This window comes from Simochromis diagramma, unplaced genomic scaffold (assembly GCF_900408965.1).
Source record: "Simochromis diagramma unplaced genomic scaffold, fSimDia1.1 OVJJ01000321.1, whole genome shotgun sequence".
NCBI lineage: Eukaryota > Metazoa > Chordata > Actinopteri > Cichliformes > Cichlidae > Simochromis > Simochromis diagramma.
In genome coordinates, this window is record NW_024386772.1 from 524,880 (window position 1) to 668,090 (window position 143,211).

General features: G+C 41.3%; 7 protein-coding genes and 1 long non-coding RNA gene across 12 annotated transcripts; 3 read left to right on the plus strand and 5 right to left on the minus strand.

Moving 5' to 3' along the window:
• Positions 1-1,414: 1,414 nt before the first annotated feature.
• On the minus strand, positions 1,415-16,892 carry jph3a (junctophilin 3a). Its single transcript, XM_040041154.1, has 5 exons — positions 15,497-16,892; positions 7,773-8,553; positions 6,931-7,055; positions 4,571-5,820; positions 1,415-2,424 (listed from the first exon to the last, which is right to left on the minus strand). Exons 1-5 carry the CDS (start codon positions 15,876-15,878, stop codon positions 2,344-2,346), a joined length of 2,619 nt encoding a protein of 872 aa, XP_039897088.1. The 5' UTR covers positions 15,879-16,892; the 3' UTR covers positions 1,415-2,343.
• Positions 16,893-21,739: 4,847 nt separating this feature from the next.
• On the minus strand, positions 21,740-30,129 carry psmd13 (proteasome 26S subunit, non-ATPase 13). Its single transcript, XM_040041192.1, has 13 exons — positions 29,919-30,129; positions 26,777-26,855; positions 25,271-25,305; positions 25,124-25,179; positions 25,003-25,046; positions 24,819-24,905; positions 23,779-23,950; positions 23,612-23,691; positions 23,406-23,531; positions 22,987-23,049; positions 22,818-22,898; positions 22,543-22,659; positions 21,740-22,011 (listed from the first exon to the last, which is right to left on the minus strand). Exons 1-13 carry the CDS (start codon positions 30,017-30,019, stop codon positions 21,916-21,918), a joined length of 1,137 nt encoding a protein of 378 aa, XP_039897126.1. The 5' UTR covers positions 30,020-30,129; the 3' UTR covers positions 21,740-21,915.
• Positions 30,130-30,196: 67 nt separating this feature from the next.
• On the plus strand, positions 30,197-38,319 carry sirt3 (sirtuin 3). Of its 4 annotated transcripts, none has more exons than XM_040041206.1 (8): positions 30,198-30,597; positions 30,680-30,731; positions 32,765-32,944; positions 33,049-33,281; positions 33,376-33,476; positions 34,547-34,708; positions 35,258-35,467; positions 38,091-38,319. In XM_040041206.1, the coding sequence occupies exons 1-8, from the start codon at positions 30,504-30,506 to the stop codon at positions 38,112-38,114; spliced, it is 1,056 nt and encodes a 351-aa protein (XP_039897140.1). In that variant the 5' UTR covers positions 30,198-30,503; the 3' UTR covers positions 38,115-38,319. The 4 variants fall into 4 exon arrangements, with proteins under 4 accessions (XP_039897157.1, XP_039897140.1, XP_039897165.1 ...); XM_040041215.1 differs by having other exon boundaries at positions 30,532-30,597; positions 30,680-30,771; XM_040041223.1 differs by lacking the exon at positions 38,091-38,319 and having other exon boundaries at positions 30,197-30,597; positions 35,323-35,465.
• Positions 38,320-47,516: 9,197 nt separating this feature from the next.
• On the plus strand, positions 47,517-49,249 carry LOC120739070. Its single transcript, XR_005697114.1, has 3 exons — positions 47,517-47,564; positions 48,219-48,953; positions 49,026-49,249. It is a non-coding gene; the product is annotated as an uncharacterized LOC120739070 (long non-coding RNA).
• An 11,278-nt stretch (positions 49,250-60,527) lies between these two features.
• Positions 60,528-79,036, minus strand: drd4b (dopamine receptor D4b). Of its 2 annotated transcripts, none has more exons than XM_040041246.1 (4): positions 78,299-79,035; positions 76,638-76,750; positions 74,404-74,996; positions 60,528-63,210 (listed from the first exon to the last, which is right to left on the minus strand). In XM_040041246.1, the coding sequence occupies exons 1-4, from the start codon at positions 78,545-78,547 to the stop codon at positions 63,008-63,010; spliced, it is 1,158 nt and encodes a 385-aa protein (XP_039897180.1). In that variant the 5' UTR covers positions 78,548-79,035; the 3' UTR covers positions 60,528-63,007. The 2 variants fall into 2 exon arrangements, with proteins under 2 accessions (XP_039897180.1, XP_039897190.1); XM_040041256.1 differs by lacking the exon at positions 60,528-63,210 and adding an exon at positions 73,054-73,559 and having other exon boundaries at positions 78,299-79,036.
• Positions 63,412-67,668, minus strand: LOC120739470. The gene is made up of 2 exons (XM_040041237.1): positions 65,650-67,668; positions 63,412-65,454 (listed from the first exon to the last, which is right to left on the minus strand). Exons 1-2 carry the CDS (start codon positions 66,659-66,661, stop codon positions 64,130-64,132), a joined length of 2,337 nt encoding a protein of 778 aa, XP_039897171.1. The 5' UTR covers positions 66,662-67,668; the 3' UTR covers positions 63,412-64,129.
• Positions 79,037-94,770: 15,734 nt separating the features above from the next.
• Positions 94,771-108,424, plus strand: cdhr5a (cadherin-related family member 5a). Its single transcript, XM_040041265.1, has 14 exons — positions 94,771-94,955; positions 97,337-97,509; positions 97,978-98,037; positions 98,560-98,649; positions 98,728-98,814; positions 99,145-99,249; positions 99,329-99,514; positions 100,767-100,857; positions 101,897-101,994; positions 102,079-102,285; positions 103,180-103,293; positions 103,383-103,449; positions 103,888-104,048; positions 105,305-108,424. Exons 1-14 carry the CDS (start codon positions 94,865-94,867, stop codon positions 105,884-105,886), a joined length of 2,112 nt encoding a protein of 703 aa, XP_039897199.1. The 5' UTR covers positions 94,771-94,864; the 3' UTR covers positions 105,887-108,424.
• Positions 108,425-112,173: 3,749 nt separating this feature from the next.
• On the minus strand, positions 112,174-119,066 carry ctsd (cathepsin D). The gene is made up of 9 exons (XM_040041275.1): positions 118,899-119,066; positions 116,406-116,562; positions 115,100-115,223; positions 114,838-114,956; positions 114,565-114,764; positions 114,061-114,183; positions 113,195-113,339; positions 112,982-113,080; positions 112,174-112,714 (listed from the first exon to the last, which is right to left on the minus strand). Exons 1-9 carry the CDS (start codon positions 118,958-118,960, stop codon positions 112,553-112,555), a joined length of 1,191 nt encoding a protein of 396 aa, XP_039897209.1. The 5' UTR covers positions 118,961-119,066; the 3' UTR covers positions 112,174-112,552.
• Positions 119,067-143,211: the final 24,145 nt, after the last annotated feature.

Consider the following 143,211-nt stretch of genomic DNA (forward strand, 5'->3'; position numbering starts at 1 on the left):
CTCTAAACATGTTTTTTTCTGCTGTAAAGTTGGGCATTTTAACATTCATGTCTATGGGGATTGTCTATAGGTGGCCACTTGAGGAACTGGAATTTTAGTAATGGGGCGTCAAACATAAGGCCCGGGGGCCAGATTTGGGCCAGCAAAGACTCCAATCTGGCTCAATGGATGGCTTCGGAAAATGTGGACATGTTAGACTTTTAACTGTATTTTCACAAGTTTTAGAGCTTTTCCTACAGTTAAAGGCCTCCCTATGGCCATTGATACGACACCAAAACAATTAAGTGATATATTTCTATATTTTACACATTTAGTTCTTCCAATTTAAGTCCAAAGAGTCATGTTGACAGATTGCGTTCATATACTACAGCAGTCTTTCTTTACCACATGGGAAAGTTGCACTTCTTTTTCTTATATACTGACAGAAAGGGAAGTTGCACTGGTCCACTTCACATAAGGCCAAAGTGGGCTGTATGTGTAAAACCATGTAAAATGAGTTTGACATAAAGTGCAGGGCAGATAGCTTTTAGACTTCCTGCTCAACATGTAGTCTGTACTGGCTGTAGTATGGGCTGTAGATAAAATTACTTTCAGTAATAACCACACCAAGCTCTTTAATTTCAAACATTTCATTATTTTCTCCACATTAACTTTGAAACAACCTCATAAACCAAAGAGTAAGAAAGAGCATGCTCGGGCATGCAATGATGTCACAACATGATGATGCCACTGGGTGCGAAGTATAAAACATACAGTAGCAGAGAGTTTCTTTTATATCATTCATAAACTCAGGACATTTCAGTATCCACTGAGAGTTAAAAGCTAGCGTTTATTTTACACTGCTCTCCATGTCTCACGTAGCCTTGTGTTGCTGGATAAGAGAGACAAGAGGGAGAAATTCACAAACTGACACCAGATTGAGCAGGCTAAACAAACATGCTGGAAACAAAAATCTCATCCGGTCTCAAAAAAAAAAATCAGTTTTCTGGAAATGACACCGTAGAAACCCCATTTTTCCCTTTTCGACTGGTCCAAAAGGGGCGACTGGGAGAGAGAGACAAAACAGTGCATGCCATTTCAGGGTGAAGAGGGAAGGGCTGATTGTGTGGAGGGCCGAAGGATGGGGATCGCTTTTTTTTAATTTTCAAGGTTATTTGTCTCCTCTTAGCCTGCCCGTGTGGGGTGTTTGATCTAGGGTTGGCTTTTAAATCAATTTGAGAACCAAAATGAATAAATACGAGGCACTCAGCATTCTCTCTGTCTTGCAAACTGCAAAAAGTAACAAACTTGAAGAATAATGACACATACACTTATATATTAGAATTAGTGATTATAACATAACAGTCTCAAGGCTGTACAAAGGGGCAAGGCTGATACCTCCTCAGTATGTCAGCAGTTAAATGTGTTTTTTTTCTTTTGCTTTTTGTTCGGTTTATTATGCACGCAAACGTGTGTTTATGTGGTTCCACTTTACTTGTAATGAATTCAGAAAGTTCCTCTCGGATTAGACCAGGAGGGCTTGGCATGTGTTGGTCGCTGGCATTTGATTTCGCAAATCAAATATGATTTGGTCATACTCTGTGATTTTGGTTGAATGTGAAGTGTCTGACAATCGAGAGGTGACCATCAGGATGAAGTGCGCACAAATGAAGACAGAACAGTGATGTTAAAGGGATAGAAAAATGCACTTTTTAAAATCTCACACAGCCTCATGCAATGGTTGCGCGTTTATGTAGTAGAGGGGAAAAAGAGAAAAGAATAATGACGGAGCCCTTTAAAATGGATCTACTCTTGCAGCATAGTTCTGTAGCGCATAGTGCGAATAGAGACTGATGGATTTGAAGGAAAGGAAAAAGGTTCAAAGGCAAAAGGGGGCTTAGGACTGAGTGTGTTTCTCATGATAACCAGGAACATGGGTTGCTATATTCTTTTCTAGACTGATTTTAAAAAATGGGCAACGCTGCCTGTGCCATCTCCAGTCCACTGATCTGTCAGCGCCGGGCATCCGTGCACGTGAGCCCGAAACAACACGCTCGTCTAAAGCTGCATTTTCTTTCTTTCTGGTGACTCTAATTCAACCGCCTTTTATCATGTGGACGTTCTATGGAAGTTATATCGAATGAAAGTTCAAAATAAGCATTTGAAAAGAAATGGTGTGTTTGTAGAAACTGAAATGGGCTTCAACAGAGGTGAAAAAGACAGTAGCAACAATAGAAAGGCTCTGCTGTGTCCTTCACTCGGGCTGCGGGCTCCAGTCGAATAGACAGAACGTCCATCTCATTAAGTAATCATATAATATACCGTAGTTATCAATAAGTCTTAGTAGATCATACCTGTATAAGCTTAAATAAAGAAGTGAATGAAAAGAATGGCTACTCCAATATTGAGTAAAATGACCATAACCACCAGAATAGAGCTGGAGCCCTAGGAGACAAGAGAAGAGAGAAAAAAGCAATTAGTCCAGTTACAGCACCAACGATCTCAGTGGAAACACAAACACAGACACTCAGACTCTGGTCAAGATTTAACAATGGACATCTGAGTAACCCACCAGGCTATCAACAAACAGGTTAGAGGTTAGAGTTGGGCTGCACTTTCTGCTCAGGTGCCTTAAAGAGCACAATAACTGGGCAAAATAACGTAACAGATGTGAGTCTCGATTATATTTTCTGCGTCCGTGAGTCTGCTTGGGTCCGAGTGACATAAAGTGACAGCACGTTCTCACTCCCAAAGCGTAACATTTTACACTAGGTGACCAATCGTCAGTATATTTATGCCTCGGGAGTGAAAATGAAGGTCCATGTTGTTGCTAGCCCACAGAGGAGTCCGCAGTGACTTAACTTTTTTTTCCCTACATACACTCAAAACACAAGGAGGTTTAGTTACTTATTCTTCAACTAGTTGTGTTTATGGTTTTCCTAACATCTGTTGAAAGTTAACATCCTAAACTATCTTATGTAAGCATGCACTCTGTAAGAGGAAGAAGAAAACCCCGCCCAAAAAAACTGAAATTTGAAGAATTACAAAAGTAATACCCTAATACCGAAGTGTTTTTGTGAAACTCAAAAAGAATACTTGGTAACTTGATGTTATGCTGATTATTTTAAGGCTTGTTAACAAAGTTAACTATGTACTGATCACCAGACAACTTTGGTCCGTCACAGGGCACGCTTAGACCTCACTGGTGCAAACTACATGTAAAATTCATGATTTTTGTAAACACAACTTCCTCATGATAATGCCCACCCCACACGTGTCCACGTCTACCTATGGAATAAGAAGGCAATAACAACGAGTGTGTCATCTAGTGGACACATTACAGACTCTGGCTCCTTGGTGTCGTTCTTACAATCATCCACCATGACTGATGCAGGAAAGTCTTGTACTGAAGACACTGTGTAAAGAATGCATTTATATGGGAACAGAAATGAGGAAATGCTTCTAAAACCAGAGCACTTCTGGATTTCGGTTCCATTTTAGACCCTTTGTGGTGATGGACTTTTGAATTGTGTAGTGGGAAAATTTTAGGCTAAACCCAGGAGTTTCTTAGCTAATCTCACAGCTGAGTCAGCTGAAGGTGGTTTACCCCCTTTTGTTTTGGTTTTGAGAGTATTCATATTTTGCCTTCATACAGAATCTTTGTAGTTGTTTTCAGACATTTTTCAGTCTTGAGATCCTTTTGAGTTATTTTTTTTTTCCATTATTTTACATTTTTGTAGTGTTTGCTCTCCTTTTGTTGTTTTGTGAATCTGCGAGCATTCAGTTTCACTTTGTGCTCGTTTTGAGTCTTTCCGTAATTGTTTTAGGAATCTTTTGGTTAGTTTATACCTTTTTGTTGAGATGCTGTTTTTTTTCGATTGTTGTATTTTAGAATCTCTGCATGCAGTAACACCACATGTTAGCAGTTTTAGGGAAGCTCTTGGATCAGTAATCTGTCCATTGAAAGTTCCTTTGTTCAGTGTAAAAATTGAAAATGTAACATTGTGGAGTTAATTGTGATAGTTTCGTACCTTTGATTCTTATCACAGTGATAGATATTTTCCAACACAGGCGTCTGTGCAGGTTCTCAGTCACCCCGAGTCTTAAGAGCTTGAAAAGCTAGAAAGGAAGTGAAACGTCTCCAAAAAACTTCAGGAAGTCCAATCGTCTTCTTTTTATGCTCTTAATAATTTCAAGACAGACGTTTATCTGCTGTGCTGATGATTCAGCAGTGACTTTCATATCTCACTGTCGTCTAACACTGAGAAAAATGATTTTTCTTGAGTTGTTTTAAAATTTCCTGTCTAATACATCTTGGCATTTTGTGAGCTAAAAGTCTTTTAATCTGAAAAATCATTTGATTTTTATCATTGAGGCACTGTGACTAAAACGTGAAGTTTTGGTAAACACATAGCTCTTCCTTTAAATATTAACTCTACACTAGTTTTGTTGCATTTAACCGAAATATGTAGGTCTTATCACACAGCTCTTTTTCTTTTTTTTTTTATCAGTGTGTTGTGGTAACAGCAAACATTATGTTATTATGTGTTAAAAAATGAACTGTTAGCCTGACAGAGCACTGCAGACTCACTGAGTTTGATTTGAGGGTGAATTGCTCTCCTTCCTGCTCCAGAGTGATGGGCTGAGACTTTAGAGGTGGGGAGAGGGTGAGGTCCCTGTGCAGTGGCCACTCCTCCAGCTCTGCCCCCACATTCAGGTTGTCCAGCATCTGTACAGAGTCCATGGATCCTTCTCTGACCGGTCGAAGGCTTCTGGATCGCAGCCTGTTGTTCTTGGGGGCCGGGGACTCTTGTCCCAGCCCCCGAGAAGTCTGCGAGTCCGGACAGTGCAGCCTCATGTCGACTGTATAGTCATTCATCTTCTCCTCGTCCTGCTCTGTGAGGCGCGAGTGGGCGGGGCTCCACCTAAGGGTGCTTTCAGCAGTCCAGCCCCCGGTGTGGCCGTCTAGCCTTTGGTCGATTACAGCGTGCTCGTTAAGCTTGTGGTTGGAGTGGTTGTGCTGCTTTGGATGGTGGTTGGAGTAGACATGCTCTCGAGGATTGTAACAAGAAGAAGAGACGTGGTCCTTGGCATTGTGATTGGACAAGATATATTCTTGGGGCTTGTGATTGGAAGAAGCATGCTCAGAAGTCTTGTGATTGGACATGTTGTGATCCAAGGCCTTGTGATTGGATAAAATGTGCACCTGTGGCTTGTAGTTGGAAGAGGCATGCTCGCAGGTTTTGTGATTGGTGGACGAATGATCCCATGTTTTGTGATTGGACGATGAGTAGTCTCTTGACTTGTGATTGGAAGAGGTGTGCTTGGAGAGCTTTTGGTTGGACAAGGAATGCTCCCAGGCTCTGTAGGAGGAAGCGTGGTCCCGGGACTTGTGATTGGAAATGGATTTCTCCCGTGGCTTGTGGTTGGACAAAGGGGCTTGTTCGTGGCCATTTAGTTGTCCCTCCTGCTCTTCCAGAAGGGAGGGCGTAGTGGAGCGACTGCTACACGCTCGATCCGGATACATGTCGTCGCTCCAATTGTTAGCCCCGCCCCTCGGCAGATCCATCCCCCGCCCTTCTACCAGCACCTGGATCTCAGCCCCGCCCTGATCGTCCACGGCGCTCTGGCGCATGAAGCAAGCATTCCTGGGGCGATGGGTGTGTTTGAGTGGACTGTGGGGAGGTGAGGTGGGTACGCTCAGCACGGGGCTGAGATCAGGTGTTATCACAGGTGGCGTGGTGTCAGGAGTGCACAGCTCCGGACTGTCTGTTCCTGTGGAGATGACCTCATGGTCTTTGTCCTTGGTGCCCTGGTGTTTGGGCCGCTGACATTCGAGCCCTATGAAAACAGGAGAACAGCACCAGTGAGGTGATTTGGCACCCAGAGCAAAGCCTACAGCGCGAGTATGTTTGAGTGTCATCGGCACACAAAAGGAGGAGAAGAGCTGCAAACAAACGGAGCCTCGTGCTGCCAGCTTAGAGAGGATTATGAAAGTGAATATACTTGATTTAATTTGAATTCTCACAGGCTAATCCTTTGTAGTTTATTATGAGATTAAAATGTGTGTAACACTGGGCCTACGCTTAAAAGCAAATTCACACTTACTTTATTAATCTGTAAAGGTTCCAGTAGGCGTACTTTTGCATGTAGATTTTAAGAAAATTAGTGCATTTGAATCCTTTAGCTATGACTCATAATTATCTCAAACAAATTTCTGTGGAAAATCTAAAAAATACAGAGTACTATAGAATCAGTGAAGCTAAGAGAAAAGCCTGAAGGCAAAAAACAAATAGAAAGGTTGTTATACCTTTGTTTTATCTTTATAGGTTAATTATTTTGCCTCCATAAACAAATAGTTTGTTTATGGCTTTAAAATTGAGATAAAATATACCATATACACAAATATTTAAGCAGTCAATTTCTACCATTAATTGACTGCATAATTTGCCAAATGACAAATTCATTTACAGCATTTATTACAAAAAACTGCTTTTTCTTCTTCTTTCCTTTTGCAATGCTAAAATTGCGTTTTTATGGTTTCCAGTTCTATAGAGGTCTGTGGAAAAATGTCTTTCTGTCTTGACCTCCATGAGCACAGGCACACATCTGATGTCATACCGGTCATATTGAGAAACACTCATTTTGCGGCTTCACAACAGGGCCTCAGAAACCAGGCATCCATCAGATGGGGAGGCCACTCATCTAAGCTAAGCTAGTTAGCATTTAGCTCTTATTTATGCATGCTACATATCATATAACTCATTTGTAAAAGCAGGATCATAACAAGAAAATGTAAAGTGTGAAATTAGCTTAAGCTAACATCATCTAGCTACCTGTTACTTGCTACAGACCCTGTTGGTTAGTTTTGGTAAATGGTAAACAGACTGATTCGCACATAGTGCTTTGCTTTGTTACATTTAATGTACTGACACTTGTGCACCTACTAACCATTGCCATAGATGTGAAAGGAGGGTGAAAGCTCTTTGGCAGCTATCCGAGCCAGTCGACACTCCTCCGTGGCTTTCTGCGCCACACCTTCTGCGGCCTCTGCCTTCCCACGAGCGTGGCTCATCCTGAACAGAACAGGCAGAAACAGCAAAGTCAAAACGTGTGTGTATTTTAAGATAAATTACTTTGTATCTATGAAGTAATAAAAATGTTCTCCTAAACAATATCCAGGTATTTGTAATATCTAAGTGAAACTTTCATACGAGACTGCAAAAAATATGTTTTATCGAAAAGAATGCATGACTGTCTCTCAAAAGGTTTGCAGTTAAAAAAACGTAGCTTGATTAGCCTTTGAAGGGCTAAATATGTGCTGTGGCTCCCTATGAAACAATATAGACAATATAAAGCACTACCCCACCACACAGGAACAGATAATTGGTTAGTAATGCAAAGCACACCATAGTTTGTAATATACCACTTGTTCTTTTATTCACGTCTCTGGGGAAGGTATTTGACCAGATTTGAATCCCAAATTTGTGAGGTCTAACGCTAGCTCATTTAAAAGAAATCATCCCCCGGTAATCAGGGGACAAAGACAGTGATTATTGTACAACACACGGACACTCATCAAAAACAATTTCTCCAAAAAAGCTAGTTTTGTCAAACAAAGGGCGACGATTAGGCTTTGGACCGAGGGTCATCACCAGTGATGTCTTAGACTTCAGAGGATTTAATGTTGCTTAATCTTGCTGGGTGCGCAGAGGTGTGTCACCAGCTCTATCTAACGAGATACGTTCAAATTATTCCTACGAAGCGGTGACCAGAATACTGGAAGATCTAACCTCGACACAGCAATCTCTGCTTTCTGCTTGGCGATGTCCGCGGCCTTCTCTGCAGCTTCCACAGCTCGGTCAACCTTCTCTCGGATTTTACTGGCCCTCAGGGGGATCAGGTTCTTGCGTTTTCCGCTCACCAGCACATTCTGCTTGTATTTTCCCTCCTCCTTGGTGCCATCGGGGAAGGTGGTGCAGCCATATCCGTGCCTCTTGTTGCCCGCCCATTCGCCTGCATAATGCAGGCCATCTGAGCGCCTGCTCACGCCCCAGCCAGCTCTCTGGTCACTCCTCCACTCTCCAGCATACATCTCAGTGACAGTGGCATCCACAGGAGCGCCCTGTTCACTCTCACTGGTGTTGGAGTGGATGTCAGATGCAGCAGAGCTGACGGTGCTCATGCCGGCCTCGCTGCAGAAGGAGCTTTGCTTGCTGAGCTGACTGGCTAGAGAACTTTTGGACTCAGAGCGCCGAAGCTTCAGGCCACTTAGGATAGACTGCCGAAAGCGGCCTTTTCTCTTCCTCTGCCGTTCGGCCTCACTCGGTGCCACAAGAGCAAACCCACCCCGGCCCACTGGGCTCCCAGCCAGTCCGGCCACCACCCCATCTGTAGGCGTGGTGGCAGTGCCGTCCTCCAGCACAGCAGGAGGGCCATGGCTGTGCTCAGAGCGGAGAGAGTTTATAGATGTTCGCAGAGGGAAGAGGATGACAGCTGCCATGCCGTACGGCACACTCTGTCGCACACCATAGCCGTGGCGCATCCCTCCCAGCCACTGGCCTTGGTAGGTTCCTGAAAGACAGACAGACACAGCACGAGTCAGACATAAGAACTGCATTTTATTTGAGTGTCCAAATATCTATGTGTAAATTCATTCATTAGTTAGATCATTAATTGAATTCTCAGTGGACCAAACAGGAGAGTAGTATGCATGAGGAATACACTAATGTATGCTAACTGTTATACAGTAATTGCCAAAATGATCTTTGCATTACTCAGTGGAAGGTCTTTGCAATCTCAAAGTGCTCACTGAGTAGCAAAGTTGGTGTGCAGGGCTAATTTCAGGCACAACAGGATGGATTACTGAGAACTGGTCAGAGGGCTCCCGCCCACTTCTAAATTGTCAAACTGCCAAGTTTTCAAAAGATGTCAAACCCCAAACTTCACATACTCACATAGCACAGGGTTAGGAGTTAAGTTAATTTAAGCAAATTCCCTTCAAATGTAATCAGCCAGTCGCCTCGTGCATCAGCCTCATAGGTAACATTGTTCTGTGTTTAAGGCCGATTCACATGTGTTAGCATGCTAACACTTGAGGCTAAAAGTGAGGACACGGTATAACACCCAGCTCTGTCTCACAGCTCAGTGTTTAGCATGACCTGAAACCAGTGGATGAAACCATAAAGTCATGTTAAAGGTCAAAGCAAAAGGTAGTTTCCCTCCACTGGGTATTAGAAAGAATGCAGTTGCAGTTTAATTGATTGGGGTTTTTACCCGAGCATTATGCTAATTTTTGTCACCAAGTAGTCAGAAATGCAACAGGAAAATGCACAGCTGTCTGTCAGAAATGGCAACTAACGTCTTTCATTCTGAAACAGGAAAAGTCCTGGTGACGTGTATGACAACACTGACACTTCTGAGAAATGCCACATATATTTAGTTTCTGTGTTGACTGTTTATGAAAGTTTTCAACAAGGTACAAATAAATCTGCCATAAAATTAAAGCTTGACAAAGATGTGTCTGGACTCACTGTGAGCACACCAGAGCTTTGCATACTAATTTGCATCTGTATGTCAGTCTAAAAATGCCATCCCTGCCTCATGTGGATGGAAGTGTAGAAAATATTCCATAATGTGAGGAGGCTGCTCAGCATCCGATCTAATATGTGATGTGTTTGTGCATCTTTGTGTGAAAACTACACGCTGCCAAGAATAAAATCTTTAAAACACAGCAGTGCTAACTTGAAGCAAAGTGGAATGGTATTAAAATAATAGAAACACTTGAAATAAACCATAAATAACACTTGTTTTTTGGCTTCTCCCAGTCTGCAGAAAATACACATATGTATTCTGTAAAAACAGGAAAAGCTGTAGTGGAGGAATCTTTATGCCTGAGCTGTTGAGGATTTGGCAATTTAGGTGGAGGAGGTGAGCAGAAGACAAGCCAGCATATTATGATACAACGAGGGGGTTGCTGTTGCTCTGAAATCAGCCATAAAGGTTTATATATGTCAAGCCTCCTCTCTCACTATGCTCCTCTCTGTCTGCACCAAGAACAAAAAATCAGCTCCAGTTGATGTCCAGACCTCCTGGAAGAGGGCAAACTCCTGAGAGCAGCCTCCAACCAAAGCAGGTCTGCTCTAAGGAGAGGTCAGCATCCTCTCTTCAAATCCCTGAGGTGATCAGAGCAAAGGGTGAAGTAAATCTAAAGTTTCATGTTTCTGGGAAGGAAACTTACCAGCGTGTTAGTTTCACTTACAGTAGGACTCATTCCTGATTATAAAGCTGGAGAGGTTTATGTTGCAGTCAGCCTTTTAATAGCTGTCTGTTCTTCTCTGTTGCAGATTGGGTTTAGTAGGTACTGCTCCAGCTGTTTCTGATCACGGCTAAAGTCATCAACCTAGCAAGCCAGCCACAACCAAGACTGCAAGTAGTGAATTTTAAGGATTGATAATTCTGTGTGTGAAAGAAAAATTAAAGATGGGTCACCTGTTTTCTACACACAGTAGTCCAAAACTGAAAAAAAAGAGTCGAGATTCAGTTTTTAGAGTGGCTGATTAATTCAGCCTGACCGATCCTTGAGTGCTTCCTCAAGTGTTTCCTGTCTTATTTTGATAGTCCTTGTGTCATGTGCTTGTGTTTAGTTTTGCTTCCCTTGTCTCTGTGTTGAATTTGTTCCACTTGAGTTTCGCGGCTCTCTCCACTTTCATAATCAGCGGTCTGTGTATTTATTGCATCACTTCCCCTTTGTCCTTTGCCGGAACTTCAGTTCACTTTCCTCCATGTGTCTTGTCCTTAGTAGGTTTTCCCAGTCTAGCATATGCCTTCATTGCCTTTTGTCTTTTATTTTCTATCCTTGTCTGATCTTCTATCTTTAATAAACAGCCTGCCTTTTGTTAAGATCAAGTTCTGTCTTCAAGTGTCTGCTTTTGGGTCCTCTCTTCAAAAACACTATCTGCACCAACGGCTCGTTAACTCTTGGTTTAGAAACTCTAATTAATGTCTGACGTAAACATGCCACGTGGCACACATGAAGTTCATTTCATAAATTCTGGTCATTATTAGAGTTAGAAAGGAGGGTAGGTATCCAGAGTATGCTCATTAGCTGCTGACCTGCCAATCACAAATTGCTTCGCAGTCACATCTACTCCTTACTCATCACATCTGGCTTCACAACACCAAGACAGCAGTGGTGAAAACGGTCAGCTCAGGGCTTCATAATGAGACGTCGCTAATCAGTCTGTGATGTCTGGTCACATGACTTTGTCCATTTCATTTCTATACGGCCAATCTTGAGTCGATCGTGGCTCAAGAGTTGTAATCGGAAGGTTGCTGGTTTGAGCCCCGGCTTGGACAGTCTCGGTCGTTGTGTCCTTGGGCAAGACACTTCACCCGTTGCCTACTGGTGGTGGTCAGATGTTGCCTACTGGTGGTGGCGCCAGTGTCCGGCAGCCTCGCCTCTGTCAGTGCGCCCCAGGGTGGCTGTGGCTACAATGTAGCTTGCCATCACCAGTGTGTGAATGTGTGTGTGAATGGGTGGATGACAGGTTGTGTAAAGCGCTTTGGGGTCCTTAGGGACTAGAAAAGCGCTATACAAATACAGGCCATTTACAGGCCATTTACCAATAGTCTCTGGGTCTTTCTATCTGTGCTTTTAGCTGGCTGTTTCCATGTCTAGAAAGCTGTTGCTCATTTCCAGAATAGGCCTGTGTCAGTGCCATAGATGTCCTAGTGACAATGAGTGAGTTAGCACCCAATATGGGTACTAACATGCACTTAGAAGCTGCTCTTAGAATAATATCAACCCCCCAATATTGGGTTTGTTCATTCAAACTAGGTGAAATGAAAATTAAAGAAACAAAAATCAATACATAAACAAAACATTGATTTCCACTATTGGCAAAGACAAGGGAGGACCATTAATTTTCTTAAGGGACCACATAAGAAACTGGGACTGCTGAGGAGAGCTCCACCAATAGGCTGAACTCAGTTCTGCTCAATAGATTAGAGGGCAGCATTTTTTAACTTATTTGCTTTTAAATTACAAAAGGTGCTGCTTGCCACTAGGCAAAGCAAACAACTGCTTTGGGCTCCAGATCAGTGGGGACGCTGAGGGATACCACACGCTGTGAATCTAGCCTTAAATGTGTGGAGAGACACATGAGTAACCCAACTACCATGAGCATCACATCATTTCTTTTACTTTGATGTTAGCAGAGCAGCCCAGTGTCCAGTGTGATAGACTTGCTATGGATAGATATATAGATGAAAAAAGCTAGTAGTTACAGTATTAATGCTTCATAATCAGTTAAGTTGCTGTGCATTGTTACTGAAAAAAACAAACCCAATATGTCTATGTTATTGAATATTTTATAGTACGATTGTTGTGCTTGTTGGTGTCAGATTATTTTCATGTGTTAGTGTGACAAATGTTGAAAAAATAAATAAATTAAAAAACATTTTCTTTAATTATGAAGCGAGCAAAACGCTGTGCATACACAACAAGTTTACTCAAGTAAACACACCCAGACAGGAGTTCGGTTATGACCACGACAATTCTCATGTCTTCAAACACCCAAATGCCACACGCAGTCTTAAATCTTTATTTTGTTCCAGAGTACATGTGTCCCGCTGCTCTGACGCTGTTTCCGCTCAGCTCTGAGCTCTTCGTGAGGTTTTTAAGGATTTCAGTATCGGAGCTGTCCGCGGTGCTGAAACAGGACAGGGACGGCTTTTGCACGAGGCTGCTCGTGGCCTGCTATGGTCGCCAAATGCGGCTGTTATGGTTTTTAATGAGCACTTGCTCTGTTGGCAGCTCTGTCAGTAAACCTCTCTCATGTGTGTGTCTTATTTGGGGGGCGGGGGTCTTTGATGGAGAAAACCTGCACATTTATTGGGTTGTGGAAAATGTGTCAGCTCGCGCGTGCTATATTCATCTGTCGGTGGTCTCCCACGTGAGCGGAAGAGAGGAGCAGAGCTGTCGCGTGACGCAGTCTTTTTCAGTTAAAATAGGGCGTATGAACCCGTGCAGCCTTCACACTCGCGCAGGGAGTCGGTAAAAAAAAACGATCCACCGCCTCCCGGTAAACAATCTCCACCTTCAGCCCGCACGCGCACACGCAGTGCTTTTATTCCACCTGCATCGCTCACTGACCTCTCGCTCCATCATCTGGGTGCTCGGAGGCGGGCTACCATCGGTGATCAAACGGCCTACATTACAACCCCCCAAAGTCAGAAATAAAGGGAAATGACAGCGGCAGCGAGCCAATCAGAGCAGGAGAGCAGTGCGAGCTGGTCTCTTGTGACACGTTGACCTGCTGTATCAATGTTTCCATGGAGACTTTCATGGCACTGGGGAGAGGGGTGAAGGTGTGTTTTGATAAGTCTGTGTGTCTAAACAGGAGTCACGACTGAAAATGGCTTAATTTCTAATATTAGAGGTGTCCTGTTTTTAAAGCCTGTTTGTGTTCTCTTAAAATCTCACGAGAAAGGCTGCTCAGGAGAGCCTCCACACAGCGCGAGCCCGGCAGACAGTCAGCACAATATCTTCTGGTGTCCTCTGTCCTCTTTAGTCGTTTTGCACATTTTTGTACATTATTTTTGACATTTTAGGTCTTTCACAGTAATTTTTTAAAATCTCTTGATGAAACATTTTTAAAAGTGCTCACTTTATGGCTCTTGGTTGTCTCTTCATATTCTCTGTTTTTGTGTGGGGGTTTTTTGTAGTCAGCTTGTTTCTCCTTATACTGATTAAATTTTTCTTTGAGGTCAATTTTCACCACTATGTAGTCAATTTATATCTTTTTGTAGCTGCCTTGTATCATTTTGAAGTCAATTTGTGTCTCCTTGTTTTCAAGTTGTGTCTCTGTGGATTTTGGGGGGTTTCGTGTGTCTTTGTAGGTAGGAGTCACTGTTTTACCGATTTTCATTTCCCAGTGGATTTTTTGTTTTGTTTTGATCATTTAGTGTCTCGCTGTGGTCAAATTACTTTGTATATTTCTTTTTGCAGCTCTTTAGCGTCTCTTTGTAATTGTTTCATTTCCCTCTGTAGTGATTTCTCTGTGTCATACAGTTGTGGTCAGAACTTTGTGTCATCATGGGCGTAAATGTCATGGTAACTTTTTCAATGATTTGTTTGAACCGTGCTTTCCCCGCTTGGAATGAATGCACGTCTTTAATGATCAAAAAATAATAAAAATGGGTGCACAACTTTGAATTTCTTTTGGGTTTGCTCTAATCTACATAGGTTCAAATAAATACATATACCCCCACTAATAATTGTTTGAATGTCCCTCAGCAAGTTGCACCTCAGTCAGATGCTTTTGATAACCATCAACAAGCTCCTGGCGCAATTCTGACTGCTCTTCTTGGCCGAATTAATAGGGTTCGTTTCAAGTGGTTGGTTTCCTGGCAAGGACCCAGTTTTCAAACATAGTCCGAAAATTTTCAACAGAGTTCAGGTTGGGGCTTTGGGATTCTGAAAGGCTAACCCAGGAACCACCAAGGCTCAAGCCTACCATGAACTGGAAGCTGCTGAAACACCAGAGTTCCTGTTCACACTGAAACCACTTTCATTTGGTCACATTGACAGGAGCCATGTTTGGAGGAGTAAAGGTGAGGCTTTCAAACCTAAGAAAATTGTACCAAGTGTCAAGCATGGTGGTGGTAACATCATGCTCCAGGGCGGATAGAACAATAACAGAAAAGGAGAATTACCAAACAACTTCATCTCAAATCAGCAACTTGGCAGTCAAAACAATTGGGAGTTCCAGCAAGACAATGATCACAAACAAACATGAAAACTGGTTTTGGAAGCTTCAGGAATGGCCTTCCTACAGCATCAATCTCAGCGAGGACAATGTTTGAAAGCCAGGTCTGTGCCAGAAAAACAACTAATTTAAATTAATGCTACCGATTTTGCAAAGTACAATTTGCTAAGGGACATTAAACTAAATATTAGTGGAAGTGTATTTGTAACTTTGTGTGGATTGGAGAAATTCCAAAATAACTAAACTTGTGAACCCTAATCTCGTTTTTTTAAGTCATTAAAAATGTGTTTAATCGAGGAAAAATGAGAGTTTGAAGAAATCATTAAAAACCACAACTTACCATGAAATTTGAGCCCATGATGAGTGGAAGTAAACTTGTGAATACAGCTGTACCGTTGCACTGCTTTGCACTCACACTGTACACTATCGATACTTTACAATTGCACATTATCCTAAATATGGCCTTTTAACACCTAGGCCTCTGCTGTGGTGCCCAGTAGGAGTCTTTAGTAACCTGTCTGTGTTCATAGATGTGACCCACACGTTATTTATGTGACCTACATTGGAGATGTGATAAAGTGGAGCTAAGCAGATGAAAACGTAAGCAAGCTGCTCCACTTGCAGCTTGAAAATTAGTTTGTGGAACAAGCTGGAATGGTTTATTCAGAGAAGCTAAAGTGGACCAAGCTGCTCTTTAACCTGGTCTGAAAATCTGTGTAGATATAAGCTGCTCTTAGCTTCCTTACCTCCGTCAGAATAGGTTTCAGTGCCATATCCATCCTGCAACCCATTGCTCCATGTCCCCTCGTACCGGGCCCCGCTGGCCGTGCTCTCCAGCTGCCCATATCGACCTTTGAACCCCTGCGTCCACTCTCCTCTGTATTCCCAGCGACCCTTGGTCTCCACTCCGATGCCATGCCGCTTGCCCTGTGCCCAGGTGCCCTTATAGCTGTTCCCACTTGGCCACGTGTAAACGCCCAGGACCTCGAAGCCGTGGCTCCAGGCCCCAGCGTACTCACCCTGACCCTGGGGTCCTGTGCAGACACCTCGGCCATGGGCCTTACCCTGCTCCCACCCCCCGCAGTACGACCCCCCGTCATCAAAGTCAAACCTGCCTCCAGTGGACATGCATGAAACAGGTTTAGGCAAATCCTTAGAACGTCAAGAAAAAGAAAAAAACAAGGGCCTGTTTCACTCAGAAGGAGCAAGGAGGGTGGAGGCCTCGTTTAAATCAGGTAGCATAGAGGTTCAGGGCCTCGAACTTCCTCTCCGCTTAGTTTAGTATGTGGAACGCTAGCTGGGTGTTTTAAAAACAGCAGGACAGGGCCCACGGAGCATTGCCTCATGACGGAGAAGCAATCCGAGCCTCAGCGATGGGTCTGGAGTGACGTACACAGCTGCCGTGCATGCTGCTTCCCATGGGCATGCGGGCTCAGAGTGCTTCTCATCCTCCTCCTCCACTTCCTCCTCCACCTTCCTGCTCACCACGCACCCTCACAGGCCCTTCGCCTCGGCCGTGCAGCAGGGCGCTCCAGACAAGCGAGGCCTAGGCTTTTCCAGCAGTCCCGCAGGCCCACAGAGTGGCGGCGGTGGCAGCAAGTGAGCGAGCTTGGCTCAATTACACATTAGAGCATCCTCACATCCCTGCATCACCAGCTCACAGGGATGGATACAGGACAGGGATACTGCTGCACTCATACGCCATGTTTAAAAAAAAAACTGGAGGAGTTGAAGATATTTTTCTATAGCATGGCCTGGATACAGGCAATCCAGGCTAACGCTCAGAGACACACATCCATAGCAATCAAACGGACTCAGCCCTGCACACACGCCTTGGCGGACATAAAGCAGTGTGAATATCTCCCCGGCTCTTCTTCCCCCTTTTCCTCTTCTCTGCTCGGCCGGGATCCAGGCGACTCTCTCCAGTGAAGATGAGGGATGCAAAAATCAGAGGCGGATATTATTCCTGTCCTTTCCCCTTTGTCTTCTCCATGCCAGCGCTCACCTAAATCTGGATTGTTGTTGTAATATCCCGATTCCACCAAGTCATCTGTCCTCTCTTGTTTTTTGCTCTCTCTCTCTCTCTAAAATCTGCTCATTACAGGACTGTTCCACCCCAGCCAATACCCCTCCCCCACGCACACGCACACACAGCGAACACACACTCCTTCTCGGAGCTCTTAAAGAGATAGAGACAGAGGGATGGTGCGAATAACTGCATGTGCAGAGTTTGCTGCTCTTTCCCTGTGGGAATACTGCCTGCTTTTCCTAATTATCCAGCCTCATTTCTCTCTCGCTCTCTCCCTCTGACACTCATCCTCCTCCCAGACACCTGGTCAGTCAGCAGTCTGTTTTCCTCGAGGTTTGTGTGCTCCTTAATTGTTGTTGTTGTTTTTTTCATTTTCATCTCAAAAGCAAACCAGTGCAGTGTAGCTTTCACTCGAGTGAACACCACGCAGACCCAGAGCGACCTCCTTAAACGCCAACAAGGCCTGAAAATAAGTGTCGCTGTGGTATGAACTGGAAAACCAGACGTCTACATTTGTAGATTAGTTATCCAGTAAATGTATTCTTATTCACTGAATTGATGATATTAGAAAGTTTTGTGTCAGTTTGGGTGAGCAGGAAATGAAGGACTTAGAGATAATCCACAGGAAATAGATTATAAAGGTCTTGTGAATTTTACATTTGCTGTATCTTTTATTCATATAAGTTTGGACCGTGACAACAGAACCTCACGTAATGCCAGGTGCGCACAGCCAGAACACATAAAGCTGTCTCCGAGACACAGAAAGAAAAGGTGTGGCACTTTGTGCTGACCCAGATAAATGAAAATATTTATAACTTTATAATAAAAAATGAGCAAAATTCTGAATTAAATAGATAAATATATTTTTTAACATCTTAAAAATAACAATAAAATATAAATTCATTAAGTAAATACATACTAAATATAATTCATTCATTTGTAATGTTCACTTATTCAATTTCTATTTTTTTCAAAATTTAAACATGGTTTTTAATGTATTATTTTTTCTAATTTTCTCTATTAATTCTGGGTTTGTTTGTTTTTTTTTACATTTATTCAACATTCCTCAGTGTTAGCCACATATGGTCTTAACTGATCTTAATTTATCCTAAAAAACAACCGTAAACACACGTCTTTTTAATGAAATGCAGGTTTTTGCACTGATTTTGTGCAAAAATCAGAGCTAGAATAGAAAAGAATTACCTTTTATTGTCATTGTACATGCATAATGAAATTATGGCTAAACCTGTGTTTAATTAATGTAATTCCACAGCAGTTCTTGTTCATTCATTCCCTCATCTCTCCTCATCAGTGCAGAATTGAACATTTTCTATTTTCACGTCTTCTAAATGACGTCTAATTCCGGTAAAATTGCTCATTGAAGCATACTGATACATGCCAGACCTCCATGATGCTCTTTTCTGCCCGTTAACAAAGCGAATACACAAAGGAATATGGACCCAACTTAAGGTCCAAATGACCTTTATGAGGCAGAAATATAGCTTGAAAGCATCGTGGTAGATGGTTTTCTGAAAGAAAGGTTAATAACAGATATGATTCAATGCAGAGAGGTCTATTAACACATAGTGAGTGAGGAAGGTGACTGGAAAGGAAAAACTCAATGCATCATGGGAATCCCCGGCAGCCTATGTCTATTGCAGCATAACGAATGGAGGATTCAGGGTCACCTGGTCCAGCCCTAACTATATGCTTTAGCAAAAAGGAAAGTTTGAAGCCCAATCTTAAAAGTAGAGATAGTGTCTGTCTCCCGAATCCAAACTGGAAGCTGGTTCCACAGAAGAGGGGCCTGAAAACTGAAGGCTCTGCCTCCCATTCTACTTTTAAATACTCTAGGAACAACAAGTAGGCCTGCAGAGCGAGAGCGAAGTGCTCTAATAGGGTGATATGGTACTACAAGGTCATTAAGACAAGATGGGGCCTGATTATTTAAGACCTTGTATGTGAGGAGCAGGATTTTGAATTCTGGATTTAACAGGGAGCCAATGAAGGGAAGCCAATACAGGAGAAATCTGCTTTCTCTTTCTAGTCCCTGTCAGGACTCTTGCTGCAGCATTTTGGATTAACTGAAGGCTTTTCAGTGAGTTTTTAGGACTTCCTGATAATAATGAATTACAGTCGTCCAGCCTGGAAGTAATAAATGCATGAACTAGTTTTTCAGCGTCACTCTGAGACAGGATATTTCTAATTTTAGAGATGTTGCACAAATGGAAGAAAGCAGTCTTACATATTTGTTTAATATGTGCGTTGAAGGACATGTCCTGGTCAAAAATGACTCCAAGGTTCCTCACAGTGTTACTGGAGGCCAAGGTAATGCCATCCAGAGTAAGAATCTGCTTAGATACCATATTTCTAAGATTTTCAGGGCCGAGTACAATAACCTCAGTTTGATCTGAATTAAGAAGCAGAAAGTTAGCGGCCATCCAGGTCTTTATGTCTTTAAGACATTCCTGCATAAGAGAGAGTGAGAGCAATAACACCAAATCTAACACACCTGTTCCCCATTTGCACCTGAGACCTTGTAACACTAATGAGTCACATGACCCCAGTGAGGGAAATGGCTAATTCGGCACAATTTGGACATTTTCACTTAGGGCTGTACTCACTTTTGTTGCTAGCAGTTTAGATGATAATGGCTGTATGTTGAGTTATTTAGAGGTGACAGCAAATCTACACTGTTATACAAGCTGCACACCGACTACTTTACATTGTATCAAAGTGTCTTATCTTCAGTGTTGTTCCATGAAAAGATATAACAAAACATTTAGATATATATGTAGATATTTGCATATTTTCCAGAGTATCCAGATAATTTATTAATGTCTCTGTTGATGTATTTTCAGTCAAGTTATATTTTTCTACAATACTATGTTTTTACATGTAATACTATCATTGTGAAATGATTTGCATGTTCTTTCCTGTTAATGCAGTCATTGACTGGTACTATGACCAAATCATTGATAACGAAACGCAGAGAAACAGAAAACCAAACCAAATGGAAATAAGTCAACCTACCAGGCAGAAATTAAAGCACATGATGCTTTCAGTGTGTATTAACTGTTCCCACCAGTTAGTTCCCAAATAACAAAAGTACATAAGGTGATGTTAGCATTCAGATTTGCTTCAATACTGCAGAAATGTTCAGAATGGTGTTTTTATTTTGAATCAAACATGCAAGAACTTCAAGCAAACGCTTTGCTTCATCATTACAGGGTAACGTGTGTGAACTGTGAGGTGAAAAATGAATTTAATCATTTGGAAGAAGGCTGTAAGATAATGTGGAACACGTGAGCATCGCGGATACTTTCTGGGTGCGTTGGCTTTTCTTCTCATGCCTCTGTCAGGCTGCCAATTTTCCTTTGACTTTCTGAAAACGTAATAATTGAATAAGTATCCTCTATCTATTGGATCATCAGCTCCATGTGTTCAGTGGCTGGTTTATACTGATACCGCCGCACATTACATTCCCAAAAACAAAATAAGACCTTGTCATACAATTATTGCTGTAATATTAATGGGATTGTTGTAATCTTGAGAAAACAAATGTAAGATAATGACGAGGAGAAGAATGTGTACGAAAGACCAAACATCCCTGTTTGAAAAGTGAAGCAAAAGAGTGACTTGTAAATATTTCCTGGTTTTATGTGTTTAGTCACATAGACTAGAACAACGAGGCCATTTCTTTATAACTCGACTCGTGATTGGTAGTCAGAAAGGAGGATTACCCAGGTTAAGGTCACTGGATGACTAGTCAGTTATAAGCAAAATAGAAAAAAGGTCCCTAAAAGCGCTTTGGGGTCCTTAGGGACTAGTAAAGCGCTATATAAATACAGGCCATTTTAACATTTACCATAAAATGTTATTTTATTTCAGTTCACACAAATTATTGATGCTGTATTTGAAAAATGACAATAAAATGTGAGCTTTCCATCCTGAAGCAGGTTTATATGAGACCATCTAGAGTGCCCTCTGTAGTGCACTTGGTGAACTGCTGCCAATTTTCATGCAACGTGATCAACACGAAGGGAAATGGTTAGTTCTCAAGATACGAATAATCATCGCCGGCTGGCTTTGTCGACAGTCATCATCCTACTGCAGTGATCATATTATGTGTATGCTGCCGCCACCTCAACAGGTGGGTCAGTCTCAACTAAATCTTCCACAAAGATTGTCTGTCTGTCTCACACTAGAGCTGGATGTCTCGAGACCACTTCTATGTGGTCTTGGTCTCACTGTCTCGGTCTTGCTGTCTCAGATCGACATAGTGGTCGGGAGATTTGGAGTCAACAGTATCCATGACACACAACGTAACGTTCGATAATGTGTCATTTCAAAAGCATCAGCTCTAAGAGCCGTGCTTAGAGAGTGCTTTGTGGTGAATCAGAGTCGACTCCCATTGAGCGAGAGCCGCTCCTCACTTAATTTCCTTTGGCTGCTCAGCTCTCACACAGTGGCTCAGCTATGCTCCAATCCCTCCATATTGTGGCCAATCACATGCCAGGATATAAGATAATATCATTATGTGAAAAACAGAGGGTGATGGACGCGACAGTCAAGTGGAGCGTGCGTCTGTCCTCTCAGTGAGTGAGACAGTAGACAGAGGTGAGGAGGGCTGTGCGAGAGCAAGAACACATAAATATGCCCGATACCCGTAAACGAAGCAGCATCTGGCTGCAGTTTAAAGACTTTGTCTTGGTCTCGATACCCTCTGGTCTTGTCTTGGTTTAGGCGGTCTTGACTACAAGCCTATCACACACACACACCTATATTTTTAAAGAAATGATTATAAATCAAATTCTTTGGATTTTGATCTCCCGCGAATGTGATGAAGAATTTGAAAGAGCACTGCAGGTTTGGCACAAACCACGTATAGGTGGTTCAGCTAATGTTACTGATGTTTCAACATTTTATACATGGACATAGATCATTAGAAACATGGATGTGATTTTTATAAAGACTTTATTGGAAGTTTTTGCTCCAGTACATATGGTGTTCCAACCAAATGTATTTTTGTGTAAAATACTACAGTGTAATTTACAGACTGTTAATAAATGGTGACAGTAACAAAATTAAACAGATGTGTGAAGCTTCCCTCTGAGGACTCTGGGTCAGTCTTGCTCAGGTGAGGATGTCGTGGGCCTGCTGCTCCACCAGCATGGCCATGTTCTTCACGTCGCCGCACCAGAAGTCCAGACGCTCCTTCATCCCTTTGATCTGACACAGCGACCAACAGGAGAGTCAGACCAACAGGTACAGTAATCATAACTACTGTAGACATAACGGGCATTTCAGGTCCTCTTCCCATTACTGGGTGGGCTGCTGTACACATTTGTTACATGCTTAGAGTGTTTGATGTTTCTATATTTAAAGAAGAATTTAAATTAAAAAAAAGGAGCCCAACAGATACTGATTTTTAACTGTCATACTGATATTTAGAGACTGAAAAATCAGGGCCGATATTTTTCTTTCAGACAAACATAACATTCACGTGCAGTTATTTTATCTGCTTCTTTATATTCTGCTTGGATCAGCTTGTTGGCGAAGTTGCAGATTGCCCTCTGGTGGCTAAGCTTTGTAACATCGACACTGATGGTTGAAGGGTGTTTCTTGTCGGTCTTCTTTATGTTTGACCTTTTTAAACCTATCAGCTGTTATAAATGCTTATACCCACATGAGTACCAAACAGATAACATCAGCCCACCAACGAAGCTGTAAACAGTGAAAGCTGGCATCACTGTGACCAACCTGCTGCAGGTCCAGCACTCTGGGCTGCACCCAGGTCATCTGCACCTTCTGGTCCACCTCGTCAATGTTCCCTTTGATCAGGCCCACAGACAGAGCCTTCATCACAAGCAGCTCAACCTACAAACAGACCGATACAACCATCAGCCTACACGAGGATCAGCTGTATGTGACCAGTATTAGGACAAACAACATTATCTCCAGTTATCAAAGGTGAGCATTAATTTCATTATCACAGAGTTACACCCTGATTAAACACACGTTCTGACCGCACTGACCTCATTAACGGGGATTTTGGCACTCTGAGCGATTTCAGTGAAGGTCAGCTGTCTGTGATTCGCAGGACGAGTGAATGTCATCTGGAAGGGAACGAGAAGATGTTCAGTTTATTGTGGACAAACTGACGTCGTTACACATCAGTGTTTACAACCTAACTGGCAATCTCACCTCCATGACACAGAGCAGCTGAATCTTCTGCATCAGTTTACCTTCTTGTGACGCGAGGTCGGGCTGTGACCAACAGAGAAAACAGTGAGTTGTCCCAAACATACACGTGAAGACTTTGCCAGATCATCTCTGGATTAAAGATTTTTCAACAAAATGCAGTTAAGACAGGGAGAAGAAACACAGGCAGAGGTCTTAAAAACAAGCACTCAGCACCTAAACCTGAAAAATTCAAACTTTATTTACAAAGGTCTTATTCATGTTCGCCTGAGGTTACCGTTACTTATTTGTGACTTTTAAACGGGGTTATTGATTATTTCCTGCACCTGCAGAAGCTCCAGTTCATGTGTCAGAATAAATTCAGCTGTTATAGATGACAAGTCATCATTACACACATCTCAGGCATTAAAATGAGTCCCCACCTGTTGGCCCCAGGCAGACTTTAAGCTCTGAAATTTCTCCACATTGCCTGCATTGAAGGCATATAGTGTGTCAATGAGCCACTGCTTGTCTGTGTTCCTCAGCGACTCCAGCACAGGATGCATCAGCTGCACAGAGAAGCCACACGAGTAATCAGCACAGGCAGGTCGAGCTACACAACATGTGGCTAACAGAGTTCAAATCCCACCAGCTCTCCAAAGTTGTAAACTCCCTCTCCTAAGAGTCCAGCCAGGCCGAGCGTGAACGCCCTCTCCTGCCTCTCCGTCTCTGTGAACAACAATTACAAAATGAACTGAATACGAGTGATCTGCTGTGTTCTGACTGACACGCAGCTTAATTCATGCTGTTGTTTACCTGGAAAGCATCTGATGTCCACACAGCCCAGGTAGCGCAAGGCGTCCTTATAGTAGGCAGCGTGGTCTCCAACGAGGCGATAGTATTTACTGGAGAGGTCATAAAAGCGGCCGTGGACTGACGTCACTCCAGGCAAGTTATTCAACGTTTCCTCAATTTCTTCAATTTCTTTCTACAAGTGGAAAAAACAGGGAAGGCGATAAGTGGATGGATCACTGCTTTTAAACCCAACCTGAAGCTGTTACACCTCGGGGGGTTTCTCCTCTCCACACACACTTTATTTACAGACGTGGATCAGGTTAACACCCCGTTTTACCACAGACTGTATAAAAAAGATGGAAGGTGATGTGAAAGTGCCCCACACCTGTGTTCTTCTTAATGGCCACGGAGGCAGCAACTCCTATGGCTGCAAAGTGAAGCTGGATTTTATACACATCCTACTTCTTTTTAACATTTTCATTTGTGTCCTGTTGTTTCTCTCACAGTCAGAAAACAGCTGCACTTTTTGTCCATCAGTGAGACCACCACCCAACATGTGTTCTGACTTCAGTGAATATCACAAAAAAGAAGGTTGTTGCAGCCCATACAGCTCTAACTTGAGCATTTACGCTAACTCAATTGGAATATATAACCTTATCTCAACTGACTGTCTTTGAAATACGGATTTCACTGATTCCCTCTTCTCCATGCGCTTGGGTGTAAGGCTGTGCACTCATCCTAATTTTGGAGTTTGTGAACGGTGACGTCTGTGAGGAAGGAGGTGGAGATGTCACATTTTTGTACGATGAGCGCAAAGATTGGAGGAAGGGAAAATGTCAGGTGTGCATGAGTGTGGCAGCAAGAAAACGATGACTTAACACCTACGAGTTATTTCAAGGATATCTACACCCAAATACCATTTGGACTGCACTTGTGGGTTTAACAGCTGCTGGTTTTTCTCACGCTAACAGGCAGAAACATCACGTGAACGTTCCAGGCAGTTGGAAACGCTCTGTCACATGCTATATCTGAGCTCAAGTCTGCCTCACTCAGAGTTTTACCTTTGTGGCAGGAACGTCGTTGATCTCAAGTCTAAGATTGCCGATGGCGGTCTTGCAGAGAATCACTGCTTCCTCGCTGCTTTTCACCTGAACCAGGTGGAGACGCGCAGACGTTTGGTCAAAAGTGCACTTTACAGAATGTAACTTCAAAACAACCTGTCATGCTGGTGTCTGGTCATCTTACCTTTTCCCTGGTCTTTTCAAGAAAAACGATGGCATCTTTTTGATCTAGACACAAACAACGTTGGATTTTAATGCCAAAAAATGAATTAAAACAGAAAGAAAATGTTCCCATTTCTCCGTACCTGACATCTGTCTGGCAACGAACAGTAAAATCTCCACCAGCGACAATGGATTGATTCTGATAAAGGAACAAAAATTATAAATTAACAGGTAAAAAACAGTAAATACTTGTATTTGCTCTGTTTAGGACAAGCGGATGAACAACTCACCTGTGTTCAAAGTCACTGATGAAATTTTCATAAAGCTGGAAGGAAAAAAAAGGAAACGGAAAAGAGAGAATATTTAGTGGACAGTGTTATTCATTACCTTAGAAATGTAGCTATGACATTAGTGAATATCTGTACCAAGGGCCTCTTTGGTATGATATGTTTTAATATAGAATAGAATAGAATAGAATTCAACTTTATTGTCATTGCACATGCACAGGTACAGGGCAACGAAATGCAGTTTGCATCCATCCAGAAGTGCTTTAGTGATATAGATATATTACAATATATATTAGCAATAATATAGATATGTGAGTATATTACAGATATATACTAGTATGCAGTAAGTCTACATGTACGACAAACTGCTGCTGCATAAACTTAAATATTCAAGATAAACTAATTATGACAATGACAAGAGACCATGTAGATGTCGGAATAATTTAGTGGCATCACTTGTCATTTTCAGCAGAACTGTAAAGATACTTTGTTATGAAATGTATTTTCCATTTGCATGCTGGTCAAATCTATGCATGTATGTGCTTAAAGAAGGCTTGTTCTGCTTCTCCTTATTTTCTACACCCTGTATCAAAGGTGGATGCTCATATTAAGCACTATAAATAAACATGATAATGTTTCACAGTATGTGTAAGGAACCCCTGTCATTGCAGCAACGCAGTTCTGGCTGTAAGCACAGAAGCCCCACCCACCTGCTGCTCAAACCTTCTGCCTGCTGGGGCCAGCCAATAAGAAAAAGATTGGCTTAAATAGAGAGGGTCTTAAATCAAGAGTCCATGCAAATGAACTATGAGTCATGCAAAGCTAGAGTCCAATAATAAAAATAAGAAGCTGTGAATGAGCAAACAGGTAAAGTATGTAAAGATGAGAACCCACTCATGTTCAACGCTGCAACGTTTTCAGGGTGAAGCAGTTCAAACTGACAGAGTTCAGCTTGTATTAGCAGTAATTCAGATGTGTTATAGCTAAAAATGATCTCTAAAAGTAAAACAAGTTTGAAGTGAAAGTACAAACAAGTACTGCAAATAATATATGTTTTGATCTGAACATGGGGCATTAAAAACAGTATATTCTCTAGTCTGCAGCACAGTTTTGAAAAGGAGGGCAGAGGAACAGACTGGCATTGGGTGGCCAGCGCTGGCCCTGCTACTGAACCACAGCAGTGCGTCTCAGTGGGACTATCCAGTGCTGTGAAGCTGCAGTGCAAACACATAATATATCACCACAGTCTGGTGCAGCTAAAACAACCTGGATTAGTGGAAAAAACCCCAAGATCTGGTCCAATGAGGCACCCGTGATGCCATCAGCTGGAACTCATATACTGCTGTTTACCACACAAGTATAACTCAATTTTTGGTAATACTCTATTGAAATACTGATATGTTTCTGACAAATAAGGCAACAGAATTACTTTGTTCTCAATATCTGACAATCATGCTTACTCTTGTATGTTGTGTAAAGCATTACAAAGAGTGGCTGAGATGCAGTTACCTGTATGATACCATCGCCCGTTTTGAAGCAGGGATCTCTGACAAAGACCATCAGCTTCAGAGTCAATTGATGCCACAATCTAAGGGCAGAACAAAGAAAACAGTTCAAATCAGTCACAACTGCCAGTTCCTTTTAATTCATGATATCAGCCAAAAACTACATCAAAATATGAGAAGAGTGCAATGAAGAGCTGAGAGACTTTATTCACCAAAAATCCCATCTACACACGACACCGACACCCCCATAGAGTAGTACTCATTCTATGGACTAGACTAGACCAACAGGGCCAAACAGACTGAGCACTACCTGAATTTACACAGAATCTTTTGGAAACAAGCTTTATTGGTCACATACACAATCATACAGAGTACAACATGCAGTGAAATGTGTCGTGTCTGAGCTGAAGACATAGCTGTGCCTTTCCAGGGCTTGGCGTTTGGCATGGGGGGCCTAGCCAAGACCCTTACTCCCTTATTAGGGAATCAAACTTGCGACTTCCGCTCCAAAGGTGTGGGGTCTTGATAGCCAGACAGGAACAGAAAGCAATTATCATTCCTGAGAACAGTCATCCAGTGGGAAGATATGTACAGTGGGGCAAAAAAGTATTTAGTCAGCCACCGACTGTGCAAGTTCCCCCACTTAAAATGATGACAGAGGTCAGTAATTTGCACCAGAGGTACACTTCAACTGTGAGAGACAGAATGTAAAAAAAAAAAATCCATGAATCCACATGGTAGGATTTGTAAAGAATTTATTCGTAAATCAGGGTGGAAAATAAGTATTTGGTCAATAAAAAAAATACAACTCAATACTTTGTAACATAACCTTTGTTGGCAATAACAGAGGTCAAACGTTTACTATAGGTCTTTACCAGGTTTGCACACACAGTAGCTGGTATTTTGGCCCATTCCTCCATGCAGATCTTCTCGAGAGCAGTGATGTTTTGGGGCTGTCGCCGAGCAACACAGACTTTCAACTCCCGCCACAGATTTTCTATGGGGTTGAGGTCTGGAGACTGGCTAGGCCACTCCAGGACTTTCAAATGCTTCTTACGGAGCCACTCCTTTGTTGCCCGGGCGGTGTGTTTTGGATCATTGTCATGTTGGAAGACCCAGCCTCGTTTCATCTTCAAAGTTCTCACTGATGGAAGGAGGTTTTGGCTCAAAATCTCACGATACATGGCCCCATTCATTCTGTCCTTAACACGGATCAGTCGTCCTGTCCCCTTGGCAGAAAAACAGCCCCATAGCATGATGTTTCCACCCCCATGCTTCACAGTAGGTATGGTGTTCTTGGGATGCAACTCAGTATTCTTCTTCCTCCAAACACGACGAGTTGAGTTTATACCAAAAAGTTCTACTTTGGTTTCATCTGACCACATGACATTCTCCCAATCCTCTGCTGTATCATCCATGTGCTCTCTGGCAAACTTCAGACGGGCCTGGACATGCACTGGCTTCAGCAGCGGAACACGTCTGGCACTGCGGGATTTGATTCCCTGCCGTTGTAGTGTGTTACTGATGGTGACCTTTGTTACTTTGGTCCCAGCTCTCTGCAGGTCATTCACCAGGTCCCCCCGTGTGGTTCTGGGATCTTTGCTCACCGTTCTCATGATCATTTTGACCCCACGGGATGAGATCTTGCGTGGAGCCCCAGATCGAGGGAGATTATCAGTGGTCTTGTATGTCTTCCATTTTCTGATGATTGCTCCCACAGTTGATTTTTTCACACCAAGCTGCTTGCCTATTGTAGATTCACTCTTCCCAGTCTGGTGCAGGTCTACAATACTTTTCCTGGTGTCCTTCGAAAGCTCTTTGGTCTTGGCCATGGCGAAGTTTGGAGTCTGACTGTTTGAGGCTGTGGACAGGTGTCTTTTGTACAGATGATGAGTTCAAACAGGTGCCATTCATACAGGTAACGAGTGGGGGACAGAAAAGCTTCTTACAGAAGACGTTACAGGTCTGTGAGAGCCAGAGATTTTCCTTGTTTGAGGTGACCAAATACTTATTTTCCACCCTAATTTACGAATAAATTCTTTACAAATCCTACCATGTGAATTCATGGATTTTTTTTTTCACATTCTGTCTCTCACAGTTGAAGTGTACCTCTGGTGCAAATTACTGACCTCTGTCATCATTTTAAGTGGGGGAACTTGCACAATCGGTGGCTGACTAAATACTTTTTTGCCCCACTGTATATCTGTGCCAAATCAAAGGAAAAGCCAACGAGGGTCACCACGTGTTACTTCGATACTGGTGTTTGAATGGTGATGGTTTAACACTACAGTCTATGCCACAGTGTCAGCGGCCAGAGTTCTCATTATTTTAGTCTTGTCCCCCCCCACCTCCTGCAGCACACTTTTTAGTGAGTCCCTCCCTGCTGCTGAAATCACGATGAACAACACAGAATTGAACTGCAGTGGCCCTTCCTTTTAAGGGAGCAGGAGATCCAAACTATGTCAGCAAAGCACCCCCATAACAGATCCACCAGATTCCCTTAAGGTTTCTTTTTAGTCTTTATAATGACTTTATAATATTACATATTAGAACTTTCAGTTAGCCTGTGAACTTCAATTACAAACCATTATCCGTTTATAAGGGTTAAAAACTGAAAAATTGGCCACTGCATAGCTAAAAGGGCCGTCTTTAATTATTTGCTTTGTTTGAACACTGTCAAAATACCAAATGCATATAGAGTCAACTGACACATAATAAGGAAAAACAAATCCTGATATCATGGAGGCGAGAAATTAGATGTTTGTTTCGCGATTATTGCTTGTCAAACTGATTAAAAGACTGTTTGAACAGTTACAGGTTGTTTTCTTGTTTTACGGTTAATTGACACTGTTAGCAAGGATGCACAGTAACAGCTACAAAAACCTGTGACAGCACAACAAATAGACTCCCGCTGCCCTAAATATTAGTGATGGGCTCAAACCTAAAACTCAATTAGTGTTTAGAAAACAATATCATTTTGTTCCGAATTTAAAGCTCAAGCTTACTGCCAACGTGAGCTAAAGCTATGCTACAACAGCTAACCTCAGCTCCGTGCATGACTCAGCTTGCATTTCCAATGAATGGGCTAGCTAATGTAAGCTAGGCTAGCGCTAGCGGCTAGCTGCCACTTCTTACGACTTTTGTACCTTTTGTTGTACAAATCCTCCAGCGCGTGCCATTCCGACGCCAGCTCCGGCGTGGGGCTGTTACTCTGCTGCTGCTTGAGGTACCCAGTAACATCTTTCATGATAGCGACAAAATGTAGTTTATTCTATACTAATGCGTGTTGTTGAATTTTTAGCTAATGTCAAGCAGCCTGTCGTGTTGTGGTAATGGGACTGCGCCGTTGCTGCCAGGCGCAAAGAATTATGGGAAATGAAGGAGGTGTTTTGTGTTTTTTTGTTTTTTTTATTGCTAGCTAAGATTTTCTGTAACTTAAGTTGTTTGGGTGCAGTCAGTCGCCTTATGTTTATTGCTATGGGATATATTTTTAATAAGCAAACGACGGATAAATTATAAAGGGCAAGTTTGTGCAACTGAAGCTAAGTTGTAACGTCGTATATTACAGAACTGTCAAAAAGGAGGTCAAAGGACAGTTCTGCAGGTCTGCAGGCAGTCATTCTATATAGCTATTTTCAAAGGAGCTAAAATCGGCTTCTGTAAAACGGTGACAGCAAGAGCCATGCAGTGAAAGTGTGCGTGAAGTTTATTTTGAATCCTACAGCTTTGTTATGGCTTCTTCTGTTAGCTGCTCGTTGTTATTGTTACCTGCCAGACTCTGTCGAAGTCTGCGGTCAAGAGCAAGCTGGACGCTCTCCGCTAAAGGTTAGTGCACAGAGAGCTCAAATGATGCAACACAAAATGCATGTATGACCTATTATATTTGACACAAATATTTGATTTCTAGGCTTCGATCAAAGGAGCTCGTTTCCAAGTGAAGGTGCAACAGTTCTGTCCAGGTACCTGCATGGATACAAGAAACATGACAGCGGAGTCCAGGTGATGCAATATAGGCATCACCTGGCTGTCAACGCTGCATGTAGCGATATTTTAGTCAGTCTAATGAGCATTACAACTATAGGGATGCCCTGTGATGTCCTATTATGAGTTACTCTGATTCTCGTTCCTAATGTTGGATCAGTGGGAACATCAGTGTATCTTCTCCAGTCCCAGTGTTGAAGTGTCTCTGGGAATGATTCTGAACTCCGAGTTGCCCCTGGTGTATCCATCGGAGGGTGTGTCAATGACAAATTAAAAGTGCTTTGTATAGTGATGACAGCGCCTCCTGTATGGAGAAACAACTTGCATACATTGCTCAGGTGTGATTTTCTTCCATACACTCTTCAAATGTCTGAAGGTTCCATGGGCCCTCTGCCCTTTAGTTCTTTCCATAGATGTTCATTTGGTCAGGTGATTGGCTGGGCTTTTCGAAACACTTTATTTTCTTTCTCTGAAACTCCCAAACACATACTAAACAACGTAGTGTATGCTGTGCAGTGCAGCGAGGCATGCTCAGACCTCTACACTGGAGAGAGCAAACAGACACTTCATAAACGTTCACATTTTGGACAGAGAAGACAGGTAGTTTGAAAGAGGAGTGACAGAAGCCACCCTTGAACAGAGGGCGGGGCTTATGACAACTGCCACCTATAATCCAGTTTTGAGAGCCCTTCCCAGGCGCCTTAACAGTGTCACATCTTGTGTCAGTTCATCAGTAGGTCACATGATGGGGCAAGGTTTCCCCTGAAACGTCAGCTGATAATGCCCCACGCCCTTTCTTCGCACCTTGGCTCATGTGATGAGGCCCTTGATCAACACTGGGTCAACAGCCGTCTTAAGGGATAACTCCAACTAGGGCTTAAATACTTGGGACTCTCCACGATTTGCTCTTAGAACTGAAGAAGCTTCTCTGATGAGAGGTGAAACACCTTCAGGAAACTCAAAGAACTCCAGCTCCAAGCTGGCCCCAACAGTGCTCACTGGAACCTTCAGTAGTTTGGAAACTCTTCTGTACGGAGTGCCATCAGTATGCTTTGCAACAACAAAGCTGCAACAGTCTTGAGAGAGCTCCTTGGTTTTATCCCTCATCAGATGTTTATTGTGTGATACTTTGGTAATATGACACCAACTGGGACTGAAGCAGTTGGTATTATTTGCACTTTCTAGCTGACAGAGTTCAGCTGCTGTCATGACTTCATGTGTTTAGTACTTTTTCCATGTCTCATTATTTTTTAACATAACTTGATTTATGGACATCTATGCTTTGATTTCTTTGCATGTGTGGATGAGTTGTTACCAACATCTGACTTTCATGTCAATAGCACTGTGACAGGAGTGACGGACCTGACCACACGTTTCACTTTCCAGCACACTTCTGTATTAGATTGCTGCTTTCCAATCCCCGGCTGCAGCTTTTCAGCTGCCAGCCACACATACACAAGAACAGCCTCATGACCCAGTTCATACTTTCTAAGCAGGCGTGTCGGTCTCCCTGCAGCTGCGCCACAAACAAACAAGCACCTTTAGAAATATGTTTACTTAGAAAATTGGTGACATGTTCAATACTTACTAAACCCGCTGTATGTGAAGCACAAAGTGTTTTGAGTGCTCAAATTGAGTAGAAGGGTGCTATGTAAATGGCCTGTATTTGTATAGCGCTTTACTTAGTCCCTATGGACCCCAAAGCGCTTTACACTACATCACACTACATCCAGTCATCCACCCATTCACACACTGGTGATGGCAGCTACATTGTAGCCACAGCCACCCTGGGGCGCACTGACAGAGGCAAGGCTGCCGGACACTGGCGCCACCGGCCCCTCTGACCACCACCAGTAGGTAACGGGTGAAGTGTCTTGCCCAATGACACAATGACCGAGACTGTCGGAGCCGGGGCTCAAACCGGCAACCTTTCAATTACAAGACGAACTGCCAACTCTTGAGCCCCGATCGGGGCGATCGGGGCTCAAGACCAGCCGTTTACTTTTCCCAGACATGCACGATCTCTCTGCTGGACTCAGACCCGAGGGTTTTTCTCCCACGGTGGAAGTTCGTCAGCTAAGCAGCAGACCCTGGAGGATATCGCGAAGAGCATCCGGGAGCAGCAGTTCAAGAGGGTCGTGGTGATGGCTGGAGCGGGGATCAGCACTCCCAGTGGCATCCCAGATTTCAGGTAATATAGCTAGCTGTGGTTTCCTGCCCTGGCGTCTACCCATATCAGTAAAGACAAGGTGCATTCTGGTCTTGATCAACAGTTTCATTTGGATTCACTTGCAGGTCTCCAGGCAGTGGTCTCTATGACAACCTGCAGCAGTATGACCTGCCTTACGCCGAGGCCATATTTGAGATTAGCTTTTTCCACCATAACCCAAATCCCTTCTTCGCCCTGGCCAAAGAGCTGTATCCAGGAAACTACCGCCCCAACCTGACACACTACTTTGTATATCTGCTTCACAAGAAGGGTCAGCTGCTCCGGATGTACACACAGAACATTGATGGCCTGGAAAGACGTACGAAGTTTAGTTGTTTGACATAACCGTACATCACAGAGACGGTGACAGTGAACTTGATGTGCTTGTTTTCTGTGTTTATGCCTCTTTCTAGTAGCAGGGATTCCTCCTGAGATGCTGGTGGAGGCCCACGGCACGTTTGCCACTGCCACCTGCACCGCTTGCTTGAGGAAATATGAGGGCGAGGACCTCAGAGTGAGTCAGAACGCACTATTGCATAAAAATGATTCAGAATTTTTTTTTTCGTTAGGTTTTTTTTTGACAAGTTGGATATTTGGGATGTGATGAACAGTGCTACTCATACTGGTGACACACAGCTTCTGGCTGTAAATTTCATGTTGCTTTCATAGCTATATTAGTCGTTCCAACTTTGAAACTAGTACACCGACACTAGATAATGGAATTCTAAAATGCCAGAAAAACCTCCAAAAACAACCCAACATTCATCCCTCAAAGTGTTCTTAGGAAAACTCAGGACAGTAGAGTCGTGAGATTTTTAGAGGTGAATGGAATTTTTTCCCAGTAATCAGTGATGCCTTCAGAGATGTGAAAGTTACATGTGCCATGTGAATTAATATAAATCAGGGTGAAAGTTTCCTCCGTGCTAAGGGCTCTACGTGCCTCACTGTATCAGGGGTCGCAGACAAGCTTGAGTTTTATTCTGTTTTGTTTTTTATCAGGTGTTGGTGTTATGAAAAATGTCCTTGTTGTTTGTTTTGATTTGATTGATTTTTTGCTAAACAAGCAAGGACGAAATCAGCGCTTCTTAAGTTGGCAGGATAATAAACCAATGACCAGACTGAGATGTTAAGCAGCTGTTCAGCACATGATTAGGATACGTGTAGTGTTTGTTCCGTTCTGATGTTCAGAGTCTGTGTTGCTGTAAGACCCAAACTTCACGTCAACCGTGTGGATTTATGCTTTCTTCTGTTCCTCTGTAACAAGGATTTTGTTTGTTTGCGCTGCAAGTTTCAGATGAGTCGAATGCATTTGTGTTTTTCCTGTCAAGTAAAAAAAACAGGCATCTGCTGTCTACAAGAAATATGTTTTTCCCTCAAACTTGTACAGGTGAACTTTTGAGTTCTCATAATTCATTCAAAGAATTTGCAAATAAGCAATTATTTCTTTCTTTTTTTAATGGATTTTTCAGGTTGTATTTTCATTGAAATCTGGTGTATTTATGTCATACTCTGATTAGTTTAAAACATTTAGTTGGAAAAAAAAATCACTTGTAGACAGTAATTTGACATTTTGTGTTTTGTTAGCCCGACGTGATGAGTGGGACGGTCCCCAAGTGTCCCACCTGTAAGGGCGTGGTAAAGCCTGACATCGTGTTTTTTGGTGAGGAGCTTCCACGACACTTCTTCAAGTATATCACAGACTTCCCACTGGCAGACCTGCTGATCATCATGGGCACATCACTGGAGGTGAGCTTCAAACTCAGGCAGGAAACACACTACCTTCACACAGTGAGGCCTGTAAGTGTTTGGATTTTAAATCAAACAATCGAAACGTGATTGTTCAGACTTTCATTCAAGGGTTTAAACAAAAGCGCTGTGTTATGAACAGAAGACCTGTTTAGGAGTCACAGCCATTTTCAGAGGCTCAAAAGTAACTGGACAAATTAAAATCAGTTTAAATATAAGAATTGTTACAACACTTGGGTGAAAGTCATTAACTAACTTGGATATAACACCAAAATAACAAAAAATGCTTCTTTGTTCAAATACTTGATGCTATTTAAAAAAGAAGATGTGAGGAAGTAAAGCTTGGCGGGTGAAAAGCAACGTGGCTCATTTTCTCTTTGAAATGTTTGGTTGGTACCTTTGTGGTATGATAAAGTAACCACAGTATAACCACTGCATGTCCATGGCACCATCTGTTACAGCTGCAACATGTACATGCAGTGTCACTGCATCATCTACATTCATGTTTGAGGGTTCATAAAGGGCTGCAGTTAACTCTTTGCTCTTTAGGTGGAGCCTTTTGCCAGTCTTGCTGGAGCCGTTCGCAGTTCTGTGCCCCGTCTTCTCATCAACAGGGACTTGGTGGGGCCGTTCACCTGGAGCCGCCGGCCTAATGACGTCGCGCAGCTGGGTGATGTGGTGAGCGGTGTGCAAGCTCTGGTTGATGCTCTTGGCTGGACTCGGGAACTTGACGCTCTGATGGCGGCCAGCACTGAGAAAGTGAGTGCGTCATTAGGTTTTAGTTCAGAAAATCACATCAAAAATCGTCACGTTCCGGCTGCCTTGGGCCTTTTGGATAGCTTTCTGGCTTCGTCCCAGTCCAAAGACATGCAGTTAGCCTGGTCAGGTTCATTGGTGATTCTAAATTGCCCACAGGTGTAAATGTGAGTGTGAATGGTTGTCTCTGTGTTAAGCATGTGACAGACTCGCAGCTTATTGACGGTATACCCTTCTCGTCACCACGCTGGGCGGGCGGGCGATGTTTGTGAATGCAGTATCTCGAGAACAAAGTGACGTAGGAGTCTCAGATTGATACCATGGTGTCCCTGAAGGTTCTCAGTCATCCAGGTCATCATAGTCTAAGGAGCTTAGAAAGAAAAGCGTCTGGGACTCTCCACCACCTCTCTGCTGAGAGGTGAAACGTCTTCAAGCAACTTAAAGGAGTCCAGACGCGTTTCTTTCCAAGCTCCTTAGATTGATACCATGGGTGTATCTACTAAAACTTGTTGACCAGTTTGAATCTTAGTGACCTTAACTTAAAGGTCAAGGTCAGAGGTATATGATAACTCAAGAAGGAAGTCAGCTAGGATTTGAAATTCACACCATAGGTGCATCCACTAGGAGGCCTCGGGGGACCACTGCCAGTGTTTTTATGCTATGAGTTATGGTAAACGTTGTTATTTGGTACCTTTCTCTAACCGCTTGCTACTGCACTCGCCCAGTCTCACATTCAGACAGCGCCTTTATCTATTTGTCATTGACATGTGACGCAGTGACTGCATTGGGACAACTCAGGGTTCAGTTTCTCACCCACTGATACCATCAGAGAAACCATCTGATTGGTAGATGACCTGCTCTGCCACGTGAGCAATAATAAAACATTATTTAACCAGAATATCTACTAAAGCGGACCAGATGTGGTCATTTATTACAAATGATTTGTTATTAAACTCTAGCAGAGGAGCTTTGAATGAGTCGCATTTTTAAAAAGTCTTAATTTATCTCATATTGGGCCTTTTCATCCTTTCTTATGACATCTTTACCTTGATTGGCCGCCCCTGTTTCAAGTATTCACAGGGTTTACTTGGACAACTTGGACTACTGAAGTATTGACCTTATTTAATAGATAAAGAATATACCTGTGAAAATAAATGAATAAATAAACTAAATAAAAGGAACACTTCAGAAACTCATCAAATCAAAAAGATGGCACTGGATCTCTGCTTGGACTGGATAACATATCAGGAAGCAGAGGATGAAAGGACGCCACGCTGCTTAATGGATGGAAATAAAAAAGAGCAATTATCAAATTTAACAACCTACAGAGGTAGTTTGATCATTTTAAAGACACTCTGAAAGTAAAATATGATGCGGCAGGCTAGTACGTTTTGACAACATTTCTTTGCAGCAACTCAAAATGGTACTCTGTGGTTTGCCACATGTTTGTATGCAAGCCTGACAACATTGGTACATGTTCACATTGAGATGGGTCAGGATCTGGATCAGCTCATCGCTGAGCTCCTGGACAGTCTGAGGAGAAACCTGTCAGACTGGGATGGACTGAAACATCATGTCCCAGAGGTTCTACTGGGTTTAGGTCAGGCGAGCGTGGGGGACAGTCAGCATCAGTTCCTCCATCCAGATCTGCCTGCATACTCTCATACCACAAGAAGCTGGAGGAATCCAGGACCAACTGTACCAGCGTAGAGCCTGACTGTGGGTCCAAGGATTTCATCCCAATACCTAATGGCAGTCATGGTGCCGTCGCCTATCCTGTAGAGGTCCGTGCGTCCCTCCAGCCCAGCAGCCATGCTGGATGATGATAACGTTCTCCACAGCTTCTTCAGACCTTTTCATGTCTGTCACATGTGCTCAGGGTTAATCTGCTCTCATTTGTGAAGACCACAGGGTGCCATTGGTGGAGCTGTTTTGATATTCAATGGATGAATCACACGCCATGGTGCTGGGCAGTGAGGACATGGTCCACTAGAAGATGTTGGGCCCTCTGGCCACCCTCATGAAGTCTGTTTTTGATGATTTGGTCAGAGAAATCACACCAGCGACCTGCTGGAGGTCCTTTGGTAGCTCTGGCAGTGCTCATCCTGTTCCTCCCTGCACAAAGGAGCAGATACCGGTTCTGCTAATGGGTTAAGGACCTTCTATGTTCCTGTCCAGCTCTCCTGCAGTACCCGCCTGCATCCTAGAATCTCCTCCCTGCTCTTGAGACTGGTGTTGGAAGACGCAGCAAACCTTTTGACAAAGACATGCATTGATGTGCCATCCTGGAGGACTACCTGTCCAATGTCTGTAGGGTCCAGGTACTGCACTGAGCTACCAGTAGTGACCCTGACCCTAGCCAAAGGCAGGGATGATAAAAACAGTCATAAAAGATAAGGAAGGAAAAAGTGTCAGTGGTGTCCACCTGTAAAACTATTCCTGTTTTGGGGGTTGTCTCATTGTTATCACTCTAGTGCACCTGTTGTTAATTTTATTAACTCATTAACAACGCTCTCTGCTACTGAACTGATCACATCAATATCCCAGAACTTTTAACTGAGCGCAGTATTGAGCACAAATCTCACTGAAAACGTCACTAATCAAACTGTACGTACTTTCTCTGCAGAGTGCACCAAAAAAAGAAGAGTGACACAAGTTCACAACATCAAAAAACGAGGTTTGACTTTACATCAAACACACAAACTGTAGGATGAAGTCCAGAAGACTCGAGGTTTACCAGGATTTTAAAAATGGGATCAGTGGTAACTATCAGACTGGTAGATAAAGAAGTTGTATAGTGGAAATGCTGTGTAATTAATGCTCAGTCAAATATGAATAAAATACTGTATAACAAAGTTTTGTGTGCAGTAGAATTTACTCTGCAGTAGCAATATTGAGTACAGCACACAGTATTGTACAGGTACAGTACTCACTGGTACTTTATTTTATTTGTAAATACACAGTTGACAGACCCAAGCTATCCTGTTAATGTGCCAGCTTTATTTTCACCTGCTGTCTCAGGGAGGTTATTGGCATGAATGGAGCCTTTTTCACTGGAGAGTATGAATCCCGAAGTCTGCTGCTCACCATCTTCCGCTCATGCTTAATGCTAGACTGAGTTAAAGACTGAAACACTGATGTAAGTCAGTAAGAACAGCTCACAAATATGGAGTCATACCAACAAAGAGGCTGTGTAGAATGTGAATTAAAGGGTAAAATAGGGATTGTTCTTCACAGACGGATCCACACTGAGTGGACGTGTGTGTGCGTCGATGGTCATGAAGTCATCGTACACAGTCAGAGAGATCGTGAGTTCTGATACACTCATGACGTCAATGTTATGTTTGCTTTTTGGTAACACTGCCAAAAAATTAGGGATAAAAACAGTTATTAAACAGCAGAGGGAGTAAGAGGGCAGCCGAGACTGTAACACACTCCTGTTTGAATCCTGCTGAGTGCTGTAAAGAATAATGGGAACTGCAGCTGAGACCACATTCACCTACTCTGTTTAAAATATAATTAAAAATGAAAAAAGAAAAAGTTTCTGATGGATATATGATGAGTTCAGTTTCTCGTATACACTGACTCATCACTTGTACATATAGTTAAAATAAATTTGAATTTAATTTTCATGCAAACATCTGATGTTCCCAGATGTTTGCATGAGGAGTAAACAGGTTACATGTGTCTGTGATCTGATGTGTATTTGTACAAACTTAAACTCCTTGCACAAACAAACAGGCAGAAGTTGCTCTAAAGAAGTGGTTGTCAAATGTTTGGGATGCCTCATTTCAGAAACTGAAAAAAACGACACTATTTTTATTAATCCTTATTCTGCTGTCAGACTAATGAAGACAGTGGCGGGAGGCCAGCGTGTGACCAGTGTGTGTGCAGTAAAATTGCCGTCTTCTTGATGATCGGTTTGAGGACGGGTCCAGCTCTGCGATCACTTGCAGTTAGCTGCGGTCTTCAAAACAGCTTTGGTGCATCAACATGACAGTAAAACAGCAATAAGATGGAGTCTGTCTCCTATCAGTTTGACTATGCAGTCTAGTTGCCAGTTGCTGCCAAGTTGTTTGTCTGTAACTGGCAAACTACTTACATTAAAAATGTAACAGTTGACACAGAAATTACAACACAAGCAGTGACGCAGTTGCAGCAGGATGGAGGTATAACTGCTCAGCAACCTTACTCTTTTATTTGAATACCACCAGCCTGCAACCAGAGGAGTCGAGTCCCCTATTGCAAAGAGACACATCACAAACAAGTTGCACTCACCGACTCAGACTGATTGCACCATTTTAATAACCTGTCTGTTTATATATCTGAGAGTGATTGTAGTCAGTCCAGATTGTTTGAAGACAGATTGTCATCCTGCAATCACATACATTGATTTCTCAACTTCTGGGTAGTAGTTGGTCTCCACAAGTATTTGGTCACCAAATGTGAAAAGATTCAATACAACCACCAAGTTTTCCTTGCTGCAAGGATGTTGCCGTCTACTTTTACTCTAGAGCAGGGCTGGGCAACTCCAGGCCTCGAGGGCCGGTGTCCTGCAGGTTTTAGATGTGTGCCTGATCCAACACAGCTGATTCAAATGGCTAAATGACCTCCTCAACATGTCCTGATGTTCTCCAGAGGCCTTGTAACGAACTACTCATGTGATTCAGGTGTGTTGACCCAGGGTGAGATCTAAAACCTGCAGGACACCGGCCCTCAAGGCCTGCAGTTGGACGCCCCTGCTCTAGTGTGAGTCACCGACAAAACAGATTTGAATAAAATGTTGTATAAAAACGTCAGCAAACAGCTGTTTAGTTTCCCTAAAAATAAAACCATGCTATTCAACTTCAATTCATGGGATTCTGGGTCCTAATACTGGTGCCCACTCCACTGTTTCCAGTTGCACCTAAGAAGTAGACGGTGTGCAAGAAAATTTGGCTCTTTTTCTTTTCTAAAAAACAGTCCATTTCAGGCCGTTTAGCTGCTGCTGGCATTTGTATTGTGTGTCAAACTGAGTATCCACATGACATGCTTCAGGGTTCTACTGTCAAAATTAAATTTGCACCTTGGCAGCTTTGGTCATCTCGAGGACGACATCTGTCAGCATCCAGTTCTCCGTACTAAAACCCGTCTGTGTTGGTAGTAAAATGCACCCAGTGCTGTCATTCAGAGGCTTCTGAATGTGACACATTAAGTCGAGAGGTTGTCTCTCACTGCTATCGCTGTAATAAATGCAGCATTGTTGTGTACATTTGGCATAACTGCAATAAAATCTTACAGAACGGCTCCAGTAACATCATAATTGGTTTTTATGCAGCTGTTATTTACTCTTTCATTGACAGTTTTTAGAGGAGAGAAAACTGAGTTAACTTTGCGGAGCTCTTCATAATGTGCAGTGAGTCGGGCTTTGTATTTGTGCAGAACATTACAAATTTGATCAAATTCAGCTTTAGCTTTTTAAATCCAGCTCTCACACCTCACTCCAATTTTCACCTCCCGTTTCTCCTCAACCTTGGAAGAAATGTGTTTTATGGTGCTGCTGACATCTGTGTAACAAGAAATAGAGCTGATGTCATCTGCAAGGCTGTAATGTTTCTCTCCTTTCATTGTAGTCTGTGTGCTTCTTAAAGCAACTTAAGTACGCAAGTCAAATCCACTGCAAGTGTCATTCTGCCCCACATTCATAGGAACGCCAATGCATTTAATAACCACACTCTTTTTTTCTTTTTTAGTTGTGGTTTCAAAAAAGTAGAATAGAATAGAGTAGAGTAGAATAGCCCTTTATTGTCATTGTACATGTACCGTGGAATTATGGGGTTTGTGTTACAGTGGGGTCAAAAGAGTAATTTTTAAAAGTTTGTTCAGAAATATCACAACAACAATTTTGTAGACTAGTATAATAATCTTTTGCAAACAACTGTAGTCATTAGCTGATGAGTCCAACCAACCTTTAGGGACAACACATCAAAGCTTTCCCTTACTCATTGCAGCAAGGGGGTCATTCTGCATTAGATCAATGGGAAGAACAAGATCTGGGCAATCAACACCTACGCCCTGCCGGTCCTCAGATACCCTGCTGGGATAATCAGCTGGGAAAGGAGGAAACAGGAGCTACTGACAAGATGCTAAGAGTCCTTACCACGCATGGAGGGTGTGGTCCCTGGCTCAGCTGCAGGGGAGGGGCGGTGCCAGGGAGGTTGGAGGGTCAGGTGGAGATGCTTTGTGCTGATGATGATGAAGAAGAGGGAGGGTACAGCTAACTGAAAAGTTGTCTGACGTGGGTGCCTGAGACTGAAAGTGTCACTGAGTGATCAATAAAACGCAACCTGTCAAATGTGAACACAGTGTGCTGGGTCCCAGTCATTTACAGAGGGGTTCACATCCAACACCCTGAGACTGTAGAAGCAGGAGGCTGTGGACTAGTGAGTGTCAGAAACACTATCCATGATGAAACAAAGATCTGTCAGTACACCGGGACAACCGAGGAACCCGAGAAAAAAGAGGAGCAGGAACAGAACTGGCACCTGAATAGCATGTACCACAGGCATATAGAAGAAATCCTACCAACGGCTGGATGAACTCTGACTGAAACACAGCACATAGGCACTAATCATGGCGGCAGGAACAAGTTCTAAGTGCAAGACTAAGGTCAGTAGAGGGTTAGGGTGTCTACCACATCAGGCAAGACCCCAGATGCATGCTCTGTAAAGACAATCCGGCACACAACAGCAGGGTGTAAGAAGCTAACAGGCAGGGCATACTTGGAATGGCACAACTAGTGTACAGGAACATCTGTCCCGAGTATCACTTGGAAGTCCTGAGGTCAGAATGGGATCAGCTAGAAAGCTAAGATCTTGTTTGACTTCCAGATGCAGATGGATAAACTAGCAAATGGTTAACCAACCAAACATAGTAGTGGTGGACTAGCAGAAGAAGACCGTAGTGATAGATGTAGTTATGCTAAGTGATAGCAACAACTGGAAGGAGGAGCATATTTGGTCATACACACACATACATAGACCAATTTTTTTTTATAATTACTTCTTTTGGTGTGAGTTTAACATTCCTGCATAAAATCTGTAAGCACTTTAAAGTAAAGGGAAAGAGAATGGTTAAAGCAATTAAATAAACTAAAAATGAATGACAGCAATAACAGCATGTTGTAATTCCAAGGTTTCTAATTAATAGAAACTTTGTGGCAATGAACAGGTTCATGTTGGGGACTGGGGAGTGCAGTGAGGAGTCATAGAAACAGTCCAGCAGGTAAAACAAACAAGCTGATGTTTTTTTAGAAACGGGAAAATAACCAACAGCACCTCCAGCTCAGGGCACATCCATTTATAGTCTTGGGAAATCTGGTCCTAAGTGGTCGTCATGGAAGAGTTGCAGGCAAAAAGCCATAAAAAAGAAACAGCAGTTGGTTATTAGCTCTAAAATTGTAATTATAATTATATTTCTTTCCTATCAGGTCTGCATTTCTGGTTGTTCAGTACTCTGCTTGATGGTAGGGGAAAAGATTATCAGTAGAGGTATGCTGATGTTTTGGACTGATTGTCAAGGTAGCACAGTACACTCTTTAACCCAGGAGACACAGAAACAGGGTTTTCATGATAACAGGGTTCTTGCTGATCGGAGCTGGCTTGGCCCTGACTTATCGAAGAATTAAGGAAGCGGAACCGGCTGTTCAAACCCCCACAAGGCTGCCCGCTGGGATTGAAATGATGGGACGAGGCGTGAGTTTCTAAAAATGGGCTCATTGAGTGCAGCACGGAGAAGATCTTGGAGAACGCACGGCTGCCGTGAACACTCAGAACAAGACCTCTGAGTGAAAAACTGGATTACATCTGGAGGGGCTAGCTCGAATAACACCTTTGAGCGCAAATTCGATCACATCTTGGGGAAGTGCACTGCGGTCGTGAGTTCTCGGAACCTGCTCTTTGAGCAAAAAGAATGACAACGGAACGTAAGTTTGGATAACATCATAGAAAGCTCACAGCTCTCCAACGGGAGATTGAGAGACCAGTGTTGGACTGTTAGAACAGCTTTGAAATTCATATGAGCTGTTCGCACTAAAGTAAAAACTATCATCACTTCATGCGGAGACCCTTCGGCGCCAGCTGTGGCCTCAAGGCTGGAGCTGAACAAAACACCCTGATAACAACTGTGTTTATACTGTTCCCCCCATTCCATGCAAGGCCACCTGGGTTGGCTGGAAGACTGTTTACTTAGCCTGGCGGGGCGAAGGACACTGTCTCAGCTGAACTCTGGACACACACACACACACATACACTGATACACACTCATCCCTCCTCCCTTTCCAAACGCCTTCGATGCTTGTGCCCTACCGGGGAAGATGGCAGTCGCCTGGACCAGCGCAGACATGCTGCAGGACCGGATGCGCTGTCTACACCGGCTCTCTCTTACCTTTACCCGCCCCTGTTGCTTGTCTTGTGTTTCTATGGTGTATTGATAGTCATGTGCTTTTTGTGCTGAGGTGTTTTTTCTGTTATCAAACTGTTCTCCCACTAGGAGCTCAGTCTGAGTGGAGTTTTATTTCTCCTCCTCTTACCTCATGTTATGTATTTTTGTTGTTTTTTTCCTATCAGCCTACCTTTCTGACATGTCTCCCCAATGTGATGTTTGTGTAAAGTTGGTCAGAAGGTTCCTTTGTAAGTGCGCATGCGCCATTAGCGTGCTGCCTGCTGTAACCCTAATTTCCTTCGGGATTAATAAAGTATTCTGATTCTGATTCTGATTCGGAAAGAGTACTCAGGATTATTGATGCTCACAAAGCAGGAGAAGGATATGCAAAGTTATCACTGTGTTTCCAAGTGTCACTAAGTGGAGTGGGAAGAATGATCAAGAAATTTAAAGAGCCACAGAGTGGAGAAGATGCCTGACAGAGTAAAAGATTTAAAGTCTGTGAACTAGTGAGAGATGTGTCCAAAGAGCCCAGAACAACTACCAGCTTAATGACTTGGACAAGTCAGGAGCGGTAGTTTCAAGAAGATAATCATTTGAAACTTGTATAGGAATATACTGTGAGGTTGCAATACTTCATTAAACATAATCAAAGAGTATCTGTATGTACCAGATCATTTTTCAGAAGGGACAGTAAAACACCCCCAGGAACAAGTGCTTTGGGGCAGTTTCCTCCTTTTAAGCAGCTCATACTTACAAAACTCACAGAAATAAGATTTATAACTTTCTTTACTACTTCCTCTAAATCTGTAACTCTGTGCTTATTGGATAATCAAACATGTAAACATGCTGTCATGGTCTGAAATAATGTCATTGGAGGTCCTTGATTCTAACCTGTTTACTAGTGTTTGATTGTTTTCAATGTGGTATATGAATCTGTTTGTTTCATGGTCACATGTTTGGTTTTGTTGATTTATTTAATGTCATCAACCTGCCAGCGGCTAAATCTGACATATTTACAAGATGAATTTAAACGCTCATGTTAATAAATATGCATTATCCCTTATAAATAAACATAAACATGAACTTCTGCAGAAGAGACTCCTCTACGTTTGCACAATGGAAGTAAAAGTAGAGACAAAAGAGAGAAGGAACAGCTTCTGAGAAATGGGGGGGGAAATAAAAAACAGTTGAAATCATTATGAATGATGTTGAAATAATAAGAATATATGAAAATGAATGAGAACTTTAAGGTGTGATTATTCACTGTGTTATATGTTATATGTGAAGACTTATATAAACAATGTAAAACCAAACATGTCCTTTCAGTATTACATGAAACTAAAGACATCTTCAATCAAAACTCGCACACATGCTGTGTTGTCCTCTGATAGCTGCAAACACCACTGTGTGTAAAGATTTATAAATGATAAATTGGAGGATTATTATGAGCCAAGCGACAAACTGTTCATTAAGCTACATGCCTTAAAATGTGAAACTGCAATCATATTAAGCAAACAATAGAAAGCACAAAAACATTTATTGAAAACAAAAGACTGAGGTTGTGTAGCTCTTTGTATACATTTATATTTGTTTACCACTTTTTAAAGCTGAAGTATGGTTGTTATAAAACACGTTTTCAGTAAAAAACTGTTGCAGTCTAGAATGTTCTGTTTGAAAAAAGGTAAATAAGCTTAAGAAGCTATAAAAAGACTTTTTGGTCAATAATGTGTTTTTTTTTCTTTTTTCACATTTGATTAAATTTCTTCGTTGTCAACACTTTATTGGTTTTCTTTTCTGTAGAAAGAAGTCATCATTCACTGATTGTGGCTTTTTCACTGGAGCATCTGCTGACATTTTTTTTAACATGAATATCGTTGGGATAAAACTCCCAACAGTTCCTGGTGACAAGCTTCTGTTACTTTTAGAAACACTCGAGATAAAACATGAACAATGGAGATGTACCAACTTTGTTCTCTTCACGGGGAGATAATCTGTACCTACCCTAATGTTCAATTTGCACATCTCAGTTGGGTGCCTATTAAAGGTATATTTGTTACACCTGGTGTAAGACATTTTCCTTTTTCCAATTACTTTGCCTTTCACTTATAAGAAATGATACTGGGGAGTTAAAATTGTGTCTGTTCAGTTTTCTTATTCAGTCCACTCTGTTCCACTTTTCTCTCAGAGTGATAAAAAAACCTGCACTGCACCTCGTTTAAATTTAGGGATTCCTAAACGAACAAGGACTCACACTGCTCCCTGTGCTGTGATATGACCATAGAAAAGAACAGAGGAGGTCATGTGATTCTGCTGTTGTTGCTTTTTAAATTTAATTGAATTTATATATTTTTATCTCCAACTTGAACATAACACTGGAGCTTAACTGTAATTTTTGAAATGACAACATAACCTGGGATTTAATTTACACAACATGACCACAGAGAAGCTACAAGACAAACATCTACACACACACCGAACGCGATAGAGGCGGCCAGAGCGTCAGGTTTACATGTAAAGTCAATGGAAAAAGCGCGATGACACGCGACTGCATGTCCCGCAAAAATTTGGAAGCAGATTTGCGTCGCGAAAACGCGCGAAACGGGCGTCAGTGTACCGCGTCTGGTGCGTTTGGCTCGCGAATAAAACCACGCGCATCAGTTTTTGTGTTGCATTTTGTGCACACGCGCGTTTCGCGTCTACCGCTCGAGTTGGAAAAATCTGAACTCCAGCGTCAAATCGCGCCGCGACAACCAATCAGGAGCCTGGTGACGTGGCTCTGACCTAGGTCAAAGGGGCAGGTCCAGCCAAAGCCCTTCATACTATGTGAGTGAAGTTGGCCCCCCCACCTTCTTCAAATCCAACAAAAGTGGTATCAAACATTTGTGCTATGTTTGTGCTGGTTTGTGCTGCAAAAATTTTCGTTTGTGCCGCTATCATTTTAGAGATATTAGCAAAAATTTCTAGAGGTCATCAGAGGTCAACCAGCCCCCCCACATTACCCAAATCTAACAAAAGTGGTATCAAACGTTTGTGCTGGTTTGTGCTGCAAAAATTTTCGTTTGTGCTACTATCATTTTAAAGATATTAATAGAAATTTCTAGAGGTCATCAAAGGTCAACCAGCCCCCCCATATTAATGGAATCAAACAAAATTGGTGTCAATCAGTTGTGCTATGTTTGTGCTGGTTTGTGCTGCAAAAATTTTTGTTTGTGCTGCTTCTGTTTTAAAGATATTAATGAAATAACATCTTGATGCGTGCTTAATCATCCAGGTAAGTAAATCCCAAAAGGTTGATTCTGTTCATCTGGACGTTTTCAGTTGGAGAAACGTTTCGTCACTCATCCAAGTGACTTCTTCAGTCTCAGCTGACTGCAGGTTTCCCCAACCTTATAAGCAGTACATTTGCATAGTGAAGGAAACTAGCACCACTGAATGAACAAAGTGCTGGGGGGTTTGTTCCATGATTGTTAGTATGCAAATTCTTATAACCATTGATCAATGACAACTAATCAAAGCCTACTGATTAATGGCCATGAGTACCATTCACAGAAAGTGGGGAATGGCTACAATCACAGCATTGTAGGATGGCGAAAGATGTACCCTTGGGCCCCCCTTCTCGATTCAGAGATGGTCAGCATCCTGACAGCCCGATGGATGAAGCTGTCTCTCAGTCTGCGTGTTCTGGCCCGGAGGCTCTTCAGTATCCTTCCTGATGGCAGCAAACTGAAGACGCTGCTGAAGGGATGAGTGGAGTCACCTGTAATGGAGAGGACCTTCTAGATGAGGCAGGTGCAGCTGCTCTCACTACCCGTTGTCATTTTTTCCTGCAGAACCCAGTGCAGGAGTCATACCACACAGTGATTCAGCTGGTGAGGATACTCTCAACTGTGCCTCTGTAGAAGGTGCTCATAATGGGGGTTGAATCTCTTGTGCTTCTCAGTTTGCAGAGGAAGTAGAGTCGCTGTTGGTCTTCTCCACATTCAGGGACAGGTTGTTGTTGCTGTACCACTCTGCCAGATGGTTAACTTCACCCCTGTAGTAGATCCCGTCGTGGGTCAGCAGAGTAAAGAGAAGGGGGCTCAACACACATCCTTGGGGAGCCCCCGTATTCAGTGTTCTTGGGCTGGAGTGGTTGCTGTCGACCCGTACTGTCTGCTGTCTTCCTGTCAAGAAATCTAGCAGCCAGTTATACAGCAAGGTGCTGATCCCCAGCAGATCCAGAGGGGATGAGAATGAGAGGGAATGATGATGCTCAAGGCTGAACTGAAGTCTATGAACAGCACTCTGACATATGAGTCTCTAGTGTTGAGCTGTGTGAGGGCTGATTAAGGGGCAGTTGAAATTCCATCATCACTTGAGCGTTTTGACGAAAGCGATAATTTGATTTGATGCATGACTAACCGTTCAAAGCACTTCATAATGATGGAGGTGAGTTTGACAGGACGGTAGTCCTTAAAGCAGGAGGTAGATGACTTCTTGGGTACAGTAATGATGGTGGAGGCTTTGAGGCATGTGGGAACGGCGGTACTGATTTTGGCAAGGGATCTCCACACACTGTCTGGGGATTGTGTCACCACGGTCTGCAGAGTGGGTTTGTAGTCTGTGATGGTTTGTATTCTTTGCCACCGCCTCCAAGTATCTCTGCTGTCGCTGAAGCTTTGCTGTAGCTGATGCCATGTGACAGGTTTGCCCTTGCTGTTCTTTGGCTCACCTAATTCCCGGCTCTGAAGGCTTGCATTTTTCAACCTTAGGAGCATTTAAACCTGACCTGTGAGCCATGGTTTCTGATTGGCCCGGACAGTAATAGGCTTGGTGTCATGACCTGCAGGATCGGCAAGGTGCTGATCAGAATCTCTCCACTCCTAGCCCTCCTTCTCTTCTCTTTTTCCCCTCTCTCTCCCCCTCTCTCCTTCTCTGCCCTGTTTTGCAGGCGCGTAACTCATGGCGGCTTCACGCCCTCAGTCCACGCCTTCCTGGATTGGGAACACCTGGGCCTCATCAGACCAGCTGGTATATTAGAAAGAGGAGATCAGCTGTTCAACCCTGGATTGTTGTGAAGGCTCTAGTCAGTACACGTCTAGCTCAAGTTTTCTGTGCTTCCGTCTCAGAGAATTAACGAGTGTTTCTTTGTTCCTAGATTCCCCGTGTTTCCCCGTGTGGAGTGTGGAAGGAGTGACTGGTCGCTAGCGGAGAAGAGAGAGGTTGAACTGAGCGCGTGTGTGATTTCCCCGTTTTCCCTGGACCCCTGCCCCTCACGTCTTGTATATAGCACTAACCCCGCACTGTCTGTACATACACTTGGTGAAGATCTGTAAATGAACCGTCTCTGTTTAAACGCTACTCATGAGTCCTGCGAGTGGATCCTCTAAGGAACCCGTGACACCTGGTCTCTGTGACATCATCAATGCATTTTGGGATGTAGGCAGTAACAGTTTCTGTATATTCCTGAAAGTCTGTGGTGTTGTCGTGTGTGGCAGCTTGTGGTGGAAAAGCAGTCTTGCAGTGCCTCTGAGGACCCTTCTGGCCACACCTGTACCTGCTTACGAACTGGTTAGGTGACTTTGACCAGGGGCCTGGGGGAACCCATGGCACACCTAGGTTTCCGCCTGTACTGACCCTTATGCAAAATAGGTGGAATTAAGACACGGTTCCAAAAGCAAACACAACTGATCAGTGCTGAGGGTGGTCCTGTTGCTGAGGTTGGGGTGATCCTGTCATCTCTTATGAACGACCTCCAACGCTTCTATGACTGGGATGCAAGTGAAGACAGATGTAACATCTCTCTCTCACTGTACATGTACTGTGTATAAAATTAGGGAAACATAACCTGCACAAACAAAATAATTTGCAGGAAAAATGTTTGACATCAATTTTGTTCGATTTGAAGAAGGTGGGGGGGGGGCCAATTTCACTCACATGTGTTTATAAGGTTGGGAAAACCTGCAGTCAGCTGAGACTGAAGAAGTCACTTGGATGAGTGACGAAACGTTTCTCCAACTGAAAACGTCCAGATGAACAGAATCAACCTTTTGGGATTTACTTACCTGGATGATTAAGCACGCATCAAGATGTTATTTTATTAAAAATTTTAAAATGTTAGCAGCACAAACAAACATTTTTGCAGCACAAACCAGGACAAACGTTTAACATCAAATTTCTTTGATTTGGGTAATGTGGGGGGGGCTGGTTGACCTTTTGACCTTTACCTTTTCATTAATATCTTGCAAAAATGCAAAAATGTTTGTTTGTGCTGCTTCTGTTTTAGAAGCAGCACAAACAAACATTTTTGCAGCACAAACCAGCACAAACATAGCACAACTGATTGACACCAATTTTGTTTGATTCCATTAATATGGGGGGGCTGGTTGACCTTTGATGACCTCTAGAAATTTCTATTAATATCTTTAAAATGATAGTAGCACAAACAAAGATTTTTGCAGCACAAACCAGCGCAAACGTTTGATACCACTTTTGTTGGATTTGGGTAATGTGGGGGGGCTGGTTGACCTCTGATGACCTCTAGAAGTTTTTGCTAATATCTTTAAAATAATAGCGGCACAAATGAAAATATTTGCAGCACAAACCAGCACAAACGTAGCACAAACGTTTGACATCAATTTTGTTTGATTTGGGTAATGTGGGGGGGCTGGTTGACCTTTTGACCTTTACATTTTCATTAATATCTTTAAAACAGAAGCAGCACAAACGACAATTTTAACAGCACAAACCAGCACAAACGTAGCACAAATGTTTGATACCACTTTTGTTGGATTTGAAGAAGGTGGGGGGGCCAACTTCACTCACATGGCAGCAGCTCTCCAGGGCAGAAACAATGTTGTTATTTTTCTCCTCCTTCTCCCTGAGGCTCTTCCACTCCAAGCTGGGTCCTTTTTAGTCCTGTCTCTCTGTAAATAGTTACATTTTATATATTTATGTTTAATGTTTTTGTTAGTGAATTTATATATTTTTTCCAATAAACATTTGTCTCTGTTCTACTACACCCGACTTGACACATGTAGAATTTATTTCATATTATACTAATGACAAAATATACTAATACAGTGGGATGCAAAAGTTTGGGCAACCTTGTGAAAAGTCATTATTTTCCTGTACAAATCGTTGGTTGTTACAATAAAAATTGTCAGTTAAATATATCATATAGGAGACACACACAGTGATATTTGAGAAGTGAAATGCAGTTCACTGGATTTACAGAAAGTGTGCAATAACTGTTTAAACAAAATCAAGCAGGTGCATAAATTGGCAACACAAAAAAAGAGAAATGAAATGTATATTTAGTGTATATCAATGTGTGTGTCTCCTATATGATATATGCAAGTGACATTTTTTACTGTAACAGCGATTCATACAGGAAAATAATGACTATTAATAAGGTTGCCCAAACTTTTGCATCACACTGTATATAGGAACATAGTGAAGACAAGTTATTTAAGAGAGTAAAGAGAGGTTAGTTTATTTTGGAGTAGAGCTCCATCTATTAAGAAAAATTTAAAAAGACAGGAACACTCTTTAGAGGTTTGTGGGTGGCTCTTAAAAGAGCCGTTGTGAGGAAGTCACTCAGACTTCAAACAGGCTACTCCTTTGGTTGCCAAGACACAGCTCCCTCCGCCGAGAAGTGGGCCATGAACTTCTCCCTCACCAGGACAGCCTCTCTGGAGGAGTTGTTCGCTGCTACACGACCCAGGCCTTGCAACGGCTCCACCACAGCAGGTGCCACACCCCTCACAGCAGGTGACCCTCTCTCGTCCAAACAGCGCAGAAAATTGTGGAGAACACACGTTGCCTTCACGCACTTCTCCGCAATTTCAGGACGGAGCTCCATGGAGCGCAGATACAACCTCCACCGTGAGGGAGAGAGGGAAGTTCCAGCGCTCCTGGAATCCCTCTGCGATGGACCGCCAGTCTGCAGTTGAAGGTAAAGCCATGAAATCATCCACTAGACAGTCCCAGATGGCCGTCGCTACCTGGGGGATGATCTGGCTCACCGTGGACACACCGACTCAAAAACTGAATGCGATGGTCCTGAAGGAGTCCCCGGTGGCAAGGAACCTGGACAAAATTGTTTAAAATTAGTATTATGTGTACTGCAGTTACAAAATACATTATTTCAATTCCAAAATACTTTTGAATCAGAATCAGAACACTTTATTAATCCCGAAGGAAATTAGGGTGATGTCAGATTTAAATTACAAAACATAAATCTTACATAAAATATTTTGTAATTATAAGGATAATTACATAATGTATATTAGATATAATATAAAACAGTCTGCGGGGATTATATACAAATATTCAACTATCCCAGAATTAAACCAGGTCTAAATTTAAAAAATAAAAGGAGTGAGTATCACTACAAAGATTAACCCACAGTGGTCCTCATACCACAGTCTGATATCAGCAAACACCGAGAGCATACACTGATATGACACCACAGCCATGCTATCAATGCAAACACTGAGAACAGCATAAATCGAATTAAATCGGGACTTGATGAGACCTTTCGAGTATCACTAGAAATATTATAAACAGTCGTCTCCATACATCCATCCTAACATCCATGTTAGCAGTGTATAAACAATAGTTTAGCATATATTAGCACAGGTATCAATAAAGGACTACCGTATTAAACACTTTTACTAACAGATGAACAGGCGCTCTGCAGGTGGGATTGAGCGCCTGTAGTTGGTGTCTAGGCGGGCAATGCTTGGACCAACGCGGGACAGCAGCTCCTCAAACTGGCCGAATGAAAGACGGTGGTACCGCTGAAAGCGGCCGTCATCCAGGCGCAGCTCCTGGAGCAAGTGGTGAAACTCACCAAACTGCTCACGCGTCTGGAAGACCTGATGGACCCAGGTATGGCGAGGACGTCTTTTACGCCGCTGCTCTGCCCTCCACAGTAAATAGAGAAGGGAGACTCTCTCTTCAAACGCTAGCTCAACAGCTGCCATCTAGCAAAGATACCGTCTGGCACAACTTCTTCCCACATCCCTCCCACACTGTAGAGCCGGCTCTTTGAAGTGAACGACGCGAGCCGGCTCCTTATTGGGAACCATGTTTTTTTTCTTTTTTCTTTCTCTCACCCTCTCTCTCGCACTTTTTCTGCTTCACTCCGCACGTGAGCCTTGTGCTTTGCGCTGAGATGAGGGGGCAGGGGCAGTAGTTACACTCGCAGTAGCACAGGAACAGAGCGGGAGGGAGAGAGAAAGAAAGAGAGCCTAGAAAGGTATAGTAATCATCCACAACTATTTTCAGTTGCAGATGATAAAGTATTCAGAAAGTTTATTCATGCAGGTCCATATGACAGAGAATATGCATGTTCTTTTTGTTTTCATATTTTAATTTATATTTAATTGTGTTGTGGTTTGCAGTGTTTTGTGTTGTTTCACTTAAAATTTGTTTAAAAGGAAAAAGCTGAAAATTTAAATAGTTAAAAGTTGAAATGTGAATAGTTGGTTTTTGTATTATATTATTTATTTATTACATTTTATGTGGAGTGAATAAATAAAAGTATATTTACGGTGGCCCCTAGAGACAAAACACGCACAAACTCCAAAACACGTACAAAACACAACAGAAGTGCTCCAGGATGCTAGGGGGCAGTGTTGAGCTTTTGTTACCAGCAAGTACCAACGACCGGATTTGGTGTGTGGTAGTAACAGGTAAATGAACATTTTTTTAAAAAATTATTTGAATATATGATGTTGAAAATATGTTGTTTATTCTATTGCTCTAGTCTTCTTCTGCTTGTTTTCTTTTTTTCTCAACAGGTGATCCAGGAAAAGAGGGAAAAAAAAGGTGATGAAGCAGATTTTCATTGTCTTTTCTCTCTATCTCTTTTCTCCTTTTTCTTTCCCTCTCCTTCTGTTAACTTTCTTCTGAACTTTTCTTCTTGTTTTTCTTTCCCGTCCCCGAGTCCAGTCTGGCCTGATTACAATAACTTAACTAACTAATAAAAATAACTAATAAAGATCAAATAAACTATGACAATCAAGTGGACCAGTATAGCAAAAGGCCCACTTGGGAAAGTAAATCTGTTGGGCATTTTTCTTGGCCTTCAGACAATAATTCTGATTGCTACAGTGCCAGACAGGACACAAAAAAAATTATATTTGAATATATATGAGTGCTTGTGTATACAGGGAGTGCAGAATTATTAGGCAAGTTGTATTTTTGAGGAATAATTTTATTATTGAACAACAACCATGTTCTCAATGAACCCAAAAAACTCATTAATATCAAAGCTGAATGTTTTTGGAAGTAGTTTTTAGTTTGTTTTTAGTTTTAGCTATTTTAGGGGGATATCTGTGTGTGCAGGTGACTATTACTGTGCATAATTATTAGGCAACTTAACAAAAAACAAATATATACCCATTTCAATTATTTATTTTTACCACTGAAACCAATATAACATCTTCACATTCACAAATATACATTTCTGACATTCAAAAACAAAACAAAAACAAATCAGCGACCAATATAGCCACCTTTCTTTGCAAGGACACTCAAAAGCCTGCCATCCATGGATTCTGTCAGTGTTTTGATCTGTTCACCATCAACATTGCGTGCAGCAGCAACCACAGCCTCCCAGACACTGTTCAGAGAGGTGTACTGCTTTCCCTCCTTGTAAATCTCACATTTGATGATGGACCACAGGTTCTCAATGGGGTTCAGATCAGGTGAACAAGGTAGGCCATGTCATTAGTTTTTCTTCTTTTATACCCTTTCTTGCCAGCCACGCTGTGGAGTACTTGGACGCGTGTGATGGAGCATTGTCCTGCATGAAAATCATGTTTTTCTTGAAGGATGCAGACTTCTTCCTGGACCACTGCTTGAAGAAGGTGTCTTCCAGAAACTGGCAGTAGGACTGGGAGTTGAGCTTGACTTCATCCTCAACCCGAAAAGGCCCCACAAGCTCATCTTTGATGATACCAGCCCAAACCAGTACTCCACCTCCACCTTGCTGGCGTCTGAGTCGGACTGGAGCTCTCTGCCCTTTACCAATCCAGCCACGGGCCCATCCATCTGGCCCATCAAGACTCACTCTCATTTCATCAGTCCATAAAACCTTAGAAAAACCAGTCTTGAGATATTTCTTGGCCCAGTCTTGACGTTTCAGCTTGTGTGTCTTGTTCAGTGGTGGTCGTCTTTCAGCCTTTCTTACCTTGGCCATGTCTCTGAGTATTGCACACCTTGTGCTTTTGGGCACTCCAGTGATGTTGCAGCTCTGAAATATGGCCAAACTGGTGGCAAGTGGCATCTTGGCAGCTGCACGCTTGACTTTTCTCAGTTCATGGGCAGTTATTTTGCGCCTTGGTTTTTCCACACGCTTCTTGCGACCCTGTTGACTATTTTGAATGAAACGCTTGATTGTTTGATGATCACGCTTCAGAAGCTTTGCAATTTTGAGACTGCTGCATCCCTCTGCAAGATATCTCACTATTTTTGACTTTTCTGAGCCTGTCAAGTCCTTCTTTTGACCCATTTTGCCAAAGGAAAGGACGTTGCCTAATAATTATGCACACCTGATATAGGGTGTTGATGTCATTAGACCACACCCCTTCTCATTACAGAGATGCACATCACCTAATATGCTTAATTGGTAGTAGGCTTTCGAGCCTATACAGCTTGGAGTAAGACAACATGCATGAAGAGGATGATGTGGACCAAATACTCATTTGCCTAATAATTCTGCACTCCCTGTAAATACACAAACAATACACATATGCTTCCAACTGTGTAATTTAAGTGATCTGGGTAGCTCTGTTTTGGAAGTTCATTTCATGCTAGAAATGTGTTTTGGAGTTTGTACGTGTTTTGTCTCTAGGGACCACCACATATATTTATATATAAACATATAAAATAAATAATAATAATAATAAATAAAACCACTTTGTTTTACATTAGTAATTCCTTTTGTGCATAATTTTATATTGTTGTTAATAATAAATTAATTAAAGCAACAAAACAACCTGAAGAGCCGGTTCTCAAAAAAGAGCCGGAAATCCCATCACTACACACACACACACACACACACACACATATACACGCACACACACACGCACACACACATGCACACTGTGAGATTATTATTCTGTCATATGTTATCTTATGCCTGTAATCAAAATGAGTGACTTATTATACTGCTGTAAGCCGCATCATGCTTATTATAGAGAATATGATCAATGTGTAGTTTTAGTTTGCATTACACTTCTGGATTAAGAAAATGTGAAAAATCCTTAGATTTATTAGATAGGTTTATATTGTCCTATGCTGTTGATTTACTGTGAATGATTTACACTGTTTCATGACATTTCATACTGCTGAGTTAAGGAGAGAATATTGTGTGCAGAGGGCCTTGATTTCTGATAATGCAGGAGACGGATCACATTCCACAGGAGTTTCACCCCCTTTACTCTGTAAGCAGAGAGACAGGGAGCCAAGGTCATAAGTCAGGCTCAGCTAGGAGTTAGAAAACATGTGAATGTTAGGTTTTTACGACTAGGTGGGGGCCATCAGAGGCTATAAGAGTTTGAGTAACCCTCCACCAGTTTGAGATTTGCTGTGTCCCTCTGCATGCATGTCTCCCCATCCGGATGGTTTATGCTCATAAAGTGTTGAATTGTATGGAATAAAAGATTGTTGATTGAGCATTTATACACCGAGTATTGTCCTTCCTTCAGCCCAAAGATTGAAAGAATTGGGAGGATTTAACAACACACAAGCTGATTTTGCAGAGACATGGGAAGATGCCCAGCACCTTTAGCTCAGAATTAGCAGAAACCAGAGGGACTTCAACACAACCATTTATAGTCTGGAGTAATAATGTGAAATATGATTTCCATGGAAGACTTGCAGCCAACAGAACGTTCGTCATATATGGAAATAAAGCCAACGAACCCACTGCAGCAGCTGATTCTCTGGACTTACAAGTCGTAATACTGAATGAGCATTTAAGATGAACGTCTGTGACTGGGAACCAGTTCAGTGTGTAGCCTGCGTCTTGCCCTGTGACAGCTATGATAGGCTTTGCCCCCCACGACCCTGAATAAAGGTTAAGAAGATGGATGGAGTCTGTGTTCAAAGGTGAAACAGAGAGAATGAGGGAGGTAAAAGTTTTTAGGAGTCTTGGTCCTACTTGTCTTACTTGTCTTAGTGCTAAGAAGTAAAGACAGATTAGTTTTCCTCACATGGGGAAGTGGTCCAGAATTCATTTTGCAACATGCAGAATCAATATTTAGAGATATTCTGTAAAGCTCTAAAAATACTTGTTTAATGTTCTCCAAGATGACAGAACAACCTATACGCCACAGCTGAAGTGCAACTAGGAGAACTGGTGTGGATTTAAAAGGAGCTCACACAAAATGCTGAGGAAATCTTTGGCTCCCATCAGAATGATGAAGCAGAGGCGGAGGCAGACATTTGATACACCTGGGGCTTAGCCCTAAAGGGTAGTATGCATGTGGGATTGGGGGGGAGGGGGTGTGTGTTTGTTTATAGGCTCTGTTTTGAGTTTTGTTCAAAAGTAAATGACTTCATAAAGGGGAAAATATATATCACTGATCCAGAATTAAAACAGGACTACAACAGCTCAAAATCAGGACTACTTAGGATTTAACCAAGACAGACCCAGAATCAGAACTAGATGTAGCACTAAAAATCATCATAGACCTGCACTACACTTATTTTTTAATTCTACCAAAGTCCACTATTTAGATTCAGAAACATTTATATAATTATTTAGCCTTGTTGTGCAAACAAGCCTGCAAAACTTAATAAATATAGAATTTGAAAAATAACAAACCTAAAAAGAAACACTAGGTACGAGATACATGAGGACCTGTGATACGGTGATTTTGGTAAACAACCATTTGACTAACATGTGTGTCTCACCTGCTCTTGTTCCTCTCTCTCTCTCTGTTCCTCTCTCTCTCTCTCCCTCTCTGTTCCTCTCTCTCTCTGTTCCTCTCTCTCTCTCTCTCTCCCTCTCTCTCTCTGTTCTCTCTCTCTCTCTCTGTTCCTCTCTCTCTCTCTCTCTGTTCCTCTCTCTCTCTCTCTGTTCCCCTCTCTCTCTCTCTCTGTTCCTCTCTCTCTCTCTCTCTGTTCCTCTCTCTCTCTCTCTGTTCCTCTCTCTCTCTCTCTCTGTTCCTCTCTCTCTCTCTCTGTTCCCCCCCTCTCTCTCTCTGTTCCTCTCTCTCTCTCTCTCTGTTCCCTCTCTCTCTCTGTTCCTCTCTCTCTCTCTCTGTTCCCCTCTCTCTCTCTGTTCCTCTCTCTCTCTCTCTGTTCCTCTCTCTCCCTCTCTCTGTTCCTCTCTCTCTAAACAAGTTTACTCTAAATTGATGTTGTACAGTAAAAAAATGTTCTTGTGTTTTCCATAAAGTGTATGTAAATATCTGGTTTCAGCTGTGAATATCCTGCTGTGTATTGAAACTCCTCTTGTTTTGCATAGAAATATACTGAACAACATACAAAGCATAATATATAAAATACTACCTGAGTTTTTTCTTTGAAAGAAGCTCCTTATGTCCATTCTTGTATATCAGTGCATTACTGAAACCGATTTATTTAGCCGTGGAGGGAAACAACTGAAAATATGAAATAAACACACATGTAAGCTGAGACTCTCTAAAGAAACAGCATTGTTGTTGTTCCGCTTTTCATTTCACCATTTGTTGATTCACTTAAAGACCAAGTAACGTAATATGGGTCAAGTGATCAGTTTGACATCAATCTTTTGTGATTCACCGTCATATTTACATTATTTGTACAGTACGAATGATTTGCTTTGGTACCTGGTCAAACTTCAGTTCTCCTCTGTCTGCCTGGCTGCGTTTCTCCAACAGCGCACTCGCAGGCAGCAGCTGCCCCCGCCCCCTCACTCAGTCGCTCAGTGTCTGAGCTCGGATCATACCAATATTAGGAGGGATTCACGCACAGTCATAAATTCCCACAGTGTGCACTATGTGCTTCGAATATTGTGTGTAGTTTTTGTTTTATACAGTTGTCAGCCAGGCATCTAACTATGAAAAAATTACACTCCAAAAGACCCCGGGCTTCTGAAAAAACAACCCGGGCTTAAGCCCAGTATTTGTGACCTTCTAACCCCTGCGAGTCAATCTTACAGTTTGAGCAGGAGCTGAAATTATCGTATGCTCAGCTTAAGAAAGACGCAAAATGATTTACTCGAGTAAAAAGGACACAGCTTATTTCTGAACTTCACCGTTATCAAAAACTGATTTTTACAAATGACACTAACATGCAGTACTCAGTCACTTCTCTCTCCATGAGAATGAGCTAAAACCACATCTGGGATGTGGTCTGTGTGCCTGGAACGACGTGTTCTGGCACATCCAACGATGCCATACACCCACCACCAGTGTTGGTCAAGTTACTTGAAAAAAGTAATCAGTAACTAATTACTGATTACTTCCCCAAAAAAGTAATCCTGTTACTTTACTGATTACTTATTTTCAAAAGTAATTAATTACTTAGTTACTTAGTTACTTTTTAAAAACACGATTTACAACCTGAATAGGTGATAAAGCGATAGATCTTTCAGCCCAATTCTACTTTTTCTACATAACCCATCATACAAAATGTAATCAAATGGAAAAGTCTCTTTTTAAAACTTGTTTTATTAGTTTTAATCTTTTAACTTTATGCATCAAGCAAAAATGTAATTATATGCAAAATTCACTGACTGGAAGAAATTAGTTTAACATTTAAACCTATTTTCTGCACATTCCAGCACATAAATTTTTTTTTTGTGTGTTTACACTCAGTCTTTCAAGTAGATGCAAGTAAAACACAGCAGAAAATAAATAAAATCAAAGACTAGCGGTCCTTTTGCTCTATTTTCACCTGTAAAGCAGGAGTAAGGTAGGCGGAGGTTTACCCTGGTGCAGGTGTGCCGCAGCGGTCAGTGGAAGGATATGGCAGTTTCTCTGTGAATTTCCCATTACGTGGTAGCGCACTCAGAGCTTGCTTGGAAGTTTAGGGGGTTTTTTTTGCTGTAAAAAGAAGTTTTCTTCCCACGCACAATGCTAATGGACGCTAATGTTTTTGTCACTTTTTATGGAATCAAACTTAAAGTAAGGTCAGTACTTCCACGCTTTAAACGCTGCACGCTCATACTCTCTCCCGTACTCGATATATGATCCACTGTTGATCTGCACACAGCTGTTGTCATGAACGTCGCACTTGCTTACGTCACTGTCATGAGACATTCTCGCAAAAAAATCACGATTTTAGTAACACAGTAACGCAGCGTTCCTACGGGAAAGTAACGGTAATCTAATTACCATTTTTGCAATAGTGATCCCTTACTTATGGAAGAGGATTAGGGCCACTGGAAAAAAAAAAAACAATTCTGACTTTAATCTCAGAATTCTGAGAAAAAAGTCAGAATTCTGAGATTAAAGTCAGAATTCTGACTTTTTTCAGAATTCTGAGAAAAAAGTCAGAATTCTGAGATTAAAGTCAGAATTCTGACTTTTTTCTCAGAATTCTGACTTTTTTCTCAGAATTCTGACTTTAATCTCAGAATTCTGAGAAAAAAGTCAGAATTCTGAGATTAAAGTCAGAATTCTTTCCTTTTTTTCCCCAGTGGCCCTAATCCTCTTCCGTACTTACTTTACTCGTTACTCGAAAAAAGTAATCGGATTAAACGCGTTACTGCCCATCTCTGCCCACCACGCCAACCTCAAACCGAGCTGATTAGATTTCAGATGAAGGCCACTAAAGACTGAGCTTTTAGAAAGATGAAACATTTTATTAGAAACTTTCCCACTTAAAGTGTGGATGTGGCATACAGTAGGCACAGTCAGTAACAAAACACAGAGTGGTAATGATACCACTCACAAAACGTGGAAAAACTTTCTGTGAGCTTTCATTCAGCATCAAACACACTGGAAATACACCAATGACCAAATAAAATTGCAACGTCTACAGCTGTTTTTAAGATTTTTCGGTATTATTCAGCAAAAATGTGCTTTAACTGGAATCTTGTGAGACAGCAATAGTTGTTTTATCTTATATTCCCGTAATATTGCTCTAGGAACAATAACAATATTAGCATGGTTTCTTACATTAACAACAAATACTCGTTAAAATGGCACACATTTTCATTATATTATGCCTTGAACCAAACCAACAAGAATGTCTTCTTACAGTATCAGAAAACTATTGTAATTTTCTTCCCCTTACAACATGCATTACAATCATACTACATATTATGTGTCTATATGTGAAAAAAAAATGTAGAAAATAATGTTTGCAGAAGGAACATGTGGTATCTTAAGTATCATAAGCTGCTGTTATTTAGCAATTTAAAAAGAATTATTAATACCACTCATTTCCTGTAATAATGAGAAGTTGAGCAAATATAGTATATATAACAAAACTTTATGTAGACGTGCAGTTCCTTCAGCGCTGAAGCAGAGAAAGGAATAAATTACTCATTATTTCCACGACAGCTTACATTTTTTTGCATGTGTTTTAGATGGATCAATTCTATCATGATGGACAAGAACATCCTTTGAATTTAAGGCATAAAGCTACTAATATTATATGAATCATTTCATTATTACATATCTTAAAATTACTTTAAAGCAGTTAAAGTAAGCTAGTTTCGACTGTGCTATATTCAGTGTTGTATACCATTGAAGAGGTTCACACCAGCTCATTAGATGTCAGCAGTTCATGACTAAATATTGTTATCTTTCACACTTTGGGTCTCGTTCCAAAATCCTCTTTCTCTGAAGGAAAAACATTTTTCCATTTTCAGCTAAAATCAGTTAGGCAGTTACAATGCTTAACTGTACCTGACAATTCATACGACAAGATCTGATGCACAGTTTTACAGATTAGCCATGCCTGATCTAGAAGCAGTCTAAATTGAACTGATGTGAACTTTTCATTATATCAAAAAATTTATTCAGTCTGTTATGTATGGAAACACTTGAATAGTTTCTTACCTGAAGATAGAATAAACACAACATCATTATATCCTTCCACTCAGTCAAACACACTCACACTATAGCCAGAGGTTGTTTAGTTCAGCTATGATCAGCATAAAGGCTGGAAAAGGTCGCACACTAGATTCTAGACTGGTAATGTAAAGGAGGCAATACAGTCTTCTGAGCAGAGTCAAAGTAGGACTTGTAACCCTACATAGTGCATCTTGCTGTGCCGCTAATCACATCTAATACTATAAAAGTCTTTATTCAGTGGGTAACTCATAAGCGAGCACTGATTACTAATTCTGCTTCTAATGACTGAAAATTGCTACTATGTGGCCGAGATGACGATAATTCAGAGCTGTACAATGTTTTTAATGTTTCTATTCTTTCCAGCCTTTAGGCTAAGCTAAGCTATACTGAGCTAAGCTAAGCTACTCTGAGCTAAGTTAAGCTAGGCAGCTGCTGGCTGTAGCTTCATATTTACCACACAAACATGAGACCGGTGTTTATCTTCTTTATCTGTCTGCAAGAAACACATCATGCCAAACTGTTGCTTTATGCTTATTCATAACAGTGGGCATGAGTGGCTGATTTTAGACAAGTTTTTTGCTCTTGAAGCTGCTTTTAGCTGCTTGTCATTCTGCTCTGTTGAAGCTTACTCAGTCTTTTCGTATCCTTGGAGATGTTTTGAGATGCTCATGTCCTTCTGTGGAACTGGCTCACAGTAACCCCAGCCAGCCAAGGCTGATGGACAGTATATTCCAAAAAAAGTGCCATGTAGACAAAGTGAAATCTCTGTTTTCAATAAGGGAGGCTGTGTTCATCTGTTTTCTGTAGCTTTCCACAAATGCACTGTTAGTTTTTTCTAGGCCGTAATCCGTGGGGATCACAAAATCACGTCATCAACGGAGAAAACAGACCCAGATATGGAATTTATAAGATCAGTATTTGCAACTTAGAAACAATCTTAATAAGTTGTCAGCAAGCCACTATCAACCATAAGTAAGTGGTTAAACTGAAAAACTCTGACTTTCCAGCAGAAGTCATATGCTGTAAATCCTGTAAATCCTTCCAAAACCCATTCCCAGTCTCGTCATTCCGCCTTCAGCTCACTGCAGAGTCTGTGGTGGGAAATCTGTTGTCAGCAGCAGCTGCGGAAGCATTTCTTGAAGAATTTCTTGAACTCTGTGTTGAACATGGTGTAAATTATGGGGTTGAGAGCACTGTTGACGTAGCCCAACCAGGTGACAGTGCTCATTAGACCAGGATGGATGCTGCATGTCAGACACACGGCTCGCATCGTATGGACCACAAAGAATGGAGTCCAGCAGAACAAGAAGCAACCTGTGGAGAGCGTACAAAAGGGAAATCAAGTTTCATTTCACTTCAAGTTGTAACTGACAGATTCATATGAGCATACACACACACCAGTCAAAGGTTTGGACAGCACTCCATCACTCTTTGGTCAAACAGCCCTCACACAGCCTGGAGGTGTGTTTGGGGTCATTGTCCTGTTGAAAAATAAATGATGGGATGCATGTCGCAGCAGGATGCTGTGGTAGCCATGCTGGTTCAATGTGCCTTCAATTTTAAATAAATCCCCAACAGTGTCACCAGCAAAGCTCCCCCACACCATCACACCTGCTCCTCCATGTTTCACAGTAGGAACCATCGTTTCCCTTTTCTGTGTCACACAAAGACACGGCAGGTGGAACCAAAGATCTCAAATGTGGATTCATTAGACCAAAGCACAGATTTCCACTGGTCTGATGTCCACTCCTTCTGTTTCTTGGCCCAAACAAATCCCTTCTGCTTGTTTCTTTTTCTTGGTGGTGGTTAAAATGGTGTCTTAACAGGATGCCATGTAGTTTCTTAGCAGCTATTTGACCATAAAGGAATTATGTAATTTTCCAGACTGACTGAGCTTCAGTTCTTAAAGTAATGATGGACTGTCGTTTCTCTTTACTCAGCTGATTGGTTCTTGCCATAATATGAATTCTAACAGTTGTCAAATAGAGCTGTCAGCTGTGTACCAACCTGACTGCTGCACAACAAAACTAATGGTCCCAACTCCATAAAGAAGGCAAGAAATTCCACAAATGAACCCTGACAGGCACACCTGTGAGGTGAAACCATCTCAGGTGACTAAGTAAGTAAGTAAGTAAAGTTTATTTATATAGCACCCTTCACAGACATATGTCACAAAGTGCTTTACAAGGTAAAAACATAATACAGTCATAAAATACACCATGAAAACCCTGGTCTAATTAAAAGCTTTTTGAAATAAAAATGTCTTTAGCTGCTTTTTGAAGGTCTCCACTGAATCCAAACCCCGTAGAAATAGGGGAAGTGCATTCCGCAATCTGGGTGCAACAGCTTGGAAAGATCGGTCCCCTCGGGTTTTAAAACGAGTGTGGGGGACCACTAAAAGGGTTTGGTTTGCTGACCTCAGGTTACGAGTGGAGGTATGTGTATGAATCAGATCAGCAATGTAGGGGGGGGGGGGCTGTCTCTGTAAAACTAGAATTTTAAAATGGAACCTGAATCTGATTGGTAGCCAGTGCAGCGACATTAAAACAGGGGTCATATGAGCACCCTTGTTCGAGCGGGTCAGTAGCCTCGCTGCAGAGTTTTGAACAACCTGTAGGCGGGCTAGCCCTTTCATGTTTAGACAAGTAAACAGGCTGTTACAGTAGTCAAGTCTTGTAGAGATAAAAGCATGTATTATCATCTCGAATTCACTTGTTGACACGATGGATCTAAGTTTAGAAATGTTCCTCAGGTGAAAAAAGCAGGTTCTTACTGTCTGATTTAAATGCCCCTCCAAAGAAAAAGCTTCATCAAAAATGACACCCAAGTTTCTAAGGTTATGTTTCTGTGAGGAACCTAAGTCACCCAGTGGCCGTTTAATATCAGGTATTGCACTGCCTGGTGCAATAATCAAAGTTTCTGTTTTGGCCGGGTTTAGCTGTAAGCAGTTATTGTTCAACCATTGTTTAATGTTGGTTAAACAGTCAATCAGATTGGAGAGCTTATGAGCTTCAGCAGGCTTAAAAGAATAATATAGCTGAATATCATCAGCAAAAAAATGATAAGATACTTCAGGAAACTGCTGTATTATCTGACTTAAAGGAAGAATGTATATTAAAAACAGAATAGGTCGCAGCACAGAGCCCTGAGGAACTCCACACAACAACTCTGTAGATTCCAACATGATCTGGTTTGCAGACACACTAAAACTCCTTTCAGATATATAAGACGAAAACCAGTCTAGAACAGAGTCAGACATCCCAACCAGGTCTCTCAGTCTGTTTATCAGGATGGTATGGTTGACTGTATCAAAGGCTGAGGTGAGGTCTAACAAGACTAGGACTGTGTATTCTCCGGAGTCTGCTGACATCATAATATCATTAGTAACTTTCAGTAGTGCTGTCTCAGTGGAATGCAATTTACGGAACCCAGATTGAAAACGGTCATGGATGTTATATTTCTCCAAGTATGCCGTAAAGTGGACAGCTACTGCCTTCTCAAGGAGTTTTGACATAAATGGGAGTTTGGAGATAGGTCTTAAATTTTGAAGTAGTGTTGGATCCAGGTTGGGTTTTTTGAGCCTTGGTTCCACAATGGCATGTTTAAAAAAGCTGGGGAACACCCCAGTCTGAAGAGAAACATTAAAAAGGTTCCCAACCCAAGGACCAATGGTGTCAAAGGCATTAATAAAAAGCTTAGTGGGGATAATGTCTGAGGGGCTCTCGGATGGCTTCATTTTGTCAACCAGGGCTGCTATTTCATCATATGTTACAGTTGTAAAAGTCGACCAGGAGTGCAAAGGGAATGCCTGACTCGGAGAACAAGAAAGCTTTGGGGAGATTTTAGCATTGATGTCGTTAATCTTATCAACAAAAAATCGGAGGAGTTTATTACTATCTACTTTAGAGTATACATCTAAAGGTACCACATCTGGGGAGACAATAGCACTAACTTTGTCAAAAAGAAACTTGGGATTTCTCTTGTTTTTTGTTATGAGTCTAGAAAAATATTCTGATCTAACAGTTCTCACTGTGTCATTTAAGGAGAGCATGAGATCTCGAAGATGGAGCCTGTGTACGTCAAGTTTGTTTTTCTTCCATAGTCGTTCTATTTTGCGGCATATTCTCCTTAAGTTTAAGATAGACTCATTTATCCAAGGGCATGTCTTCTTTTGTAAAGCTGAGCTTGTTTTAATAGGTGCCACTTGATCCAAAATGGATGTGCATTCCCTATTAAAAGACTGAATAAGAACATTTACATCATTTCCGGTAAAAAGTGGAGACCTGTCAAACATAATGGAGAACCTCTCAGCAGTAGTCTCAGTTATTATGCGTTTATGAGTTTTTAACTTCACAGGCGTCTGTTTAGAGCTAAAATTAAGTTCAACAAAGATACAGTTATGATCACTCAAATGTACATCCTCAGCAAACACATTGCCAATGTTGAGGCCCAAGGAAAAAACAAGGTCCAAGGTATGGCCTTTTACATGGGTTGGACCGGAGACATGTTGGACAAAGTTAAAAGACTCAGATATAGATAGAAGTTCAGCTGCAGAATTAGATGAGGCATCATCAATATGAATGTTAAAATCCCCAAGAATTAAAACTTTCTCCAGCTTGATAATAGAAGATAAGAAGTCCATAAAATCCTTTAAGAACTCAGTATCAGGGCCAGGAGGGCGATAGACTAAAACACAATAAAAGATGTTCGTAGAGCCCACCTTAATTGCTTGCGACTCAAAGGAAGAATAGTTTTCAGTTTGCATACCTCTGCAGGTGAAACTGTCCTTAAAGACAACAGCAAGACCTCCACCACGGCGACCTAAATGGGGGGCGCCCAAGTAAGAGCAGTCTGCAGGACGCAGTTCATTTAGGTGAATAAATTCGCCATCCCTCTGCCATGTTTCCTTGTGAAGAGCTCATTCAGAGAGAAGGATTTGTTTGCGATGGAGCGGGCGTTCAAGAGCGCGATCCGATTAAAAGCTGGCAGTGCAGGTTTCCCATCAGCTTGTCGGAGTGGAATTGACAGCAAACACCGTGTCCGCGCGCGAGGTCTCCAACAGCGCCACGGAACCGGCGGGGCTAACCACCGGTTGTGCGATGCGGGCTGTGAGGGCGCAGCGGTGGGGAGATAATCGGCAAAATCCAGAGCATCAGATGGGCAGGATCCACGCTGTAGTGGCTGCAAGTACGTGTTTCCAATCAAATCCGGAAGGGTAACTGGCAACAGAAACCGGGGACGCCTCCAGACGAGTCGGGAAATCTCCGATCTGTAGGCTCGTCTGATGTGTACCTGGATACCAGCCCTACAGCCTCTTTTCCTCGATTTCTTCTTGGAATTGCTTAGGGCACGTTTCGCAGGTAGCAAGAAGTAATCCAGTGAGGTGGAAGAGTGCACAAATGGTGGGGGGAAAGTTTTTCTATTAACTGTCCCAGTCATCATAAAGACGTTCCATAGACTCTTTGATGTGGAGCAAGGAAGAACGGTCGTAAATCACAGCAGCATAGCTCCATATATTAAACGTCAGGGCTGATATAAAAGCATAAAATACAACACAGCGTAGGCAGGTAGACGGCAAGCCGAGCAAAGGCGCCATCTTCCTGTCACAGTCCTGTCACAGTCCTGTCACAGTCGTCACGCATGAAGCTCACTGAAAGAAGGCCGAGGGTTTGCAGAGCTGTCACTAAAGGGTGGCCACAGCATGTCTTTATCCTGTCTTCCTTCTCTCACCCCAACCAATCACAGCAGGTGGCCCCGCCCCTCCCTGAGCCTGGTTCTGTCGGAGGTTTCTTCCTGTTAAAAGGGAGTTTTTCCTTCCCACTGTCGCCAAAGTGCTTGCTCATAGGGGGTCATATGATCGTTGGGTTTTTCTCTGTATCTATTATTGTAGGGTCTGCCTTACAATATAAAGCACCTTGAGGCGACTGTTGTGATTTGGTGCTGTATAAATAAAACTGAATTGAATTGAATTAAAGCGCTGTCAGGAATCTGAAATATAGAGTTATGAATCATTTTTTTCTTTGCTACAAAAAACCCAAAAACAAATTCCGCCACTCTGAAAGTCTCCGTGTGGTCAACAGCAGACACACATTATGCCCCTATCGTGGTCTAAATCAATCAGAGACAGTCAGGGGCGGGGCCTCTCTGATTGGCCGTGGTCCAGATATTCCCGTAGTCCTTCGTGTGTACATTTGATTTGGATAGAGAGGTGAGTAGCTTGAATAAAGCGATATCGATTCATTAAATCCTGAATTGACATTTAAATATAAACTTATTTTGCCAGAAATGCCAGAATTTCAGGTTAAAGCTCATAAAACTATTTCAACAACCACCAAACAGTAAATGAGAGCAGGTACACAGACTCCACACAAAGACGTAAACGCAGAGCAGACCCCACGCATCAGAATCAGCTTTCTCTTTCTCGGCTTTCTCACCCGACGGCCCGTAGACGGACAAGCCGTCGGGGCTGAAAGCCGACAGCTCACCGATTCTGATGCATCGGGTCCGCGCTGTGTTTACGTCTTTTTTGCGCTAGAATCCCGAGCTGCAGGTTTTGTCTCTCTCCAACCAAAATTCACTGAACCAGCAGCAAAAGAAGATCAAACTATGCTTCACATTTGATAAACATCGTCATGAATTCACTCTGACTTTTGCTGTTTTGCTTCCACCACGATAAAATCACACTTCATGCACAGCGCTCTCTCTCTCTCTCTCTCTCTCTCTCTCAAATCTCTGTTTTCTGCATTATTCATTCGCTTATTACCCATCAGTCTACTGTTGTTTACAGCGCTGTCGGCCGCTGTCTTTTTTTATTTTTTTTATTTTTTTACTTAAATGACCTCGGACAGGAATTTAAACATTTTAAAATTATGCAAAATGCAGAATTTTTTAAGGTTATCTGCTATAAAAAGCCAGGCCAGGAAAATCTGCTTCATGTTTTTCTGAGTTTTATTCTCAGTTACTTTGACACAAAGGCCTCTGCTGTGATGCTCACATCTCTGATAAAGTCTCACAAGTGTCAGTACTGATAAATGACCAGAATTATAATATTTCTGACTGTCTGAGGCAAAGTTGAATCAAATCGGGACTTTGTGAATTGGAATCGAATGGATTATAGAAATCAGTGATGATACCCAGCCCTAGCCTAAGAAAAGGTGCACCAGTGCAACCGTGGCAAAAAGTTAGTCTAGAGCCCTGTGTGTGTGTATATATATAAATATAAATATGGAGAGAGAGAGCGAGAGAGAGAGAGAGATACTGATAATGACTGACATTTGGATAATGAGTGGTATTGTAGCTTCCAAATCTGACTCCCCCACACATCCCTTTCTGGGTCAGGTTGACCTGCCATTAGTCCTGTAGTGTCTCTGTCTCTGTGTGTGTGTGTGTGTGTGTGTGTGTGTGTGTGTGTGTGTGTGTGTGTGTGTGTGTGTGTGTGTGGCAGGTGTATTGGAACCAGAGCTTTAGCAGCTGCAGCTTACTCAGTCATCAAGCCCTTTAAATACCCGGCTCTGCCACTTCCACTCAGCCTGACTGTAGACTTGGCTAACTGTCAGTGTCTGTATGCGTCACACCAAACCTAGACCAGGCAAGTCTTCTTTTGTCATAAATGTGCATCCCCCACTTTCCTCTCATTAAACGGCCATCCCACAGCTTTTTGCTCATTGAACCATAACAACGCAGCAGCCTCCCAGTGTGTATATTCTGCTAGTCTATTAAACGCCTGCTCTATTCTACCAAACTAGTTACTCATCCATAGCTCCAGCTGTCCATATGCCAGGCTAAACTCGTCTCCAGCTAGCTCTCAGTCAACAACAAACTCCCAAAACCAACATTCCCTTGTTTTTCCTGCTTTTTCTTACAGTTGTCCAATCTTTTAGTGGTCTGTGTAACAGCTACCACTTGTCTGTACAGAAAACCTACAGTGATAGTGACAAAGTCAGCAGCTGGCCACAAGTATTAAATATGGTCACAATCTTTGTTTCTGTTCCTCAGGTGTTGGGTTAAGTAATGGTTTGAAAAGGGCATTTACCTACAAATGTGACGCCTCCGTGGCACTGATATTAGTAGTCAGCACTGCTGCCTCACAGCAAGAAAGTCTTGGGTTGAAATCTGTTGCTCATCTGACCCTTTGGTGTGGAGTGTGAATGGTTCTGTGTCATTCTGTGACAGACCAGTGACCTCCCCAGGTGAAGCACACACACACACACACACACACACACACACACACACACACACACACACACACACACACAAAAGATCAAATTCACTGTAAGATGGCCTGTAAGGATTTGCCACGGAGGAAAAACTAAAGAGAAGAGAGATGGTTTTCTTTGCCACCACAGAGTGAGTAATGGATTCACTCTCACAATATGCATTTATAACAAACCAAAGGACTGAATGACTGAAATGTGATTACGCACTCAACTGTATGATATGTGCATAGTCTACATAGATAAAAGTTTCAACCTTTTACTTAATCTCTGGGGCACATTTTGAAAGTCATGGTATTATTATTAGAGTCCTGCATTCAGGGCAGAGAGTAAGACAGTTATGTTTACTTTATGCTTTAGGTGATTGAGGCTACCATATCATATCTCAACACAAGAGAAAGAAGTTCCCTAATTCAAAGTAGAGTTATTGCACAAGTGCAGCAAACCCCACAGCAAAATGTTACATTTGAGTTCAAATGAATCTTCAGTTGTCAAAAACAAATATAAAACATGTTTTATATCTTTTTCCTTCACTCTGCGCTCCATCTCATCCCAAACCATCTCCACTGGGTTTAGGTCAGGCGACTGTGGAGGCCATCAGCACTCCATCACTCTCACACAGCCTGGAGGTGTGTTTAGGGTCATTGTCCTGTTGAAAATAAATGATGGTCCAACCAAACACTGATGGGATGGCATGTTGCTGCAGGATGCTGTGGTAGCCGTGCTGGTCCACCAAGCTGATGTACAGATGTGTCTGCTGCTGGAACTCTGTGTGGCATCTATCTGGGCTCTAATCTGAGCTGCTGTTAACTTGTGATTTCTGAGGCTGGTGACTCGGATGAATGTATCCTCAGCAGCACAGGTGACTCTGGGTCTTCCTTTCCTGGGCCGTCCTCATGCTTCATCGTAGTGCTTGATGGTTTTTGTGACTGCACTTGGGGACACCTGACTGACAGTTCTTAAACTAATGATGGGCTGTTGTTTCTCTTTACTTAGCTGATTGGTTCTTGCCATAATATGAACCCTGACAAGGCACAACTGTGAAGTGAAACTATTTCAGGTGACTTCATTTTGGTTACCACAGGAAAGATTTTGACCCCATTCTGCAACAACAGAAGTAACCTTCTCAAAAACGTTTTAATTTTCAACCATCTATGAGTTAGATTTAACAAAATAAGTATTTAAGTGTATGTTTAAAGGTTTTATTCCTTTCAAAAGTTATTTATAATTACTTATATCATTTCATTACAGATCATAAAGATAAAAAATATATTTTAGAACCTACTAATAAAACTGTCACTGAATGTTTGTTAAAAAAAGAGGATCATTGAAAAATGTGTTATTAGTCAGTGGCGGAGCGGGGTGGGGGGCTTACTGGGCTTAAGCCCGGGTGGTTTTTTCAGAAGCCCGGGGTCTTTTGGAGTGTAATTTTTTCATAGTTAGATGCCTGGCTGACAACTGTATAAAACAAAAACTACACACAATATTCGAAGCACATAGCGCACACTGTGGGAATTTATGACTGTGCGTAAATGCCCCCTAATATTGGTATGATCCGAGCTCAGGCACTAAGCGGGGCGGGGCAGCTGCTGCCTGCGAGTGCGCTGTTAGAGAAACGCAGCCAGGCAGACAGAGGAGAACTGAAGTTCGACCAGGTACCAAAGCAAATCATTCGTACTGTACAAATAATGTAAATATGACGGTGAATCACGAAAGATTGATATCAAACTGATCACTTGACCCATATTACGTTACTTGCTCTTTGAGTGAATCAACAAATGGCGAAATGAAAAGCAGAACAACAACAATGCTGTTTCTTTAGAGAGTCTCAGCTTACATGTGTGTTTGTTTCATATTTTCAGTTGTTTCCCTCCACGGCTAAATAAATCGGTTTCAGTAATGCACTGATATACAAGAATGGACATAAGGAGCTTCTTTCAAAGAAAAAACTCAGGTAGATGTTATTTTATATATTATGCTTTGTATGTTGTTCAGTATATTTCTATGCAAAACAAGAGGAGTTTCAATACACAGCAGTACATTCACAGCTGAAACCAGATATTTACATACACTTTATGGAAAACACAAGAACATTTTTTTTACTGTACAACATCAATTTAGAGTAAACTTGTTTTGTTTTGGATAAATAAATATTGAAATATCTTTTGAATTAGTTAAATGTCAGAATAAAGAGAGACAGAGCTGTCTATTTTTTATCACTTTCATCAAATGTAGGAGTACATGTACACTAAGTTTATTGTTAATTAATAAGAAAACTCCAGACGATTCCATTCTGAGCTGAAGAAGCTTTTGATTGGTTAGTAGAGTCCATGTGAGTAAATTGGTGGCACAGCTGTGGATGCATATAAGGCAAAACACAGAGCCTGTTTCTGTGACATGGGAACATCAAGAGATGTCAACCAAAACACCAGGAAAAGAACTGTGGAGCTCCATAAGTGTGGCTCAGTTTGAATACAATTTGGTGCCATTTACAATTAAGAAATACAGATATTTATCAATCTAAAAAAAATAAACATTTAGTCTGATTTGATGTTACAATTAAAAAAGTGTTTTTATCTGAAGAGTTTGTAAATATCTGGTTTCAACTGTATATTTGATGATGTTGGTGTTTGAGAGAGAGAGAGAGGAACAGAGAGGGAGAGAGAGAGAATGAGGACAGAACAGAGGTGGAACAAGAGCAGGTGAGACACACATGTTAGTCAAATGGTTGTTTACCAAAGGTATCATCGTATCATAGGTCCTCATGTATCTCGTACCTAGTGTTTCTTTTTAGGTTTGTTATTTTTCAAATTCTACATTTATTACGTTTTGCAGGCTTGTTTGCACAACAAGGCTAAATAATTATATAAATGTTTCTGAATCTAAATAGTGGACTTTGGTAGAATTAAAAAATAAGTGTAGTGCAGGTCTATGATGATTTTTAGTGCTACTATCATCTAGTTCTGATTCTGGGTCTGTCTTGGTTAAATCCTAAGTAGTCCTGATTTTGAGCTGTTGTAGTCCTGTTTTAATTCTGGATCAGTGATATATATTTTCCCCTTTATGAAGTCATTTACTTTTGAACAAAACTCAAAACAGAGCCTATAAACAAACACCCCCCCCCCCGTAATCCGCCTGTGTTATTAGTTATAAAAAATGGAGCCTTCACTATGAAAGACTGAATCAGTCTCTGCCTGTACTTTAAAAATAACCTCAAGCTGGCTACAACAAGATAAGAAACACATTTTAATAAGTTATTGTAAAAGTAGAACAATTAAAATGTGTCATCTTGTCCACGTCTGCCATCAGCCTCGCTCTCTTCCAGCATTCGCACTGCTCCAGTCTGCAGCTCCACATTCGGTCTCTGCTCAGTTCAGCTGCGGTTGGACATCTAGATTGTTGGCCTGTAAGTCTTGATTCTGCTATGCAGGTGTGTCACTGGTTTATAATCTGTGACAGAATTGCACAATACAAGCTTGTTTGTGTAACCAAAATGAGAAGAAACAGCAGTTTTCTGTGTTTCAGTATCTTTGTCCAACAAGCTGTAATTGAGTAACTATGGAAGCTCAGCCACATAATAGGAAAAGATCCATGTTGTTGGAAGAGATACATAAAAATATAAACCAAGCCCTGGACGGGCTTTCGTTTGATGGACAGTGTTCAACAGCAACATTCAGCTAACATTATTTATATTAGATTAGAAAGATTATAAAACCTAGTTCACTGTTACACTTGTATTAAAGGTCATACTCCCCATGAGAAAGTGTCCTAAATCAGTTTTAACTTGATTTCATTTATACTTGAGGCTTTTCGGCTTACACCAGAATTATGTCAGCTTCATTTGCAGCCTCTGAGGTTGCAGCACAGCTCGTGCGTGCTTGGACGGAGGCATCATAAGAGGACTGTGACACGCTACTTTCTGCTTTTCCCAAAACGTTTCTGATGCCAGCTGACCAACAGGAAATGAGCTCAGGAAACTCTGATTCGTCTCCCTTTTTAGCGATCACAACACAAACCTCCTGTCGACTCGAATCATTGATGTGAATGATTGAACGGATGAATGAACGTAAACCGAGCGACAGCGAAAAGCCTGCTAGAAATAACAGGAACACTTAGGTCAACGTGTTTCGACAGCAGGCAGAGGAGCTACAGATCAAATCCTACAGTGCAGGTTATCACAGCAGCGCTGCTTCTGTCAACTATCCACCCAGAGTTGTAAAACACTGATTTGGACTAAAGCTTGGTAACACTAACGGTCCTCGGGTGCTGCTGGCTCACCAATAAAGGCACTCACCTACTACGACAGGCAGGACCTTCATAGCTTTCCTCTCCCTGCTGTTGAGCTTGGCTCTCGTCTTCATTTGCTGCTGGCTGAAGGTCAGCGTAGGCACCGAGTTCTCTCTGTACTGCCGTGGATACGGAATCTCCTGTTGTATGTAGTCGCCAGAATCATCCATGCGAGACTGGGCTAGATCTCTCTCAATAATCCTGGGCAGAGGCATGGGCAGAGGTCCAGGGATGGTGCCCGGCACTGGGGCGAGGGTCGTGGTGATGGCAGCGTGCTGCAGCTTCCTGCAGGCCTCGATGCTGCTTCGTAGTTTGGCCTTACGGGTCTCCTCCCAGCGACGCAGCCCGCGGAAAACCCCAAAGTAGAGCAGGACCATGATGGGGCAAGGAATGAAGAAGGAGCAGACTGAGGAATACACCACATAGTTGTTGTCCTCCAATTTACACTCTGTGGGATCACGGTTAGGTACGTTGTTGATGCCAAATATGACAGGCGAGGCCACTGCTAAGGCCAGCAGCCAGGTGGCAGATAGCAGGATGATCTGACGATGGTCCACATGTTTGCGGTTGTAGTTTAGTGGAATGGACACGGCAATAAACCTGCAGAAAGAAAGAAGCGTTCACAAGGATATGTTTAACATCATGATCTCAAGGGCTTGGAAGCATTTTGGTTTCCATTCGTAGTCTATGTGTAGTCCAGATTTGATTGTCTAATCATTTTTAGTAAAGCTATCATTAAATACATTAAATACTGGTAAATAGTCTTTTGGTAAGTAAAAGAAGTAAAATAATCTAAACTTTGTCCTAGGAAACATTTAGCTTTTGTCTACTTCTGACAGGAAGTCTCAGCCTGGTTCACAACACTGGAAAAAACTGTTATTCTTACAGTAACACAGCTGTTCAGAGTTTATATTGCATGATTTTCATTTCAGTATTTCCTGTTACTTCAAATGTATAAGGTTAAAAATGTAAATTTCAGTGTCAAAGCTGAATTATTCTGAGTTACAAAAATAATTCTCTGTCCTCGTGTCACTGAGCAAAGACTCCGGAGACTAATTCAGTCATAGTTACTGTCAAGTTATACTTTTTACCTTGATCGATCACGCTGGGTACGTAAGCGTTGTTTGGAGGTTTTAAATAAAAAGATAGACCTGGGAGCTTTGACAGTCATTTGTAAAGTGGACTCAGTCTATTAAAGGCTTTGGATGACTGTCTGCTGACATTTAGACAAACACAGGGACAAAATTTTTAGCCCCTCTATGAAAATTTCATTAAAAAAAATTGATGTTAAACAAAGTAAGGTTTTCACGCAGCTTTTCCTCTGGCCTATCCCAGCAGTCTTAGGGTGTGAGGCACCCTGGACAGGTCGCCAGTCTGTCGCAGGACTAACACAGATAACTATTTAACCTAACCCCACTAACTGCATGTCTTTGGACTGTGGGAGACGTGGGAGTACCGGGGGAGAACATGCAAACTCCACACAGAAGGACCCCGGCCTGATGGTGATCCTGAACTCAGGATGACTTTACTCACTGGCTGCAGTGCTCAAGAGTAATGTTTTGTGGTGGCCGTGCCTTTGAGAGAATTCAAAAAACAATTTTGATTCATTACAACCTCCCATGGCTCAACATTGATTTAACTTGGCAAACGAATATATCCGTCCCAAGCAGCTATATTTTCTGTCATTTTATTTTAGCTGCAATGATTTATAGTAAATCAGGCTTTTTGAAAAGCTGCAGTGACCTTGGACCTTTTCATGCTCTCTCGTAAATGATGAGTTCTCTTCCAAATCACCAAAGTTGCAAAGTTAGCATGACCCATAAAGCTACAACAGCCATATTAATGGTTAATTCACCAGACTGAAATAACCTGACATTGGCCTTTAAAAATAGAGAAATTTCAGTTTAGTGTGGATGTGGTGATACAGAAAGTCCACGAAACATTCGTTTTAATGCTTGTTTTTAACTTGAATTTCAGTTTGGAACTTAATTATTTTATAGGAAACAAAATGTGAGGAGTATATCTGGATTACACTGTTATCTGAATGAAATAACTATATGATGAAATTCCCTTTTTAATATTACGTTTTCTTCTTTGTAGCAAGTATTTGTGTCCAGAACAGCTGAGGGATTAATCACAGTATCTGCTGTGTTTTTGTTAGTTTTCACCTTTCAGACTCATCTTCATCGAATGCCTTTGACAGTAAAAGCAAGCATGTAGGAGCAACGTAAAGAGGTATACCTGTCCACACTGATAGCACAGAGGTTAAATATTGATGCGGTGCACAGCATCACATCCATGGTCATCAGGCCATCACACATCAGCATGTTTAAGGACCAGACTCCACCCTGAAACTGCACACACATAAACAAACACAAAAACACACAAACCTTGAGTCAAAAGAAACTCACTGCAAATATTCCCAATCCTCTTGTCTTAGTGCCAGAGTGGGTCACAAACGTTCCTGCATGAAGCATGACTCTGTCCCCTGACTTCTTCGGCGAGCACAGTAGGCGTTAACTTTCAGACAGACTTTCTAATCCAGTGACTGTATGTGGACAAAGCACTGGTGTGAAGATTAACTGGCTGTGACCACTGGCACAGATAACAAGATCTCAAATGCAGCTAGTTAAGGTGGATTTAAGGGGAAGCCTCAGCAGGGCGTCTCTATTATATTTAGACAGGCAGGCATGCAGGCAGGTGGCTCCTGATACTGAAGACAAGGCTACATCCTGGTCTTTTGCCTGCAGATGTTGTGAATTATGGGTCGTACCTTTTCTCAACACCAGAATAAAGCTCCCACTGTCTCCCCTCGGTCTTTATTTATCCTGATGAAAGACGAACAGCCGTCTCTGTTTTATGATGCTCTTTTTCTGATGAGTATAATTAGCTACCACGCTAAGTCACAACAATCTGAGTGTTAATCCTCCAGAATTGTTATAATTAATAAACACCTGAATTCAAGACAACAGCTTTCTGTCCACTAGTACTTTAGGGCTCACACATTATTAGAAACTGAAGCGTCACATTTTGCACCTTTTTGCAGTCCTTTTGCCATTTTCTTTTGGTAATCATTTTACCGATATATGTGCTGATTTTGTCACTCTGCGGTTTCTTTTGTATCTCTGTTTGCATCTTTGTTATTTTGCATCTGCGTGCATATACTTGGAGTTGTTATTTTCTGTGTTTCCATGCTCCTTTCTTTAACCTCCTGACATCCACATATGTGGACATCACATTTTGGGTTGTCTAGACCAAAATACTAAATTTTGCTCTACAAGGGCCTGATGTCCACTAACGAGGACGTTTTACTGACACTGTTCTATTGAAATTTAAAACCGATGTCCTCATATGTGGCTCTCATTTTTCTCAGAAACAAAAATCAGGTAACATAACAAAAAAAATTCTTTGTTTTTACATTCATCAGGTCCCAATCAGCCCAAATAACAAAGAGAAATTAAAAATGCATGCTGTGGAAGAGTTCGGGTCTTATGAGGTTAAGGGTATTTTAGACGTGTTTGGAGTCTAAAGTTTGCATTTTACTGTTTTTTGTAGCAAGCATGTGGTTTTTTTTTTTCCAGTTTTGCTATTTTTGCACAGTGGTTTGTACGTCTTGGTTACGTCTATTTATCGTTATCTTAATAGTCTCCAGGCCTTTTAAAGTTCTTATGGGCACCTTGGATTTTGTGAAGTCTTGAAGCCACACTGTGCGGCCTTCAGTCTTTATATCTTCTTTCATTTCCTCTTGGTTAATGTTACATCTGAACTGCAATATACAGGAGATGTAGAGATACCTGCTTATCTTCTGTCTGACGCTTTCTTCGAGTCACAGTCAGACTCATCTGCACGCATGCTGTACTAAATGCTGACCTGATAAGCCTGTTGGGTAATACGGCTCTTACCTCTGCGTAAACGAAGAGAGGGAGAACCAGCACCGCCAGCAGCAGGTCTGCAAATGCCAGACTCACTATAAAGTAGTTTGTAGTGGTTTTTAAAGCTTTCTCCAAGTAAACGCTTATACACACGAGCACATTTCCACAGGTGACGACGATGATCAAGAAAATCCCGAAAATGAGAGCTGGGAAGTTTAAATGTGTGACGGCGGCCGCCGGCAGGGTGTCGTTGTTAAAATCCGTGAAGTTGTCCGACATGGTCGCCGGTGTTGCGCCGTGCGCCGCAGACTGACGGGCTCCTTGTCCTACGAAGAGTTTCCTCCAGGGTAGTTTTCATCTATAAGCCGTTAAGGAAAGCAGAAGGTTTCCAGATGAAGTCGGGCTAAGTTGTTCTCCGTGGACGCGCATCCACGGCGCCCAGTGTGCGCACTGAAACCGATGCGCAAAGCCACACCGCTCGATGTAACCACGTTACCAGCCCTTAGGAACCCTTTCTTCAAATTTGACCGGCTGTCAAATGTGGATTCTCTGATAATTGCTCGCTACTGAAGGGGTAGCTGTGCAAAGTGGACGAATCAGAAGGCAACGGCTTAACCGGATAAATCTGCTTATGCGTTAACAGCCTCAGCAGGTTGGCAAATCAGGTTCGACCGAGACAGCAAACAGTGTGGCAATCAGCTGTTCCTCACATATGTAGACTTCTTACACTAAACTGCAGCCCTGAATATCAGTACATGGGAAAGACTTTACACGAAGTCATTCGTTAATTGTTTATATAATCGGAACGATTATTTTCTGCTACACTGAGTAACAATGAGACATATTTCAAACACATATTTGAACTCGATCTTTTTTCTAAAAGTATTCAAGTAGTTTTGAAGCTAGCCAATCAGGAAGAGGAGGAAAACGTCAGCAACAAGTGAGACCAAAGTGGTGAAACACAAACTGCGCTCATATAAGCTCCGCTCTACACTTGCTGTAATAAGCTGCAGTTATAACCCAAACATGCTACATGTAAAAGGTTAACATCTGTGTTTAAGTTGAAATGTGTGGCTGGTAAATCTGGATTACACTAATAGTTAAAAAGTTAAGAGATAAAAAGACTTATGGGGATGTTAGTTCAGTTTATGTCTTCATACAAGGAAAAAAGGGAACACCCCAGTTATAATTTGGTCTTTGTTATATCGTTCAGTGTTAAATCAGTATTTTTTCTAATTACACTTTACACCTTCCATGGCATCACTTGAAAAATACCACTAGGTGGCGCATAGCGGCCAGGAGGAGCGTAAACCCCCTCTGGGAGGCAAATCTGCAGAATAAATCCTGCAGTTGAAACATGAACAAGTTCATGATCTGTGCCTCTTTATTTCAATACACAGGTGGGTTACTAGTCCTCAAAATGACTAATAGGTAACACAGTAGAAGCAATAAGACTGTTGTGAACTCGTGAATGAAAGTATACCGTTATAAGTTAAGTACTGTTTAAGTATTGTGTTTTGAATGAGATCGTGATGTGAACGTGATCGTGCTAGGCTAATGGACTGGCTAGCGGGGGAAGTGAGCTTCAAGTACCGTAGCGATGCTAAGGCACGTTCTCAGTTGTGTGTTCTCTATATGTCTTGTTGAAGTAAGACAGGATGCAAAGGCTGTAATTAATGCTTGCATAGCTGCTCATGTGCTGTATATGAATGGTTATTTGCTATTCACGGGCTGTGAATTACAGTACATTGTATTTCTTGATGCAGTGATATGTATGTGTAACCGGAACAAAGGCTGAGGCAACCTGGTCACTGCGAGCCAATGTTATCTATATTTATGATGGTTAATGTATACTCGCCAAGGTTATTCCTGTACTTTTGACAGTGCGCTGACAGCTGTTATGCCACACGTTACAAAGAATTGCTGGTTCTTATGAGAGGCGATTAATGATTTGTTCCACTGTTGATGAGCAGAATAAATCCTGCAGTTGAAACATAAATCAAGTTCATGATCTGTGCCTCTTTATTTCAATACACAGCTATAGGATCTAGGATCGCACCCCTCCCGGGCACCTGTCACAGCCAGGGGGGCAACATACACAGGTGTATGCTCTGTAACCCCCTGTCCCAACTTTGCTCAAATCTGGATCAAATGTCAAAATATTATTAACAATAATAATCTCAGTTTTAACATTTATTTATGGTAATTGAAGTACAACATGGAGCCACTAGTGTGCTACATGTGGTTGCAACATGAGAAACAAATGGGTAATGTGAAGATAGTTGCATCTATCTTTTACACTGTTTATGGTTTTATCTCAGCTGCTTCTTTTAGTTTCACATCAACAGCAGTCTCCTGTTTTTTCATAATTTTCTTCTTCATCTCAAAAAAAGCCTGCAGCTCTCTATATTGGCACTGTATTTAAAGTCATATAATTGGGTTTAACCGGGTATCACATGGCGGTCATCACATGATGAGCATTTCAAGTACTTAATGGGCATTTTGGCAGTGTTGGATTTTACTTATTTCGTGTGTTGATGATCAAATATGTGGCTTAGAAATGAGCAAATGAAAATAAAGGCTTCAGAAAACTAATTTTAGCAGTGGCGGCTCTGCTGAGAGTCTGTAAATGTTAGTGTTGTTAGTGGATAATATGGCGCTTGAACCATGAAGGCTGCCATTACTGATATCTGCACATATCTAATGCCATTTCTGGGCATTCTTTCTGTTATTTTTCATGCTTGAATACACATTTCAGGAATATGGTGACTAACATATATCTGAATGACTGATTGGATATGCCCCGATGAGCAGTTATCATGATACTGGAACTGATGCCGAAGTCATTCTGCTAGAGTCTGAGAAGCAGAATGAGCTTCACAGTCATGTGTAATGAAGTGCTGCCTGCATCACCGCCTTTAAAGACTATCTGCTCTTAGGAATTTTCTGTTTCTCAGATTGAAACTGAAAGTCCTGGAAACGCATCAGTAGAGGAATACTCTATTCCATACTTTAATTAAAGTCTCATAATTAAAAGTTTTCCACTGCTGCTCTTCAAGGGTAGCGCTCCCATCTTTGAAGTTAGAATGAGGAAGTAGAACTGAATTATGCCAAAATGGGAAATCCTGTGATCGCTGTTGGTAAAATCACACACTGACTCACTGAGATAACACCTGGTGTGTCTTCTATTCACTGATGTGGACACTGCAAATGACCAGGTCAGTAACAGCATTTCACTTAAAGTTTCCTGGACATTTCTTTGGATACTTTGATAGGTGGTATTATCTTGCTGGGGTTACATGATATTCATGAATGATGAACCAGGCCCTGTAAATTACTCAGTGTATTCACTACTGCAGTGATGAACAGTCCCAGCCAGCAGCAGCAGGCCTTTGCTACATGTGGCTGCTTAAGGCAGTGTTTCCAAACCACTGTGGTGCGGCACAAAGGTGTGCCATGGAAGATTATCTGCTTCCACCTGATTAGTAACGGGCAGCACAATTATATTCTCTTCCACTAGAGGGCAGCACAACTACCTGCTGTAATTCAATGGGTTGCCAACTGCCAGGAAAACAGAAGAAGACGAAGAAGAAATTACTTATGCTATGTCCCAATCAATGACTTGGTCCCAATTCAGGTCCTGCATCGTCCTGTGACGATGGAGGCCACATTTGAGGGCAGATTACGTCACAGCGACGTGACGAAGGCTGTCCCAATTCGACAGCTGTGTCGCTACCCAAGACTGTAGCTGCGTCCCAAAACGTCGGCTGCATCCTCCAGAGGCCGCATTTGTAGGCCGATTACGTCACAGCGACGCGACGAAGGCTGTCCCAATTCGACAGCTGTGTCGCTACCAAAGACTGTTTTCTACAGTCATTGGTCACTACCCGATCTGTACTGGAAACCCAATCGGTACCACGCATGTGCAAATCTTACGTCACTTCTTCTCTTTACCAACATTGCGACAGTTAATATATTTGAAGAGACACAGTTAGCGCCCAGTTAGCACCTCTCGACACCTCTTTTTCGACTGCCCGGGACATTTAAACAATGGATACCTCCGTATACAAACAAAATCACGCTTTTCTCCTCAACGGAGAACAATTCAATTCCCCCGATTGAACAACAGCGACGTAAAATAAGAAGAATGGCGCCTAATTACAGAGTTAATAATACTGACTTAGTAATGTGTCACGTGAAGATTCATCAGCCAGATTAAGTGTTTACTGACAATTGACAGTGATAGTGGACATCATCATCACTATTCCAACAATCCTCTCCGCACAGACAAGCATAAACACACTCGACTATCACTAAATCAAATTTACACATAGAGAAACACGATTTGTAATGATGATAGTTCATTCGGTCGCTCAGCAGGTGGCTGTATCCTCGTACACTGGGGAGTAAACTGCCATTAAACGAAACAGAAGAAGAAAAAAACCTCTGCACATGCGTGGTACGGATCGGGTAGACCCCATTTGTATGGTCCCGTCTTTGCACGTGTGCAGTAAGGATCGGGGAGTCCTGAACCATAACTAACTTTTTTTTTTTCGTTTTTGTCTACATTATACTGAAATGTTTCATTATTGCAAACATTTTAAGAGATACTTAACATCTTAAACGATACTCTGACCCGTAACTATCGTAAAATGCTTCGACCGAAAGTAGACACCTTTTGCACAGTGAATCGGGTTTTTTGAGTCATTTGATTCACTGAGTCAGTTGACCAGAGAGTGCAAAAAATTTACATTTTCACTCAAACTTAATTTGTTTCTCTTTTCATGTATATCCTACTGCTAGGACGAGTGATTCTAAAAGAAAACAACTGTTTTTTTAGAGCAAAAAAAAATTCTAAAGGGAACATTTTTTTTGTTTATTTTTATTTTATTAGTATTTTCCTTAAATGTGTCAAATATATATTTTCTCATCTAAATGTCCACTGAGCTGTGAGCCAGGGGGCGGTAATGCTCCTTAACATTGGTTGCCAACCAAGAAGAAGAAGAAGCTGTGAGCCAGGAGGGAGGGGGTGAGTGAGTCCTGAGTGATTCGTTCATGATTCATGAGTCAGTAAAGTGATTCTCGAGTATTGAACGATTCGTTCATGATTCGCGCATCACTAGCGTCCTCCTTTTCCCCAGATTTGAAGGATGGGTGGGGTGCGTCCTTTGTGGCCCACCATATCCCAGAATATCCCAGCCAATTTCAGTTTCCAACAATGGCGGCAGCTACTTAGTTTTAATATTACTCTTACTACTCTTTCTGGGTCACAAAATAAACTTTTAAGATATTTTCAGGCGAGAATGTAGCTGTGTAAACTTCAAATATCTGCTCGGTTTATCAAGACATCACATATTTGCAAAAGTGCTCCGATGTTTTCGGAGACGTCTGCTACCCACCAGCTCGATAGGTGACCTGGGAGGTCACTAGAGCCGGCGAGAACAGTGAACTCCCGGCTTCATTGTTTTCAACCCCCTGCGATCTTTGGCTACTCAGGTTAAACATGATGTATAAGTCACTTAGATAACTAAAAATGTTACTGTTTGGTTTTTTTCAGTTTTTTATTTGTTCCTGAGTAAATCAGTTTGGCTGAGATTAAAGTTATAGTTTTTACACAGCTGAATAAACGTCAAGCACACAACTGATTATCAGAAGTGTGAGATGTTCGAGAGTTTACGCCAGTGTCCTGTTATATTTTAGATAGTAAGGAGCAGACGGCTGAGTTTATTAAACTCCACCGAGACAGCGGTGACGCAGATCTGAAGGCTAGACTGTCCAATTTCACAGCCTCGCACTTCCAGCCTTCTCAGTTTTTAGAGGACCCGGCCCACGCAGACCGCGAAGGCCAGGTCCTTCAAAGGATGCAGCCCCTGCATTGGGACACAACCATAATAGTCATGCTGTGAGAAAAGAAAAAGTAGTCAGTCTGACCTGGTCCTGGTCCTGGGGGTTGGTTGGAGGATCCTGCTGTGTGGCAGCAAGCACAGTCTGCCCACGATGAGTCTGTGCTGCATTATCTGACACAAATGTATGCATTTCCCTGTTATTTGTGACTATTGCTAAAACCATTGCAAACACGTTCTACAGGAATGTGGTCCATCTTTGGCAAAGATAGTAATAATCAATATAATTATATATGAGTTACTAGGTAAATATATATACAGCTTGCATGTTAAAAGTCAACAATACATTTTAGAACTCTTACCATCTCAGAATGCTGGCCTAATGAAAATGAGGTAATACAATATGGGGGAGTCCAGTATAACCTGACTAAACAGATTAAATTATAATAGAAACAGTTTTTCTATTATTTTCAAAGAGAGAGCGAGAAAATGAGTGGCTATACTGTGTTGCACTATTATAATCTAAAAATGGATTGCATTTATGTAGCGCTTTACAATTCCACTATTCATTCACACACTGGTGGAGGCAAATCACAGTTGTAGCCACAGCTGCCCTGGGGTAGACTGACAGAAGCGAAGTTGCCATGTTGCGCCATCGTCTGGCCATCACCAATAGGGTGAAGTGTCTTTCCCTAGAACACAACGACCAGGACAGAGAGAGCTGGGGGATTGAACTGGCAACCTTCCAGTTACAGATAAGCTTACCAACCCCCTGAACCACGGTCACCTCAAATATATCATGTTTCTTTTATAACATCTGGGATACCAGTGTATACAGAACCAGTGTGATACCATCAAAGCTGGCCTGATCATGCTGGAGATAACAGATAACAGATATTGTGTTGCTAAGTTACAGCAAATGTTGCATAATTTATTTTCTATTTTCTGGAGACAGAACGTGGAAAGTTGGCCAATTAGATATCTACTATGAGAGACAAGTACATAGCTACATGTAAGCATATACAGGCTACACTGTAGCTGTGTCCAAGTGGAGACTTTTAGAAAACAAATGCATCGCAACAGCTTCTTACACAACAGAAACAGCTTTACCTCCAGTCCAATTTGCACACTGTTATGGTAAATGGTAAATGGCCTGTATTTATATAGCGCCTTACTAGTCCCTAAGGACCCCAAAGCACTTTACACATCCAGTCATCCACCCATCCACACACACATTCACACACTGGTGATGGCAGCTACATTGTAGTCACAGCCACCACTGTTAACCTCTGCCTTATCACCACATGTTTTAGATACAGGGTTTCTACAAACAGAAGCATGAATGTGCCATGGACTACCCACTGTCACCCACTGTAGGCATCCTTTACATGGAGCAAGTGGAAGGAAAGGCTCTTGGCTCTTTTAAAGGGACAGCACCCAGCCACTGATACAGATATGTGGATGACACCTGGAGTCAAAATAAGTAGAAGCCTTCACTGTTCACATTAACTCAGTGGATAGAAATATAAAGTTCACCAGGGAAGGATAACAGTTTGCCATGTCTGGACTGTGCCGTGCGCATCGAGGAAGATGGAAGCCTCAACACTTCAGTTTACCAGAAGCCGACATACACAGACTAGTACCTACTCTTTGACTCCCACCACCCTCTGGAACACAAACTTGGGGGGATCAGGACCCTACAAGATACACAGGAAATAAGGTCAGACACCAACCAGACAGAAACAGAATGACAAGTGGAGTGGCTGTAGCTCAGGCGGTAGAGCAGGTCATCCACTGATCGGAAGGTTGGTGGTTCGATTCCTGGCTTCTCCTAGTCTGCATGCCAAATATCCTTGGGCCAGATATTAAATTGTTCTCCGATGCATCGGAGTATGAATGTGTGTGAATGCTACTTAGAAAGCACTTAGAACAATGTGCTGGTGTGAATGGGTGAATGCACAAGTTGTGTAAAGAGTAGTGCTATATAAGAACCAGTCCATATACCATTTACAACACTGTCATCCCTTATGTAGCAGGTTTGTCAGAGACTCAGGAGAGTTTTCTCCAAACATGACAGTGCACTTCTAACCCAGACAGATCCTCAGACAAAAACTGGTTCATTCCAAGGACAAAACTACAAAACACAAGTTTAACAGCATAGTGTATGCTGGCAGTGCAGTGAGGAGTGCTCAGACCTCTACACCAAACATTTGGCCAGTGGACAGAAAGACTTTGAAAGCACGGAGGACCTGAAAATGTAGCCAAATTGAATGTTTTAAGATTCTTCATTATTTTAACATTTGTTAAAATGTTTTTACATTTGTATTAGGGGTGGGCGATATAAACAATATACGATAGAAATGATATAAATTTGGCCAACAATAGAGATTTTGACTATATCCGATAGCGCATGTTGATGATGTCATCAAGCTGCGCCTGTTTTGGTCAAAGCATAGCGGCGGCTAAAACCATTATCATCAGCAAATTATTGCGGGCGACAGTCATAGCAAAGAGATGAAGCACTTTTGAAATATGGGGAAAGCCAAAAACTGCGCTTCCTCCACTTCCGTAACACTGATTCATTAATGTTGAATTCTCTCGCAGCTGCTCTATTCCCATGTTGTTGCAGTATCTTAATAACTAACCTCGTATTGTGGATGAATAATCTCAGTTGTTCTCCTGACTGAAGTTTGGCCCGTGTATAGCATCCTGCTATGCGACTGCATTTGTCCCTGACCACCAGAATCCCTCATGTTAACTTTTATCGAGTGGAAAAAAAGTTGGTGTTCATCCTCCAGCTTCACTTTGCTAATGTTATGCTAACATAGCTGTGTCGCTAGCAATCACGTAGCACATCATTATATACCAGGTAGTCCAACTTCAGTAACCCTGCAAACGCCACTGCTGTTTAGTATTTTTTGTGTGGAAAATACGTTATACAGAAGAAAAGAATATATATCGTGATATATATCGTTACCGCACATGCTTCAAATTATATCGTGATATGAATTTTAGGCCATATCGCCCAGCCCTAATTTGTATAAATGTCCAGGATGCAGCCCCTGAATTTGGTCATAGCCTGGCGATGGTTACTTTGTGATGTTAGCAGAGAAAATCACAGAAAATGTTAACATTAGTGAATAGTGAATTTCATTTATACCAACCTAAACTAACACCAAGGCACCGGCAACCATGGTGACTTCTTTTAAAAAATTTAGCCTGCACCTGTCACACAGAAGTCAGTCTACAGGCTGTAAGCAGTAACTGAGAGAGTTGGAGATGGAACAGTTTTAGACATGGCACCGAGCACTCCGATTACCACTGGGACCACTGTTACCTTCACCCTCCACATCTTCTCCAGCTCTTCTCTGAGCCCTTTGTATTTCTCCAGCTTCTCGTGTTCCTTCTTCCTGATGTTGCTGTCATTCGGTATCGCGACATCGATCACGTCTTCTTCTGTTTGTCTACCACCACTATGTCCAGCACTAGCCATCACCATTTTGTCCGTCTGTATCTGGAAGTCCCACAGGATCTTAGCTCGGTCATTCTCCACCACCCTTGGGGGCGTCTCCTATTTTGACCTCGGGACCTCCCTGCCATACTCGGCACAGATGATCCTGTATACTATGACGGCCACTTGGTTATGGCGTTCCATGTATGCCCTGCCTGGTAGCATCTTGCACCCTGCTGTTATGTGCTGAGCACGCAGTCGGTTGGGGCGGTCTTCCTGAGGTATTCGTGGATGGTTGTTGCCTCATCCTGGACAGGAACTCACCAGTCCCCGGCCTCCTCGCTTCCGCTTAGTATGCGGAAGGAAGGAAGTGCTGGACTTGAGGTGAAACCCTCCATGCATGGTCAGGAGCTTCCTGGTCTTGATGTCAGTGGTTTCTATCTCCTCCTTTGGCCAGATGTGGACAAGCACATGCTAAGGTGTCACATTATTATCATTATTATTAATTTGTATTTGTCCCGGTCACAGAGCAGTTTGTTGTAATCTGTTTATTTATATTCCTGGTTACAGTTGCACCAGAATCCCCTACAATCCTTTGATGTGTACATTAAAAGGATTTGTCTTCATACAGATTTTATATCTATTATTTTGGAGCATAATTGGAGGACCACACTTTTTATTTTTATTTTTTATTTACTGTTTGCTTTGTTTACCGCCCCAAAAAATATTACCTGGCTTGAAATTTCTTATTTATGTTTAGGAAAAAGAGCTACTTGGTTAGGGCTGCCAAAAAATTGAGTACAATACAAAGCTCAGTTTTCCTGGTTGCCCTGTTGTAGTGTTCTTTCAAGGCCTTTCATACAGGACAAAGCATGTGTGCTTGGCACTTTCTTCAGCATACTGCTCAAAGTAAAATAGACATCCCAGTGAAAGTTAAAAAAGCTTGATCTTGCTACCTCTTTTTCCCACTGATGTCATTGTTAGACTGCTTTTTCTTTGGTATCTCAACCTCACGCGCTACCTCAGGCTCCTTCGCCACCAAAGAGGTTATGTTCCATGTCCCAGTAGCCAGCCTCAATAGCCAGTGATCAGACTGGCCTCTACCCTGACGGCTCCCTGACACACATTGCACTTGATGCCTACGGCACCTCCTACAATATAGTAAATATCAGAAAACAATGCTGCTATCTCCTTCTTTGGCCATCTTATTATCCAGCAGAGTATCTGAGGAGCGGCAGGGAGCAGCTGTTGATTACCTGCATCTTGTCCTTCCCATTCTGCTGGCTCCTTAGGACTTGTCTTACTCTCTGTGAGTATTTGGTGGATGCAGCTTCCCTCGTGACCTCTTCATGGTTCCCATTTACTTGTGGGATTCCAAGATACAGTACTTGTAGCTGTTCTTGATGTCTGGTACTGTAGTTCCCTCAGGTCTGACTTCCCTCTCTTTTTTTACCTTCCAACTGCATGTCTCCAGTCTGAATGATGTCCCAATGCCGTTGCTTTAGATCCTAGTGGTGTGGATCAGTCAATCAGTGTCTGACTCCTGGCATTCAACTTGATTTCATCCATGCAGAGGCGGTGCTCCATAATCAGTCTCATCTGGCTGTGGGGGTTCAGGCCTGTGCAGAACAGCAGTGGTGACAGAGCATCTAATTGGTAAATCCTGGACTTGATGGTGACTTGAAGCTTGAAGGTAGCCTCTGGTGTTGTCTGCTACATCCCTGTTGTATTCCTGATGATTGCACTTAGGGTTTTCTTGTTGTGTTACTGCCAATTTTCCTCTGGGACATGCTCATGTATTGAGCCATTTAGCTGTTCACCTTAACTGCTATGATGCCTAACAGGAACTTCCACGTGGTGCTGATGCAGGTTATTGGCCAGTGGTTAAATAGGTCCCTTCTGGGGATTTTGGGGGATGAGGACTGTTTGACCTTAGGTTAACCTTTTTAGCCAGTAGGTGGGAATCATGTCAGGGCCTGGTACTGTCCAACTCTTCATACTTACGGCTCTTTCTTGGATGTGTCCCACTGTGATGCTATCGTCTGCTCTTGGCAGTTACCAGTCACTAATGAAAAATATCTATTCCTCAAGCAGTTGGTGAGTGGCTGCTGGTGCATGGCTGCACCAAAGATCTTTTTGTCATTGCTTTGGTTGCAAACAGACTTTATGGAAAGCACTGACTTGTCTGCAAACTTTCACTAACTACTTTCTAGTAGTGAAACTGGAAAAAGTGCAACACAAACTGCCAGTTTTTCACTAGCTACTCTTGGCTGCTAGGCAGTTATCAGTCAGTCAATATGAATGGGTCGCTCTGAGGAGCTCAGTGAATTCCAGCATGATACTGTGATCAATGCCACATGTGTAACAACTCCAACTGTGAAATTTTCTTTCCACTAAATATTCCACAGAGTGGAAATGATTGGGAACAACAGCAACGCAGCCTTGTAAAATCAGGGTGCTGAGGCACATATTGTGTAGAGTTCACTAACTTTCTGTAGACTTCATCACTACAGACCTCCAAACTTCTGGTAGCCTTCAGATTAGCTCATGAATTATCAGTAGAGAGCTTCCTGGAATGGGTTTCCATGGCCAGCTGCATCAAAGCCTCACATCACCAATTGCAATGCAAAGCATATAATGCAGTGGTGTAAGGCACGCTGCCGCTGGACTCTAGAGCAATGGAGACTTGTTCTCTGGAGTGATGAATCACGCTTCGCTACGTGTCTGACTCTACTGTGCAAAGTTTTGTAGAGGGGGATTATGGTGTGGGGCTGTTGGGCTCGGTCCCTTTGTTCCAGTGACAGGAACACTTCATGCCTCAGCACGCCAAGACATTTTGAATATTTTCATGCTCCCAATTTTGTGCGAAGAGTTTGGTGATGTCCCTTCCTGTTCCAACATGACTGTGCATAAGTACTCAAAGTAAGGTCCAAACAGACATGGATGAGTGAGTCTGATGTGGAAGAACTTGACTGGACTGCTGAGCTCAAAGTGACAGAACACCTTTGGGATGAAAAAGAGGAGATCTCTGAGCCAGACCAATATTCCGGTTCAACATCAGTGTCTGATGTGACAACTGGACTTTTACAAGAAGGATCAAAAATTCCCATATACTGTGAAGGCGTAATGATATATAAATAATGAATTAAGCACTTGCTAATACCTTAATGATGCTTAATAGTGTGACATCATTATGTTACCGATTATAGTGAACAAACATGATTCTCAGTGTTTGATTTTAGCAGGTGTTGAATTTGTTTTTCAGTCTTGAAAATTTCATGTGGTTTGTTGTCTCAAGATGCTTTATATATAAAGGTAAAGATTTGACAATAATACAAGACGATCAGACGATCCCCTATGAGAAAGTGACAGTGGGAAGGAAAAACTCCTTCATAACAGGAAGAAACATCCAGCAGAACCAGGCTGTCATGATTGGTTGGGAATAAGGGGAGGGAGACAGGATAAAATGGCACACTGTGGAAGAGAGCCAAAGATGAAGTTCTATCCAGTTTAGTTTGGAAATTGAAAAAGGAAAACCCCAACAAAACAATTTATTCTAAACTAGGCAGTAAAACTTTTTCTCAATGAGAAAAAACTCTGAAACAGCTGTACTATCCATCACAAGGCTTAAAGACACAGCTCCAGCTTAATAGAATAAGAATTCCATTAAGTAGGTCTCTAATGAGATTACTTCCTTTGTTAACCTCTCCCCGACGCTGAGTAACAGTTACATCACCAAACACAGCTCAAATTATTACCTATAACTCACGTCAGGATTGTTGTTATATAAGATACAACTTGACATACTGCCTTTCATACATTTTTATTATACATATTCATTTTCAATGTTGAGTATCCAGTTAGTGTAACATGTTAGAGTTAAGTCACCCACCTCGGCATGACAGTGGTGGTCAAACAAATCTGTTGGTTTATTTTCCTTCCTGCTGTACATACTGTCCACATGGACAGATGAAAGGAAACGGACCTATGGACACAGATATTATAGAGGCCCTTCAGAGCTTTGCACTGAAGATGCTTTTTGTGGCCATTTGGGGTTTTTTGAAGTAATCTTTCGTGTATCTGAAGTTATTGGGGATCTCTTTGAAGTTGTTCTGTGTCTGTTTGAAATGCTTTTATGTCTTTGGGAAGTTGTTTTTGTTTGCGTGTTTATTTGTTGCATCTTTTTGATGTGCTAATTGGAACCTGTCCTCACACAGCTTTACTAATTCTCCCAGAACATTGAGTGTGTAAGATGTTGTGTACGTTTGTCTGCTGTACATCTCTTTGTCATTATTGTGCGTCTTTCCTTTGATGTTTTATATCATTTGTAGTCATTTTATCTAAGGTGCTTTGCATTTCATTGTAGCTTTGCTTTGTTTCCTCAGTGTCTTCCAAGACACACATGTTTTGTGTCTCTTTAAAATTGTGTTAGAAATCACTGAACTCATTTGTTCCTCTTTCGTCTTTGTCTATTTGAAGTCATTTGAAAATACTTTTCTGTGAAGATGTTGAATCTGCTTTTCTTTCATCTGTCAAGGTGTGATGATTACAGCCTATCGTAACCTGTCAGCGTCAGTTAATAATTTGACTGATCACTGTCATTGTGCCAATATAAGTTAATATGGCAGGGTTTGTATATATGAATGTGTCAGTAGAAAAACAGGAAATGCTTTAACATCACACACTTGTACAGAATTTATAAAAGGTGTGAAAGCTTGCTATAACTCATTAATAACTACTTTATGCTACAATTCTAATGTCTGTGGAATTTCTGTAACTTGTGTATAAACACTTCAATAAAGCTTGTTAGTATACAACAGTTGTATACAATTTGTCTCTGCTATACTTTGTTATCACTGTATGTGTAGCAAATCTTTCTCACTATGTCTTACTGATAAAGACCGTGAGATTCTTCTAAAAGCTCCGGAGCACATCAGCTGAGAGTGTAGATGCAAGGAAAAGTCCAAAAAATATTTTAGTTTCAGTCTAAACTGAGGATCTCAGGCTCCTCCTGGTGGACATAAGAGGAATTACATCATTCAATTAGCACTTATTAACTTCAGTGATATTTTAGTTGTATATATATCTTCATGAGAACCAAGGAAAAAAGAATCCTCTTTCATATCTACACACACACGTGTGTATATATACATATATATATAGATAGATATATAATGTTTACAGACTGATGAGCTGCCTCTGTTGGTGAGAAGCATTTCTGCATGGAGGCACAATGTATGAGCTTTGTGTGACATCATGACACTCTGAGCTTGTTGTTCCCACACAGATGCGGGGAGGGTATTTGTGCGATGTACTACAGCCTAGTGTGTGCACAGTGCTGCTTTGTCCACATGTGAGGCCATTATGTGTCCCACTTTGTGCCAGTGTAACTTTCTGTCATTGTCATCATGTGAGGGATGAGACAGGAAGCAGAGGACACAGAAACATTTCTGTTTTTTGTTTTCATTTTCAAAACTTTTGTATAAATGTTGTGTTTTTTCTTACTTTGTCTCTTACATTCAAGACTTTTGTAGGAACTAGGACTGTAGATCATTTTTCAGACTACGTGCTGTGGCAGACACAGTACATGGATATTATTCAGAACCAAAGCTGACTGAGTATTTAGTGTAGCCTGCAGCCTGAGTTTTTTGCTCACAGAGTTCAACGTGGGCTCACGTGGCCTCATTATATGAATTACTGCTCATTTTAAGTGTAGACCCCCACCACTGGGAGAGTATATGCATGGCACAAAATAAGGAAAAGCATAATAGTTCCACCTTATAAATGTTAAAATCCAGTTATTCAATACTGACAGTGGTGATAAATGAAAACTAGTCTGCTGGTCACACTGAAAAAGAAGCCCCACCTTTGAGTTTGACTGAACAATGACTGCAAGAGGAGTCAAACAACTCCTGTAGTAGTAAAAACGATTCTTTCCTGTTTGCCTGCGTTAGTGTCCATTATAGGCTCAGAGAGGATCCCTGATATAATCCCACTCCCATCTTGAACCCATCTGTTACTCCTGCCGGACACTTCACTACTGTTTAGATGTTTTCATAGATGTCCCGCACCAGTCTCACATACATACTGCCAGCAGTACAACAGTTTTTTTCTTGGTACTCTATAAAAGGCTTTCTCCAGATCCACAAAGACATTGCAACTCCTCCAACAACCCAAAGCAAACATCACATCTGAAATGCTCTTTCTTGGGACTGTCATCATCACCTCTCAGCCAACATAAACAATTCTTTCCCATAGCGTCATCGTATAGCTCATCAGCTTTATCCTCTGTAGGTACTACAGCTCTAGACAGCAGCCGCGTTCTTCATGTGGCAAATGGACGGATTCTTACAAAGCACTTTTTTTATACAACATGCCTCATTCACACTCTGTCATACGAGCACTTTTTTCTTCATCTAAGTGCTTTACTCTGATGAACTTGGGTTTAAGTATCTGGCCTAAGGATGCTTAGCCATCCCAGGTTTGTGCCAAAAACTAACGACAGGCTAATGAATTAAAATCGATACCAGTAAACTTCTCCGTTGCTCTGGCATCTTCCTAATCTCCAAGATTGCATTAAACAATCTGGTACAAGGTCCACTGCCATGGGCATCTGGACCAACCACATTTCTGCTTTACATGGTATGGCTACCACCTAAAGAGTCTGAACACTCAGGCAGGTTCTTGAGGAACCGTTTTAAACGGCCCTCAAGCAGATGGCTTGGCTTCTCAGAGCCTTGAGCTCTGACTCAGGACTCATCATAGAGACTGCAGTGAGTGTGCAGAGAAGGTCTGAAAGTTCAAGCTCTCCAAGATGCAACTTCTCCTGTAACTAACCTCCTTACTCCCCACGTAATCCCTAAAAGATGTGCATAATACTGTGTGTGTGTATATGCAGAATACTATGTAACTATATGCATGTATATTTAGTATGTCATCACTAGTGAGTCATACAAAGAAGCAAATTGAAAGGGCTGTCTACCTAAAACATATCAATGCATGAGAAAAGTTTCCAGTTTCCTCTGCTGGATTTCTCCCAGAAAAAAACAGGGGCACCAGTACAGAATGACCAGTCCAGCTAAAAGAGATGCAAGTATTTTAGTGGGAGGCTGCGAGTCCTCTGCTGGCAGGCGCTTAATGCAATATGTGCCCGTAAGATGAAGTCACAAACATTGCGACTGTAGTCTACTCCCACTCTCGGAGCAGCACAAACGGGGCATTATGCTGACGAGTACCAGCTGGTACCACGGGGCTCCTCATCCTCCTCGGGACTTCATTTGTTGCTGCTGCTGAAATCAGGACATGGAACTGAAATCGAAGCGCAAACCTGTAGACGTTGTCCTTGGATGCTTCATTGCAGTCTGCCTTTATAACCTTTGTCTGGCTCAAAGAAGTGAGTGGAGCTTTGTTTTCTGTGAAGGGCGGTGATGTGGGGCTGGATGAGGACCTGTGGATGATAATCTGTGGACAGAATGTGTGTGGGGGCAGTTTTTCATCCTTGAAGAAGAGATCGTCACCCTTTTTGTGTCCTCTCAAACTCACACTTAAAAAAGAGAAGTGCATATTTTCTTGTTTCTTTATTGAGAGGCCTGAAGGGGTCCGGCTAACCGTGTTTTTGTGCCGTATGTTGAAAAAAAATCTCAAAACTAAAGAGAAGGAAGAGTTCAGGAATAATATATGATCAAAGTGCCAGGCACACAAATCCTTAGGCCAAGTGATACGGTCACATCATGGGCGAATCTTAAGGTGGAAACCAACCAATGCCATGCTCAGGACTGATTTCATTTGTTAGATATATTTTGTACATGCTGTACAGTTCCTGATGTAACTAACCACCATTTTTGGTAATAACATTGTTTTGTTCACAGATCGTATTATCACAGTATGGTGTGAACCATCACAGGAGCTACTAATGTAGCTGTGAACATTTGATCCCTTGGGTTAATGTAAAACATTTTTTCTCAGTTTTTACATTGATTTAAGATTTTTATCCCAAAAAGCTTGGATGCTGTGTGAGTTACAGATAAATAAAACAGAATGTAATGATTTACAAATCTCAGAGACCAATACATTATTCACAGTAGAACAGAGAAAAGCAAATGTTTCAAATGACAAAATGTAAAAAAAGGTAAATTTGAATTTTATGACAGCAACACGTCACAAAACCTGTGGGCCCGGGCTATGTTTGTCTCTGTGCAGCATCTCCTCTTCTTTTAACGCTGTTCCTGAAACGTGAGGAAATTAGGATATGAACTGCTGAACTTTTGGGACGGAGGTTTTCAGTTGGTGAAAGGTCTGAACTGCAGGCGGGCCACTTCAGACTCTTCTACTGCAATGCCATGCTATTATAACAGCTACAGTACGAGGTTTAGCATTGTGTTGCTGAAACATGCAAGGCTTTGTCCCGGCTTGAAGAGAGCAGACAGCAGACAATGATCTCTGGAACTGTTACCGAGTAAACGAGCTAACGTTAGGACATTTTCACAGTGCTCCAGCCTTTTCAGAACTGGGGTTTTAATATTTCTATATTTACTGTATTTAGAACTATGTTTACATCTCAATACTTCTAAATGTTCAGAATCGTCATTACTAGAAGTATTTCCTGTAATTTAACCTCTTAACATCCACAAGCTCATCAGTGGCATCTATAAGTTTAGGATGAGGTTGATGTCTGCCGCTTTTGTGGGGAATTTTAACAAATATGGACCACCCAGATATAAAAGGTTTTCACAGAAAAACTATCAGGCCTTAAACGAATAACACAAGTAAGAAAATGTTTTATATTTTCTGAAAATGTGCATATTTTAGCATGTGGCTTAAACAAAACACAATCCTAAGCCCCGGTGTGCAAGCCAGTCGTGTGTGTGTGTGTGTGTGTGTGTGTGTATTCTACACACATGCATGTGTCTGAATAAGAGGGAAGGTTGAAAAGTGAAGCTGCGACTAGTGGCTCGAGAGAGGTGAAAAAGAGTGCAGGCAGGGTGGAGTGGCTGAAGAGGAGTGTCCAGAAATCTGGAGACAAAGTTTAAGAAGCAAAGATGGTTTTACATGTGCAGAGGAGGGATAGTGGATATGGTGGACAAATGATGGTGAAGGCAAAGAGAAGAAGACCACAGGGAAGGTTAAAAGATGCAGTGAAGGAGGACAGAAGAGGATTTAAGACATGATGGAGGCAGATGAGCTGCTGTGGTGACTCATAAAAGGAGCAACTGATCAAAGAGGAAGTGCTTGTATTCTACGAGTTGATGATTAACCTTTGACATTAAAGTGCAAATAAACCGAGGTTTACCATCTCAGAAAACAATGGGTGCTGGCAAAAGCTTAATTTATTTTAGAGTAAAGTCCATCAGGTGACTGTATCATATACACGTCTGTCTCTGTGATCTGCAGACTTTAGCAGGGACACATTAGCAGGGAGTGATGAAGCCACAGCATAGCCTCCTGAGCTCTCTCTGTGTGTTGGGCGATCGTGGCTCAAGAGTTGGGAGTTCACCTTGTAATTGGAAGGTTGCAAGTTCGATCCCCGGCTTGGACAGTCTCGGTCGTTGTGTCCTTGGGCAAGACACTTCACCCTTTGCCTACTGGTGGTGCCAGTGTCCGGCAGCCTTGCCTCTGTCAGTGCGCCCCAGGGCTACAATGTAGCTTGCCATCACCAGTGTGTGAATGTGTGGAGGACAGGTTGTGTGAAGTGCTATACAAATACAGGCCATTGACCATTTTGCTGCTGTAAAACCTCAATCACTGCACATGTTTCTGTCACCTATGCTCTCCCAGTTTGCACAGTGCCCCCTGGCCCCATACCAGTGTCAGAAAACAACACGGCTGACGTCCAGGTGGCCAAAATCATCTCCAACAGTGATGTGACTCTGACAGTGACGGTGAACCCTGAAGATTTATTCTACCTGAAAGGAAACGCCCTCATGGTAAAGAAAGGCCTGGACTATGAGGTGATGTATGGAACACAAATAATGTATATAAGAGATATGTGATCAGTTTTTGGAATTGGATATTAAAATGTGGTATGCAGAAAGTTTATAAAGTTTTTTCAGGACTACCTAGGTCACAGGTGTCGAACTCCAGGCATCGACGGCCGGTGTCCTGCAGGTTTTAGATGTGTCCTTGATCCAACACAGCGGATTCAAATGGCTAAATGACATCCTCAGCATGTCTTGAAGTTCCAGAGGCCTGGTAATGAACTAATCATTTGATTCAGGTGTATTGACCCAGGGTGAGATCTAAACCCTGCAGGACACCGACCCTCGAGGCCTGGAGTTCGACCCTGACCTAGGTTATATGAGCATGTACTGTAATGATATCATTATGAACATTTATTTGTATTCTTTTACAGCTAATAACATTTCAGAATATTCCTGCAGTAGGCGCGTCCCATGTATCTGTTTTTGTTTCTTTATTAGTCATTGCCCAGCGCGACTCTGATGGTGTGGATAAAGTGCAGCAGAGCTGGCTCTAGATCTGTGAGTAAGAGTCATCACATTAAAAACAGACAGAAGTCAGCAAATGAACCGAGTCTGGGGGAAATGAATCTGAAAGTCAGGACATCAGGTCACCTGTACACGCCTAATGCCAACATTATGTTCTCATGTAAGGGACTCCACCTGTCAGGGTTCTTCAGCTCCAGAGCTGCACCGGCTCTTTTTGCCCCATCACCAGTGACCCCGTGTGACGTTGGCAAGAAAAACTAGATGAATATAAAAATGGAAATGAACAGTTATTTTTTACTTTTTAAAAATGTTTATCATTGCTGTAAGTAATGACTTGTGTCTATAAATGTAAAAATTATATTGTATTATTATATAACAAGTTAAACAGAAAATGCGTGTCACACTCTAAATCTGTCTCCTAGTTTGACTCCGCCCACAGAGCATGTTTATAATGCTTGAGTGCTGTTGTGTCGTTGTGTTGTTAGGAGTAGTGCCTCGATGCGTTGTTGTATTCTCACTGTTTGACTGAAGCTGAGCTGCTTCTCTCTCCTCAAGGTGAACGAGTCCGTCGAGGTTTTGGTTGAAAACGTGAACGATAACCCCCCCAACTTTGCTCAGAACCACTATGTGCTGGATGTGAATGAGGTGGGCTGCACTGCTCTTTCATGCTTGTAGAACAACATGTGTTTGTGTTTCCTCTTTGAACCATTTTATGTCCTGCAGCTCATTCCGGTCAACTCCAGTATTGGTCTGATAGAAGCCACAGATGTTGATTCACAGCCGCTGTATTATCGCTTGGAGACAACAACAGTAAGACAAGACAAACTATGTCCAAATGACTATGATGAAGTTCGGACGCATTTAGACGAATGAATGGAATACATGCATCTGCTATTTGTCATGCATCTGCTATTTGTTTACATCACACTGATCTGTGAGGCCCAGGCTCCACATGAATCAACTTCTCTTGGACAAAATTATGTCTATGACTAAAGCTTCATTATTAACAACGGGAAGAAAAGTGTAAAGGTTCCCTCAATTGCTAACCTCTGATGGACCTTTGAGCGTAGCCTTTGTTCAGGCTTCAGGCCACAAAATCCAAGTGAGATCAGCTGATCTGTCTCTGTCGGTTTTCTTCAGGACAAGTATTTCCGCTTGGAAAACGTCAATACTCCAAAGATTCTTGTGAAAACCATCCTGGACTACGATGTTGTACAAAAGATCTCACTGGTCTTACACGTGCAGGTACAGTAATGACTTATGAAAACATCCTGCAAGGCTCTGCTTTTTCTGTAAAAACCAGTCTGAAGTCTGCTTCTTACAGGATACGTTCAACGGTTCAGCTTCCAACAAGCCCTTCTTCACCTCTGTGGCCACCATCACAGTGCGTGTGAAGGATGTGGACAACCGGCCCCCGTGGTTTCAGCCATGCACGAGGACAAACTTAGGAAATGCTAAACTGTGTGTGAGCAGCGGCTACAGAGGCAAAGTCAACCTCACAGAGAAACAGGTGGGGTCTGACTCTGGCGTTTACATCACAGCAAGAAAAGAAATGCGCTTCACCTGAACAGGAAGTCGCTCACACGGCTGACATCTCTGGGCCTTATTTTAATTATGCAAGAGCCATCGTGCTATTCTAGCTCATATAGAAAAAAGGTTAAAAACCTTATTATACAGGGGAAGTTCATATTTGATATGATGTCATGAAAACACATTTATCATCTAAAAAACTGGTTTTCTGTATAAAACATATTCTTTATTTAACCAAGTACAGTTTTACGACTATATGAAATGTATACCAGTCTGTGCTACTTTGGATAAAGAGTGTGCACATCCAGGCAAACACTGTTACTTTAGCTGCTACACAGAAAAATCAAATACACAGGAAACAGGACAAAGTGTCTTAAGTCTGTACGCTGCACAGACATTTGAGGGTCACAATAACCTTCATGCTGTTTTAAATACATTTGTTATCTGGGGAGTGAATAATGTAAATGATTAAACATTTTCAGAAATGTTTCCATCGAAGCTCTGGGGGTTTGTTCTGATGTTCATCACTGCAGCGGCAGCAGTCTGTCACACAGTTTCTATTAAATAAGAACTATCAGCTTCGAGCTGCTTTATTTGACAGACGATGGCAGGTGTGCACTTCTGTGCTGGGCACCAAAATACCACACAGGTGTGCAAAGAAAATTTCAGGGTAATAAAATTATCATCAGAGCAGTGCTTGCGTGTGTTGGTGATCATAGTGATCCTAAGATACCAGCATCATGACATCTCAGCCTTTCAGGGAAACCTCAGCACTGGTTTATCTGTGAGGGAGGACACTTGCTCAGGTTCCACTGTAGGGCCAAACATTACAGGCTAAAACCTGCAATGAGATCCAATGACTTGGGGACGATGCAAATTTTGGTGATTTTTACATGTTGTGTTTGCCAGTATTTATTCAGTGATAGCAATATTAACGGTAATGACTTGTGAAATCAGTCAGTGTGGAGGACACACGATAACAGCTAACCGGTCGCAGCAGATGGCCCCGCCCCTCCCTGAGCCTGGTTCTGCTGGAGGTTTCTTCCTGTTAAAAGGGAGTTTTTCCTTCCCACTGTCGCCAAAGTGCTTGCTCATAGGGGGTCATATGATTGTTGGGTTTTTCTCTGTATCTATGAAGTGCCTTGAGGTGACTTTTGTTGTGATTTGGCGCTATATAAATAAAATTGAATTGAATTGAATTGAAATGAATACATACTGATTTTCACCTTCAGGAAGGCCCGCTGGTGCTGGAACCTGGACCTGTGTTTGCCAAGGATGGAGACAAGAACAAGAGCGAGCAGATCAGCTACAGAATATTACGAGGTCGGATACAAAACCTTTGGAGGACCCGAGTTTTACACTCAACAGTTTCAGTTTGGTGTGCTTATTAAACTGATTATCACATATAGACAGACTGATACAGTCTTACACGCCTCTCTGCAGCTTCTCTCCTCCTGCTACCCCTCCAAAACCCATCTCCATAGAGACTGTGTCAGCTTTCAAACAGACAAAAAACAAACTAAAAACCAGCAACAAACAACTTAAACATAAACAATCACAAAGAAAGAACAATACAGCATCCACATCTGAACCAAAGAGTAAAACAGTGAAATGTGGATTATTAAACTTAATAATTGATCAACAAATCAATTTACTCTGCCTTACAGAAACCTGGTTGCAGCAGGATGATTATGTTAGTTTAAATGAATCAACATCCCCGAGTCATTCTAACTACCAGAAACCTCGAAGCACAGGCCGAGGGGGCGGTGTGGCAGCAATTTTTCACACCAGCCTATTAATCAACCAAAGACCCAGACAGACTTTTAATTCATTTGAAAGCCTGATGCTTAGCCTTGTCCACCCCAGCTGTGAAACTCAGAAACCAGTCATACTTGTTATCATTGTAGGGTCTACCTTACAATATAAAGCACCTTGAGGTGACTGTTGTTGTGATTTGGCGCTGTATGAATAAAATTGAATTGAATTGAACTGATAGAAGTTTGAAGGCTCTACTACTAAAAGTAGTTATCAAAATGCTTTTAATCCTTTCCATTTATTTTTAATTGTTCATCTAATCGTGTGATATAAGAAGCTCAGAAGAAAAAAATAAGTAAATCATCGTTACCTGGTGCCATTTAGAGGCTAGCAACGACCAAGTGATTGCACCCACTTTGCAATCACTGCTGCTTAGTTTGTTTTTGTACATGCTCTCATGGCACCATTCTGTTAATGAGGTCAAATTTCAATAAGTCAGATTCAGGTCGTGGTTAAATAATAAAGTAAGCTTATTCTGCTGGTTTGTAGGGCAGCATAAAGAAAATGCTCTTATTTGTCTTTATGTGTTTTTTTCCTTTACCTGTAGGAAACGAAGGAAATATATTTCAGATTGATGAAGAAACGGGGAACATCACAATGACCAAAGCTGCTGATATTGTTGGTCCAATAACTCTCACTATCCTGGTAAAACAAATATTATATACATTTGTCAAATAATATAAAGAAAATACAGATTTTCAGGAATTAGATATTTGGTTTTACTATCAGGCATCACAGGTGACCAACAGAGATCAGTTTGCGGTGACACAGGTTACCATTGATGTGATGAAGAAGAGCAGGAGTCCTCCTCGTTTTGAAAGGGAGCGATATGAAGGATTTATCTACAGCAACTCTGTGCCTGAGACCATGATCCTCCGAGACCGAAACACCAACCGACCCTTCAGGGTCCGAGCACGGGACGAAGACTTCGCCAGTGTGAGCGTTCTTTGAAATCAAAGCTAAATATTATGGTATATGTTATAAGCCTAACCCTGACGTTTGGCTGGTTCGACAGCTTGTAGCTACAATAAGCAAAACCATTAGTAACACCCTACTGAGTTAACTGAAAAGGTCAGCTATGGATGCTGCTGATTTACACATGGAAGGGTTGTAGAGACCGACCGACTGTCAGGTACACGTGCTACGAGGAAATCATTTGTTTTGGCATTTTGCTGGTCTGGGCCATTCAGGTGGATGCTAACCCAAAGTGCCGGTAATTTCATCCCAAGCATAAAGCGTGTATTAATAATAGAACAGCTATATATTAGACTACAGTCTAGGTCATGTAACAGGACAACAGAATGGCTGAACATGGAAGAATCGAGGTGTTGCAGTGCCACATTCCAGGCCGGACTTTTAGCTGATTGGAATTCAGCAGGACCTTAAGAGCACTGTGTGAAATTAAAGCCTCAGTGACCTGAAACAACAAGTAGAGAAAAGTGGGGCAAAATTCCTCCACAACCATGTCAGAGCCTGATAAAGTCATACAGAGAAGAATAACTTAAAGTTCTTGCTCTTATTTAACCCTGGCTGAAAGAACCGCTTACAGGAAGAACATACTAAATCTGTTTCTAGTGTAGTAGATTATACAGATTTAAATGTACAGAAGTACTAGAGTACTGTTAAAAATGTGCAGGTGTTTATTTTGCATGCCGGAGCTAATGATGATTAACCCCTGTACAGTTAAAAAGGTACGCGATCACAATTACGTTTATTGTGCAAGCTGTTGCTGGTCATTATTTTCTACCTCCTGCTGGTTAGAAATCACTTAAAGCAGCTTTAAATGCACAACTAATGCTAAACTAACAAGATAAAATCTTTGTTTGTCAGGGTGTGAATCCAGATGTCAAATACGAGGTTCAGTACAGCAGCTACGTCAATGTGACCTCTGATGGTTTCGTGATACTGAAAAGAGTTGTGAAGACAGAGTCCTTTGCTCTTCAGGTGACTTTTTAAGATGTCATGGCACAATGAGAGCAAAGACTTCCTGGTTCTTGACACTTTGTAAGCTGTTAAACTTTTACTGTCTGCAGCTCCGAGCAGTGGATGTGACAACAGGGGAGTTTGGAACTGCAGCCCTCTCAGTTCAGGTCATACCTGGTGAGACTTCGGACTGGAAAAACTTTCACCTTATTTCCCCTGTTTCTAATTTCATGTCATATCAGTAAAAACGAAATCACTAAAAACATTACTAAATCTTTATAAAAAACAGTTTTTATACTAATGATTTCAAATGAACCTAAAATATGATATATTATTACCTCTCAAGAAGGGAACACAAAACTGTGTTTATTCTTCAAAATTAAAGGGCTTGCTGTTATTCTTTATTTGTAATATTGTAAAACAAAGTCAAACGTAAGCCAGAAATATTACTTCATACTGAGGCTGGGAGCCCATTTGGTTCCTCCTGAACATTTCAGTGAAATTTAAAATGGGCACTGTGTTATTTGTTCATTTTTAATCAAAGTTAAAGGAAATCATAGCTTTAATAATAATCATTCCTTTAACCTTAAGTCCTTTGCTTTTCTTCCTCTGCAGATTTAGCCAGCCCATCTCCCTCAAACATCGGCTATCGTCCAGGTGACATGGCGCTTCTGGGCTTGATCATGGCAGCTCTGCTGATCCTTTGCCTGATTGTTATTGGCTTCTTAGTTTCCCACTTGTGGAAGGGAAATACGGGTGTGGACAAACTATGTGAGGTTAGTCGGTTTGGCAATGGAAATATTTTAAACCGGTGAAAAGATGATAAGTTTACAAATCTTTAATCCTTCCTCACTGCTTTCCATCTTGGACATCATGTAAACGAGTGTAACAGACAATATCAGGCTTTCAGTCTTTCCTTCTTTCTGATCTCACAGCACACATCATACAAATGATTTATTGTTTTCTAAAGTAAACAAAGTGTCAAAGTTAACATTTGCAGTATACTGTAAAAAATGTCCCTTAGCAAGAATCAACCTTGACAACAAGCTTTGGGTATAATTTTCATCAGATATTTAACTGTCAGGTGGAGTCGTTACTATAGGAGCTGATTTTAAAAAAAAGTCCAAATACATTTCAAAGGCTTGTGATGTGAGTTTCAAGTAAGTTTCAACAGATGGTTTGAGGCTATGCTGATGAATTGTGTGCTAGTCCACCTAAAATATACCAGTTCTACTGACAGCAAACTGGCCTCAGAGCCCGATGCTGCCTTCACCATGTTTAACAGTTGTTACAGTTTTCTTTGCATTGCAGGTCTCTCCTTTCCTAATTGCAGTAAAACAACTCTATTTTCCCTCTAAAACATATTTTCTTTGTCAGTGTAGTCAGTTACAAACTTTAGTCAAGATTGAAGATGTTGAAGCAGGATCTTCTTTCTTGGATGGCAGTGTCTCAGTCAATGATAAGGTAAAAAACAGGTGGTGTAGCCAGTGTAGATCCTATGACTTAGTGGCTTCTGGGTTTTTTATAATGATTTGAACCACCTGCCTCTCAGATGAGAGTGAGTTTGGTTTTCAGACATTAGCAAACTGGCTGACTCATTAACCACCCGTACAGTCGTTTCAACTGAATATGTAGTTTCTCATAAAATACCAGGATTTCATTCAGCAAAACTGAAACACAAACATTTTGGATAATTTGTGACCGTGACAAAGAAAGAATTTGGCTCAGCCTGAAACTAAGCTTTTAAAAGTGGTAACATTGTTACTGCACATTACACTATTAAATTAAATAGTGGTTATTTTTGTATATAATAACATGGAATTCATTATTGGAGACTAGATAAACTGCATTTCTGCTTGGCCCACTTATTCATAGATCAAGTGAAAGCCTTCGAAGCCTTTATTGGCTATATGATAAAGTATAAATAGACACCTCCATTGTTTAGACTTCAGAGACAGACTGAAGGTAGTGCAATGGCAGTACCTCATGCATTAACTGCTTTATTAATGAGGAACCTCTCTCCTGACTGTAGTGCCTGAGCCCATGTTTGCAGTCCGGCCAGCCCCGAAGTGGCCACAGAGACTCCCTGCAGTACACCAATGATGGCTTCCAGAATGAGGGGGACCTGAGCCGTCGGGGAGCCAGACGCTGGAACAACGTTCTCCCCAGAAGGAGCACCTTCCCCCAGGCCCGGGGCCGCGTCATACCCCTAGAGAGGCGGAGCCACCACTGTTCTTCATGTGGCATCTATACTAACCACATCCCTAAGGGGAGTCCCTCAGTGAGACCCTCCAGGAGGGGCAGAGAAGATGAGGATGAATATGGTGCAAGGTCAATCCTGACCAAGCAGCGGAGGAAGGAGGGCCAGAAGACTGTGTGGTTCAAGGAGAGTGAAGATTCGTCAGACATTGAGGTGGAGATCATCCCAGACACTGTGGGCCGGGTGGAGGAGGAGACAGAGGAGGAGCTGGAGGGGGAGGTAGAGATGGAAAGTGTTGTCAGAGACCCGGCAGCCCCTTTAAGAGAGGCTGATGATGGGCAGGAGACCAACGAACAGTACCCAGAGAACGCTAGTTCAGAAAAACAGGAAGGAAGCCAGGAGCGGGAGCACTGACAGTAGAGGTCAGAGGTCAAACTGGAGTCTGAAAGGACTGAGCAGAATGCTGTTTGCTTTCCTGGATGCCTACAGTCAAAGTCTCAGCAGTGGACAATGGCACGCTTAACATCTGTGGACTACTGCCCAACCTCAAAGAACTGACTCAAGCATCCAGAAGTATTTGTCTTCTACTGTGAGTATACTACACTACAGTTCCAGCGGAATTAACTGGATACCAAACATACACTTGGAACCAGTGTGGGCCAAGTATTAAAGATGAGATAAGGTCTTCCAATAACACTAACACATTTTTGGTTTATAATTGTGCCCATTAGACTATTACAGTCCCCATTACAGGAATTGTAGAGATCACAGTGCCAGCATGACCTCAAGTCCAGCGGGGCAAAAAACACGAGCAGTCAGTGTTTCACTAGGCGAGGTTGAGATCCGATGCTTTACAGTCTGTGCGGTGTGTAACAGTTTGCATATAAATGTAGCAACACAGCACCGAACAGGTGATCAAAGAGCAACGTTTTCCCCTTCTAAACGTTGGAAAGGTTTTTAAGGAAACCTTTCCAACGTTTACCTGAGAAATTAATTTCTTTTTTAAAGACATCATCATTAAAAAAACATCAGACCCTCTTTGGACTCATAGAAACCTCCTATATGGACCCGCCAATCCAAATAATCTGTTCTGACTCTTTGAGTTTCTTGCCCCACTGAACTTTTGTGAGGGAACACCACCTCCACAGGCCAAAAACTTCAGTTTTCAAACTGTTAACTAAGCTTATCACAAAAAAAGACACATTTTTGTTTTCAAATGTATTTGTTGTAAAGTAAATCTTATACCTTTAGAAAGCCTGTTTATTTCCTAACAAATGGTGCCATATTTGTTAGGAAACTGCTTCTGTGAGTTGTGCAGCAGATTTGAGTTTATTGGGTGCACTCAAGAAAAACTTGCCAAATCCTCTCTCCCAATGCCAAACAGCCTTTTCTATTATTGACTCTTGTTTTGAGCTTCTGCTGCCCTAGGTGCTCAGTTGGTGGTGATCTGCAGCACCATGGACCCGGCTGCCAGGGTCAGTTAGTGTCACTTAAGCCACATTTGACTGATCTGAATAGGACCCATGCCATAGGGCAACTTCAATCTGGTGTTCCGCAAAACCAAGCTGCAGCATTATTTTGAGTCCAAGTACAATCTCCAAATTGAAGGCCAAGTTCCATATAACAGGGGATGTCAAAGAAAAGCTGCTATGTGTGCGTTCCAAGAAGACGACACCGCAAGAAAACTGTTTCCTCGCCCTGTCAGCACGTAGGAAGTGGTCTTCTACAGAAATGCATCTCCTGCTGCATAGGGCTTTAATATCTGCTCTTCACCATCAGACCTATTCGAGTTGATTTTGGCAACTTGTGCACTGGAACCTGAAGATGTAGAGTTATATTCAGCAGTGAGTCCAGATTCTTCCTATAACACTTAGGTCAAAGTGTGCATGGAGAATGCTATGCTGACTGCTTTTGGTGGAGCCGTTGTTATGTTGTGGGGCAGTATTATCCTCACTGGAAAAATGTCATCATTGGATGCAGAGATATCGAGATGAGATCCTGAAACAGCTGGCATTCCCTTATCTCCACAGAACTCTATCCTCCGAGATCACAGAGAGACTGCCTCCAGAATTTGTTGAGGATGGCCTGCCTGCAGTCCTGACTTCAACCCCACTGAACACTTGTGAGATCAACTTGTTTTTCATGCTGAAAAACAATTTGACATTGGCTGACTTGCAACAAATGTAACTTGAAGAAGGGGATCTCATCCCACAGCAGTGGGTGACCAAGTAAATGACCCGCATGAGAGGGAAGTGACCGGCTGTTGTGGTTGTGTATGGTGCTTCCACATGTTACTGAGGCCCCTGCTTCCTAAATTGCAAATATGTCTTGTCTCTTCACACTTCAGTCATCCAATTCGATACACAACATCAAACATCAGTCAGCAGAATAATTTGTTTGGCATTGGAAGAGAAGATTTAGCAAGTTTTTCATGGGCACAACCCACATACTGAACTCTGCTGCTCAACCCACAAATGCACTTTCTGTACAAATGTGGCAACAAATAAACAGGCTTTCAGGTGGTATAAGATTCACTTCAGGTTATAATGTCATTAGCATTAGAAATCATGGTACAAACTACAAAAGCAAATCACAAAGTATTACTAATAAACCATTTTCATTATCGTAAAGTGACTGGCTCCACTTTCTAAAAGGCACCATTTATAAAGAGGTATATTGGTAGTCAACAAACCCTTTTATGTCATTGGTAATTCATTCTGTCTTCATTGACTGAATTCATACTGAATCCATCAGCAACTATAAGTTTGAATGTATAATCATTATCATAAAACAGACCATTCATTTTGCAGCTATAGAAGCTTTGATGGCGTTAGAGCTACAAAACTAAAATGCATTCATTCTAGTTTTGGGCTAAGTCCAGTTAATGCTCGGCTGTGGCTCTTTGACATCTTACCTTGCAATATAAACGTGACGCAGCATGGGAGACACTGGCCAAAACCTCCGACTGAGACAACAACAGTCAAGCAATTACACAATCAAGAACAACTGAACATTCCAACATTCACTGTCTGCAAATATCTCTCAAAGCTACATCTGTAAAATGTAATTTATCAAGTAGTTTCTCATGCATAAACTGCAAATAAAGAACTCATCTTCCATCATTGTCCCAGCAAACCTCTTGGATGTGGGAGGGAGATCCCATCGACACTATCATTTATGTCAGGCAGCCAGAAAAACCTCCCCCGCTGGTGATGCTAGCAGCTTTTCTGTCTTTGGGCTGTAACGGGGTGTGGATTGTGGTCGATTCACAGCTTCTTGTAGCCTACAAATGAATACCATTTGCATTAGTGATGGGATTTCCGGCTCTTTTTAGAGAACCGGCTCTTTCGGTTCGGCTCACTAAAAAGAGCCGGCTCTTTTGGCTCTGAACCGGCTCTTCAGGTTGTTTTGTTGCTTTAATTAATTTATTATTAACAATAATATAAAATTATGCACAAAAGGAATTACTAATGTAAAAACAAAGTGGTTTTACTTATATATGTTTATATATAAATATTTACGGTGGCCCCTAGAGACAAAACGCGTACAAACTCCAAAACACATTTCTAGCATGAACTGAACTTCCAAAACAGAGCTACCAGATCACTTAAATTACACAATTGAAAGCATATGTGTATTGTTTGTATATTTATACACAAGCACTCATATATATTCAAATAATTTAAAAGTTGTTCATTCGTGTTGTTCATTTACCTGTTACTACCACACACCAAATCCGGTCGTTGGTACTTCCTGGCTTGTGTAGCCACTAGTTAACAAAAGCTCAAAACTGCACCCTAGCATTCTGGAGCACTTCTGTTGTCTTTTGTACGTGTTTTGAGTTTTTATGTGTTTTGGAGTTTTTACGTGCTTTGTCTGTAGGGGCCACTGTAAATATACTTTTATTTATTCACTCCACATAAAATGTAATAAATAAATCATATAATACAAAAAACAACTATTCACAGTTCAACTTTTAACTATTTAAATTTTCAGCTTTTTCCTTTAAAAATTTTAAAGTGAAAAAACACAAAACACTACAAACCACAACACAATTAAATATAAATTAAACTATGAAAACAAAAAGAACATGCACATTCTCTGTCATATGGACCTGCATGAATAAACTTTCTGAATCCTTTATCATCTGCAACTGAAAATAGTTTTGGATGATTACTATACCTTTCTAATGTGACGTTGTTGTCCCTGGCTCTCTTTCTCTCTCCCTCCCGCTCTGTTCCTGTGCTACTGCGAGTGTAACTACCGCCCCTCCCTCCTCTGCTCAGTGCAAAGCACAAGGCTCGCATGCGGAGTGAAGCAGAAAAAAAGTGAGAGAGACCATGGTTTCTGCATGGTGCGTCATAAATATTACAACATCATATACAACCAAAGTTCTAAGAAAGTTTGGACACTATTTAAAACGTAAATGAGCCTGTATTTTATTCATAATAGAATGCAGGAAACATAGCAGCTATTTAAGCTAAGAAACATAAATATTAAGCTAGGCTAATGTTTACATTTTTTATATCTTTATGCTTAAAATGAGAAATAAACTTCCTGTGCATGTGTTTGTCCATGTCAAAAATGTTGTGATGGTTAGCAGAAGGTAGGCTCTTGATATCGCCTCGCAACAAGCGCACCAAACATTAGCTATGCCACAGGAGCAGATAGGAGTGGTGCTAAGGGCTATGTAGCCTAGCTTTGCTAACTAGCAGTACCTGCTACTTCTTCCTGCCTGATGTTAGTAAAATGTGATTCTACTTAAACAGCGGAGACCTTAAAGATTATCTTCTATCCAGTAAAGTGCCTTCACACTATGTGCCTACTGCAGTCTGCCTTTGTGTGCATCATTTTTCTATAAGCCATTAGCAAAAGATTTATTGACACTAAATAAACCCACTGATAAGTGGTGCCTTATTAGAAAATGGTAATGTGAGGTTTTTCTTTGTTTTTTTGTTTGTTTGGGGTTTTTTTTGGGGGGGGGGGGGGTGCATTAATGGGTTGGGGGTTAGTTATCAGTATTCACTTGATTCACTTGATTATCATGTATTTGTATGGTTTCAACATTGAAATTTCAGGAACTCAACCCCGCATTGCAACACAAATTACCCATGCTAAACACCAGACACCCCAAAGTGTCGCCTGTTTCTGCTTTTAGCAGCAGTGAGTAACTTCTTTGTGTAGAGCTGTCATCATTTCCACACACAGTGTTTATGAACTTTATGAAACTAAAGCGGTTTTGTTGTGATTCCAGGTTGAGAAAATGATTTGATGGTAAAACTTTATCTACTGAGTACTAAACAGCTGTAAAGATTTTATATGTGTATTTATTACTGCTGTCAGTGTTAATCTCATTAAAATGACGTTAACGCCATAACCGCATTAACGCGGCAAATCTCCGTTAGCGAGTTAGCGCAGATCACCCCATGCGTGGGGCTGCATGGCGCTAACACTTTAACGAGCTAACCGTGCTAACGCGTTGACGCCGTGCAGCCTCACGTGGTGTTAACGTCATTTTAAGGAGATTAATGCTGAAAGCACTAGTATTTATATGTATTTATTGAGAATGTTGGTTAAAATAACTACTTTTAGGGGGAAATCTATGGTTTATGTATAGCTGATATTTTGTACATTATAGTGATTGATGTAAAGCACTTGAGGGAATAATAAAGTTTGAGTCTTGTTGGTTGTCGCACATTTTTATTCACATACTATAAAACCATCTTCCTGTACAGGGAAGTGGTTTTAAGAGGTCCTTAATGGAGATCTGAAGTCCAGAGAGTTGAAGGAGTGGAAATTCTGGGTTTGTCAACTGTGAGCTGAGGGAAAATATATATGTTCTGTTTCAGAAAGAGAGTTAAGCTAAACTCCGAGTCATCTATCTGGGTATTAGACTCTGTAAACCTAAGCTACGTACTGGCAGCTTTTATTTGACAGGTTCCTCTGATTCCTGCCCTCCTTCAGGCAACTGACTGACATTTTGCAGTTTCTTATTCAGTTAATATCAAAGCAACAGTTTTATTAATCTGTGGAAATGTGTGTCTTTACAAACATAATATAATTTAGATGATTTTTATATTTAACATATTTGCTAACCGTTAACTCAAACTACAGCTGTCAGCCTCATCCACGCGCTGGAATATTTACTATACTATACTGTAGGACTCAGTTAATAAAACAAGGCTTATGGACAAACACTGATGAACCTTTAATGGGAAAACACCTCACACTCCTGACATGTTGTTTGAGAAGATGTGAACGTTTGACAGTGAAGATCGGTGTCAAATGGTAAAGAAAGCTGTACTAAATGTAGTTTAATTTGACTCTTTGATTAGTCTGGATGTGTTCTAAGCTAGGATTCAATAAAATGCTCTTAAACAATTTTGAAATGTACAATAGACAATAGTGCTCAAAGTTTGAGCTTCAACAGCTCACCCCCTGCATATCACCAAATTCCTCAGTGGATTAAACTGGAGGCTTTGCTTCATACTTAGCCATTGTCATGATGACTCATGGTGAAGCACCACTGGCGATGGCTTACAGTTAGCGTCCACAAACGCCCTAACTCTGATCTGATGACGTAACACTTTTCAAAACAGACTTTTAGACAACAGGTGGAAATGTGTACTTTTCTAAAACTTACAGAGACTGTGTCTTTAAAAGAACCACCCAAAATCAATTCACTCAAAACACAAAACGGATCATATTTTAAAAATTGTTTATTGAAGCTAGTCAGATTAAAAGACACACCTATCAGTAGTAGATACCATCTTCCTCCCAAAAATACAAATTCAAAAGTTCTTTTTAAAACAAATCCCTGATTAAAAAAGAAAAAGGATCACTTGAATGGGCAGGACATTTATAATCGACTGCTCTTAGACACTTATCACACAACTCACGAAGTATCCTATCTGCTTCTCCTGCTCTTGGAAATCTTACATATTGTTCAGATCAGTGCATTTAGTCTATTCCATAAAATCTATTGCTCTATACCGTTTGATTGCAAGGCAAAAGAAAACGTGTGCAGCTTAGATTTGTAGCGTTGCACTTGGACATGCTCCTCAAAAGTGCAGGATGGGCTCATTTGGATTTAGCAAAGCCCACCCTGTTGTTGTCACGATCGAAGACTGTGTAGTACTGGCCAATGAAAACGTCTCCCAGAATCCATAGGGGCCCGGCAGGTGGAGGGATGTCCAATCCCATGAAGCCACTTAGACAAATAGTCTTCCCAGCCTGACTCTCCTAATAGGAAGACAAAGATAAAGTCAAGAACAGGTGAACATGAAACGAGCATCTTTTACATAATTCAGAGAATCTGAAGCGCTCGTGAGCAGGAACGAGGAAAACAAACTGATCCCTCCTCAGACATGAAGCCAGCCCTCTGCCGGTTGTGCTAAATCCAACAAAACTGCATTTGTTTGGACTTTAATGACGCGACACACAGTCACAGTGTTGTTTTGTCACATCAGATGGGGACGCTCTGCTGCCCTCTGCTGGAAACAGTCTCACCTGGAGGACATACTGCTCTCCAGTCAGAGTGTAGCTCTGTCCGCCTACGTTGAAGGTGATGACAGGCAGCGATGGGATCTTACTGCAGTTCACCAAGTACTAAAACACAAATTTCAACAACACTTTGTTTTGTATTGTATTTGTGTGAGTGATGTTTGAAGGATTTTATATCACAGTGTTATTCAGCAGATTAAAGGTGAGGACTGCTCTCACCTCTCCCTGGATGAGCGGGATGGCTCCAATGGCCTTCTGCAGGGCCTTGACCTCGGCAGCGGGGCCAGTGATTAGAGAGGTCCCAGTGTCTACGATGGCCTCACAGCCGCTCTTGCACAGACTCAGCTGGCTGCCAACTGTCATCCTGTCAAACACATACAAAAATATTCATGCTACACGAAGACACTCAACTAAATGTCCTAAATTTTAATCACTTTGGAAGAAGTGGTTCAAACACGTACTGACTGAAACTCCTTCAGACTGACCTGTTTGACCAATTTGTGTTCATTTGCTGTCCAACATATTTCAGACTTCAGGTACTGATGCAACTGTTTTAATAACCATTAATTCAATATGGGATGCAGGGGGCTAAACTCTGTCATAGCTTACATGAAAGTTAATTTCAATTTCGGTGGGTTTTTGGTGATCAAGCTGAGCCACCAGATATCTCGTTCTGTCCAAACAAGAACTAAAAATCAAAGATTAAACTTCTGATGATGATGATGCAAAACAAAGCAAAGCAGTGAATCTTCAGACATGAGACCAGAAATGCTTGCTTAGCAGTGCCTAAATTAAACAGTATTGTAATGGTTAATCCCCCCCCCCACATGTGCTAACTGATGCTAAAATAGAATTATGTTTTAGTGCTTGAATGTTACGCTTGATTCATTTCTGACATCTGGAAGCGGTCCAATGTGCTAGATATGAAAACATGAATTTCAGTAGTTTTTAAACACGGTTTTCTTGTTTTTAACGACAGGTGGTCTGATAAGTTTGTTAAACACTCGATAAACATTTTTCAGGTGAATGTTTTATGCATCGCTTCAGAAATTAAGCACGTATGAGTACGATATCTGAGCCTTTACCCATCCATGTGGACCTGCCAGTAGGCCTGCCGGCTGATGTTGGCATAGTGGAAGTCACCGTCATAGTATTTGGGGTCGGTCCCTCCCAGGAGCAGCTCACCACCAGGTTCTGTGTCAGGGTTCCTGATGAACAGCAAGCTTTGATATTAGCACCTGCCCAAGTGTTTGTCTGAAAACACTTAATCTTAAAGGGAGAAACAGTCGTGTGATTTTCTTGTTATGTAAGAGATTATCCATTCAGACCTTCAGCCGTATACAAAACACTCAGTTAAACACAGCAAATATAAAACAAATAGCAAAAGTACCAAAAACCTGGCACTGACATTACCCACAAGGCTCACTGCTTCACTAAAAACACTTGTTTGTCCATCTTGGTCTTTTACAGCTGTGTCCTGTTCACACTAACCAGCAACACGTCAACATAAGGTTAGAAAACATGAACTCTGAGCAGGTCACTCTGCAGCCCAACACTCTGAGCTTGAGCTTAGAAACGGCTGCTCTCACCTGTTCAGGTAGAAGGAAAAGACGTTCTTCTCCACCTTCTTCTGGTTCATGATGTTGTCAAACACCGGAACCACCCCATCCACAGAGATGAGCGGGTAGGCCATGCCGAGGATCCCGTCGAACTTTGCTGCGATGAAAGCGACGCCGGGTTGCTTGATGGCCTCTCCAAAGATCTGTTTTTCTATTGATATGTCTCCAATCTGAAAGAGCAGGACGAATAATTAGAAGGAACTGACTCCGACTATACACTAATGTGGGACCGCTGAAACTTACAGTGCATGTATCCTGACTGAGGTAGCCCGACAAACTGCCAGATCCATACTGAATGGCAAAGGAAGTGCCATTCTTCACATATGTGCTGGATTTTGCAGAATTATATTTGTGGTGAAGCCCTGAGAAACAAAAACACACATTTTAATCCGTCTCTGTAATCTGTGCTTTGTTTGTTCAAACAAATCTTCTTGTGTGATCACAGGTAATCTGATTCTGCACGGCAACGCCATGAACGCCTTGTGTTTTGGAGCTGATAACTTACAGCATGCTATGTCGAAGAAAGAGCAGTGAACAGAGGGCACCCATAGGTTGGAGGAACCCGTGTCAAACACCACGGTAAACTTCTGAGGAGGGGTTCCCAGGGTAATCTCGCCATAATACTGGGCCTGGATGGAAAAGGAAGAAATCGATCAGTTAGCTGAGCTGAAAGAAGAACTATGCAGCTGATCTTCTGTTATAGTAACCTAAAGAGGACCAGGTCTACAACAAAGTCTCATCGTACATGTAAAAGTGAGCCAGCCTGTTTTTACGTCTGTCAGTATCAGCACATGTTATTAGGACGCAGGTCAAATAAGAAGTGAGTCATGGCAGTAAATCAGCTGCTACACAAAAGAAATGACTACCCCATAAATTCAGGACATGAAGCAAACTTCCATTTCATGTGACACAAAATCTCTCAGATCGAAACCTTCATTGCAAAATAGTGTCGACATTTCTGCCCAGTCACTGCGGTCACACAACGCTTCCTTTTTCTGAGCAAAATGTAGAAGTCGCGTTCCTTTGATTGCTCCAGCGATTGATTTTGGCTGTTCACAGTTTAGGTTTGTCTGTGAAGACTCTCACGTTTCAGTCTTGCAGGGACACAAATGTCAAACTATGATGGAAAAGCAGCAGGAATACTAAAACTCATGAGCAGACAGCAAGCAGCAGTTTTCTTATGATAGATAACAAGAAGACAATTAATAATTTCACTTTTGGTTTGATTATATAAAAGAAAAACCATTTAAACCTCCCTGTTTTCTGGGTAGATTAGGCTGAAACTAATACAGAGCAACTGTCATGTTATAGATTCGTCCTGTTATAACGGTTATTATTAGCTTTAGTTTTTGTTTAAACATTGATGTTTTTGGTCTACTCAAAATTGTAAGTCTGGTTTTTGTGTCTCTTTATAACCTATAAAAGCTGACTGAGTATTTGAAGACAAAAGAACTGATTCCACGATGTGTTGAGTAAAACAGTGCTAACCAGTCTTCTGTAGGCTCATTAGGATCCTGCAGCTTCCAGATCAATGAGTCAGCTGTCAGATAGTCCCTGTTCCTCTTGTGTCTCTCAGTCTCTCACTGTGAATCAGCCTTGTTAAAAAATATAATGTGTTTGCTGGGAATGACTCTGCCTGACAGACGAGCCTATTTTTCCAAACTGCTGGAGGATTTACAGAGGAAGGCTGAGGCAGCCACAGCACAAGAAGACCTTTGTTGTGGCTCTCCCTGCGAGGGTTTTAAACTTGTGAAAAGTGCATTAAGGAAAGTGAAGACTTTAAGGTTGCCAGTTTGGAGAGTGACGCTTACATCAAGGTAGTTCTTAAGGGTTTCTGGAGTGGGTCCGTTACTCGAGGGGAAGCCAAAGTTGTACTTAAGGGAGTGTTTGTCAGCCACAAGCTCCTTGATTCCTTTCCCCGAGTCGGTCAATTCACGTCTGATGGAACGGAATTTCTTTAAGGGAATTCTGAAAAGAGGAAAACAAAATTAGACTGCTCTGTTCATTTGCAGTGACATAACACAAGTCTGAATGCCTACATCTGTGATCTGCAGAAATGTAACATTTCGTGTTCAGTTGGTTCAGAAAGTGTGGCGACACGTTTAGAAGCACACCAAAGCTTTAGCCTCCCTGTGAGCTTAGCCGTGAAGGCAGCTACCTCCTGGGCCTCCTGAAAAACTCCAGTTTCTGCCTTCACAAAAGATTTGCATAAGTTCCTTTTTTTTAAAATCAAAAGAATAAATCACTCATTATGATTTTGTTAATTACTAACATTAGGGGTGAAGCCACTTTCCCCAGTGCCAGCACTATAAGCTGTAGCCAGTAACTGTGTGCTGTGGCCTCACCTCTGCAAATTCAAGCCCCTGAACTGCACCTGTTGCCTGTATTTGTGCTCTTGGAGTATTTTCTACATTTTCATGGAAACTCTGTGCTTCAGTTTTGGTGAGCGATATTAGTTCAACTATTAATCCATTACTTAGCGTTAATTACCAGAGAGAGTTACATCAGTACAACACGGCTGTACTGATGTACAGTCGATGTTGTGTGGGGTCGAACACAACATCGACCCCACCCTCAGGTCGATGTTGTGTTCACTTTTAACAGTGAAGCTCAACCTTCTCTGCTCACACTGCACAACCACAAACAACCTGTCCAGTGACAATTTTAAAAGTACGTCTTCTATCAAGTTTAAACCACGGGGGGAAAAAAGAGCAAATCTTCAGTCCATCGAGTTTCCTTTGTGAAATATTAACACATTTTAATACTAACGCCTTGCAGATAAGGAAGTAGCAAGTGGGCCACATCTTATCTACAAAATGTTCTGCAACAGGGCTGCAAAAATGTGCACCACCCATAAGGCAAGCATGACATGATCAACTTTAAAAAAATATTTCTTCTGCCCTCTTGAAATGAAAATGCTAGTAGGGTTCATTGCTTCTGTAAATGTAAACTAGGCGTAAACCCTTCTACTGAAAGTCCCTCTATTTTACTGTAGCTATGCAGGAAACAAACATGTGACCCAAAGGCTTCAGGAAACACTAATCACCATCTTACTGCTACGCTTAAAACCAAGACGTACAACAAAATCCCATACTGAGTTTTTAATGTTCATCTGACAATTAATTACCAACAACAGAAAATCTGAGAAAGTCAGAAAACAGGCTGTCGATTAACTCTACTCAGAATCTGAGCCCTGCTTAATTTAATGTATAATTTAAAATGGATAAAAGTCATTCTTCTCAATCTAAATATTCCAAATATTCCTTTATACTACGTATTAAATACATGTGACTTCACCTATCACATATAATTCTTCCATGTTAGCCCTAATTTAGGTCTAAATTCACACTTAGTAATAATGTCTTATTATTATTATTCCTACATTTATTCCTATTAACGACAATGGTACTAATATTAGTAGCAGTAATAGATGTGGTAGTAAGTATAAAGGAGGGACCGAGAAATTCGATTTTCATAAATACCAAAACCTGTTTTAATACTGAACTAGTGGGCTTACTTTGTTCTTCAACTCACGTCTTGGATCATGATTTTATGGCAGTAGTTGTTACTGAATAGGATTGTAAATATATTTCTTTCAGCATTCCTTCATACCGGCACCTCCCTCCCTATATATTCATCTATAGATCTGTTTGTGTTATAAATATAGTTTTCGTGTCTGTCTGCGCATGTCTGTTTAGCACTTATACACTTATTATTATTATTAGACCCAAAGTAAACACAAAGACATTTAGCTTCACTGTGGCGCTTTTAACAGCTCCCAGGCAGGAAGAAAAACACCTGTAACAGGCACAGTTCGCACAGTAGGCGTTTTGACATGTTAGTGCAGATAAAGCTCAGGTGTATTAATTACAGCTGTTTTCAATTTGAGAGCCTTCTACACGCCATGTTGTTCTACCGGCCAACCTAGTTTACTTTACCCGACGAAAGTGAGCCATAATAAATGATTAATTACGTCTGAATTTTCTGGAAGCGTCTTTGCTTTCCGCTGATAAACAGCTGTGTGTTTGGGCGACGGGGGGGCAACTGGTTTAGCCACAAGTCACAAGACCAACAGACAAAGAGAATACCATGAGCACACGGGAGACGATGCGGGCTTGTTAGCTAAAACAAGCTGAATAAATGTAAGAATAAAGCTGGCTGCCTGCTACCAAAAACAGCTCCTATGAAGCACAGCCTGACTGTCGCGTATTGCAGTGTTATTCATGGTAAGTTGCATTACAGAGGAGCTAGCAGTGAGTCCAGCCGAAATAACAGGAGGCTAACAAACGGAATATTTCCCTTACCGCACCAAGGCGTCGTTAGTCAAGGCTAACACTGCGATGACAAACAGGAATAAGGTCCTCATTGTAACGGCTGGAAAATCACAGAAACACACTCCACAACAATGACTGAGCACTTCGCCTTGTTGACCACAAACAGCCGACTTTTATCAGCTGACGGTAGTCACCTGCCCAAAAATGAAGTCACTTCCGTTTTTTTTCCGGTTTGTCAGCGGAAGTAGGAAGTTTTAATTTTTAGAGAACCGGCTCTTTTGGCTCCAAATTGACTCTTCAGGTTGTTTTGTTGCTTTAATTAATTTATTATTAACAATAATATAAAATTATGCACAAAAGGAATTACTAATGTAAAAAAAAAACCGTGGTTTTATTTATATATGTTTATATCTAAATATATACAGTGGCCCCTAGAGACAAAACACGTACAAACTCCAAAACACATTTCTAGCGTTAACTGAACTTCCAAAACAGCTGCCTAGATCCCTTAAATTACACAGTTGGAAGCATATGTGTGTTGTTTGTGTATTTATACACAAGCACTCATGTATATTCAAATAATTAAAAAAATGTTCATTTACCTGTTATTACCACACACCAAATCCGGTCGTTGGTACGTCCTGGCTTGTGTAGCCACTAGGTAACAAAAGCTCAACACTGCCCCTAGCATCCTGCACTTCTGTTGTGTTTCTACGTGTTTTGGAGTTTCAAATCAAATCAAATCAAATCAAATCACTTTTATTGTCACATCACATGTGCAGGCACACTGGCACAGCACATGCGAGTGAAATTCTTGTGTGCGAGCCCCACAAGCAACAGAGATGTGCAAACACAACAACACAAACGAGCAAAATACAAGAATGGCCAACCTGAAACTAATAAATATATGTACAATATATAATAGTGTATGCATTTCTGGATGTGTATATTAAATATTTTCCTGTGTGTGTGTGTGTGTGTGTGTGTGTGTGTGTGTATATACACATTTTACAAATTAAATAGTAAAAAAAAATAATAATAATAATAATAGTAATAATAATAATAATAATAAAATATATAAAAATATACAGAGTTGAATATGTGCAAAACAAGTGGCATTTATATACAGTGTGGAGTGCATAATGTTGAATTGAGTTTGAATGTTGTTGTGTTTCTACGTGTTTTGGAGTTTGTACGTGTTTTGGAGTTTGTATGTGCTTTGGAGTTTGTACGTGTTTTGGAGTTTGTACATGTTTCGGAGTTTGTATGTGCTTTGTCTGTAGGGGCCACCATAAATATACTTTTATTTATTCACTCCACATAAAATGTAATAAATAAATCATATAATACAAAAACCAACTATTCACAGTTCAACTTTTAACTATTTAAATTTTCAGCTTTTTCCTTTTAAACAAATTTAAAGTGAAACAACACAAAACACTGCAAACCACAACACAATTAAATATAAATATGAAAAAATATGAAAACAAAAAGAAGATGCACATTCTCTGTCATATGGACCTGCATGAATAAACTTTCTGAATCCTTTATCTGCAACTGAAAATAGTTGTGGATGATTACTATACCTTTCTAATGTGATGTTGTTGTCCCTGGCTCTCTTTCTCTCTCTCTCCCTCCTGCTCTGTTCCTGTGCTACTGCGAGTGTAACTACTGCCCCTCCCCCCTCTGCTCAGCGCAAAGCAGAAGGCTCGCGTGCGGAGTGAAGCGGGGAAAAAAGTGCGAGAGAGAGGGTGAGAGAAAGAGAAAAAAACCCCCATGGCTCTTGATAAGGAGCCGGCTCGTGTCATTCACTTCAAAGAGTCATCTCTAAGAGCCGTTTCGTTCGCGACCGACACATCACTAGTAAGTACTGAAAGGATTAGCCGAGTGTAATATATTGACTTTTTGGTGTTAATTACTCATTAAGCACAATTTTACAAAAAATTGTAATTTAACCTTACATTGTGCTAGTCCTTTTAAGCATATCAGTTCACATCTTTACAGAAGCCATTCAAACATTAAGAAATAATCAGACCTTTACTTTCAAACAAAAGGTTTTACAGTTTGTGAATGCTGATGGTCAATCACTGCTTTTTGAGCAATCAGACCATGAACCAGTCCTCTGACTGTTGGAACGTGTCACAAGACCCAACATGAAACCACTTCTGCATATGTGTTGTAGAGTCGGCATTGTTTTTCCCTCAAAAATGTGTTAAGGTGCTTTTATATAAAAAGTGATATGAACAGTACTCTTGGAAGTCACATGCTAATAGTTTTTTGTTTCAATCTACAATCACAAAAAATCTCTTTTGGCAAAACCTTTGAAAACAAATCAAAACTGTTTTGTGCTCAAAAGCACTTGGTGGTGTCACTGCCTCCACACAGCTAGTAAAACTAACACTACTGAGCATTCATTTACACACTACATATTACAATATACTATTTAAAACGCAGTGTTCAGCACATGCAATGCAGGATTGCCAACTTCACATGGCTGTCTTCTAATTGTACAAAACATTTACAAAGTTATTTGCAGAATTTCTGAAAAGATTCAACAAGTTTGTAACAAAGATCCTGCTAAAACAAAGTTGTTCATTCTTTCCAAATTAATTATTCCATTCACATATTGAATCATTTCCATCCATCAGTTGTACAGTTGACCGTATGTGTTTTTCTTATCCAGTCTTTCATCAATAAAGATTTAAATGAGTGAATTTTTCCCAAGGGTGTGAGTGTGTTATCGGTTTTGTATGTTTGTCTGTTTTTCTTAGCAAGCCAATGTCCAGTTTTCAAGATATTTCAAATCTTGTGTGATAGCAGATAACAACAATAATAGCAATGACAGCTCAAGTTGATTTAATTCTGGTGAGGTCAAGGTCACATTAAATATGAAAATTAGTAAAAACTTTATGTTACCCACAGTTTGTTATTAATTGTCTTCAAACAGTACACTAGGCCGTGGGGGGCATAAGTACCCAGGCTGGCTAAGAATTTGACCTTGACCTTCACTGTTAGTGCCCAGGGTCAAAGTTGACCTTGGAAAAAAAAAATCAAGAAAGCTTATTAAATAATATGTCATATGAAAGAACATGAAGCAGGCTGTACAACACAATTTTTATTTTTTCTGTATGACTCCCTACGACGTCACGGTTTCACAATAACAGGCTGACATCATCATACTGTAATAAAAGTATGAAACAGCATCAAAGTTTTTTTTTTATCACTTTTACATTATTTCATAGTCATATTAATCATAGTAAATTTATTTTGTTTTCACTACAGTTCAGACAGGCAACAAGTAAATTACGCTGGTATCAGATTTTTACATTCTGGACAACCACAAATAATCCTTCACAAATAAATTATATATTGGAAAAATGAATTTTTCTCAATTTTATCTCCAAATGCATCACTCGCTTTAATTTCTTAGTTTATTTATAGCTGGACAATAAAGTGAAATATTTTTTTCATAGTTTATTACAGGACTGACATTTCTGAAGGCTTTTGTTATAATTTATTTATTCTTTTGTAATAATAAAAATCTATTGGACACTGGCACAAACACTTTCTGCCTTGCAAATCATTTTATCCTCGGTCTCAGTCTGTAGCTTGAGACGTGACACATTAAATCCTTTACTGAAGGTCATTGTTGTGTCAGCTGGAGAATAGGGGCTTAGTGGGATTCCTGTAATGCCGACGTTTGGCAGCTAGTGGCTTCCTCTCCCCACAAATCACAGACCATCCAGCGTCTGCTCTCCCTCTGTGTGAAATCAAACCTTGCTGATGAGCTATTTTAAGATCACACAGACACAGACAGGCTCTTTCTTCTTGTCTAACATAGTTGCAGCACATAGTAACAAAGAAAATCCAACATGTAGAAAATGTTACAGCACATAAGTGAGCCTTATTTATCATAACCAACACTGTGTCCTTCTCATTTAATAAAGCTGCTAGGAAGATCTTACGACATTATCATACTACATCAACTATAAGAAGTAGTCTTATTATTGTAGGGTCTCTCTTACAATATAAAGCACCTTGAGGCGACTGTTGTTGTGAGTTGGCGCTGTCTATATGTAATTGAACTGAATTGAAAAATAGTCTTTTGCGATGCAAGATGTAATCTACATAAAATCTGTGAATGTTTCAGAACTCCAGTAAATAATGTTAGATGATATTAAAGGTCAAACAGAAATAATGAAAAATTCTGTGAACTATAATTTTTAACTGATAACACGACTCGCTTCTCAAATGGGAGGATTTCAGTGGCATGTCACCCCAGAGTAAGATGACGATTTCTAACAAATGAAGATTTCTTCATTTGTTAGAGCAGCTGGAGAGCGCTTGAGAGAAACTGTAACTGCATTACTCCCAACATTTTATACACCAAATCCTTCATTAAGAAACAAATGTAAAACTTCATTTTGAAATGACTTTTTGTCCGAGTTTGAAAAAAACAAACGGATCCAGACACAAGTCTGAGTTGTCCTTCGCATGTGTCTTGCATTTTGCATGCGACAGTCTGCAGAGCGTTACGCTGGTATTATACTGTAAACATTTAATAACAGCACAGCTGTTGTGCAGTCAGACCAGCACAACAGTTGTGCTGTACGTCTGCTTTGGTCTCTATTTGGAATGTTACCATGTTACCATTTTGCCATGAACACTGTTGTTACAAAGTAAGGAAGTACTGCTGCTGTGTTGTTGTATGACAGCTGGATCCTTCAGTGTTTCAGCTCTTATGGTTTTGTGCTTTCAATCTATATCAATCATTTAGATTAGGCTGAAGTCATTCACAATACAATAGACCACTGGTGCATAACTCTTATATCTCCTCTCCTGCTGTTCCTGCAGTTTCCTTTTCTTTCTTTCTATCTTGGTCTGTGCTTGATTACAGGATTGCAGGTGTGCACTACAGCCTGAACAGCAGCAGTGGCAGCTACTTCTACAATCAATTCTCTTTGAATTGTTCTGCCCCACCGCCTCATCTTTGCCAGAACGTAGTCTCTGCTGTAGCAGTCAGTTATGGGTCTAGCCTTTTGTCAATTATGCTGATACTATTTTGCAATGCTGGCAGTATCCATGCCTAACAGGCCCTGATTCCACACTTCTTGGAAACCCTGCTTGGCACACCTCTCCTTTTCCCCTTTTAGCCTAAGACCTGTAGTTATACAATTTTCTCTAGTCTAACGGAGGTTTAGTGGTTCTGATTTTGATCCTTTGCTTCTTTATAGCATGTCTAAAAACAGACGTTTTTCTCCCAGAGCAATGGACATTTTCCTGAATTAAACCAATCTGCTATCGGAGACTTTGGTCTTTAAATGTCATGGCAGCGAGTGTCTGCCAGATGTCATAAAGACACCCTCAGCAGGGGTCCTCAATCCAATAATTTACACCAGACTATCAAGTGCCATCTTCCTGCTGATGTTTAGCATACTGCTCAATTGTAAATATTATGCTGGTTATGTATTTCTGAGCCAAGGCCAAGTTTTTGTGTTGTCTTTGAGGTTAAACAGCATTAAAACTTTTTTTTTTTTAATTCTTGGAACTTCAAACACAGTGGCACTTCCAAGAATGTGAAAGAAACTTTTCTACTACACTGACTGTGATTGCAGATTTCAGCACCAGCACGAGATGTCAGCATCTATTTCCAAGATATTGTGGAGTTACTTCAGGGGAGCTGCATGTCTATAATAATCGTGATGACTGAACATGACTGATAAATGTACTCGCTGACACATTGGCCTTAACACTTTCATGGGGTCGCATTTACACCCAACAGGCTGTGTTATTTGTGTTTTTTCAGTAAAATGCATGAGGAAATACCCCACTTTAACTTGAAGATTTAAGATTGGGTGGGCCCTGTGGGATGTTCTATTCTTTAAGTGGGCTGCAGCACGCTTGACTTTGGGAATGGTGAGTTCATCATATACAGTGGCTTACAAAAGTATTCGGCCCCCTTGAACTTTTCCACATTTTGTCACATTACAGCCACAAACACGAATCAATTTTATTGGAATTCCACGTGAAAGACCAACACAAAGTGGTGCACACGTGAGAAGTGGAACGAAAATCATACATGATTCCAAACATTTTTTACAAATAAATAACTTAACAGTGGGGTGTGCGTAATTATTCAGCCCCTTTGGAGTTGCCCATAGACATTGCCTGATGAGTGCTAATGACTAAATAGAGTGCACCTGTGTGTAATCTAATGTCAGTACAAATACAGCTGCTCTGTGACGGCCTCAGAGGTTGTCTAAGAGAATATTGGGAGCAACAACACCATGAAGTCTAAAGAACACACCAGACAGGTCAGGGATAAAGTTCTTGAGAAATCTAAAGCAGGCTTAGGCTACAAAAAGCAATCATTCAGCAATGTTCAAGCAATCATTCAGAAATGGAAGAAGTATGGCACAACTGTAAACCTACCAAGACATAGCCGTCCACCTAAACTCACAGGCCGAACAGGGAGAGCGCTGATCAGAAATGCAGCCAAGAGGCCCATGGTGACTCTGGACGAGCTGCAGAGATCTACAGCTCAGGTGGGGGAATCTGTCCATAGGAGAACTATTAGTCGTGCACTGCACAAAGTTGGCCTTTATGGAAGAGTGGCAAGAAGAAAGCCATTGTTAACAGAAAACCATAAAAAGTCCCGTTTGCAGTTTGCCACAAGCCATGTGGGGGACACAGCAAACATGTGGAAGAAGGTGCTCTGGTCAGATGAGACCAAAATGGAACTTTTTGGCTAAAATGCAAAACGCTATGTGTGGTGGAAAACTAACACTGCACATCACTCTGAACACACCATCCCCACTGTCAAATATTGTGGTGGCAGCATCATGCTCTGGGGGTGCTTCTCTTCAGCAGGGACAGGGAAGCTGGTCAGAGTTGATGGGAAGATGGATGGAGCCAAATACAGGGCAATCTTGGAAGAAAACCTCTTGGAGTCTGCAAAAGACTTGAGACTGGGGCGGAGGTTCACCTTCCAGCAGGACAACGATCCTAAACATAAAGCCAGGAAACAATGGGATGGTTTAAAACAAAACATATCCATGTGTTAGAATGGCCCAGTCAAAGTCCAGATCTAAATCCAATCAAGAATCTGTGGCAAGATCTTAAAACTGCTGTTGACAAACGCTGTCCATCTAATCTGACTGAGCTGGACCTGTTTTGCAAAGAAGAATGGGCAAAGATTTCAGTCTGTAGATGTGCAAAGCTGGTAGAGACAGACCCTAAAAGACTGGCAGCTGGAATTGCAGCAAAAGGTGGTTCCACAAAGTATTGACTCAGGGGGCTGAATAATTACACACACCCCACTGTTAAGTTATTTATTTGTAAAAAAATGTTTGGAATCATGTATGATTTTCGTTCCACTTCTCACGTGTGCACCACTTTGTGTTGGTCTTTCACCTGGAATTCCAATATAATTGATTCATGTTTGTGGCTGTAATGTGACAAAATGTGGAAAAGTTCAAGGGGGCCGAATACTTTTGCAAGCCACTGTATATATGAAGCGGACAAAGTCAGACAGAGACCAAAGAGAAACCTTTTAAATGGAACGAGTCATCACTGAAACTTGCAACAAAGACGGTTTAATATTGTCAGCATTTTTGAATGTTCCACGCAGGCAAATCATGTGATTCCAAACTGCAAAAATGACTTCCTGTTCTCAGGGTTGAGGGAAAGGTCTGGAAAATCACGAGAAAACGTGATAAAACAAAGCAACAAAGAGGAACGTGGGTCTTAAGTTGAAACTAACCAACATGCATGAGACTCTGTGAACAAACATGATTGCAACAGCATGTTTGTGCTTAACTGCTGATTGACCTGTCTGAGTCACTCTGCTTGTGGCTAATACGTAAAAGTAAGTACGCACAGAGTGCACACAAACTGATTCACACATCAACAAACTTTTTTACCAAGGCAAAGCCTTCGGTGCCTGCAGCCAAACCAGAGCGTCGGCTGCTTTGCTCCAGTTTAAAGACGTGTTAATGCTGCAGCATGTAGTTACAGTTCACAGAGATGTGATAACAGCTTCTAGAAGGCTCTGTTCTATGAGTGGGTCTCACAGTGGCAAGCTCTCAGTTCTTTATTCTAGTCATCACATAAAAACAAATCTGCCAGCAGATGGACAGAAAACGAAGTGAACTGGCCAGAGACTGGCCTCTGTTCCAACTGAGTGGAACAGAGGAAGTTTGGCTGTGGAGTCAAACATTCAGTGGCTGGGATCTGGGACAACAACCTATAAATACACACAGAATGTTTGCACAGTGAAAATGTTATAGGCACTAAAAGAAAAGTGAGAATGCTTTCATAAATAATGCAAGGATTATCTTTTACTGTGAAGTAAACAGAAAACGTTGTGGAATTAATATTTGACTAGAGATCTTTTGCCTTTAAAGCAGCACCAGCGCTCCTGGATACTTCGAGGTATCTGGCAGACAACTTGTTCCAGCACCTAGGAAGACACATCTGTTGTGGATTTAGGCCGTCCCACTGTCTCCTGTAATCCAAGAATGACTCCATAATGCAGACATAAGGTCAAAACTTTAGACTTTTTTGGATTGTTTGTGAACCTTTTTAAGTGAGTTTAAGTCTAAGTTTAGGCTGTGATTAGTATGTTTTGAAATGTGGTGGGTCTGTTTAGGACCATTTTTGGAAAACTTCTGTCATCCGTGTTTTGCATATCTATCTTGCGTAATAAACACAAAAATGAAAAAAACTAGTTTGAAGGCTGGGGTCGTCACAGATGGCCACTTAGGCCTCAGGAGGTTAAACATTTATTGGAGGACATTACAGGACTTTTGTCTTTCAAATCATATTTAAATATATAAATAAATAAAAAGACGAATACATGTAAACTTAAAGGAACATCTGTTTGGAAACATTTCTAATTCAAAGTACAGAGACTGACACTTCGATACAAATACAATTATAAATCTGCAACACTTATCAACGTCCAGTCCAGTCAGACTTATCCAGTGGTGCTGCTGTAACATCAGCATAACTGAAGATTCAGAAAATAATAGTCTCCAACAAGGCAAAGTGACTAAACATATATGCTTAGCTTCAACAATGTAAGCTCAGTAACAGTTAAGACCCACTGAGGACAAAACATATAAATTCTGGCATAAAAACAGGAAATACATAAAAAGTGGTAAAAAAAAAAATGTGGCACTGATTACAGCTGTAAATCACAAATATTGAATTAGTAATCCAGCTTTAACAGTAATAAGATTTACATTAAAAATAAATATGTCATGTAAGTATAATAAAAACTGTTATAAATTTATAAAACTGGCCAAAATGACACATACACAATTTATAGCTTGAAAATCTCTTTAAATGGGTGAATTCATGACTTAATGATGTTACACAATCCTGTGGAAATATTCACTGCACTACACAATTCTATTGTCTTACATTATAAAATGCTATTTGTAAGAAAAACAGAACTACCCATTACTGGGTACATCAAGCTCATCTAAAAATATTTAAAAAAAAAACCTCACCATCACTTAGGTGAACATTATGTATGATCAAATGTGATGCCATACATTTCTTATGGACAGTGGAGCAGGAAGAGAGAAAGAATATAAGTGCTGAGGGTTGGACAGATGCACTTGGGTCGCCTACTCAGGCACTGAGCTACAGTGGCACCCAGAATAAGGTTATCATTGTTAGTTTGCATATTATGACTGTAAGTCTTGGGGCAGGTAAGTGCTCAAAACCCAATTTCCCAAACTGCACTAAAACCCAAAAGTTTAAAATACCCGAGGCTGATTAGTCAGATGTAATGATGTTCCTACCTGTGACTAGGGATGGGTATTTAAAACCGGTTCTTGTTGAGAACCAGTTCCCACTGTTTGAATTCCTTGGAATTGTTTGCCATTTTTGCAAACGATTCCCTTATCGATTCCAGTTGCCCCGAATGACGTCACCACATTGCGGAGCATCATTTACCTGGCAGGAAACATGGCGGCTCAAACGCTCAAAAGTTTGATTATACTTTACGAGAACGGATGACAACAGGGCAACTTGCAATACTTGCAAAGTAGATATTTCATTTAAGGGAGGAAACACTACGAATATTCAAAAGCATTTGCTCACAAAACACACGATGACCTTAAATGAATGTCGTGTTTTTAATTCTGCTCCGGACTCGTGAATCTCAACCCAGCAGCAGCGGTAATGTTTGCACCAGGGGCGATTCTAGGATCAGAGCTTTGGGGGTGCAGAGCACCCAGAGAGCTGCCCAGCCAGGCAAGATAAACTTCAAGATGAGACTTCTTCCCTGTCTCTGTCAGTCCCTGCATCCTTAAATGTCTCCCAAGTTCTCTCTGACTGTCTCCTTGGTGCATTTAAACCCCTGTTCCTCCCTGTCCTCATCGTCTGTTGTCTTCATCTCCATTATCAGTCATCATCATTTTACCATCTCTGTGCAAGTCTGCAAATTTCTTTATTAAATCATAACATTCTTAAATTCATCAAGTCTCTCTGTGCCTGGGTCCTCGTCACAAAACATGACATCACTGTTTTGTACATTTTTACACAATTTAATCCCCACATTTGTGAAAGAAAAGCAAAAACTTTTTTTAAAGACTGTAACAAAACCATCAAATCTGATAAAGGTTATTTAAATGCTGCAGAAGAAGAATGGATTGGAATAAAAAAAAAATACATATCCTAACCTTAATTACTGCAGGAGAATAATGAATGATGCTCATGGTGAGTAAAAAGTAAACTGAGTGCATTTTTTGGACAGAGATTCACTTTTAAAGTGTATGTATAATATAATACAGATACATAAAAATACACTCCAAAAATAGAGTCCTTGAAATGTACAAAATATTATTACAAAATTAAAAAACATTGAGACACCTTTGCCTATGGTACAATGTATGAAAAGATCTTTACTGCACATACTACTATGGCTCTGCAGATTTTTTCTTTTATCCTATGTCGCCTCAGCTTGAGGTTGGCAAATCTGTCTGTCACTTTTTGGTGGTCAAGTCTCTCAAGCATCTCTTTCTCAACTGACATCACAGCCAGGTGCTGGAGTCTGCTTTGACCCATTGTTAGGATGCCTGGGTTGTTGACCCAGGGTTTTTGAGTTTATTATATTATTTATACTTTCTAGTCTTTGGTTTCTTTCTTTGAGTTCTGTCTTATGGTTTATGTCTCTGTCTTCTCTAGTTGCTCTGTCTCCCCTGTCACCTGTATCCCCTTGTCTAGTTCGCGTCTCTGTGTATCCTTAGTTGCTATATCCCCGTGTCCAGTTAGTGTCTGTGTCTGCCCTGGTCCCACGTCTCTGTTCCCTCTGTTGCAGTGCGTGCGAGTCTGTGTCTTTAGTTCAGTCTGTGTCATGTTTCCTGTTTTATTTTGAAGGTCCTTGTCTGAGGTTAATGTATCTGGTTTCGCTTCCCCTTGTCTCGTTAGGCCTGATTTGCCCCAGCTGTGTTTCCCTCCTGTTACCCATTCCCTGATTGCTCCCTCTGTGTATTTAAGCCCTGTGTTTCTCTGTGTCTGTGTCGTGATCTACTGTTTATTTTGTTGTGTGTTTTGTCTGCCTGTGTAAGTTATTTGGATTCTTACTTTTGTTCTGTTTGAGTTCAGCATTAAAGCTGTTTTGAGTTACCTTCTGTCTCTGGAGTCTGCACTTTGGGTCCTTCTCCTGCCTGCACACAGCTGTCACATAACACTCATGGTCCTTCTCAGCCAGGTATGGAGCTGATGAAAGACACTAAAAGACCTTTCACAGCTACAGCTGCTAACTGGGTTTGTTAGGTCAACCTGAATAACAGTTTTCAGTTTGGGGAAGATCTAATTATCCAGAAGATTGTACAATGTTAACATATCTGGAATGGCACCAGCCTCACTCTTGAGCTTCAAAAAGTCTTTGGCAACCGTGACTACTTCTGACTGAAGCTCAGCATGGTAATGCAGTGCCAGGGCTGACAACCCAGTTTGTTTAGCAGACTCTGTATAGCAGCTTTAATATAGGGAGAACACAACTTCCAGATTGTACGAGTAAAATTAGTTTTTTTTTCTTTTTTTCCAGTTTAACAGTTTCTGTTGTGCCTGTTAGTATTCCCTGTCTGTTTTCTTACCTGGTTCTTCCTGACCTTGTACTTTCTCCTCAGGTTCCCCTCTTTCCTCTCTCCCTCTTTGGACTGACAATCACACACAAATAGATTGTATTCAATTAGATAAAAAAATACTATTAAGATTAATAATAATAAAAAAAAGTCCTCTCTCAATGTACTTTGAACCAAAAGGCAAATAACCAAACCACATGTACATCTAATAAAGGATATAAATATTGAAACAGTGATCCAACATTATCCTTTATTGATGGATCATTTGATTTTACACTTTTACCTAAATGTGGCTTCTTTTTTTGAAAAAACTTCTTCATATCCATTATGAACCTGGCTGTCTCTCTGCACACACACACACACACACACACACACACACACACACACACACACACACACACACACACACACCAGGAGTTATAAGGTTAATGGGCATCCAACCAGTTAGCTAGTTAGTACCTTGGGTTCAATATCGGCACATAGGACAAAATAACCAGTTTCTCTCATTCCATTTCAAACAGGACAGTGGCAACAACAGCAGGCTACAGACAATGTTAAGTTTTAGATTTTAAATAGGCTGTATACATTTAAATGGGAGCAACAGGACGGTCAAATGTCGCTGATGTTACTACAGAGGAGGACGGATTGTAGGGTAGCAAACATAGTCGGGAAACAAGTTTTCAACACTGCAGGTTACCTGGTGTAATGTTTTTCAGCTAAAAAGAAACATGGCCTGACTCCTACCTAACTCTATAAAGAGTAACTGAAGGTTAAGGCAGCCGCTCACACCTCCACTCTGCTGCGTCTCAGCCACTATAGCTCTGGCAGAAAGGGCGCTAGAGCCAGAGTAGGGGAGAGGCGAGCTGGAACAAACCACTTTGGGAGGGGGGGAGGGGTTATCTATACTTTTGTTGTTAAAATGTTCCATCTCAATTACGTACTGTATGCTTTTTATATTTTTAGTAGTGTGTCCCACAAACAGCAAATATTGTCAAAAAAAGTAAGTAATCTTTGGGGGTGCTGAAGTACCCCCAAAATGAATCAAAGCACCCCCGAAAATGGGCTAAAATTGCCCCTGGTTTGCACGTCCTCTCCCGTTAATGCAGCAGGTAAATAATCAACTAACAGTGCATATTATGTTAGCGCGATCTGCCTTATTACAAAACCTGCCATTACTGTGCGTTTAGGTGACCATGATGAGAGAGACAGACAGAGTCTGGCTCAGATGCTGGCAGTTCTCGCTGCAGTCTACCGGTAGCGTCTCCTTTCAGGCCAGGATAGATGAATGTCACCGAGCAGTGACTAAGTTTGTGGTCAAAGGTTTGCACCCATTTACCACAGCAGATGCCCCCAATTTTCGGTAAGTGAATGTGTTTAATTGTAGGCAGGAACATTATTGGATATTATTAGATTATTCTGTTATTATATGTTACCTTATATATGTAATCAAAGTAGTTGAATTAGAATACTGCTGTAGATCATATTATACCCTTTAATATAGAGTGTGTGAGCTGTATGTAGTTTAGTTCTCATTATACTTTTGAGTTAACAGAACATATTCACATATTAGTTCATTAGATAAATGTGCATCACTCTGTATCCTTGATCTGCTGGGAATGTGTTACACTGTTTTCTTGACATGTTCTATTGTTGAATCATGAAGAGAAGGAGACTCTGTGTCTAAGACAGGGGAGATAGACAGACCACATTCCATACCCCCACCTTACAGAAAGCAAAGAAACAACTGCCAAGGTCATAACTTAGGCGCCGTAAGAGAGAAAGAATGTTAATGTTTGGTCTTTTACGACTAGCTGGGGGCCACTAGAGACTATAAAAAGCTGAGCAACCCGTCACCATTTTGAGACTGCTGTGACCCTCTTCAGGCATGTCTCCCCATCATGATGGTCCTTATGCTCTTAAGTGTTGAATTGTATGGAAATAAATGATTGTTGATTGAGCATAAATACACCGAGTATTGTCCTTCCTTCAGCCCAAAGATTCAAAGAATTGGGAGATTTCAACAATATTCTTGTGTAATTGCTACAGAATAATTTATGTTATACTTTGTTATTGCTACAGAAGAATATTTATTTTATTATTTTACATTTACAATTTCTGTTCCAGGGGACCCTGTGACACCCCATTGAAGAGCCGTAGGCTGTGGATCTCTTAAGATCTCACTGTTGGGTTTGTAAGGCCATGTTACTCCTAAATTTCTATCTTGTTCAAAAAGCAGATATAAAACAAAGTTCTAAGATAATCGACCTTAGTGTTCTCCTTTTTTTTAAAAGAATTGATAAGAGAATCGATAAAGAATCGAATCGTTAAACAGAATCGAAAATGGAATCGGAATCGTGAAAATCTTATCAATACCCATCCCTACCTGTGACGCAGCCTGATCTGTGTTGATTGGCTGGAAGAAGTCTTTGAGGTCAACTCTAATGCATTTCAGTTGGAAGTTTAAAAAATGGATGAATCCAGGTAAGTGGTTTCTGGAGCCTAAACACCATCAATCAAGCAATCCAAATGATTTAACTGACTAAACCTAACTGAGTCATTTTTTAAATGTAACCAAGAAGTAGTTGGTGTCTAAACCTATCAGAGCCTGTTTTGATTCCCAAACAAGTCGTTTAATTGCACAGACCTCATCAAAAGGTTTGATAATGTTCATATGAATCACTCATCTTTTGGTTTCAAACAATGAATTAAAAATTAGAAAACGTACATGTAAAAGAAAGAAAGCAGGACTTCAACTGTGGCCCCTGGTGTGGGGAGCAAAATGACCTAGAATCTCTGAACCTACTCAGAGAAAAGACTGAAAACATAACCAGCACCTCATTTTGATTTGGAACAGTTTGGTCTGCACAGAAAACTTGACCTGAACACATCTGTCACTTTGAAATGTTCTCAATTCAAAGACTGGAAAGGTTCAATATGACTGAAGTAAACTATCAAGTCAGGTCTTTGGATGGCTATACAAACTGGGATGGCTCGAATAAAAGCTTTCATGGGGTATGATGGATAGGATACCCCCCCCCCCAAAAGAATTAAACCAGTTATATTTCAATAGGTACTCTTTTCTAGATACAGCAGCAGCTTTAGTATGTGCTGCTCAACACCGGCCTTTTTCAAATAGCTCTCCTTTTAACAGCATCACTTGCTGAATTTCTGACAGAAATTTAATAAGCTTTTATCTGACTGAGTAGATCCAGCCGCAAATCGTTCATGGTTCGATGATCGCATATTGACTGCTTAATAATGAGGACGAGTTTCTTTAAGTGCCCCCCCCCCCTTTGATTAAGAGCACCAGGCAAACCAATTAATGACCCTGTCAGAGTTTATCAAAAACACGTGAACTACAAAATGATTTCGTTTTATGTCACTTTTGAGTTTTTCTCTATCAAAATCAGCCATCAACTCATGATCGCTAAACACGTCATGTTTCTTAACCAAGAGCTTTGAGGGCATCGATGTAACCACAAAATTAATTCACACAATTACAAGATTCATAGTATTACAGGAGGGCATGAGTGACATGTGTTGTCAGAGAGTATTGCACTATTATTTTTTATATCAATGCTGTGACTTCCTAGATACAGCTATCAACATTTCCAGATGGCCAAATCTCTTCTTGAAAACGTATTTGTTATCGGATCGAGAATGAAGAGGGGGGGATTGTAAACGCAGATATCTGAATCCTCTGCAGGCTGACAGCTCAGTAAAGCATCCACGCGTCCACTGGACAAGCCTATCATTCAGAACAAGCATTTAACAGTCGTGCATTAATATTACTTATAGATATGTATTTAATGTGTAACAAAGTAAGAATTGTTACAATGTGTCTCTGTGACTGTCGCCTTGCCCACCTGACTGAAGTGACTCCTGGTCCACAGAGAATTACTGTAATACTCTCGGGCAGACTCTGGTGCATGCTGGTCTGTCTTTGGTGTGACATTTGGATTTCTTAGTGCAAAGTGAGCTGACCCTCACCTTCTGTGGTAGCTTTGCTTGTTGCTTTTGGATCAGAGAGATTCTCTGACATGTTGACAGCTTCTTGCATTTCAGCCATGCTTTCTGTCACTCAGGTTCCCCTGTACATACAGAATGGATTGCATTTAGATGTAGATCTGTTGTTGTCCTGAACATTGTGCAGAACTTTCCACACTGACTGATTGAACACCCTCGCTCACTGATTCAAAGTTAAGACTCCGAGATTATGCATGAGAAGCACTAAAAGCAGAAAGATTACATGTGAACAGTTTAAATTAAAGTGCATTTTCTGTCCCTCTGGTTATAAATTCTCCTCTCCTGACTGCATCTGCTTTAACACAAAGCAAAGCACCACAGCTGGTACTTGAAAATGTTCCAGTCTATTTGATGCTATTTGAGACTGTGCATGTTTTAAGTCTGGTTTGTTTGGTTTACACAAACCTTTCTTTGCCTCCTGCTCTCACTGTTACAGCTGTAGTGTAGTCATTTAGCGACTAATAAAGGCCAGTAAAACAAACTTTAATATGATGGTATAAGTGTACTCACAAATGTCTGTCGTTCATTCTCTCTCTTTAAATGTCTCCATGACAACCATTCTATAATGCACTGAAACCATATTTGTCTTGTTTTGGTCTTGCATGTGACTTAAATTGCTTTTCACCGATTCCATAAGAAGCATGGGCTCAATGGGATCTCACTCTCAATCTGGGACCATATTGACAACAGAAACTGCTTTAAAACAAAGCTGAAATCAGAAGGATGTTTCCTTTGAGGCGACGTTACAGCCCACAGTGCAATTTGCCACTTGTTCAGCCCCCTTTTCTTTCTCTGCCTGACCTTTTTCTCTAATGTCTGTATTTCAGGAGCAACAAGAAGTACTCAGAGAGTGCAAACCTCTGCCAAGGCAGCTCATTCTCTGGCAGCATTTACTTTTAAGGGAATCGTACTTTGTAAATCTTCATTTTGTTTTCTTTGTTCGTTTTCAATGTTCTTGAAGGCATTTGCAGTAAAAACAAGTGGAAAATGCAAACTCGTTGTTTGTCCCGTTGAAACCTGCTTTAATAGATCTGAAATAATTGGCAGATGTGAAATATAAGAGTACTGTATTTTTCAGACCATAAGCAAAACAAAACAGTCAGATAAGTTAAACTTTACTCATTCTGTTGTTGCAGTATATTAATGACTAACCTCGTATTGTGGATGGATTATCTCAGTTGTTCTCTTGACTGAAGTTTGGACTGTTTACAGCATCCTGCTATGTGATTGCATTTGTCTCTGACCATCAGGAACCCTCACGTTAACTTTTATTAAGTGGAAAAAAATTAGCGTTCATCCTCCAGCTTCACTGTTTATGTTATGCTAACATAGCTGTGTAGCTAGCACATCATTATATACCAGCTAGCCTAACCTCAGTAACCCTACAAACATCACTGCTGTTTAGTTTCCTGTCTTCATTTATGTTGGAAGTGATAGCAGAGCTGTACGTTTGAATTTTTCAGAAATCTCTCAGTCAGAACATGCTATATCATGCTTAGGTGGAAGCTAGCGAGCTAACTTCCTGTTAACTTCTAACTCCGTTAAATTTAATAAATTCTGTTTTCATGGATGCCTGGATGTTAAACTGAATTGTTACACCTGGTAAAGCAGCAACGCTGATCATTTTATTAAAGATGAAAGAATTTAGACAGTTTTTAACTCTCAGTGATGCTGCAGTGTTCGTTTGACTTTGGGACCTGAAAAAGACGGAGTTTAGGACCCAGACTACTCTGCGAGGCTCCTGACTATGGTAGCCTTAATGCTCCAACAATCCATCAGGTGGTGCGGCTTCGTAGCTTAGCAAAGTCCCACTAAAACATTATTGACAGATTTTTGAGCGCCGTGTAGCACATAAAATCAGTTCGAGGTCAGTAAGCACAACCAGAATTCATACATAAGGCACACTGCAGATTTTTAAGAAAATTAAAGGATTTTAAGTGCACCTTATAGTGCAGAAAATACAGTAATATCAAAGCTGAAATGTGAAATGATATTTGGATGCTAATATTTAGAATCCCCATCCCTGTATACCAATACAAACAAAGGCAGTACAATTTTAATCATATTTTTAAAGATAAAATAAATTTTATGAGAATTTGACCTAATTTGACCTCGAAAAAGATGTGAGATGTGATATTTAAAATCCCCATATCATTTTTCCTCATATATGTTGGCAGTAAGAAACATACTGTAGTTTTAAATAGCTCTGCATAGCATTGTTATCACTTTGACCTTCAGCTGTTGACCTTAAAGGAGAGGTTGGAGCATCAATGTGACAAGATATTTAAAATCTTTTTTTTAATATGTTCTAATTATAGGAGCAGGTAGATTTGGATAACTTTGTTTCCCTTAATAAATATTTTTTTTCAAAACTGCATTCTTTCTCTAATGTTAAACTTTGATGTAATTGAATGTTAGTTTAGTTTTACAGCAGATGTAGCAGGATTGAAATCTTTGAAATGTCTCATAAAAAAACCCTTTAGTCATCACTCCACATAATTGTCTCAGGGATCATCAAGATGTTTTTTGGCAAATGCGAGATGAGCCTTTCTGGGGTTTTTAGTCAGCACTAGTTTTTCACCTCGGAACTCTCCCATGGATGCCATTTTTGCTAATGTTGAACTTTAACCTTAACCGAGTAGTTCTTTAGATGTTATTCTTTTATGATTTCCTGGAAGAGTCTATGATGCATTCCTGGAATAATTTTGATACTCGTTCACCTCTGTTACACGTTTCCTCCATTTGTGGTTCATTGTCCTTAAAAATATCAATGACATTGATTCTGACTGTGGTTCTTATCTATTCTTGAGTGTGGCATGATGTGCTGCTGCCTTTTCAACATCTTTTAGCCTACTTTACTTCGTCAGACAGGTTCTATTTAAGGTTTGGCAGTAACCAGTCCAGGGTGTGAGCAGCCAAACTGAACTCAGCTTTCCAAAAATGTTGTTTTTATCACAGTTAGTTCATGATTGTTTTCACATATGACCAGGTAGGTTTAGGATTCAAATTCACGTTTTTTCAATTTTACAAAATAAATAATTTTTTGTGTTGACTCAGGTTATCGCTGTTTCAAATTTAAATAACTTGACTCTCTAAAACGTTTAAGTGTGAAAAAGGAAGAAAAAAATGAAGAAAGGAAAGAATACTTTGCTGTATTGATGATTTAATTTTGTATACATAGCAGGTGGGGAAGAGACTGAGGGACGTCAACAATGAAAGACGATTATCAGCATACTAAAATACATATTCACTAGTCTTATACAGAGTAATGGCTTCATGATGTAGTTATCGTTGGTCAGTCTGAATGACAGTTAAGGTATAAAAGTACAAAATTATGCCACATTTGCACAAAGCAATCCAGCAGCAGGGGTGCACACACTGAAGGACATTTATGACCCTGTGGGTCTCTGCATTTAAAGACAACCTCCCATTAACATTTCAGTCTGCAGGCACATTGTTCTTTTATTTATTTAAAGTCTACTTTTTATATGTATTCTAAGGCATTAATGTGCCTTAGAATACACGTCTCAATAGACCAATTTCATACAGCTCTGAGCAGCCCCAGTAGATTGGTGGTCGCAGTATTTTAAATTCTGCCTGGAAGCCGTTATCTACTGACTGTGGAGGGCAGCGCTCTGCTCAGACAGCTCAAATCTAAATAAGAGACCAGCCTGGCGGAACATGCAGCCATCCCTGGACCCCAGTCATCAAGTTATGCTAATTTTATACACGATAAATTACGTTGGGAAAAATTGAAAGTTTTATCATCACCAATCTTTACCCTATCCAGGATATTTGGATACATGTTTGGATGTTTTTGTTCATAAAAGACACAAAATGTGAGTCTTAAACACAGAATGCATGAAGGTAACATCAAGCCGCTGGCTGCTCCTTATGCATCAAGTTCATAGATCATAAGAAGACAGATGAGGGTTCAGACACCCATCTGCCCAGAAGATTGCCTTAATTTGGAGAAGGCCTGGAATGCCATTAAACAGAGATGTTTCTGCCATTAAGCAGTCTTAGAACTGCCAAACAACTGATGTTAAATGGAAAGCTTCATGTTGTGGGTTATTGGACCAACAGAAACATTTCATGTTTCAAAATGATAACTATAACAGACAGAGCCTGTGTATGTTGAACTTGCTTCATAGGATAGGACCCTGGGTCCACTCTCTGCTAGCTACGCACAGGTTCAGCTGTTTTATGCTGTAATAAAATGCCAAGTTTTGATAACAGTTTTTCCTTTCCTTAAATAATTGTTAAAAACTGCATTTTGTATTTACTCTGGTTATCCTTGCCTAACAGTATAATTAGTTTGAAACATTTATGATGGATATATTAAAAAAATACTTTTTAAATAACATTATTTATAAATAACTATAAATAACATTAGACCTACAGGCTGAGACTCCTTCTAATATCCCAACATCTGTTGAATGGTTTAGTAAAAATATTGATTCATGACAACATTAATCACATTAATGTTTAGCGCATTTAGTCAAAACACAAATTTGTTGAAAATTTGTTTATCATCAGACACGTTGCCAACAGCAACACAGCAGTCAGACATCTGTACATGACACTGTTTATCAGTAAGTAAATAAATGGGCTGATAATAAATGTTGACATCCTAAAATGTTCCACAGACATGAGGTGAACTTTTCCTGTTAAAGCCTTTAGCTCAAAGCAATAGTGATGGTAAATTCGATTCTTTTTACTAAATCGAGTTTGAATGAGTCACTCACCAAAGTGAATCGGGTTTTTTGAGTCATTTGATTCACTGAGTCAGTTGACCAGAGAGTGCAAAAAATTTACATTTTCACTCAAACTTAATTTGTTTCTCTTTTCATGTAAATCCTACTGCTAAGATGAGTGATTGAAAAAGAAAAATAACTATTTTTATAGAGCAAAAAAAGAGCAAAAAAAAGATTTCTAAAGGGAAAATTTTATTTATTTTTATTTTATCTTATTTGTATTTTCCTCAAATATATTTAAATGTCCACTGAGCTGTGAGCCAGGGGGCGGTAATGCGCCTTAACATTGGCTGCCAACCAAGAAAAAGAAGAAGAAGCTGTGCGCCAGGAGTGAGGGGGTGAGTGAGTAGGCCTTTCTCAATATGCGTACTTGCGTTCTCGTGTACTTGTGATATGTCATCAGTCGGAGACCAAGTATTGTTCCAATTCGAAGTACGCATCAAGCCGAGAACGCGAAAAAGTCTGTTCTCGCTCCGCCCGTTTTATCGAGCATGCATCGGTGGTGACTTGTGTGGACTTGGTACAGCTAAATATCCCAGAATGCATTTCGTCCAAAACTCAAACGCGGCAATGGCGGACGAGTGGGGCTAAAAACTTTTAAATATTACTCTTTCTGGGTCACAAAATAAACTTTTAAGTTATTTTCAAGCGAGAATGTAGCTGTGTAAACTTCAAATGTCTGCTCGATTTATCAAGATATCATATATTTCCAAACGCGCTCCGATGTTTTCGGAGACGTCTGTGACCCGCCAGCTCCATAGCAGACAGCGAGGTCGAGGATTATTAGAGCCGGCGAGAACAGCGGACTCCCAGCACATCGTTTTCAACCCCCCCGCAGTCTTTTCGCTACTCAAGTTAAACAAACCCCAAACCCCAGTAGCTGTCTATTGTATGGAGTGTCCACTAAAATAAAAATAAAAAGCGTTCTAACATCTCACCTGCTTGTTTTTATTAAGGTAGGTACACGTATGTACATGTACACTATTTTTATTAATAGAGATTTCACTACTGAGGTTAAACATGATATATAAGTCACTTAGATCACTTCTAAATGTTAATGTTTGGTTTATTTCAGTGTTTTATTTGTTCCTGAGTAAACCGGTTTGACTGTGATTAAAGTTAAGCTTCATAACATATTACTCACAGTTAAATTAAGAGGGTACGGCAGTAAAAACTCCGGACCTGTGACATCATCAAGTATGCTGGTGTTCCAATTGTACAAATCGCGAGTCCGTACTCGTGTTCTCGGCGAGTCCGTACTCCCGTGCGTGCGAGTGCGTGCGAGTACGTACTCGCGTACTTGAGAATTGAGAAAGGGCCATTCGTTCATGCTATGATTCAGCACAGGACGGGAGGGGGTGAGTAACTCAAATGTGCTGTTAGCATGTTAGCAGAGCGATGCTACTGTGAACGGAGGAGCTATTGTCTTGATGTGAGCTTCTACTCAGGGTTTTTTCTTCCAGTTCAGAGCAGAAATGTTTTTGTTAAGAAACTGGCTGTTGTTTTTTTCCACACAATTTTAATTATAAGCTAGATATATTTCTACTAATGGAATTAGTTTGCTAACAGCAACAGGGATGAGTCAGTGAGTCAGTTGGGCTTGTGAATCATGATTCACGAGTCAGTAAAGTGATTCTCAAGTATTGACTATGTGCACGTTAGCATATGCTACTTCCGGTGCGGAAACTTCTGTGGGGAGCTTTGTTTCCGGTGTCCTATTCACGCCCTGTTTACCGTCCAAAATAAGTTAAGCAAATGAATGAATCAAGCGGCGATTTACATTTCTATAGATGTCTTGGGCATTTACCCAATATATCTGTAAATGATGTTCATCGACTTGTCGATATTTTTCCTCAGAGCAAAAGAGAAAAGGGATTCAAATGTTATATTTCTCAGCTGTCCCTCGTTTATTGTGGGTGTTATGTTCTAAAAATAACCAGCGATAGGTGAAATCAAATAGCCAATTTTATTTTTTGACGGTGCAAAATGTTTCGTGGACATCGTGGACATACAGCACTGCACTTCAGAGTCACACTGCTAATGATCGATGCAGCGATTCTGTACTGTACAGGAGAGACGTCACGGAGGAGATCGTCTGCAGCGATCAGGACGCAGGACACAATGTGACGTAAAAAAAAAAAAGCATGCAAACCTGCACTAAAAGAATCTGCGAAACAGCGAGGTGAAAGGTGAACCGTGTTATAGTGAAGGACCGCTGTAATTTTGAAGGTAAGTCACAACATACCCTTCGTAAATACTAATGTATAGAAACCGTTACCAGCAATCATTCATTTTTTGTGTGGCTTTTTTCACGGTTTGTTAACATGCTGTGTAGGTGTGTACTTGACTAGCTGATATCGACATAACAGGGGAAACATCTGGTTTGACTATAGTTCACCTGCAGTTTGAATGCTGAACATTTGCCTGTTTAAATCACAAGACCAGTCACTATACAGAGATGTGCTTCTGAATGTGGACGATGTGTCTTCTGCATGCAGTGATGCAGTTCTGCTTGTGTTGAGCGATGTAAACAACTGATCGATCTAAACTCTTTAAACGTCAAAATTGATCATTAGATTTCTTATGACACAACAGTGGTGAGTGTTCCCACCTTCTGCTCTTTGTAACTTAACGCGATCTTTCCGTTTTCGAGTTTTGGACATGATTTTGGAGTATATCTTCGCAGTAGCGATTGACCGCAAAGTAAAGCTACCGGAAATGTACAACCCTACATCCGGTCTCAAACCAGGAAGTTAGCATTTTCTCGTGCACAGGGTCAATTGAACGATTTGTTCATGATTCACACATCACTACAAAGCAACTCAGTGCCATCCACAGACTGTAGGTAGACTGAATAGAGCCACTGTGATGCTCACAATGGTTCTGGTATTTTTAAGCGATGCTAGCTCCTGGAATCCAGAAATGACCATATTATCTGCTAATGCTAGCAGGCATGGTTAGCAAACTGTACGGGTAATTAATGCTGAATAACAAACTAAACTCACCAAATTTCTGTCTTCAGGACATGTTTTTGTAGCTTACAACAGAGAAGCTCAGTTCAGTGATTCTAATAATCAAAGGTAACAACAGCTGCCTCTGTGTCCATGTCCCAGATGGGCTAGTTATTTAAATCTTTGTGGAGTTGAATGAAAGTGGAAAACTGTTCTTTGTACCAGGCGATAATTTTTTTTTTTTTAATGCTGTTTAGTCATCCAGTTTTAAAAGAACTGACTCACTTCTGGCGCGAGCGTCACGTGAACTGCTTTGTTTTTCAGTCCCCAGAGATACTGTTGTTTTTACAGCAGCTCTTCTGTGCCACAGTTCTGTGCTTCCTGGTAGTTTTGTGATGTAGAACAATTAACCACCATTACTAAAACACTCTTACATATTTTAAATCAGGAAATAACACATTTACTGTTAGAACAGTGAAGCTCGGCATGCGTCTGCAGGCTCATTTCA

Excerpts from the sequence above, each read along its gene's own strand:
- LOC120739470 (XM_040041237.1), bottom strand. The coding sequence starts at position 66,661 with ATGCAAACTGAAAACTATTCTTCCTTTGAGTCGCAAGCAATTAAGGTG. Across the intron at positions 65,455-65,649 it reads TGTAACATATGATGAAATAG|CAACACTACTTCAAAATTTA; the intron begins CAGCCCTGGTTG and ends CCAACCTGGATC.
- drd4b (XM_040041246.1), bottom strand. The coding sequence starts at position 78,547 with ATGTCGGACAACTTCACGGATTTTAACAACGACACCCTGCCGGCGGCC. Across the intron at positions 74,997-76,637 it reads TGTGCTATCAGTGTGGACAG|GTTTATTGCCGTGTCCATTC; the intron begins GTATACCTCTTT and ends TTCTTTCTGCAG. Across the intron at positions 63,211-74,403 it reads GGTCCTGCCTGTCGTAGTAG|GTTGCTTCTTGTTCTGCTGG; the intron begins GTGAGTGCCTTT and ends CGCTCTCCACAG.
- ctsd (XM_040041275.1), bottom strand. The coding sequence starts at position 118,960 with ATGAGGACCTTATTCCTGTTTGTCATCGCAGTGTTAGCCTTGACTAAC. Across the intron at positions 116,563-118,898 it reads ACTAACGACGCCTTGGTGCG|AATTCCCTTAAAGAAATTCC; the intron begins GTAAGGGAAATA and ends TCCTCTTTTCAG. Across the intron at positions 112,715-112,981 it reads GAGAGCAGTATGTCCTCCAG|GAGAGTCAGGCTGGGAAGAC; the intron begins GTGAGACTGTTT and ends TCTTCCTATTAG.
- jph3a (XM_040041154.1), bottom strand. The coding sequence starts at position 15,878 with ATGTCCACTGGAGGCAGGTTTGACTTTGATGACGGGGGGTCGTACTGC. Across the intron at positions 7,056-7,772 it reads GCAGAGATTGCTGTGTCGAG|GATGAGCCACGCTCGTGGGA; the intron begins GTTAGATCTTCC and ends TGTTCTGTTCAG. Across the intron at positions 5,821-6,930 it reads CTTTCACATCTATGGCAATG|GGCTCGAATGTCAGCGGCCC; the intron begins GTTAGTAGGTGC and ends CTGTTTTCATAG.
- psmd13 (XM_040041192.1), bottom strand. The coding sequence starts at position 30,019 with ATGAAAGATGTTACTGGGTACCTCAAGCAGCAGCAGAGTAACAGCCCC. Across the intron at positions 26,856-29,918 it reads GAGGATTTGTACAACAAAAG|ATTGTGGCATCAATTGACTC; the intron begins GTACAAAAGTCG and ends TTCTGCCCTTAG. Across the intron at positions 24,906-25,002 it reads TTGAAAAGACCAGGGAAAAG|GTGAAAAGCAGCGAGGAAGC; the intron begins GTAAGATGACCA and ends CACCTGGTTCAG.
- sirt3 (XM_040041206.1), top strand. The coding sequence starts at position 30,504 with ATGGCTTCTTCTGTTAGCTGCTCGTTGTTATTGTTACCTGCCAGACTC. Across the intron at positions 32,945-33,048 it reads AGTGGCATCCCAGATTTCAG|GTCTCCAGGCAGTGGTCTCT; the intron begins GTAATATAGCTA and ends ATTCACTTGCAG. Across the intron at positions 34,709-35,257 it reads TCATGGGCACATCACTGGAG|GTGGAGCCTTTTGCCAGTCT; the intron begins GTGAGCTTCAAA and ends TTTGCTCTTTAG.
- cdhr5a (XM_040041265.1), top strand. The coding sequence starts at position 94,865 with ATGGAACTGAAATCGAAGCGCAAACCTGTAGACGTTGTCCTTGGATGC. Across the intron at positions 98,815-99,144 it reads ATCGCTTGGAGACAACAACA|GACAAGTATTTCCGCTTGGA; the intron begins GTAAGACAAGAC and ends GGTTTTCTTCAG. Across the intron at positions 99,250-99,328 it reads CACTGGTCTTACACGTGCAG|GATACGTTCAACGGTTCAGC; the intron begins GTACAGTAATGA and ends TGCTTCTTACAG.